At 44.2% G+C, this 144,179-nt stretch overlaps 1 protein-coding gene across 1 annotated transcript; it reads left to right on the top strand.

The window, feature by feature from the left end:
* The first annotated feature begins 46,435 nt into the window (after positions 1–46,435).
* GRXCR1 (glutaredoxin and cysteine rich domain containing 1) lies at positions 46,436–141,973 on the top strand. Its single transcript, XM_077275452.1, has 4 exons — positions 46,436–46,912; positions 88,397–88,636; positions 138,735–138,800; positions 141,760–141,973. Exons 1-4 carry the CDS (start codon positions 46,514–46,516, stop codon positions 141,937–141,939), a joined length of 885 nt encoding a protein of 294 aa, XP_077131567.1. The 5' UTR covers positions 46,436–46,513; the 3' UTR covers positions 141,940–141,973.
* Positions 141,974–144,179: the final 2,206 nt, after the last annotated feature.

Below are 144,179 nucleotides of genomic sequence, written 5' to 3'. Positions count from 1 at the left end.
ATACCTCCGCAACAAAGACCTATGGAACACATTATGAATGGCAAACGATGCTGGGAGATCCAAACGAAAAGACACCGGGTTAAGGATTTCCAAGATCTTATAAGGACCGATGAAGCGAGGCTTGAATTTAGGAGAGGAGACCTTCATAGGAACATACCGAGAAGACAGCCACACCAAATCCCCAACACGAAGTCGGGGACCCACACCGCGGCGGCGGTTGGCAAAGCGCTGAGCCTTCTCCTGTGACAACCTCAAATTGTCCACCACATGGTTCCAAATCTGCTGCAACCTATCCACCACAGAATCCACCCCAGGACAGTCAGAAGGCTCAACCTGACCCGAGGAAAAACGAGGATGGAAACCAGAATTGCAGAAAAAAGGCGAAACCAAAGTAGCAGAACTAGCCCGATTATTAAGGGCAAACTCGGCCAATGGCAAAAAAGTCACCCAATCATCCTGATCAGCAGAAACAAAACATCTCAAATAAGTTTCCAACGTCTGATTAGTTCGCTCGGTTTGGCCATTAGTCTGAGGATGGAAGGCCGATGAAAAAGACAAATCAATGGCCATCTTAGCACAAAAAGTCCACGAAAACCTGGACACAAACTGGGATCCTCTATCAGACACAATATTCTCAGGAATGCCGTGCAAGCGAACCACATTCTGAAAAAATAGAGGAACCAAATCGGAGGAAGAAGGCAACTTAGGCAAGGGCACCAAATGGACCATCTTGGAAAAATGGTCACACACCACCCAGATGACCGACATTCTCAGAGAGACTGGAAGATCCGAAATAAAATCCATGGAAATGTGCGTCCAAGGCCTTTTCGGAACAGGCAAAGGCAAAAGCAAACCGCTGGCAAGAGAACAGCAAGGCTTAGCCCGAGCACAAATCCCACAACACTGCACAAAGGAACGCACATCCCGCGACAAGGAAGGCCCCCAGAAGGACCTAGCCACCAAATCTCTGGTACCAAAAATCCCAGGATGACCCGCCAACACCGAAGAATGAACCTCGGAAATAACTCTGCTGGTCCATCTATCCGGGACAAACAGTCTCTCTGGTGGACAACGGTCAGGTCTATCCTCCTGAAATTTCTGCAGCACTCGTCGCAAATCTGGGGAAATAGCAGACAAAATCACTCCCTCTCTGAGAATACCAGCCGGCTCAGAAACTCCCGGAGAGTCAGGCACAAAACTCCTAGAAAGTGCATCAGCTTTCACGTTCTTCGAACCAGGCAGGTATGAGACCACGAAGTTGAAACGGGAGAAAAACAACGACCAACGAGCCTGTCTAGGATTCAGGCGCTTGGCAGATTCAAGGTAAATCAGATTTTTGTGATCAGTCAAGACCACCACACGATGTTTAGCTCCTTCGAGCCAATGTCGCCACTCCTCAAATGCCCACTTCATAGCCAACAACTCCCGATTACCAACATCATAATTCCACTTGGCAGGCGAAAACTTTCTTGAAAAGAAAGCACATGGCTTCATCACAGAGCCATCAGAGCTTCTCTGTGACAAAACAGCCCCTGCTCCAATCTCAGAAGCATCAACCTCGACCTGGAAGGGGAGAGAGACATCTGGCTGACATAAGACTGGAGCTGAAGAAAACCGGTGCTTCAGCTCCCGAAAGGCCTCCACGGCCGCAGGAGACCAATTAGTCACATCAGAAGAACCCTTCTTGGTCAAATCCGTCAAAGGTTTAACCACGCTAGAAAAATTAGCGATGAAACGACGGTAAAAATTAGCAAAACCCAAGAACTTCTGAAGACTCTTAACAGACGTGGGCTGAGTCCAGTCATGAATAGCCTGGACCTTGACTGGGTGCATCTCCACAGTAGAAGGAGAAAAAATAAAACCCAAAAAGGAGACCTTCTGTACTCCGAAGAGGCATTTTGAGCCCTTCACAAATAAAGCATTAGCACGCAGGACCTGAAACACCATCCTGACCTGCTTCACATGGGACTCCCAATCATCAGAAAAGACCAAAATGTCATCCAGATAAACAATCATAAATTTATCCAGATATTCTCGGAAGATGTCATGCATGAAGGACTGAAACACAGAAGGAGCATTAGAGAGTCCAAAAGGCATCACTAAGTACTCAAAATGGCCTTCGGGCGTATTAAATGCTGTTTTCCATTCATCTCCCTGCTTAATGCGCACAAGGTTATACGCACCACGGAGATCTATCTTGGTGAACCAACTGGCACCCTTAATCCGAGCAAACAAATCAGACAATAGAGGCAAAGGATACTGAAATTTGACTGTGATTTTATTCAGAAGACGATAATCTATACAAGGTCTCAAAGAACCGTCCTTCGTGGTCACAAAAAAAAACCTGCACCAAGAGGGGAAGAGGATGGGCGAAAATGTCCCTTCTCCAGAGACTCCTTTATATAACTCCGCATCGCGGCATGCTCTGGTATAGACAAATTAAAAAGTCGTCCCTTAGGGAATTTACTACCAGGAATTAAATTTATAGCACAGTCACAATCCCTATGAGGAGGCAGGGCACAGGACCTGGGCTCATCAAATACATCCTGGTAGTCAGACAAAAACTCAGGGACCTCAGAAGGAGTGGAAGAAGCAATAGACACCAACGGAGTATCGCCATGAATTCCCTGACAACCCCAACTTGACAAAGACATAGCTTTCCAATCTAAAACTGGATTATGAGCTTGCAGCCATGGCAGACCCAAAACGACAACATCATGCAAATTATGCAGAACAAGAAAGCGAATCACCTCCTGATGTACGGGAGTCATGCACATGGTCATTTGCGTCCAATACTGAGGCTTATTCTCAGCCAATGGTGTAGCATCAATTCCCCTCAGAGGAATAGGAAATTCCAAAGGCTCCAGGACAAAACCACAGCGTCTGGCAAACGACAAATCCATCAGATTCAGGGCAGCACCCGAATCCACAAAAGCCATAACCGGTTAGGACGACAAAGAACAAATCAAAGTAACAGACAAAATAAATTTAGGCTGTATAGTACCAATGGTGACAGGTTTAGATTTCTTTTTTAAGCGTTTAGAGCATGCTGAGATAACATGAGTAGAATCACCACAGTAAAAGCACAACCCATTTTGACGTCTATGACTTTGTCGCTCAATTCTGGTCAGAGTTCGGTCACATTGCATAGACTCAGGTCTCTGTTCGGAAAATACCGCCAAAGGATGAGCAGATTTGTGCTCCCGCAAACGCCGATCAACCTGAATGGCTAAAGCCATAGAATCACTCAGACTTGTAGGGGTGGGAAACCCCACCATAACATTCTTAACGGCCTCAGAAAGACCTTCTCTGAAATTTGCAGCCAGGGCACACTCATTCCATAGAGTAAGCACCGACCATTTCCAAAATTTTTGACAATACACCTCTGCTTCATCCTGACCCTGAGAGATAGCCAGCAACGCTTTTTCTGCCTGATTCTCAAGATTAGGCTCCTCATAAAGCAGTCCAAGAGCCAGAAAAAATGCATCCACATTAAGCAATGCAGGATCTCCTGGCGCCAGAGAGAAAGACCAATCTTGAGGGTCGCCGCGCAACAAGGAGATAACAATTTTAACTTGCTGAGCGGAATCACCAGAGGAACGAGGTCTCAGAGACAGAAATAACTTACAATTATTCTTAAAATTTAGAAACCTAGATCTATCTCCAGAAAACAACTCAGGAATGGGTATCTTTGGTTCTGACATAGGGCTATGAATAACAAAATCCTGAATACTTTGCACCCGTGCAGTAAGATGATCCACACTAGAAGTCAGAGTCTGAACATTCATGTCTGCAGCTGAGCTCAAAACCACCCAGAGTTCAAGGGGATGAAAGAAGCTAAACAGACTGCAGCAAAGGAAAAGCGGGAGAAAAAAAAAAAAGTACTCAGGTCTTCTTTTTATCCCACTTCTGCGATGCATTAAACACTTTTTGGCATGCTATACTGTTATGATCCTTAGTGGTTGAGGATCACAAATTACTCCAGCTAAGTAACAAACATAGGACAAGCTCTAGGGAGGTGGCAAACTGGACTGACCGCAAATCTGAACCTATCCAAACACACTAGAAGTAGCCGGTGAACGTGCCTAAAAATCCTAGACGTCTCAAGCCAGCCTGAGGAACTAACTACCCCTAGAGAGAAAGAAAAGACCTCTCTTGCCTCCAGAGAATTAATCCCCAAAGATATAGTAGCCCCCAACAGATAATAACGGTGAGGTAAGAGGAAGGCACATACACAGGGGTGAAAGCAGATTCAGCAAATGAGGCCCACTAATACTAGATAGCAGAAAATAGAAAAGGGAATCTATGCGGTCAGTAAAAAACCCTTACAAAATATCCACACTGAGATTTCAAGAACCCCCACACCAACTCACGGTGTGGGGGGAGAAACTCAGTCCCCTAGGGCAACCAGCAAGCGAGGAAATCACATTTTAGCGAGCTGGACTAAAAAACATAATGAACACTGATAATCAAAAAATGATCAAACAAAAACTTAGCTTGTCTTGGAGAGACTGGGAGCAAGGTAGACACAAGGAATCTGAAGAGCACTGAATACATTGATAGCAGGCAAGGAACTGAGTCTCCAGGTGAGCTAAATAGGAAACCAACCAAGGATAACGAACCAGCTGATGCAGCCAACCTGCAGAAAGACAACACTACACAGTACCGCTTGTGACCACTAGAGGGAGCCCAAAAATAGAATTCACAACAGACACCGTTATTAGGTCCACCCAAACTAGTAGCCCAAACGCAGTTTAATATTTAAATTGTAGGCCGAAAGCCTGAAGATTGAAGCTAAGCTTTATTTAGTGGAGGAGACAAGCAAGGACTGGCAGACACCGTTACTAGGCACAACCAAAGTAGTAGGCCAAATGCAGTGTTATCTTACCAACTACTTAATGAGAGCCTGAAGATTGAAGCTCAGCTTTGTTCAGTGGAGGACAACACCAGGGAGTGGCAGACACCATTAGTAGGCCCAATCCAACTAGTATCCCAAATCCAGTTTCATATTTCAAATATAGGCTGAAAGCCTGAAGATTGAAGCTCAGGCAAGTAAACCTGGAGAACACCTTGGAGCGGCAGACACCGTTAGTAGGCCCCAACCAAACTAGTAGGCCAACTGCAGTGTTATATTACCAACTACTTAATGAGAGCCTGAAGATTGAAGCTCAGGCAAGTAAACCTGGAGAACACCTTGGAGTGGCAGACACCATTAGTAGGCCCCAACCAAACTAGTAGGCCAACTGCAGTGTTATATTACCAACTACTTAATGAGAGCCTGAAGATTGAAGTTCAGGCAAGTAAACCTGGAGAACACCTTGGAGTGGCAGACACCATTAGTAGGCCTCAACCAAACTAGTTGGCCAACTGCAGTGTTATTTTAACAACTTAATGAGAGCCTGAAGATTGAAGCTCAGGCAAGTAAACCTGGAGAACACCTTGGAGCGGCAGACACCGTTATTATTGTCCTGCTTCATTTGCCTGCATAATCTGCACTTGTTTTACCCGCAATACCTTGTCCATGATTTTTATTATGTAATAAAGGACTAAGGTTGTTTTTTTCACCAACAATTGGAGTGCTGCTGCTTTTTTCTTGTTTTATTAGACACCGTTATTAGGCCCACCCAAACTAGTAGCCCAAACACAGTTTAATATTTAAAATGTAGGCCGAAAGCCTGAAGATTGAAGCTAAGCTTTATTTAGTGGAGGAGACAAGCAAGGAGTGGCAGACACCGTTACTAGGCACAACCAAAGTAGTAGGCCAAATGCAGTTTAATATTTAAAATGTAGGCCGAAAGCCTGAAAATTGAAGCTTTGGAAAACCAAACAGGAGAAAACCCTGGAGCGGCAAATACCGTTACTAGGCCCATCCAAACTAGTTGCCCAAATGCAGTTTTAAATTCTAAATACAGGCCAAAAGCCTGAAGATTGAAGCTCAGCTTTTTCAGTGGAGGACTGCGGGATTGAGTGGCGCAGACAGACAAAGGTAGTTGTTATGACCCCAATGGCAGAGGGTCTCAGAAATAATTACTAAGTCTGCAAACACAATAAACCAGCTCATAGGGCAGTGGTAACTGAGCTGACCATATATCTAATCCTAGCACCACAAATAGCAGCAGCCGGGGAACGTGCCTACGTTGGTTTTAGACGTCTCACGCCAGCCGGAGAACTAACTAACCCTAGAAGGGAAAAGAAAGACCTTTCTTGCCTCCAGAGAAAAGACCCCAAAAGTTGGATACAAGCCCCCAACAAATAATAACGGTGAGGTAAGAGGAAAAGACAAACGTAAGAATGAGCTAGGTATTTAGCAAAGAGAGGCCCACTAGCTAATAGCAGAATATAGTAAGATGACTTATATGGTCAGCAAAAACCCTATCAAAATATCCACGCTGGATATTCAAGAACCCCCGAACCGTCTAACGGCCCGGGGGGAGAACACCAGCCCCCTAGAGCTTCCAGCAAAGTCAGGAATCACATTTAGTACAAGCTGGACAAAAATAAGAGCAAAGCAAATAACCAAAAAACAAAGAAGCAGGACTTAGCTTAATGCTGCACGAACCGGGACCAGCAGACAGGAGCAAACAGAAAGGATCTGATTACAACGATGCCAGGCACTGGACTAAGGATCCAGGAAGTTTATATAGCAACACCCCTGGACTAACGACCCAGGTGAGTGCCAAACTGAGGAAAGACAATCCCAGAGTCATATCACTAGTAACCACAAGAGGGAGCCAAAAAGTCTAATTCACAACAGTACCCCCCCCTTAAGGAGGGGTCACCGAACCCTCACCAAGACCACCAGGGCGATCAGGATGAGCAGCGTGAAAGGCACGAACCAAATCGGCCGCATGCACATCAGAAGCAACCACCCAGGAATTATCCTCCTGACCATAGCCCTTCCACTTGACCAGATACTGAAGCCTCCGTCTGGAGAGATGAGAATCCAAGATCTTCTCCACCACGTACTCCAACTCGCCCTCAACCAACACCGGAGCAGGAGGTTCAACAGAAGGAACCACAGGTACAACGTACCGCCGCAACAAAGACCTATGGAACACGTTGTGAATGGCAAACGACACCGGAAGATCCAAGCGAAAGGACACAGGATTAAGGATTTCCAATATCTTGTAAGGACCGATGAAGCGAGGCTTAAATTTAGGAGAGGAGACCTTCATAGGAACAAATCGAGAAGACAGCCATACCAAATCCCCAACACGAAGTCGGGGACCCACACCGCGGCGGCGGTTGGCAAAATGCTGAGCCTTCTCCTGTGACAACTTTAAGTTGTCCACCACATGATTCCAGATCTGCTGCAACCTATTCACCACAGAATCTACCCCAGGACAGTCAGAAGGCTCCACATGTCCCGAGGAAAAACAAGGATGAAAACCAGAGTTGCAGAAAAATGGCGAAACCAAAGTAGCGGAACTAGCCCGATTATTAAGGGCAAACTCAGCCAACGGCAAGAAGGTCACCCAATCATCCTGATCTGCCGAAACAAAACACCTCAAATAAGCCTCCAGAGTCTGATTAGTTCGCTCCGTTTGTCCATTAGTCTGAGGATGAAAGGCAGACTAAAACGACAAATCAATGCCCATCCTAGCACAAAAGGATCGCCAGAACCTGGAAACAAACTGGGATCCTCTGTCAGACACAATATTCTCAGGAATGCCGTGTAAACGAACCACATTCTGAAAGAACACAGGAACCAGATCGGAAGAGGAAGGCAGCTTAGGCAAAGGCACCAAATGGACCATTTTAGAAAAGCGATCACATACCACCCAGATGACAGACATGCCCTGAGACACCGGGAGATCTGAAATGAAATCCATGGAAATGTGTGTCCAAGGCCTCTTCGGGACAGGCAAGGGCAAGAGCAACCCGCTGGCACGAGAACAGCAAGGCTTAGCTCGAGCACAAGTCCCACAGGACTGCACAAATGACCGCACATCCCGTGACAAGGAAGGCCACCAAAAGGACCTAGCCACCAGATCTCTGGTGCCAAAAATTCCCGGATGCCCTGCCAACACCGAGGAATGAACCTCGGAAATGACTCTGCTGGTCCACTTATAAGGAACAAACAGTCTGTCAGGTGGACAAGAGTCAGGTCTACCAGCCTGAAATCTCTGCAACACACGTCGCAAATCAGGAGAAATGGCCGACAAGATAACTCCCTCTTTAAGAATACCAACTGGTTCTGCGACTCCAGGAGAGTCAGGCACAAAGCTCCTTGAAAGAGCATCAGCCTTCACATTCTTTGAACCTGGTAAATACGAGACCACAAAGTCAAAACGGGAGAAAAGCAATGACCAGCGGGCCTGTCTAGGATTCAGGCGTTTAGCAGACTCGAGATACATCAAATTTTTGTGATCAGTCAAGACCACCACACGATGCTTAGCACCCTCGAGCCAATGACGCCACTCCTCAAATGCCCACTTCATGGCCAGCAACTCCCGATTGCCAACATCATAATTCTGCTCAGCAGGCGAAAACTTCCTAGAGAAGAAAGCACATGGTCTCATTACCGAGCAACCAGGGCCTCTCTGCGACAAAACGGCCCCTGCCCCGATCTCAGAAGCATCCACTTCGACCTGAAAGGGAAGTGAGACATCAGGCTGGCACAAAACAGGCGCCGAAGTAAACCGGCGCTTCAACTCTTGGAACGCCTCCACGGCTGTAGGAGCCCAGTTAGCAACATCAGAACCTTTCTTGGTCATATCCGTCAAATGTTTAACAACGCTAGAAAAATTAGCGATAAAACGACGGTAGAAGTTAGCAAAACCCAAGAACTTCTGAAGACTCTTAACTGACGTGGGTTGAGTCCAATCATGAATAGCTCGGACCTTGACTGGGTCCATCTCCACAGCAGAAGGGGAAAAAATAAACCCCAAAAAGGGAACCTTCTGTACTCCAAAGAGACACTTTGAGCCCTTAACAAACAAAGCATTCTCATGCAAAACCTGAAACACCATCCTGACCTGCTCCACATGTGAGTCCCAATCTTCAGAGAAAACCAGAATATCATCCAGATAAAGAATCATAAATTTATCCTGATACTTCCGGAAAATATCATGCATAAAGGACTGAAACACTGAGGGAGCATTAGAGAGCCCAAAAGGCATCACCAAGTACTCAAAATGACCTTCGGGCGTATTAAATGCTGTCTTCCATTCATCTCCTTGCTTAATGCGCACAAGGTTGTACGCACCACGAAGATCTATCTTGGTGAACCACTTGGCACCTTTAATCCGGGCAAACAAGTCCGACAACAGAGGCAAAGGATACTGAAATTTAACAGTGATTTTATTCAGAAGCCGATAGTCAATACAAGGTCTCAAAGATCCGTCCTTCTTGGCCACAAAAAAGAATCCCGCACCAAGAGGGGAAGAGGATGGACGGATATGCCCCTTCTCCAGAGACTCCTTGATATACGAACGCATTGCGGCATGCTCAGGTACAGACAGATTAAATAGTCTTCCCTTAGGAAAATTACTACCTGGAATCAAATCTATGGCGCAGTCACAGTCCCTATGAGGAGGCAGAGCACTGGACCTGGACTCGCTGAATACATCCTGATAATCAGACAAATACTCAGGAACTTCCGAAGGAGTAGAGGAAGCAATAGACACCGGCGGGGAATCAGCATGAATTCCCTGACAGCCCCAACTTGACACAGACATTGCCTTCCAATCCAAGACTGGATTATGAGTCTGTAACCATGGCAAACCCAAAACGACCAAATCATGCATTTTATGCAGAACAAGAAAACGAATCACCTCCCGATGTTCAGGAGTCATGCACATGGTCACCTGTGTCCAAAACTGCGGTTTATTTTCCGCCAATGGCGTAGCATCAATACCTCTAAGAGGAATAGGATTTACCAACGGTTCAAGAACAAAACCACAGCGCTTGGCAAATGACAGATCCATAAGACTCAGGGCAGCACCTGAATCCACAAACGCCATAACAGGGTAAGAAGACAATGAGCAAATTAAAGTTACAGACAAAATAAATTTAGGTTGCAAATTACCAATGGCGACAGGACTAACAACCCTTGTTAGGCGTTTAGAGCATGCTGATATAACATGTGTAGAATCAGCACAGTAAAAACACAACCCATTCTGACATCTATGATTTTTCCGCTCATTTCTAGTCTGAATTCTATCACATTGCATTAAATCAGGTGTTTGTTCAGACAACACCACCAGAGGATTAGCGGTTTTGCGCTCCCGCAAACGCCGGTCAATTTGAATAGCCAGCGCCATGGAATCATTCAGACTTGTAGGAATGGGGAAACCCACCATCACATTCTTAATGGCTTCAGAAAGGCCATTTCTGAAATTTGCGGCCAGAGCACACTCATTCCACTGAGTAAGCACGGACCATTTCCGAAATTTTTGGCAATACACTTCAGCTTCATCCTGGCCCTGAGAAATAGCCAGCAAGGCTTTTTCTGCCTGAACTTCAAGATTGGGTTCCTCGTAAAGCAATCCGAGCGCCAGAAAAAACGCATCAATATTTGCCAATGCCGGATCTCCTGGCGCTAGCGAGAAAGCCCAATCCTGAGGGTCGCCCCGTAAAAAAGAGATAACAATTTTAACTTGCTGAGCTGAATCTCCAGATGAACGGGGTCTCAGAGATAGAAACAATTTACAATTATTCCTGAAATTCCTAAACTTAAATCGGTCTCCAGAAAACAGTTCAGGAATAGGTATTTTAGGTTCAGACATTGTACTACTGGTAACAAAATCTTGTATGCCCTGCACACGAGCAGCAAGCTGGTCTACACTTGTAATCAAGGTCTGGACATTCATGTCTGCAGCAAGCACAAGCCACTCAGAGGTAAAGGGGAGGAAGAGAGGAAAAAAAAAAAAAAAAAACAACTTTCTTATTATCCCACTTCTGCAATGCATTAAACATTCAATGTTGGCCTGGCATACTGTTATGACCCCAATGGCAGAGGGTCTCAGAAATAATTACTAAGTCTGCAAACACAATAAACCAGCTCATAGGGCAGTGGTAACTGAGCTGACCATATATCTAATCCTAGCACCACAAATAGCAGCAGCCGGGGAACGTGCCTACGTTGGTTCTAGACGTCTCGCGCCAGCCGGAGAACTAACTAACCCTAGAAGGGAAAAGAAAGACCTTTCTTGCCTCCAGAGAAAAGACCCCAAAAGTTGGATACAAGCCCCCAACAAATAATAACGGTGAGGTAAGAGGAAAAGACAAACGTAAGAATGAGCTAGGTATTTAGCAAAGAGAGGCCCACTAGCTAATAGCAGAATATAGGAAGATGACTTATATGGTCAGCAAAAACCCTATCAAAATATCCATGCTGGATATTCAAGAACCCCCGAACCGTCTAACGACCCGGGGGGAGAACACCAGCCCCCTAGACCTTCCAGCAAAGTCAGGAATCACATTTAGTACAAGCTGGACAAAAATAAGAGCAAAGCAAATAACCAAAAAACAAAGAAGCAGGACTTAGCTTAATGCTGCACGAACCGGGACCAGCAGACAGGAGCAAACAGAAAGGATCTGATTACAACGATGCCAGGCACTGGACTAAGGATCCAGGAAGTTTATATAGCAACACCCCTGGACTAACGACCCAGGTGAGTGCCAAACTGAGGAAAGACAATCCCAGAGTCATATCACTAGTAACCACAAGAGGGAGCCAAAAAGTCTAATTCACAACAGGTAGTATGTGTTAAATAAAAAAGTTGGCTCTATGCAGTTTTAAATTGGTTAGAGGGGTACACAGGCAGCATTGGTATATTCAGCTGCCGACGATTGCAAGGAGGGACCGCAGACAGACTTACTAGGTCTAAAATAAAAAAGTAGGCTCTATGCAGGTTTAAATTGGTTACAGGGGTACACAGGCAGCATTGGTGTGGTCAGCGGAGGACGATTGCAAGGAGGGACCACAGACAGACTTACTAGACCTAAAATACAAAAGTAGGCTCTATGCAGGTTTAAATTGGTTACAGGGGTACACAGGCAGCATTGGTGTGGTCAGCGGAGGACGATTGCAAGGAGGCACCGCAGACAGACTTCCTAGGCCTAAAATAAAAAAGCAGGCTCTATGCAGTTTAAATTAGGCTACAGGGGAACACAGGCAGCATTGCTGTGTTCAGCGGAGGACGATTGCAAGGAGGGACCGCAGACAGACTTCCTAGGCCTAAAATAAAAAAACAGGCTCTATGCAGTTTAAATTAGGCTACAGGGGCTACACAGGCAGCATTGGTGTGGTCAGCGGAGGACGAATGCACAGAGGGGCAGACACATTTAGTAGGCCCAAAAAAGGAATAGGCAAAATGCAGTTAAAAATAGGTTACAGGATTACACAGGCGGCCTAGCTTTGTTCAGTGGAGGACAACTGTAAGGAGTGTCTGACACAGTTAGTAGGCCTAAATAATAAAGTGAGGTAAATGTCTGGCAAAAAAAAAAACACAAATAAACAGGTGGCATACCTAGGTACAGGGGTGGGCTCCTGTTATGATCTGGTGGCCTAGGAGCAGCATGGACGAGCTCTGGAGTAGGTGGCCTCTATACTGACCGCAGACCCTGAACTTAACACCGCAACTATATGTAGCTGTGGGATGTTCCTGTCACTCCCTCGACACCTCGTCACAGCCGGAGGACTAATTACCCCTAAAGAAAGAAACAGGAAAACTATCTTGCCTCAGAGAAAATCCCCAAAGGAAAGACAGCCCTGTTGTGAATTTGGATTCTGGGCTCCCCCGGTGGCTACTGGTGGAATTGAACTGGTGTTGTCATCTTCTTTGTTCACCTGTTCCCATCAAGATGTGGGAGTCGCTATATAACCTTGCTGCTCTGTTAGTTGCTTGCCGGTCAACAATGTTATCAGAAGCCTCTCTGTGCTTGTTCCTGCTCCTAGACAACTACTAGATAAGTTGGACTCTTGTCCATGTTTGTTTTTGCATTTTGTTCCAGTTCACAGCTGTAGTTTCGTTACTGTGTCTGGAAAGCTCTTGTGAACAGGAATTGCCACTCTGGTGTTATGAGTTAATGCCAGAGTTTTAAAGTAATTTCTGGATGGTGTTTTGATAGGGTTTTCAGCTGACCATGAAAGTGCCCTTTCTGTCTTCTGCTATGTAGTAAGTGGACCTCAAATTTGCTAAACCTATTTTCATACTACGTTTGTTATTTCATCTTGATTCACCGCCAATACATGTGGGGGGCCTCTGTCTCCTTTCGGGGTATTTCTCTAGAGGTGAGCTAGGACTAATATTTCCCTCTGCTAGCATTATTTAGTCCTCCGGCTGGTGCTGGGCATCTAGAATCAACGTAGGCATGCTACCCGGCCACTGCTAGTTGTGTGTTAGGTTTAGTTCATGGTCAGCTCAGTTCCCATCTTCCAAGAGCTAGTTCCTATATATGCTGATGCTATGTTCTCTTGCCATTGAGAACATGACAGTTTGACCGGCCCTCTAAAGGGTTAAAATCCTTGGCTGAGAAAGGAGGGAAATAAGAAGTCTGCTGAGAATTTTTTTTTTTTTTTTCTCCTTCTAATCTTTGAATGGCTCTGTGTCCACCTGTTTGTAATGGATCTTCAGAGTGTAACTGCAGGTTTGAATAATCTCGCCACGAAGGTACAAAATTTGCAAGACTTTGTTTGTCATGCACCTGTATCTGAGCCGAGAATTCCTTTGCCGGAATTTTTCTCGGGGAATAGATCTGGGTTTCAGAATTTTCGAAATAATTGCAAATTATTTTTGTCCCTGAAATTTCGCTCTGCCGGAGACCCTGCACAGCAGGTCAGGATTGTGATTTCCTTGCTCCGGGGCGACCCTCAAGACTGGGCTTTTTCATTGACACCAGGGGATCCTGCGTTGCTCAATGTGGATGCGTTTTTTCTGGCCTTGGGGTTGCTTTATGACGATTTGGAGCTTCAGGCAGAAAAAACTTTGATGTCCCTATCTCAGGGGCAAGATGAAGCGGAAATTTACTGTCAAAGATTCCGTAAATGGTCTGTGCTTACTCAGTGGAATGAGTGCGCCCTGGCGGCGACTTTCAGAGAGGGTCTCTCTGATGCCATTAAGGATGTTATGGTGGGGTTCCCTGTGCCTGCGGGTCTGAATGAGTCCATGACAATGGCTATTCAGATCGATAGGCGTTTGCGGGAGCGCAAACCAGTGCACCATCTGGCGGTGTCCACTGAGAAGTCGCCAGAGAGTATGCAGTGTGATAGAATTCTGTCCCGAAGCGAGCGGCAGAATTTTAGACGGAAAAATGGGTTGTGTTTCTATTGTGGTGATTCTACTCATGTTATATCAGCATGCTCTAAGCGCACTAAAAAGCTTGATAAATCTGTTTCCATTTGCACCTTACCGTCTAAGTTTATTCTATCTGTGACCCTGATTTGCTCTTTGTCATCTATTACCACGGACGCCTATGTCGACTCTGGCGCCGTTTTGAGTCTTATGGATTGGTCCTTTGCCAAACGCTGTGGGTATGATTTAGAGCCTTTGGAGACTCTTATTCCTCTGAAGGGGATTGACTCCACCCCATTGGCTAATAATAAACCACAATATTGGACACAAGTAACTATGCGTATTAATCCGGATCACCAGGAGATTATTCGCTTTCTGGTGCTGCATAATCTACATGATGATTTGGTGCTAGGATTGCCTTGGCTGCAATCTCACAACCCAGTCCTCGACTGGAAAGCTATGTCTGTGTTGAGCTGGGGATGTAAGGGGGCTCATGGGGATGTACCTGTGGTTTCCATTTCATCATCTATTCCCTCTGAAATTCCTGAGTTCCTGTCTGACTATCGTGACGTCTTTGAAGAATCCAAGCTTGGTTCATTACCTCCGCACCGAGAGTGCGATTGTGCCATAGATTTAATCCCGGGTAGTAAATACCCAAAGGGTCGTTTATTTAATCTGTCTGTGCCTGAACATGCTGCTATGCGAGAATATATAAAGGAGTCCTTGGAAAAGGGACATATTCGTCCATCGTCATCTCCCTTAGGAGCCGGTTTTTTCTTTGTGTCAAAAAAAGACGGCTCTTTGAGACCATGTATCGATTATCGGCTTTTGAATAAAATCACTGTAAAATATCAATACCCATTGCCGTTGCTGACTGATTTGTTTGCTCGCATAAAGGGGGCCAAGTGGTTCTCTAAGATTGACCTTCGTGGGGCGTATAATTTGGTGCGAATCAGGCAGGGGGATGAGTGGAAAACCGCATTTAATACGCCCGAGGGCCACTTTGAGTATTTAGTGATGCCTTTTGGTCTTTCAAATGCTCCGTCAGTTTTCCAGTCCTTTATGCATGATATTTTTCGCGATTATTTGGATAAATTTATGATTGTGTATCTGGATGATATTCTGATTTTTTCGGATGACTGGGACTCTCATGTCCAGCAAGTCAGGAGGGTTTTCCAGGTTTTGCGGTCTAATTCTTTGTGTGTGAAGGGTTCTAAGTGTGTTTTTGGGGTACAGAGGATTTCCTTTTTGGGATATATTTTTTCTCCCTCTTCCATTGAAATGGATCCTGTCAAGGTTCAAGCTATTTGTGATTGGACGCAGCCCTCTTCTCTTAAGAGTCTTCAGAAATTTTTGGGCTTTGCTAACTTTTATCGTCGATTTATTGCTGGTTTTTCGGATATTGCTAAGCCATTGACCGATTTGACTAAGAAGGGTGCTGATGTTGCTGATTGGTCCCCTGACGCTGTGGAGGCCTTTCGGGAGCTTAAGCGCCGTTTTTCCTCTGCCCCTGTGTTGCGTCAGCCTGATGTTGCTCTACCTTTTCAGGTTGAGGTCGACGCTTCTGAGATCGGAGCTGGGGCAGTGTTGTCGCAGAAAAGTTCTGACTGCTCCGTGATGAGGCCTTGTGCCTTCTTTTCCCGTAAATTTTCGCCCGCTGAGCGGAATTATGATGTTGGGAATCGGGAGCTTTTGGCCATGAAGTGGGCTTTTGAGGAGTGGCGCCATTGGCTTGAGGGGGCCAGACATCAGGTGGTGGTATTGACTGACCACAAAAACTTGATTTATCTTGAGACCGCCAGGCGCCTGAATCCTAGACAGGCGCGCTGGTCATTATTTTTCTCTCGGTTTAATTTTGTGGTGTCATACCTACCGGGTTCTAAGAATGTTAAGGCGGATGCCCTTTCTAGGAGTTTTGAGCCTGACTCGCCTGGTAACTCTGAGCCCACAGGTATCCTTAAGGATGGAGTGGTAGTGTCAGCCGTTTCTCCAGACCTGCGGCGGGCCTTGCAGGAGTTTCAGGCGGATAGACCGGATCGTTGCCCACCTGATAAACTGTTTGTTCCTGATGATTGGACCAGTAGAGTCATCTCTGAGGTTCATTCTTCTGCGTTGGCAGGTCATCCTGGCATTTTTGGTACCAGGGATTTGGTGGCAAGGTCCTTCTGGTGGCCTTCCCTGTCACGAGATGTGCGAGGCTTTGTGCAGTCTTGTGACGTTTGTGCTCGGGCCAAGCCTTGTTGCTCTCGGGCTAGTGGATTATTGTTGCCCTTGCCTATTCCTAAGAGGCCTTGGACGCACATCTCGATGGATTTTATTTCAGATCTGCCTGTTTCTCAGAAGATGTCTGTCATCTGGGTGGTGTGCGACCGTTTCTCTAAGATGGTCCATTTGGTTCCTCTGCCCAAGTTGCCTTCTTCTTCCGAGTTGGTTCCTCTGTTTTTTCAAAATGTTGTTCGTTTGCATGGTATTCCTGAGAATATCATTTCTGACAGAGGGACCCAATTCGTGTCTAGATTTTGGCGGGCATTCTGTGCTAGGATGGGCATAGATTTATCTTTTTCGTCCGCTTTCCATCCTCAGACGAATGGCCAGACCGAGCGGACTAATCAGACCCTGGAGACATATCTGAGGTGTTTTGTGTCTGCTGACCAGGATGATTGGGTTGCTTTTTTGCCATTGGCGGAGTTCGCTCTTAATAATCGGGCCAGCTCTGCCACTTTGGTGTCCCCGTTTTTCTGTAATTCGGGGTTTCATCCTCGATTTTCCTCTGGTCAGGTGGAAACTTCGGATTGTCCTGGAGTGGATGCTGTGGTGGAGAGATTGCATCAGATCTGGGGGCAGGTGGTGGACAATTTGAGGTTGTCCCAGGAGAAGACTCAGCTTTTTGCCAACCGCCACCGTCGTGTTGGTCCTCGGCTTTGTGTTGGGGATTTGGTGTGGTTGTCTTCTCGTTTTGTCCCTATGAGGGTCTCTTCTCCTAAGTTTAAGCCTCGGTTCATCGGCCCGTATAAGATATTGGAGATTCTTAACCCTGTTTCCTTCCGTTTGGACCTCCCTGCATCCTTTTCTATTCATAACGTTTTTCATCGGTCGTTATTGCGCAGGTATGAGGTACCGGTTGTGCCTTCCGTTGAGCCTCCTGCTCCGGTGTTGGTTGAGGGTGAGTTGGAGTACGTTGTGGAGAAAATCTTAGACTCTCGTGTTTCCAGACGGAGACTCCAGTATCTGGTCAAGTGGAAGGGATACGGCCAGGAGGATAATTCTTGGGTGAATGCATCTGATGTTCATGCCTCTGATCTGGTTCGTGCCTTTCATAGGGCCCATCCTGATCGCCCTGGTGGTTCTGGTGAGGGTTCGGTGCCCCCTCCTTGAGGGGGGGGTACTGTTGTGAATTTGGATTCTGGGCTCCCCCGGTGGCTACTGGTGGAATTGAACTGGTGTTGTCATCTTCTTTGTTCACCTGTTCCCATCAAGATGTGGGAGTCGCTATATAACCTTGCTGCTCTGTTAGTTGCTTGCCGGTCAACAATGTTATCAGAAGCCTCTCTGTGCTTGTTCCTGCTCCTAGACAACTACTAGATAAGTTGGACTCTTGTCCATGTTTGTTTTTGCATTTTGTTCCAGTTCACAGCTGTAGTTTCGTTACTGTGTCTGGAAAGCTCTTGTGAACAGGAATTGCCACTCTGGTGTTATGAGTTAATGCCAGAGTTTTAAAGTAATTTCTGGATGGTGTTTTGATAGGGTTTTCAGCTGACCATGAAAGTGCCCTTTCTGTCTTCTGCTATGTAGTAAGTGGACCTCAAATTTGCTAAACCTATTTTCATACTACGTTTGTTATTTCATCTTGATTCACCGCCAATACATGTGGGGGGCCTCTGTCTCCTTTCGGGGTATTTCTCTAGAGGTGAGCTAGGACTAATATTTCCCTCTGCTAGCATTATTTAGTCCTCCGGCTGGTGCTGGGCATCTAGAATCAACGTAGGCATGCTACCCGGCCACTGCTAGTTGTGTGTTAGGTTTAGTTCATGGTCAGCTCAGTTCCCATCTTCCAAGAGCTAGTTCCTATATATGCTGATGCTATGTTCTCTTGCCATTGAGAACATGACACAGCCCCCCCACAAATATTGACTGTGAGAGGAGAGGGAAATTACAAACGCAGACTGAAAACAGAATTTAGCAAAGGAGGCCACGCTACCTAGAAAGAAAAGACAGGACAGAGTACTGTGCGGTCAGTATTAAAATACTACAAAAATCCACCACAGAGAATACAAAAATCTCCACACCTAACTAAAGGCATGGAGGGTAACTCTGCGACTCCAGAGCTTCCAGCTTGGCTGAATAAATCCTTACACAGACAAAGCTGGACAAGAAAAAACATAGCAATTCACTGAACTATAAAGTTCACCGCATGTGGACTGCAAAAACAAAGCCAGGACTTATCTTTGATGATTTGGACAATCCAGCAGGAGAAACCAAGCAGAGATGTGAATCCTCCAGAAAAACAATGGACAACTGGTACTCACTAAAGGGTGAAGCAAGACTAAATAGCCCCGTCCAAAGTGGAAGCACCTGATGACTGCTGTGAAGGACAAACAGCAGCACTACCACTTATAACCACCGGAGGGAGCCCAAGAGCAGAACCCACAACAGAATTCACAACAGTACCCCCCCCCTTGAGGAGGGGTCACCGAACCCTCACCAGAGCCCCCAGGCCGATCCGGACGAGCCAAATGGAAGGCACAAACCAAATCGTCAGCATGAACATCGGAGGCAACAACCCAAGAATTATCCTCCTGGCCATAACCCTTCCACTTGACAAGATACTGAAGCCTCCATCTTGAAAAACGAGAATCCAAGATCTTCTTCACAACATACTCCAACTCCCCATCAATCAACACCGGGGCAGGAGGATCAACAGAGGGAACCACGGGCACCATATATTTCCGCAACAAAGATCTATGAATAACATTATGGATGGAAAAAGAGGCTGGAAGGGCCAAACGAAAAGACACTGGATTGATAAACTCAGAAATCCTATAAGGACCAACAAACCGAGGCTTGAACTTCGGGGAAGAAACTTTCATAGGAACATGACGAGAAGACAACCAGATGAAATCCCCAACCCGAAGCCGGGACCCCACACGCCGACAACGATTGGCAAAACGCTGAGCCTCCTCCTGAGACAACACCAAATTGTCCACAACATCAGCCCAAATCTGCTGCAACCTGTCAACCACAGAGTCCACCCCAGGACAATCAGAAGACTCAACCTGCCCTGAAGAAAAACGAGGATGAAACCCAGAATTACAAAAGAATGGTGAAACCAAGGTAGCCGAACTAGCTCGATTATTAAGGGCAAACTCGGCCAATGGCAAGAAAGCCACCCAATCATCCTGATCGGCAGACACAAAGCATCTCAAATAAGTTTCCAAAGTCTGGTTAGTTCGCTCGGTTTGGCCGTTTGTCTGAGGATGAAATGTGGAAGAAAAAGACAAATCAATGCCCAGCTTAGCACAAAAGGACCGCCAAAACCTAGAAACAAACTGGGAACCTCTATCGGACACAATATTCTCCGGAATGCCATGCAAACGAACCACATGCTGAAAAAAACAACGGAACCAACTCAGAAGAGGAAGGCAATTTAGGCAAAGGTACCAAATGAACCATCTTAGAAAACCGGTCACAGACCACCCAGATAACAGACATCCTCTGGGAAACAGGAAGATCCTAAATAAAATCCATAGAAATATGCGTCCAAGGCCTCTCAGGGACCGGCAAAGGCAAAAGCAACCCACTGGCGCGGGAGCAGCAAGGTTTGGCCCGCGCACAAGTCCCACAGGACTGCACAAAAGAACGCACATCCCGTGACAAAGAAGGCCACCAAAAGGACCTACTAACCAAATCTCTGGTACCAAAAATCCCAGGATGGCCAGCCAACACAGAACAGTGAACCTCAGAAATCACTTTACTAGTCCATCTGTCAGGAACAAACAGTTTCCTCGCTGGACAGCGATCAGGTTTATCAGCCTGAAACTCCTGAAGAACCCGTCGCAAATCAGGGGAGATGGCAGAAAGAATCACCCCCTCCTTCAGAATACCAACCGGCTCAAGAATCCCAGGGGAATCAGGCAAAAAACTCCTAGAGAGGGCATCAGCCTTAACATTCTTAGAACCCGGAAGATACGAGACAACAAAATCAAAACGGGAGAAAAAACAGGGACCATCAGGCCTGTCTAGGATTCAGCCGTTTGGCAGACTCGAGGTAAATCAGATTCTTATGATCGGTCAAGACCACAATACGGTGCTTGGCCCCCTCAAGCCAATGTCGCCACTCCTCAAATGCCCACTTCATAGCCAACAACTCACGATTGCCGACATCATAATTGCGTTCCGCAGGCGAAAACTTTCGAGAAAAGAAGGCACACGGTTTCATCAAGGAACCATCAGAATTCCTCTGAGACAAAACGGCCCCTGCCCCAATCTCAGAAGCGTCAACCTCAACCTGAAAAGGAAGAGAAACATCCGGCTGACGCAACAAAGGGGCAGAAGTAAATCGGCGCTTAAGCTCCTGAAAGGCAGAAACAGCCTCAGAGGACCAATTAGCTACATCAGCGCCCTTCCTCGTCAAATCGGTCAGGGGTTTAACCACACTGGAGAAGTTGGCAATGAAACGGCGATAAAAATTAGCAAAGCCCAAAAATTTCTGAAGGCTCTTCACGGATGTTGGCTGGATCCAATCATGAATGGCCTGAACCTTAACCGGTTCCATTTCTATAGATGATGGAGAAAAAATGAAGCCCAAAAAAGAAACCTTCTGTACTCCAAAGAGGCACTTAGACCCCTTCACAAACAAGGCATTATCACGAAGGACCTGAAATACCATCCTGACTTGTTTCACATGAGACTCCCAATCATCTGAAAAAATCAAAATATCATCCAAATATACAATCATGAATTTATCAAGATAATTCCGAAAAATATCATGCATGAAGGACTGAAACACAGATGGGGCATTAGAGAGTCCGAATGGCATCACAAGATATTCAAAATGGCCCTCGGGCGTATTAAACGCAGTTTTCCATTCGTCACCCTGCTTAATACAAACAAGATTATATGCCCCTCGAAGGTTAATCTTAGTAAACCAACTAGCCCCCTTAATCCTGGCAAACAAATCAGAAAGCAAAGGCAAAGGGTATTGGAATTTGACCGTGATCTTATTCAAGAGGCGATAAATACAGGGTCTCAAGGAACTATCCTTCTTGGCAACAAAAAAAAAACCTGCTCCCAATGGAGAAGAAGATGGCCGAATATGCCCCTTCTCCAAAGACTCCTTTACATAGCTCCGCATGGCGGCATGTTCAGGCACAGACAGGTTGAAAAGTCGGCCCTTAGGAAACTTAGAGCCTGGAATCAAGTCAATAGCACAATCACAGTCCCTATGCGGTGGAAGGGAACTGGACTTGGGCTCATCAAAAACATCCTGGAAATCTGACAGAAACTCAGGAATTTCAGAAGAGGGGGAGGAGGAAATTGACATCAGAGGAACGTCATCATGAACCCCCTGACAACCCCAACTAGTCACACACATAGATTTCCAATCCAACACCGGATTATGTACCTGTAACCATGGAAACCCCAGCACAATAGCATCATGCAAATTATGCAACACCAGGAAACGACAATCTTCCTGATGGGCTGGCGCCATGCACATGGTTAACTGTGTCCAAAACTGAGGTTTATTTTTAGCCAATGGTGTAGCATCAATACCCCTCAAAGTGATAGGACTCCGCAAAGGCTGTAAGGGAAAACCACAACGTCTGGCAAATTCTAAGTCCATCAAATTTAAAGCGGCGCCTGAATCCACAAATGCCATGACAGAGAATGACGATAATGAGCAGATCAGGGTCACAGATAACAGAAATTTAGGTTGTACAGTACTGATGGTAACGGAATTAGCGATTCTCTTGGCACGCTTAGGGCAATCAGAAATAACATGAGCAGAATCGCCGCAGTAAAAGCACAACCTATTCTGACGTCTGAATCCCTGGCGTTCAGCTCTAGACACAATCCTATCACACTGCATTGGCTCAGGACTCCGCTCGGAAGACAATGCCATAGTGTGCACAACTCTGCGCTCACGCAAGCGCCGATCAATTTGAATGGCCAGAGACATAGAATCACTCAGACCTGCAGGCGTGGGGAAGCCCACCATAACATCTTTAACAGATTCAGAAAGACCCTTTCTGAAAATTGCCGCCAAAGCATCCTCATTCCACTTAGTAAGCACAGACCATTTTCTAAATTTCTGGCAATATGATTCTGCCGCTTCTTGACCCTGACACAGGGCCAACAAGGTTTTCTCAGCATGATCCACAGAATTAGGTTCATCATACAATAACCCAAGCGCCTGAAAAAAGGTGTCTACATTAAGCAAGGCCGGATTCCCAGATTCCAGGGAAAATGCCCAATCCTGCGGGTCACCACGCAAGAGAGAAATGACAATTGCTGGATGGGATCACCAGAGGAACGGGGCTTCAGAGCAAAAAACAGTTTACAGTTATTTTTAAAATTTGGACCTGTCCCCAAAAAACAGATTGGGGGTAGGAATTCTAGGCTCTAAAACAGGAGTCTGCACGATATAATCAGAAATACCCTGTACTCTAGCAGCAAGTTGATCCACCCGAGAAGCAAGTCCCTGAACATCCATGTCAGCGCCTAACTCTTGAGCCACCCAGAGGTGAAGAGGGAAAAAAAACCACAACAGAATACAGAAAAAAAAATGGCTCAGCACTTTCTTTCCCTTCTTTTGAGATGCGGTTAACTCATTGTTGGCCAGTTGTACTGTTATGATCTGGTGGCCTAGGAGCAGCATGGACGAGCTCTGGAGTAGGTGGCCTCTATACTGACCGCAGACCCCGAACTTAACACCGCAACTATATGTAGCCGTGGGATGTTCCTGTCACTCCCTCGACACCTCGTCACAGCCGGAGGACTAATTACCCTTAAAGAAAGAAACAGGAAAACTATCTTGCCTCAGAGAAAATCCCCAAAGGAAAGACAGCCCCCCCACAAATATTGACTGTGAGAGGAGAGGGAAATTACAAACGCAGACTGAAAACAGAATTTAGCAAAGGAGGCCACGCTACCTAGAAAGAAAAGACAGGACAGAGTACTGTGCAGTCAGTATTAAAATACCACAAAAATCCACCACAGAGAATACAAAAATCTCCACACCTAACTAAAGGCATGGAGGGTAACTCTGCGACTCCAGAGCTTCCAGCTTGGCTGAATAAATCCTTACACAGACAAAGCTGGACAAGAAAAAACATAGCAATTCACTGAACTATAAAGTCCACCGCATGTGGACTGCAAAAACAAAGCCAGGACTTATCTTTGATGATTTGGACAATCCAGCAGGAGAAACCAAGCAGAGATGTGAATCCTCCAGAAAAACAATGGACAACTGGCACTCACTAAAGGGTGAAGCCAGACTAAATAGCCCCGTCCAAAGTGGAAGCACCTGATGACTGCTGTGAAGGACAAACAGCAGCACTACCACTTATAACCACCGGAGGGAGCCCAAGAGCAGAACCCACAACAGAATTCACAACAGGCTCCTCTGCTGACTTGCTGACAGTGGTAGTTGGCGCAAAGTATTAACTGGTGTAAATGTAGGGCAGGGCCCCTGAATATTTTTACTATCAACAATCATGTCAACAAATTGGTATTGGCAGTGCCATTGAAGGATTTAACAGCACAGACTAAACAGTGGTGGAGCAGTGAGAGGTAATTTTGCAAGTGGTAGAGCACTGTTTGAGCTGGGGGGGGGAACACTCCCTCGTGGGCAGCGGTACTGGCCTAGGGCCCCTCATGTTACAACGGTGTGTCTGACATTGGGTGTGCACCACCACCGCCAGAGACACTTCATTGTACTATGAGGGACCCTGTGCCAGTACCGTCGCCCAAAAGTGGGCACACCCACCTGTTCAGCCAAACGGCACTCGCACGGGTGCTTGCGCCAAGTGGTGACCACGGCCCCGTGGGGGGGGAGTCATCCCATTTAAGGAGGTGTAAAAAAGGCCTATGGTGGACATACAGCAGCTGCAAATGGAGAAATTGGAGCAGTCAGTTAGACGAGTCCAAAAGCAAGACCTTTTTACAGGAAAGCTAGGTGTCAGCAGGGAAAGGTGGAGCAAAATAATTAGAAATCCATGCTTGATTCATTTTAATGAAGGTTAGATCATCAACATTTTGGGTAGCCAGATGAGTCCTTTTTTCGGTCAGTATTGAACCAGCAGCATTGAATACTCTTTCTGATAGCACACTAGCAGCTGGGCAAGCAAGCTCCTGTAATGCATATTCTGCCAATTCAGGCCAGGTGTCTATTTTAGATGCCCAGTAATCAAAGGGGAATGACGTGTGAGGGAGAACATCGATAAGGGAGGAAAAATAGTTAGTAACCATACTGGACAAATGTTGTCTCCTGTCACTTTTAATTGATGCTGCAGTACCTGTCGTGTCTGCGGTCATTGCGAAATCACTCCACAACCTGGTCATAAAACCCCTCTGTCCAACGCCACTTCTGATTTGTGCCCCTCTAACACCTCTTGCATGTTGCCCCCTGCAGCTCGTGTGAGAACCATCACTGCCGCTGTGTGCTGGGAATGCCTGAACCAAACGGTCTACAAGAGTTGCTTGTTTGGTAGCCAATATTTGCTCAAGGTTCTCATGTGGCATGATATTTTGCAATTTCCCTTTATAGCGTGGATCCAGGAGGCAGGCCAACCAGTAATCGTCATCGGTCATCATTTTGATAATGCGGGGGTCCCTTTTTAGGATACGCAATGCATAATCAGCCATGTGGGCCAATGTTCCAGGTGTCAAATCTATGCTTGTGCTGGGTTGAGGAGCACTTTCTGGCAAATCCACATCACTTGTCTCCCGCAAAAAACCTGTACCTGACCTTGCACCACCAACACTTTCTATTCCCCCCTGAGATGCTTCCTCCTCCCATAAATAATCATCCCCATCTTCCTCCTCCTCCTCTTCGTCTGCAACCTCGTCCCCGAGACTTCCCTGAGCAGACAATGGCTGACTGTCATCAAGGCTTCCCTCCTCCTCGGCTGCAGACGCCTGCTCCTTAAAGTGCGTCAAACTTTGCATCAGCAGACGCATTAGTGGAATGCTTATGATGGCGTCGTCCGCACTGACCAGCCGTGTGCATTCCTCAAAACACTGAAGGACTTGACAGAGGTCTTGGAGCTTCGACCACTGCACAGCAGACAACTCCATGTCTGCCATCCAACTGCCTGCTCGTGTATGTGTATCCTACCACAAATACATGACAGCACACCTCTGTTCGCACAGCCTCTGAAGCATGTGCAGTGTAGAGTTCCACCTTGTTGCAACGTCGATTATTAGGCGGTGCTGGGGAAACTTCAACGATCGCTGATGGTTAAGCATACGGCTGGAGTGTACAGGCGAACAGCGGATGTGAGAGCAAAGTAGTCACACCTTGAGGAGCAGGGCTGGTAACCCCGGATAACTTTTCAGGAAGCACTGCACCACCAGGTTCAAGGTGTGAGCCAGGCAAGGTATGTGTTTCAGTTCTGAAAGGGCTATGGCAGCCATAAAATTCCTCCCATTATCACTGACTACCTTGCCTGCCTCAAGATGTACACTGCCCAGCCATGACTGAGTTTCTTGCTGCAAGAACTCGGCCAGAACTTCCACGGTGTGTCTGTTGTCGCCCAAGCACTTCATTTCCAACACAGCCTGCTGACGCTTACCACTAGCTGTTCCATAATGGGACACCTCATGTGCAACACTGGCAGCTGCGGATGGAGTGGTCGTGCGACTGCGCTCTGTGGATGAGCTTTCGCTTCGGCTGGAAGAGGAGGAGGAGGAGGAGGAGGAGGAGGGGTGGCAAACGCCTACAGCCAACTGTTTCCAAAATTGCCACACTACACTCTTCCTACTATGGAATACCTTTTCAGGCATTGCATGCTGTGTTACTTTCACCGGATGGCCACGCTGTCCTAAAACTGGTTTTGGTTTTGCCAAACTTTTTTGGCCAGAGACGGGCCTGCCAGATGAAAGCAAATGTGATGTAGATGGCTGCTGCCGATCCTCCTCCTCCGCTTCTGAGCTACTGCCAGCGGCACCCTCTTCCCCCAATGGCTGCCAATCTGGGTCAACAACTGGGTCATCTATCACCTCCTCTTCAATCTCATGTTCAGCTATCTCTGTGTTACCGTGTAAGGTGCTATAACATTCGGGAATGGGCACCATCATCTCATCTGGGTCAGTTTCTGGCTCAGTACACTGCGAGGGCAATGTAGTGATGTGAGTCGATGGAACAGCATGACAATCTAGCTGTGGCTGTGCATCAGTGCACTCCATGTCCGAATCATCTTCTAGTGGGCTGTTAACTATTTCCCTTTCTAACCCAGGCACGGTATGTGTAAAGAGCTCCATGGAGTAAACTGTTGTGTCGCCTGACGCATCCTTCACTGTTGTTTTGGGGGAAGGACACAAGAAATCAACTTGTTCCTGACTGGGAGCATCCACCGACGACTGGCTACTTTTCAATTTTGAACTATCCAAAGAGGAGGCGAAAGAGCTAGAGGCAGTCAGCAAGGAAAGCCAAAACTTTTTCCTGCTGCTCCGGCTTTAACAGCGGTTTTCCTACTCCAAGAAAAGGTAGCGTTCGAGGCCTTGTGTAGCCGGATGATGACGCTGGCTCAACAACTCGAGACTTAAGTGCTATTTTGATTTTCCCTACCACCCGATGCTCCACCAGCACCACCACCACCACCATCAGCATTACCAGCCACGACCTCTTCCACCAGCCTTCCTCATTCTTGGGAAAATGTAACCAAACTAACAACCGTTATATGGTACTGAAAAACAAGGTAGAAGGTGTATGTTAACTTGTTGTGAATATAAATCTCCCTTTTTATGTGTGGGTGAGTGCTGAATAAATCAGGCCCACTGTATGACAATATAGTTTCTGTGGCACAAAATGACTGACAGAGATACCGCAGACAGGACTGGCACAGATGCACAGATTTGGCAATATTATTCTCCCTTTATTTTATTTTTTTTATATGGGAGACTAGTGAATAAATCAGGCCCAATGTATGACAGTATAGTTTCTGTGGCTGGAAATGACTGACAGAGATACCACAGACACGACTGGCACAGATGCACAGATTTGGCAATATTATTCTCCCTTTATTTTTATTTTTTTTATATGGGAGACTAGTGAATAAATCAGGCCCAATGTATGACAGTATAGTTTCTGTGGCTGAAAATGACTGACAGAGATACCCCAGACATGACTGGCACAGATGCACAGATTTGGCAATATTATTCTCCCTTTATTTTTTTATTTTTATTTTGGGGGACTAGTGAATAAATCAGGCCCAATGTATGACAGTATAGTTTCTGTGGCACAAAATGACTGACAGAGATACCACAAACACAACTGGCACAGATGCACTGATTGGCAATATTAATCTCCCTTTTTAGGTGTGGGACAGTGCAGAAAAATACAGGCCCACTGTTTTACACTGCACAGTTTCAGGGGCTGAAAGTGGCTGGAAGATATATAAAAAAATAAATAAAAGGGACTGTACTACAATTACTATCTCCCTACAATAATCTCTGAAAAGAATGGCAGGCAGCAATAAAAAGGACTGCTGGACACAAAAAGTGTGGACAAACAAACAAGATAGCTGTGCAGAAAGGAAGTAGCAGCAGGATTTTTGCTTTTAAAAAAGCAGTTGGTTTGCACAGCGGCGTACACACAGCAACGCAGCTATCAGGGAGCCTTCTAGGGCAGCCCAGTAAGCTACAGAGCTGATGAAGAGAAATCTAGCCTCCACTGTCCCTGCAAAGAAAAGGTGGTGTTGGACAGTGGAAATCGCTACAGCACAAGCGGTTTGGGGGTTAATGTACCCTGCCTAACGCTATCCCTGCTTCTGACGAAGCGGCAGCAACCTCTCCCCATGCTCAGATCGGCAGCAGTAAGATGGCGGTCGGCGTACACGCCCCTTTATAGCCCCTGTGACGCCGCAGAAAGCAAGCCAATCACTGTGATGCCCTTGTCTAAGATGGTGGGGACCGAGACCTATGTCATCACGCTGCCCACACTCTGCATCCACCTTCTTTGGCTGAGAAAAGGTGCTGAAAGCGTCATACGAAACGCGACTTTGGCGCAAAGATCGCCGACCGCGTGGCCGACCCCACACTGGGATCGGGTCGGGTTTCACGAAACCTGACTTTGCCAAAAGTCGGCGATTTATGAAAATGACCGATCCGTTTCGCTCAACCCTAGCTGCGGTTATCCTGGTTGCTTGTGTACCTTTTTCTACCACATTTTTTCCTTCCACTCAATTTTCCATTAATATGCTTGGATACAGCACTCTGGATATAGCACTCTGTGAACAGCTAGCTTCTTTAACAATTAACTTTTGTGGCTTACCCTCCTTGTGGAGTGTGTCAATTACTGCCTTCTTGACATCTGTCAAGTCAGCAGTCTTCCCCATGATTGTGGAGCCTACTGAAACAGACCAAGGGACCTTTTTAAATGCTTTGGAAGCCTTTGTTAATTATTCTAATTTACTGAGATAATGACTTTTGGGTTTTCATTGACTGTAAACTAGCGATGAACAAATATACCGTATTTTTCGGATTATAAGACGCACTTTTTTCCTCCAAATTTGGGAGGAAAGTGTGGGTGCGTCTTATAGTACGGATATAGCATGTGGGGAGGGGGGCAGCAGTGAGCGGGATCGCACTGTTATCCCACTTCAGGATGTCCCCGCTGCCCAGAATCAGCTGCTGGGGAAAGCACATGGCCCCGCTGATTAAGTGCAGTGAATATTTATTAGCTGCTCCCCGCCCACCGATCAGCTGAGCGGTGAGCCGGGAGCAGCAAATGAATGCTGCACTTAAGCAGCGACACACATGGCTTCCTCAGCTGCTGACTCCTGCAGCAGCTAGGGAGATTTGTGTGTCCTGGGGAGGAGGCAGCAGCAGGGGCCAGAGGAGAGAGGAGATCGCTGCGTACCTGCCTGCCATGCTTGGACGCCGAGTGTTGTGCACAAACAGGACCTGTGATGATGTCAGAAGTGGGCGGGCTGGAGCATCACATGGCAGCTCAGAGCCCTCCCTCTTCTTGACATCACAGGTCCTTCAGGCTCCCCACTAGAATCTGCAGCTTCCTCATAACCTGTGCTGTGGAGAGGCAACAAGAGGGAGGGCTCTGTGTGCAGTCATGGGATGCTTTTACCTCACCACAGTGTGGCTGGCTGCCACAATTAAGAGGTTAGTCTTTCCAAAACACAATAAAGCACTCTGCCACTCCTGTGGTGAATTATAACTCCCAGCATGTCATAGGATCTGCAGGACATGCTGGGAGTTATAGTTCTCCCATGGGATTTTAAAGCAGCACTCCAGTGTTATTTTGCAGTGCTGGAGTGGTGCTTTCACTATAAGCCCTGTGACCCCATTCTTATACTCACCCTCCAGCATCTTCATATAGTACTGTACAGACACCACACTGGTCCCGCAGCTTCCAACATAATAACATACTATTATATATAATAACACCACATATAATAGTATGTTATTTATGTTATTAAATATTTTACCACATTTTTTTGCTTCAAATATTTTTTTTCCCTATTTTCCACCTCTAAAACCTGGGTGCGCCTTATAGTCCGGTGCGTCCTATAGTCCGAAAAATACGGTACTCGTTACTCGAGATTTCCCTAGCACGCTTGGGTGTCCTCCGAGTATTTTTTAGTGCTTGGAGATTTAGTTTTTATCACCTCAGCTGAATGACTTATAGCTATTAGCCAGGCTAAGTACTTGTGGGGGTTGCCTGGTTGCTAGGGAATCCCCACATGTAATCAAGCAGGCTAATAGGTGTAAATCATTCAGCTGTGGCAAAGAAAACTAAATCTCTGAGCACTAAAAATTACTCGGAGGACACCCGAGCGTGCTCGGGAAATCTTAAGGAACGAGTATATTCGCTCATCACTACTGTAAACCATGATCATCAACATTAACGGAATAAACACTTGAAATATATCACTCTGTTCGTAATGACTATGTAATATAATGTATGAGTTTCACCTTTTGTATTGAAGAATTGAAATAAATTAACTTTTTGATGATATTCTAATTTTGTGAGAAACACCTGTATATAATATATCTATAAATAAAAGAACTGTGCTCGTGGTATGCTGTAAATGTGTTACAATTTTTCACTTGCCAATCTAAGAAAGAACATGCAGCATTTCTAGTTAGTAAATTAACCAAGTGTCTGTTCTCTGTATGCAGCGTGCCCACTGACCAGAATCTTTTCTTGATGTAGAGCAGCCTCTGGTGGTTGGCTAAAAATGTTTTAGTGGAAGATTCATATGAAGAACATTGAGAATACGAATGGTGAAGGAGAAAGACAGTAAGGGTATGTGCACACGATAAGGAAAACGCTGTGGATCCGGGTCTGCAGCAGTTTCCCATGAGTTTACATTACAATGTAAACGTATGGGAAACCAAAAACGCTGTGCATATGCTGCGGAAAAAAACACGCGGAAACGCAGAGGTTTACATTCCGCAGCATGTCACTTCTTTCTGCGGATTCCGCAGCGGTTTTACAGCTGCTCCTATAGAAAACCACAGTTGTAAAACCGCAGTGAAATCCGCAGAAAAACTGTGGTAAATCCGCGGTAAATCCACGATAAATCTGCAGCAAAAATGCAGCGTTTTTGCCCTGCAGATTTATTAATTCTGTTGCGGAAAAATCCGCAGAGGTCCATTAGCGTGTGCACATAGCCTAAATGGTAACCTCTAACCTGGTCATGAAAACAGCACAGTAATTGGGAGACTGATCAACATCAGAAGAGGTCTCTTTTTGGTACTTATCTCCCCTGATGCACACCAGGCATGGCCATTTTCTTGGGTCATATTTACAGGCACCTGCTGCATTAAAGGGCAAAAGAAGTTGTAACTTCTCTAAACTTGTGTAAAAAAAAAATCATGCACCTTCTTAATAATAAAATTGATTTATGTGTAGTGAATAACATTGTATCATCTGTGCCATTATAAAATTCATGCATAAAGTCATATAGAATCTGTAAGGAAATGAACTGTGATATGATGCCATGATTCAAAATTAAAGGGGTTGTCCACTACTAGGACAACCCTTTCTTAAACTAAATGTTCGGCTCAGATGAAATACAACCTATACTCACCTCCCTTACCGGCACCATTCCCGTGGTGTCGGCACTTGCTCTCCCCGGCACTGTGATGCTTTGTTGTGACACATGATGCCCGGCGCCCAATCAGCGCTGGCGTCACTGTTTCCGCCTTTGGACAAACTGAACATCAAGAGGAATCCAGGGCTGCAGCTGATTCCAGACTTCCTCGTCAAGATCAATTTGTCCAAATGCAGAGACAGTGACGCCAGCGCTGATTGAGCTCCGGGCATCACGTGTCACAACAAAGCATCACAGCACCGGAGAGAGTAAATGCTAACTTCTGGAACGGAGTTGACATGGGAGGGGACTATAGGCTTTATTATTTTATTGGAGCTGAAAATTTACTTTAAGAAGGGATTGTCCTTGTAGTGGACAACCCCTTCAAGATGGTTTCTTTGGAGGTGGGAGGAGTACAGAAGTTAATGGAGGCACCATAATATGGCACACAGAAAGCCATAAGTCCATAATTTAAATTTACTATGGGTCTTTAAAGGAACTGTCAGTAGGTCAAAGTGTCCAATTTTTGCTATTATTTTTTATTTCCCACTTCTCTCATAATTTTCTTTTTTTCAATTCCACTACACAGTTTTAAATATATGAACCTTTTTATTAAGTGTGCCCCGTAGTGTTGTTGTGGTGCCCCAGGGTCCTGGTCGTCACAGTAGCATTGCTTTCCTCACGGGTAGAGTGATGTTACGCTTGAAGGCCCCAGTGTAGTGTAGCCCCAGTGCAGCAGTTCCTGGAAAGAGACATTCAGAAAGCCGAATTGATTGCAGAGAGCATGCAGGAGAGCAAAGCACAGGAGTGGATATCAGAGGGAGACCAGCCCCAAGCAGGCTGCCTCCTTCTGAGGCGCAGGACCGGTAGCCAGAACATCGAGGATCGTAAGGCACTCTATGACTTACATCAGAGACCAGCAGGACAGCTGAACTTTACGTTACCTGTCCGACATATGAACATATTGGGCGCAATAAATGTAGAAGGTCAATTTCTCTAGAAATATATGACATTTTAAATAAAACTAAAAAACTTGGAATTCTAAAAGGAGCTGGGGAATAAAATTTAAGTTTAATCTGGCCACTTTTTACCTGATGACTGAACATCTTTACGATATAGGATTGAAGATTTATATCAAGGCCATCTTATTTTTCTCTCAGTTCTCTTTAATTTAAAGGATTTATTGAGGCCCCAATGTAGTTGCTAACTTTCACGTCAGTCTTTATGAGACCTGCAGAGGTGCCTGATCCAGTATCCCCTTTCCAACATCAGGTGTAATAGTACGCCGATGTCAGACTCCATCCCTTTTCATATGGGCTCCAACGCTGAGCCCACATCTTTTCCGGTACATGTCAGCTATTTTGAACAGCTGACATGTGCTTGGACGAGCCGTGGATAGAATCACGATCCTCCCGTGGCTGTTAACCCTTTAAATGACGCTGTCAAACTCTGACAGCAGCATTTAACATGCGCTTCCGGCAAGCATGCCGGAAATCCGTCCACTCAGTGACCCCAGTCACGTGATCGTGGGTTACCGATGGGTTGGCATGACAACCAGAGGTCTCCTGCAGAACTCTATGGTTGTCACTGCCGGATTGCTATGAATAAAACACTAGGGTGGAACAGTATGAGGTCACCAACATCATAGTAGAACCCAAATAGGGTATATTTAGTCCAGGAAAAATGGGACCAAAAAGAGGGACATATTGGACCACTGCATTTAAATCGACAAAAACCAATAGAAAGAAAGCAGCATATAGTCCAGATAAATGTATATAACAAACTTTATTAGTAATAATTCCAGGCTTAAAAACGACAGAGGGAAATACCCCGTGCTGCACTCAGCACGCACCTAGATTTGCTCCCGGACCTGGATGTCGTCCGTGTGGCCACTGTGTCGCCTGCCCCAACGTGGATACCTGTGACACCTTCACGGACTCTAAAGGTGTCAGAACATACTCGATTAGATCACATATCTCATGTAATACACGATATGTGATCTACTATGCCACCTGTCCGTGTGGACTTATTTATGTAGGTCTGACTACCCGTTTATTTAAAGTCCGTGTGAGGGAACATGTTCTGGGGATACAGGCGGCCAGTGGCCACGTGGACTCCTCCATGCTAAAAACGCTACCCAGGCATTTTTGGGAGTTCCACGGATGCAATGCATCATTGCTGAGGGTTAGAGGAATTGATACCCTAAAAATTAATATCAGGGGCGGGCAACTATCTAAAAGGCTTTCGAAATTGGAGACGCAATGGATATGGCGCCTCCAGACCATTCATCCGGAGGGATTAAACGAAAATATTTCGTTTGCCCCATTTTTGTAGTCCGCCGGCTTTTGTGTGTGTTCCCCTGTGTGTGCTTCCGCATGCATTTGATTTTATGTGATTTTAATGGGTTTTCTTTTTCCTTTTTTAGTACTGATAGTTGTGGCACATGAAGGACACTTGCTTGGCCACCCACTTGGGTGAAGGTTAATCGGCCTATTGGAAGATAGGTGAAGTTTGGAGCAACATATGACCAGATTGGTCGAAGAAAACATATGGGGACTTCCTTTTATACACAATACGGATCCACTTGGACTATACTATATATAATATTACTAGGATTATTTTTGGACATGTCCCTGGTTCCTGTATATGTATTGGTATACGAGATTATTACCCTGTATTTATAACATGTTGTTTCGCTAGTACCATCTATAACTATCTCCATACGTTGAGTCCTAGCAAGTCTTTCCAAATGTTTGTCTGTATAGACATTTAGTGTGGTGGTTGGCATTTCGCACATTTTACTTTGTTGATATATATTTTATTGTCCCCTCTTTTGTCACTATGTTTTTGTTCTTCTGTGCTCTGGTATATATCTTTGTATTAGCGGGCTTTATCGAGTGTATACATATTACCCTCGATTTGCGGCGATGTGGGGGTTGGTATGGTATTGCTTTTTATTATTTCTGGGTGTAATGTGCCCCCTGCTATTTCGCCTACACGTTAATATGGCTAATTATTCTTATATTTATTTTTATTTTTTTACCTTTTCTTTCCTTATTATGCCCATACGCCTTATATGACTGCCACGGCTTCTACGGCGACTTGTACTTAAAAATGTGGCCGCAAGCATTGTCTGCGCATGTCTGGCTTCGGTAGCATGGCCTTAGTGCTGAGCGAGGATCTGATTGCCGGATGCGATATGCGCAGGCGCGGGCGTATTGTGTCCTCGCAGCCACCTGTAGTTTTCATCCTCTTTGCGCATGTCCGGCTTCGGGAATATGGCTGCGGTGAAGGACATGCTATGATGGCTGTGTGCTTGTCCGGCGCGATGTGCGCTGTGCGGACGCATTGTAACTGCGTGGCCATTTGCAGTCACTCCCTCTGTCCCCGATCGCATGGCGCTGTCTCTGATGGGACGCATGGGGCCCCATGTGTTCCCTGATGAGTGGCGTTCAGGTGTATTGTGTGCAGAGTGATTAGGCGTTATGTGGTGATTGGCCAGCCTGCTAATCACACCTTTACCAGAGCGTGCTGTTTGTACTATTTATTGAACCCAGCGCTACGCTTATGCACCTCTTGAAAAAGGCAATAGCCGAAACGCGCGTCGGGGGATACAGGGGTGAGGTGCCAGTTCACGCCGTGATTTTTCTCTATACTGACTGGTATGTATATTATTTTCTATGCAGTGTGAATGTGCCCTCTATATTATCTTATGGACCTATGTGTCTAATGTAGGTGTTTGCACCTTATTTACTTGCACAGTCACCTTGATTTTTTGTGATACCTGTTTCAGTTACAATGTTGATATATTTATACTATAGGCACCTATCCCCTGGTTATCTAGGTGCGTGCTGAGTGCAGCACGGGGTATTTCCCTCTGTCGTTTTTAAGCCTGGAATTATTACTAATAAAGTTTGTTATATACATTTATCTGGACTATATGCTGCTTTCTTTCTATTGGTTTTTGTCGGATTGCTATGAGCATCACCCGGTGGTCGGTGCTCATACCAAGTGAGTAATTCTGCTATAAACAGGCGATCTGATAAACCAAGGAGAGGGGCATCAAGTACCCAAGCTCTGACATATAAATTTTTAGAGAAACCAAAGGAAAATGGACACCTGAGTTGAATAAAAAATTATTTTATTGCAAGATAATTGAAAACAAAAATAGATAAATACAATAAAGACAAAGACAATTTAAAAACATGAAGCGACACCAAAGTGCTATGTCCAGGCAGGAGACATTAAAGAATATAATAGGTGAGCCAATCAGTCAAACTGAGCAATATTAATCCAAATTGATGTGTATATCAATAAACTAAGTAAAGAGGATGTGATCCCATAGATATGAGATAAAATCCCTTATAGTAAAGGTTGTATATGAAGAAATATTTGAATACAAATAAATAGTCCCAGTGACATAATTGTAAATATAACCTCCCCTTCAGCAGTTAGAATATACGTATATACAGAGATATAATTAAGGCTCAAGAAATAGTCAAATTACAGCGGAGTTGATAGTAAAAGTAGATATATATAGTAAGTGCCATAGTGCAGTACAAAGTGAAGTATAGTCTAACTACAATTGGCTAAAACATTGGAAGGTCCTTTAGTAAACTGTCAAAGAAAAACATAAAGACAAAACTTGGAAGTGGAAGGAGGGAGACCCCAACGCGCGTTTCGCACACTGCTTCTTCGGGGGATATGATCATCGCCTGTATGTAGCAGAGGCGATCGGGTTATTGACGCATGCAAAAAGTAAAAAAGAAAAGTTTAAATATATATATATATATATATATAAAAAAAAAAGTTCAAATCACCCCCCTTTCGCCATATTCAAAATAAAACAATAAAAAAAAATCAAACAGACATATGTGGTATTGCCTTGTTCAGAATTGCCCGATCTATAAATAATAAAAAAGGATTAACATGATGGCTAAACGGCGTAGTGAGAAAAAAAAAAATTAAAAACACCAGAATTACATTTTTTTGGTCGGCTCGACATTGCAATAAAGTGCAATAACGGGCAATCAAAGGATTGTATCTGCACCAAAATGGTATAATGAAAAATTTCAGCTCGGCGTGCAAAAAATAAGCCCTCACCCAAACTGAGATCATGAAAAATGGAGACACTACGGGTATTGGAAAATGGCGCAATTTTCTTTTTTCATCACTTAGATAAAAAATGACCTAGACATGTTTGGTGTCTATGAACTTGTAATGACCTGGAGAATCATAATGGCAGGTCAGTTTTAGCATTTAGTGAACATAGTAGAAAAGCAGAGCAAAAAACAACTGTGGGATTGCACTTTTTTTGCAATTTCACCACACCTTGATTTTTTTCCCATTATCCAGTACACAGTATGTTAAAACCAATGATACAGTTCAAAAGAACAACTCGTCCCACAAAAAACAAGCCCTCACTTGGCCATTTTGACCAAAAAAATAAAAAAGTTTTGGCTGTGGGAAAAAGGGGAACAAAAAATGAAAATGCAAAGCCAAAAATACCTCTGGTCGTTAAGAGCAGGGCCATATTTGCCACTAGGCACGTGAGGGCACGTGCCTAGGGCACCAGGATGTGGGGGGTGCAAGTCCTGAAATTTGGAAAACTGTTATAAGACATTGCACAAACGTGGTGTAAAAAATTTGAAAAGTTGCAAAATTTTTGTGCAAGACAGAGTTGGGCAAAAATGTTGCAAGTTTCAGAGTTTTCATGACAGGTTGATTAAACTCCACTGAAATGGGAGTCGGGGGCATGACCATGCCCGCTCGTCAAATTCAACAAAAATGACCGTGTTTTTGTACGCCAGAAATGTTACTTCATTCCCTGACTGGAGTGGCATTACCGGCACAGAGCCCAGAGGTACGCCCCACTCAGATGAGATGCCAAATTTATTAAGTGGTGTCCTACGCCAGTCTCGAGTACTCAACTCCAGTGCAAAACTATATATTGTTTCTGTATCGTTTATTCCTTTGTATTTCTCCAGACCTTTTGGGTGACTTCTTTTTCTAGAAGTCTGATAGGTGATTAAGTTCCCAAAACAATTCTGTCTTCAAGATAGGCAGATGTCCAAATTACAGGGAAAAAAGACTTGCTGTTTCGACATAGAGCAGAGAAAAGAGATTAATTAACTGGGTAGAAAGGCAAAATGAGCAACTATAAGTACACAATGCTATATAACATGGTGACTGCAATATATTAGGAGGATGAAAACTTTGATGGGAGTTTCTCTTTAAAGCGAACCTGTCACCTCCAAAATCGATGGTGAGGTAAGCTCACCGGCATCAGGGGCTTATCTACAGCATTCTGTAATGCTGTAGATAAGCCCCCGATGTAACCTGAAAGAGGAGAAAAAGACGTTAGATTATACTCACCCAGGGGCGGTCCGATCCGATGGGCATCCCAGGTCCCGTACAGCGCCTCCCATCTTCATTCCATGACGTCCTCTTCTGGTCTTCACGCTGTGGCTCCGGCGCAGGCGTACTTTGTCTGCCCTGTTGAGGGCAGAGCAAAGTACTGCAGTGTGCAGGCGCCGGTAAGGTCAGAGAGGCCCGGTGCCTGCGCACTGCAGTACTTTGCTCTGCCCTCAACAGGACAGACAAAGTATGCCTGCGCCGGAGCTGCAGCGCGGAGACCAGAAGAGGACGTCATGGAATGAAGATAGGAGGCGCCGGAGCGGACCTGAGACACCCATTTGACCGGACCGCAGCGGGACCGCCCCTGGGTGAGTATATTATAACCTCTTTTTCTCCTCTTTCAGGTAACATTGGGGGCTTATCTACAGCATTAGATAAGCTAATTAGATAATTAGATGACGGTGAGCTTACCTCACCATCGATTTTGGGGGTGACAGGTTCCCTTTAATAGCATTTCAAAGCTGTGTGTCAGCGGCACTGAAAACCTGACTGCCAGTAGGAAATTAACTTTATTCCTCCCATGAGCCTTGTGCTTTCAGTCACAGAGGTACTAGTGAATGGCAACGGTAACTATGCGCTAGCACTGACCGACAGATGGCTCAGCAGTGCATCTGTGTGAGAGGGTAGACAGGAGCTCTGTCCTCCTCAAGAAGACGTTGTGTCAAGTGTGTTAAAATTGCTAAAAGTTGTTTTTGTGTGATGACAACATTTTCATATATTATACATAAAAGTGTGTTTGATCTGGCCGGAGTGCGTCAGGTTCTTGGAGGTTTAAACTGAATGTCGTCCCCAGGAAGGGGGAGGGCGGTCCAATAGAGGAACCAGTGGGAAGGCTACAGGGATATAGGAAGTAGTTAGTGAGTGTTGTGGCAAGAGAGGAGGTGACAGCAGGTATTCTGACTCCATGACTAAGCTGCAAAGGCGCTTTGAGACACTGTTTTTAGGTTGTCTCTTTAAACCATACTCCATACTCACACGTAGTAATGTCCTTAGATAGTTTTAACTTGACTGTAGGAGGCACGTATGAAGATTCCAAAAGAAGGATTATTTTCCAGCTGAATTCTTGTAAATATGTACACATACAGCAGGTAACAAAGACTTTTCAGAAACAGGGACGCATCACATGATCTTCTAAGATGGCTGATAGTGATTGACTAATCATGGGACATGACAGAAGGAGGTCTGGTTCAGTGGTGGTAGTACTACAAGGCTCATCATGGAAAGAAGCTAGTTACAGAGGATGCAGGATATTACAGGCAAGTGGGGACCCCTGCATCAAGAAGAAAAGAGCTTAGAAGTATGGGAAAAGTACGGTCCAGTGGAAGAGGGGGACCTTAGAAATAGGTAGTGCCCTGCTGTCAGTACTAGAAGCAGGGAGCTTAGTCTCAAGGAGAGGCCCCTGGGACTGTCTTAGCTAAAGGCTCTGGGTATAGGAATCATAGTGTTACACGTAGATCCGTATGACCCTACCCCTAAGGAAACGCAGGCAAATCAAACTTCTCCCCATGTCCCTTGCAGTACCTAATGTTGGGAACAAAGAAAAGACTGTAATTATAAGAATGGAGCTAGTGTATTGCGTGGAAGATGAAGGAAGAGCAGTGTTCTACAACTCCGGTCCTCAAGAGCCACTAAGAGGTCATGTTTTCAAGATTTCCTTAGTATTGCCCAGGTGATAATTGCATCACCTTCACAAGAAATAATTCCATCACCTGTGAAACTAAGGAAATCCTGAAAACATGACCTGTTGGTGGCTCTTAAGGACTGGAGTTGGGGAACACTGGACTAGAGGGTGCTACCGAAGGACAGGTGACGCCACTGCCCATCTCCATTATGTGGCAGACAACTCTGCAATGGAAAGTGTGCCTGTACAAACACGAAGTTAAGTTCCATCCTCCCAGGCCGGTCTTGCCAGAGGTGGTTGCTGAAGCACCTTCACTGGGAGAAAGTCAGGGCCCTGGGGAGGAAGAGGGGGATGCCCACAACCAGCACCCAAAAACCCGAAGCAAGCATGGCCTGAGATGTTCGACTGGAATCAGGAGATGTTCCAGGAGATCCTTTGGCCGGAGGAAATGCCTGATATTGTTGAAGAGCGGACGAGAGTGGATGCGCTGGCCTGGGAATGGCTATCAGGCCTGAAGAAAGCCCTGTTCGAGGAGCAGTGCACGGAGGGCCAGGTGTTAGATTTCAACCAGATCAAGTGATTTGGTTTCATCAAGGAGCAAGTAACCTGGGATGAAGTTTACATCAACCGGCTCATGGTGAAGAGTGATAGAGGAACTGCACTAAGTGCAATGAAACTGCTGATGGACGCAGCAAATCCAGGTATAATGTTGCACACAACCCCCAACAACACAAAATTTCCTGCATCTGACCCCGAAGTGGAAATGGTGGACTACCGCCAGGAGCCAGCTTACATCAGTACAGAGCAGGCGACAGTCAGGGCTGGGACGTGGTTACAGCCACCTCTCATCATATACTGTACTGAGTGGAGACTTAAGCGGCTCTGGCTGCGCTTCTATGAGAAATAAAGTTTAAAGTTTATTATCTTCCCGGCAGCTGTGTTAACAGGTTCCCTTTAATTATAACTGACTATTATGGGACCTATCTGGGTTCTATTATGTGTCAGGTTTAGAATGGGATCAATGGCATCATTGAACATTGAAAACTTTTTTTTTTCAGTTCTAAAAACTGACACATAAGAAAACTCAGATGGACCCCATAATAGTTAAAGGGACCCTTCCGCTTCTTTCTACATCACTTATGCAATGGGTTCTTTTTGTACATGAATTCTGTTAGTCTGTTCCTGGATAAGACTGTGGACTCAGCCATATCTCCATAACTTCATATAGCAAAGTGGAAAGCTCTGCGTGTAGATGTGGCATTCACACTGGGATGAAATGATCAGCAGTGTAGTGAAGCATTGAATATTTCCCACATGCTGTCAAGTATAAATGTCTGGCAGAGCCGGAGAAATGAATTGTCTGTGTGGATGAAGCATCTGATGTGTCTGATGCTGGCAGCCACTGATGCTTAAATATCACACTGCAACCTTGGTGAAATTGAAAATCAGGCTGCAATTTTCCAAGTGGGATCTGCCCATCCTGGCATAACAGAGGACATCCATGGAAAAATGAAAAACGACGTATTACATCTCGCTGGACCCTTCCTGGGTCATTATCTGTGAGAGTGAGTGTCAGTTTAGATCAATGTTGATGTTTTTCACATGATATATTACTTGGTGACGCACACATTAGGCTCGGTAACCTCTATTTACTGGCTGACATGTAGACATTTATTGTAAGGTCATGTAATATGATGTCTAGGATTACAATACTAGAACCATTGGTTTTCCTTCACCCCATTTTTATTCAGCAATGATAAAGAATCTTGTGATATATTATACACTCTACTGAGGTTTATTATCACAGACATTTTTAGGTAATTTTTTCTAGAAAGTGCGTTGTGTTTATTTATGCCAAAATTATTAACTTGTTGCACAAATGGTGAGAATTTTCTCCCAACATGTGCCAAAAAGTATTTTTCATGACTTGAACCATATTTTTAATACTTGAATTCTCTTTCAATTAAATTTTATACCTGGCTTCAGTTTATTTTAAAAAATTATGGTGTACTCACCTTCCCCAGGTCCACCTGAGAGTCTCTACTGCTGTTGCCGATGTACGGCATGTCGACAGCGCAAGAGCCAATCACTGAGCTCAGCGGCTCTTAAAGGGCTAATCTATCTACACGGGAACGCCCTGTTAGGGTAAGTTCACACTAGGCGTTTTTTCAGCTTTTTTCTGCAGAAAAGAAGCTGCAGAATAAAGCATGTTTTCCTTATTTTTTCTTGCATTTTTCAATGCTTTTTTGTGCATTTTTTGTTGTGGTTTTGGCATGCTAGTTTTGTCTCTTGTGCATGCTGATAGAGTTTAGTGTTGAAAAAAAAGTCCTATTACATGGAATCAGGTATTGGCACAAAATGCACAGCAAAACCTGATACCTGCATTTTCGGTGTGGTTTTTCAGCTTATTTTTCACCACCCATTTAAGTGAATGGATGAAAAACTCTGAAAGAAGTGACATGCTCTATGTCCAAAAAAAAACATTCAAAATACAAAATACTGATGAGAAAAAAATCAATGTGTGCATGAGATTTCTGAACTCTCTTAGGATTAGGATCTGATACTGTAAAAAGCAGCTGGCAATTAGCATAAAAAAGTATTAAAAAAAGCAGCAAAAACACCTAGTGTGAACTTAGCCTAGAAAAAACTGTTTCCAGTAAAATGTTGTTTTAGCTCTAAATCTTTAATATTTATGAAGGGTAACAGGAAAAAGAGGGCATTTGTTACCCAAATTCTTCAGAACTTTTTTCTTATATGTGGTCAAAAGCTAATCTTTGGGCACATGGCAAGACTTGGAAAGCAAAGACTAGAATTTCATTTTTGGAGAGCAAATTTGGCTAGAATAGAATATGGACATTATTTATTATGCATTTACAGAGCCCCTGAGGTGCCAGAATAGCTGAAACCTCCCACAAGTGACTGGATTTTGGAAATGAGACTCCTAAAGGAACTTCTCTGGGTGTGCATTTAGGATAAAATAAACCCACAGAGACTTCACTCACAGAGCTTTATAAAACATTTGGATGTGAAAATAAAATTAAAAATTACATTTGTTTACTATAAAATGATGTTTTATTCTCAAATTTATCATTTTCCCAAGTGGCAATAGGAAAAAATGAAGTGTACAATTTGTTGTGCATTTTCTCCTGAACGCATAATCATATGTGATCAAAAACTAATGTTTTGGGCACATGGCCGGGCACAGAAAGCAAAGATCGCTTTTTGTAATACAAATTTTGACAAGATGTCGCATTCGCAGCTTTGAGGTGCCAAAAAAGCAGAAACACACACAACTGACCACAATTGGCAATTTAAATCTCTCAAGAAAATAATTTAGGTGTGTGATGAACATTTTTAATCTACAGGTAGAATTCTATAAGTTTGGACCATGAAAATTAAAAATTAAATTTTTTACACTAAAATGTTACTTTAGTCTCAAGTTTTCAAATTTCACAAGGGGTAACAGGAGAAAAGAGACCTCACATTTTGTTATACAGTTTCTCTTGAATACAATGGTAGATACTACTGTTAGGGCATACAGTATTTTGACTTTTAGAGTGAAATTTTGGCTTGAATAGAATGTGGATACCATATCACATTTGCAGACATATGTAAGTTCAAAATTCACTGCACACTCAGGCCGGTGTCACACTGGCGTTTTAAACGGCCGAGTGCAATGCGATAAAAAATCGCATTGCACTCGGACCAATGTTCAGCTATGGGGCAGCTCCCAGCAGCCGACTTTTTGTCGGCCGTTTTCTTCGGTCCGAGACCATCGCAGCATGCTGCGATTGTCTCGGACCGAGGAAAACTCTGGGCTCACTTGCACCCATATAAGCCTATGGGTGCGAGTGAGACAGCACACACCACTCGGACATCATCCGAGTGACGTGCGTTAAAAGCGGACCCCAGCAATGGAAGAGATGGAGAAATTCATTTCTCCGCCTCCTCCGCGGCTGTGCTCCGATCCTCCCTGTGAAAGAGAATCGGAGCACAGACGCATGACACTCGGCTCCTGCTCTGCTGCGAGCAGGAGCCGAGTGTCATTAGCATATCGCATCCGATGCTCTCGCATCGGATGCAATACACTAGTGTGACGCCGGCCTTAGGCCTCTTTCACACGTCAGTGTCTCCGGTACGTGTAGTGACAGTTTTCTCACGTACCGGAGACACTGACACACGTAGACCCATTAGAATCTATGTGCTTCTGCACATGTGCGTGTTTTCACACGGACCGTGTGTCCGTGTGCAAAACACGTTGACATGTCCGTTTTTTACCGGCAGCACGTACAGCAATACGTCCTGCACACGTGCACACGGAGAACAGTGTGCACTCTCCTCCGTGTGCACGTGCCGCCCGCAGGAGAGACAGCGCTACAGTAAGCGCTGTCCCCCCGCTGTGGTGCTGAAAGTGGAATTCATCTCTTCTACCCCGCAGGAGAGAAGAGATGAAAGTTCAAGTATTTGTTTTTTTTTGTGAAAAATAAAGTTTGCATGTCCCCCCCGCCTCCCCCCCCAGTGCGCCGCCCGGCCCCTTGCAGAATACTCACCTAGCTCCCGCGATGTCTCCTCTCTCCTCTCAGTGCTGGCACCTTCTCCTGTGTGAGCGGTCACGTGGTACCGCTCATTACAGTCAGGGAATATTCACTGACTGTAATGAGCAGTACCACGTGACCACTCACACAGGAGAAGCTGCCAGCGCTGAGAGGAGAGAGGAGACATCGCGGGAGCTAGGTGAGTATTTCTCTGCATCTGCAAGGGGCCGGGCGGGGCACTGGGGATGGGAGGACACCAGCAAAGTTTTTTTTAACAAAAAAGAAGAAAAAAATGATCTTTCATCTCTTCTCTCCAGCGAACGCTGGGGGAGAAGAGATGAATGCCGCCTTCAGCACCACACAGGAGGGACAGCGCTTAGTGTAGCGCTGTCTCTCCTGCACGGTCCGTGTGGTCCTCAGGCGGCACATGGGCGGCACACGGGCGGCACACGGATGCCGCACGTGTGCCACACTGATGTGCCACTTGAGCACACGGACACGGATAACTCCGGTACCGGAATTATCTGGACGTGTGAAAGAGGTCTTAAGTATACGTTGCAAAAAAGATTTATTAAAGTCCATACATGAAAAGATTGGGAGCAGATGGTAGCTGGTCCAAAAAAGTGACTATATAATAATAATATTACGATGTTTCGACCCGTCCCGTCGCGGTTTTGACAGTAACTCGTCACGCCACCATCACGGCGCGGGAACACCGATTATCCTAAGCAGCAATTCAGGTTACGCTACCACTCTTCACCTAACAAAGTCGCAGTACTACAAATTTGAAATCTTTAAGGGAATTCCCTCCTTCTACTTGACACCTTATTGTCAAAACAGCGACTAAATGATTAAGACCCAGGACGGTTCGAAATGTCGTAATATTATATAGTCGCTTTTTTGTACCAGATACCATCTGCTCCCAATCTTTTCATATATGGACTTTAATAAATTTTTTTGCAACATATACTTAAGAGTAGGGTTGAGCGACTTTGACCTTTTTAGGGTCAAGTCATGTTTTGCGAAACCCGACTTTTTGAAAAGTCGAGTCGGGCGAAATCGGCCGATTACTGCGAAAAGTCGAGGATCGGCCGGAACACGAAACCCTATGCACGTCATTGGGGATTTTTATTATTTTTTTCCTCTCTCTCTCTCTCTCTCTCTCTCTCTCCTCCGTCCCAGCACAGAGAATCTCGTGTTACACATTGCAAATCCCTACTGCGCACAAGCGATAAAATGATGATAGCCGTGCACGCCCCTAACCCCTATGTCATCACTCTGCCCACACTCCTTCATTGGCTGAAAAAATGGCGCTAAACACGTCATACGAAACGCGACTTTGGCGCCAAGATCGCGTACCGCATGGCCGACCCCACACAGGGATCGGGTCGGGTTTCATGAGACGCCGACTTTGCCAAAAGTTGGCGACTTATGAAAATGAACGATCCGTTTCGCTCAACCCTACTTAAGAGTGTGCAGTGAATTTTGAGCTTACATTAACGTGGGCTTAAACAGCCCGTTTCACTAGTACCTTGCCCTGTGACACTGTGCACACTAATATCTACTCTACATTTGCAGACATAGACATTATCCTGCAAGTCCTCCTACGATGACAGTTACAGTTTAACTTTTTACCATAGATTTAAACTGTAACTACTGTTTCAGGAGAACTTGCAGCAGAATACCCGTGTGTGCTTCTAGCTCCTCCCTTCTGCTTCATTCCATAGAATCTTATAAGTAGCAACTGGTGTTCATAGATTTTACCCATGAATCACAATTGAAAAATCTTGAGATTGAAAAATCAATCCAAGAATTTAAAGAAACAAATTTCACTACCAAGATATATTCCCAAGTTGTTTATTTTCTTGAGTGGTATTCATGTAAAAAAATTAAAATGACAGTTACTCTTTAATATCCTCCTGTGTCCATAGAATTAAACAATTCCTTCAATGCATTTTTGCAATTTCTCCATTATAAAAGTTCAAGTATTTATTCAGCTACATTTTGCACTGAAGATAATGAGATCATTTGATTAATTGACATTGTACATCTTGCCCTGGCACATATTGCTGGACGAATTTCTAAAATGTACATTGCATCCTTATATCCTCACAGGTAACTCATTTATCAAGTGCTTTTCTTCGTTGCTTCTTTTTACCAGTTCTGCTGTGAAAGTACACTACAGCTCTTACATAATTCATTCGGCATATTCATTTACAGGTTTTAGCTTAAGGGTAACCATAGCACACAGGAATTCATTATTCATCGCAGTGTCAGAGTAAGCTACACCTTTCCCTACCAGACTTTATTTCCTTATGGGTGCTGTAGTCATTACCAGGAGTATTGCTGTTGTCGAGAGTGTGACGGCTCGGCAAGTGAGGTGGTGCCCTGGGGCCTGGACAATGTAATCGATTTTGTTTTTTATCCATGGATGGAGATATATTAAACATGGAGATGAAGCCTGAAGGAGACAGGCAACAAAGGAAAGTGCGGTTTAGGATAGCGTCATCTTACAGTGGACGAGTGTTGAAAGAAGTCTACACTGATGGGGACTCCGTGGATTCTGAATGTGCCAGCAGCTCAGAGACCGACCAGAACAGCATACCAAGCGAAACAGATGGGCATCATAATGGCTTTTTAGGGTCAGAGTACGATGAAAGTGAAAATGAACCAGATGATTTGCTTGTTTTAGCTCGAGCCACGAAAGATAGAGGATTTGGAACCAAGCGGGTGAATATTCTCAGTAAGAACGGCACTGTGCGAGGAGTCAAGCACAAAGTCAGCGCAGGACAAGCTTTGTTTGACAATTTAGCAAAAGTTTTCCAGGTAAGAAAAGACAATAACTATTAATATTGTTGACCTATAACTGAGTCCAACTGTTCCATAAAAGTGTTCTACATAAAAAATGACTGCATTACCAATGGCTTAAAATAGAGCCTCTGATGCAAATTTAAACGATGCCTAAATCTTTTTTTATTTTTTACTGGGTGCTTCAACTAAGACTCAGTCGTTGTCCAGTTACGATTTCTACCTATCATGGCTTGACCCATATTATTGCCTACTTTATCTGTGGTAGACATTCACGGTCAGCAGTAGGCTTCATTCACACAGACACTGGATTCCTGTGTGAAAACAATGTGACATTTATTTCTACAGATTGCCCAGCACTGAAAACAAAACCATAAATAGTAAATCACTAGCCTTGTCCAATCGCTAACTAAATAAAATAGACCCTGGCTGTTCAAACATGGCTGAGCTAGTCCCAGTTCGGTCAAACAAAATAGATATTGTGAATAACAACCACTGATACCTGCAGTCTGGTTCACACGGCCTGTGCAGAGTCCTTTCAGAGAAACTCTTGTTTTCTCTCTCCAGCTCCAACACAACCCACTCTGCTCAGCTTCCCCAGCTGACTGAAAGAGAGCAAGGTGATCATGTGGACTAGTTCTAGTCAAAGCTAGTCAGGTGCATCTAATCAAGACCTGCCGTGCTAGGATTTACCCAGTCCTACCTGGCTTTGCACACTGTATATGCAAGGAATGGAAGCTCGGTCTAAGCTGCATCAAGGTGCAGTAGGAATGGGCTTATGTCCCCAATGAAATATTGTAGAACTGCTGACACTATGAACAGAAAGGGTCTTTGGTGATTGCTCAATCATAAATCTTAACCCCCCCTATTACACAATAGATCGATATTGCAAAAATAATTGGCCAAATTATCATCTCTCTCGAATCATCCATAACAGTAATGCTTGGCAGAGCACTAGGAGAGAACCACTGCAGACTCCTCTGATAGTAACTTTTCTCACTGAGTACAAAGAAATTGTCAATCTGGGGGGCATCAGGAGGCTCTCTGATATTGAGCCCCCTGATATTGGTTGGTTCAGCTGAAGTTAGTCTAATGTGAATAGAGGCCATAGATAGAAGATTACAAAGTACTAATTATGACAAAAGTGTTGTATTATATAAGGTTGTGGTCTCCTACCTGTGAAAGCTGGGAGCTGGAGACCAGTGAACTAAGGGCTGCTATAATTCTAGAATATAATAACCAGATATAATTTTTGGGCCTCACGTATAAAAACAATGTGCTAAATATATTTGATGAGAAATATTGGTCAGTGTGAGACAAGGGCATAAGTAATTAGAAATGTAAAGCTTTGATTAAGAACATATTAAGGTCAACCCATTATCCTGCTGAGGTCAGCACAAAGTACTGTTATGCGCATGCTCCGGGAGAGGTCAAAAAGCGCCAATGACCTGGAAGTAAAGCTGGCACATGCGCATTACAATTCTTTGATCTGCCCTTGGCAGGAGAGAGAAATACATCTGAACAGGAGAACAATTGGGGGACACTGTATGGATGACATAGGACGCATCATCCTCATGAAGAGAGAACAGGCACTGAAGCAAGACCAACAACGCCTAGAAGACCGGACCGCGGAATATGGGGGGATTATAAACAGTACTTTTTGTGCTATGCAGAGGTGGTTGGGGACTTACTGTACATACAGCTTACTAGAGTGCAATGAAAGAGGCCTTTAAGGCTGGTTTCACACTTGCGTTTTTGTCTGCATGCGTTTTTTTAAAAAAACGCATGTGTGAAAAACGCATGTAAACGCGGTAAAACGCATGCGTTTTTTAGACGCATGCGTTTTTATAGAAAAACACAAGAAAACACAAGAAAACACAAGAAAAAACAAGAAAACCCTAACCCTACCCCTACCCCTAACCCTAACCCTAAACGTGACTGAAATACGTGGCACTGAAATACGTGCAACTGAAATACGTGGTACTTAAATACGTGGCACTCAAATACGTGGCACGTGGCACTCAAATACGTGGCACGTGGCACTTAAATACGTGGCATGTGGCACTTAAATATGTGCCACGTGGCACTTAAATACGTGGCACGTGGCACTTTAATACGTGGCACGTGGCACTTAAATATGTGGCACGTGGCACTTAAATACGTGGCACGTGGCATACGTGGCACTGAAATACGTGATACGTGGCACTTAAATATGTGGCACGTGGCACTTAAATACGTGGCACGTGGCATACGTGGCACTTAAATACGTGGCACGTGGCACTTAAATATGTGCCACGTGGCACTTAAATACGTGGCACGTGGCACGTGGCACTTTAATACGTGGCACGTGGCACTTAAATACGTGGCAATATGACTGTCAGAAAATGTTCATTAAACGGTTAGGGGTGAGGTTAGGGGTAGAGTTAGGGTTAGGGTTTGGATCCCTTTATCACCTTGATGGTGGTGGGTGGCTTTTCAGTGTGTTTTCTGGTTTTTTTCTATAAAAACGCATGCGTTTTTAGCGCAAACAAACGCATGTGCTTAAAAACGCATGCGTTTACATAGACGGCAATGCATTTTTTTGCCGCGAAAAAACGCATGCGTTTTTTCGCGGCAAAAAAACGCGCAAGAAAATACTGCAGGTAGCATTTTTGAAAATGAACGCATGCAGACAAAAAACGCATGCGTTTGAAAACGCGACCAAACGCATGTGCAAAAAAACGCATGCGTTTTCAATGTTAAATATAGGAAAAAAAACGCATGCGTTTTTTGTGCAAAAAACGCTGCAGACAAAAACGCAAGTGTGAAACCAGCCTAAGGTGGTGGCCATAATTTCTATTGGGAAAACCTGGTGATAGGTTCCCTGTAACTTCAATGAAGTTGGCTGGTCACATTTACTGTAAGTACCTGCCTCACAAGAGGTTTCTGGTGTCAGATTCAAGACAGGATAAAAAGGGCTATTCTTCCTATTTCTGCCAGCAACTAACATAGGGAATTTCAGCTTCTTCAGTATTTAATAAGACAGCATGTATCATGAAAAAGATTCTCTGTTACATGTGTAAGTATATAATGTGACATTTCTAGTGCATATTTAGTTATTGTACATGCCATGATTGTGTTGCATTAACTTTCATTTTATTTTTATTACTGGCTGCAAAATATTGTATAGTGATAGTTCAGTGTTCGTGATCTAGGATATGACCTAATACTTGTTAAAGGAACAACACAGGGCTCTGACAGCTGTAAATGAGAATAATATTACATAATTTATCTAGGTGTATACCAGAAGCAACAGAGTGAAGCCTCCGGTAATGGTAATTTATTAGATTCTCTATAACATATGTCAACCTGCCATTGTTAATATTCATGAATGTAAAGTCTAGATTTCGTTTGACAAATGTCATATCCCTTAAAAGCTCCCTGACTGAGTAGTAACCAATATTGAGCCATGAAACCGATCTTACCCGAGGAAGGCAGGCATCTTCATTTGCTGCAATGAAGCGCTCAGTAAGAAGCTTGATACGCATTGCTTGGCTTTAGTCGGCTATTCATCGCTGCGTGTTGTACCTTCTGGATAACGTGTCTTCATCAACTTTGGCACAATGAGTTCTCCATGGTTCAAGACCAGGTTAATGCAAAAAGTCGGTCATACAGGTGATCAGGAAAGTCACCTTTACATCACCCACTTTATACAAGCAATTACCTAATAATCACTTTTTAAGCAAAGTTGTCTCACTTAAAAAATAAAAACATTATATACCCACCACCCACACTGGTGCCATTCCAATAATATTGGCGCTGGGTCTCTCGGGGCTTGCATGACACTGGTATGCTACATGAGTCCTGCAGTCAATCAGTAGTTGCCATTGAGCTGCTGCGCTCCCTTAATACATTTATTAAACATTTGGCCAAGGAAAATGAGAGCACAGTAGCCCAATGGCGGCTGCTGATTGGCTGCAAAGCTCATGTGGCATAATAATATCATGCAAGCCCTGGGACACCAACACTGTCGTAACACTGCCCCGGTCTAAAAGATGAGTATGTGGTGCTTTCATTTAAAAGGGGGGCTATTCCTTTTAAAAAGGATTGTCCAGGTACTTCACTGGTTCCTTTGAGGGGTTGTCCAGGTAGTAGACGATCCCTCTAAGTCTAAGACATATGAGTTTTGGTAAGGTAAAGACAGATCCTGAAAATGTCCATTGTTTCATATCTCTATGCAGTCAGTATAGTCAGTGTATTCTTCAGGAACTACAGTTTGGAAATAGTTTGTGTTAACCCCTTTCTGACCTCGGACGGGATAGTACGTCCGAGGTCAGATCACCTGCTTTGATGCAGGGCTCCGGCAGTGAGCCCGCATCAAAGCCGGGACATGTCAGCTGTTTTGAACAGCTGACATGTGCCCGCAATAGCGGCGGGTGAAATCGCGATTCTCCCGCCGCTATTAACTAGTTAAATGCCGCTGTCAAACGCAGGAAGCGGCATTTAACCGGCGCTTTCGGCCGGGCGGCCGGAAATGAGCGCATCGCCGACCCCCGTCACATGATCGGAGGTCGGCGATACTTCTGAGTAGTAACCATAGAGGTCCTTGAGACCTCTATGGTTACTGATCCCCCGGCAGCTGTGAGCGCCACCCTGTGGTCGGCGCTCACAGCACACCTGCATTTCTGCTACATAGCAGCGAACATCAGATCGCTGCTATGTAGCTGAGCCGATCGTGTTGTGCCAGCTTCTAGCCTCCCATGGAGGCTATTGAAGCATGGCAAAAGTAAAAAAAAAGTAAAAAAATGTGAAAAAAATAAAAAAAATATAAAAGTTTAAATCACCCCCCTTTCGCCCCATTCAAAATAAATCAATAAAAAAATAATCTACACATATTTGGTACCGCCGCATTCAGAATCGCCCAATCTATCAATAAAAAAAAGCATTAACCTGATCGCTAAACGGCGTAAAGAGAAAAAAATTCGAAACGCCAGAATTACGTTTTTTTGGTCGCCGCGACATTGCATTAAAATGCAATAACGGGCGATCAAAAGAACGTATCTGCACCGAAATGATATCATTAAAAACACCAGCTCGGCACGCAAAAAATAAGCCCTCAACTAACCCCAGATCATGAAAAATGGAGACGCTACGAGTATCGGAAAATGGCGCAATTTTTTTTTTTTTAGCAAAGTTTGGAATTTTTTTTCACCACTTAGATAAAAAATAACCTAGTCATGTTAGGTGTCTATGAACTCGTACAGACCTGGAGAATCATAATGGCAGGTCAGTTTTAGCATTTAGTGAACCTAGCAAAAAAGCCAAACAAAAAACAAGTGTGGGACTGCACTTTTTTTGCAATTTCACCGCACTTGGAATTTTTTTCCCGTTTTCTAGTACAAGACATGGAAACACCAATGATGATGTTCAAAAGTACAACTAACAGGGCTCTATAGAGTCCATTGTCTTGACTTGTGTGGAGGTTCATATTTCAGACCTCCACTTTATTCATTGTCTGTGGGACTGCTAGAAATAACCAAGCTCTGTACTCGATTTTCTCTGGCAGCCCCATAGACAATGAATGGAGAGGATGTTGAGCATTGACATCTCTGTTCCAATCAAGATGGGACTCTCACCAATGGTCAGGCCCCCAACAATCAAATTTTACCAGCTACATCGCCCAAATTTTGCACATACACACTACTAACATTAGTAGTGTGGAATATGCAAAAAAAAAAGGGGATATGAGATGGTTTACTGTATGTAAACCATGTCTCATATCATGTTGGGTTTGGGAAGGAGAAATGAAAAGCCGGCAATTGAATTACCAGCTTTTCTGCTATATCGCGCTGAATTAAATATATATATATATATATATATATATATATATATATATATATATGTGTCTCAATGACATATATATATATATACTTTATATATGTGTTAACGAACATTTGAGCCCATAAATCCATTAGATGTTGGTTTTGCAAGCCTGCGAGAAAATATCGCAGTACGGATGCCATACGGATTACATACGGAGGATGCCATGAGCAAAATACGCTGCCACACCCTGCCTACGGATGACATACGGATCACTATTTTGGGAACATTTCTGAGTATTACGGCCGTAAAAAACGGACCGTATTTTCATACGCTGAGTGTGATGCCGGCCTAATACTAAGAGCGTCTCCAGAGACACAGACAAGTCACAAGCACTTTTACTGTTCAGCACTTGCAATGGAGAAGAGAAATGTATTGGATTACAATCGAAAGACCATCAACAATATGATATGACAGGAGACAGATTAGTAGGTAATAATCAATGGGCAGTGCAGCCTTTCAGAAACTATATTATTATTATTTTATTATTATATATTAAGATTAGATTTTATAGTACAATTGTGATCTGCATGGTGGATTATAAAATACATTGTGTAAGGAACAGTATAAAGTGATGCATTATTTTTATTAGTAGCATTATAGTAGAAGTAATCTAGAATTCAATGTAGCAAAGTAGAAGATGCACAGCCAAAATTCCGAAAGGGTGCTAGATCAATAAGCAATATATAATGCACATGATAAAGAAAAAGGGCTTAAGGAAGCAATAATGCACCTTTGTATAATATAGCAATTTTATGCAATAACAAAGACCACATTAAAAACCAATCAATTGCTTATGACACCTAATATTAATGAATATATATATAGCCCACAAAAAATGGATCCTAAAATGAGACCTGGAAAAATTTGAGAAATATATAACCATGCCAAAAGGCATGTGATAAAAAGAATCCACGGTCAGTGAATGAAACTTGCAATCCATATGTTATCCATAGTAACAATCTAGAGAAGGCAGCAGTAAATTGCCCCTAAAGTGCAAGTGCAATATATACAATGAATGCAATAAAGCAAAAAAAAAAAAAAAAAAAATTGTATTACACCAATATATTCACTGACCAATTCAAAAATAAACTGAAATCAGGTTCATAATATGGAGTGACAAGAGCCAAGGTAAAGGGAACGCAGATGGAAGCAAGCCCCATGAATATCACTACAGCTTCCCAAATGTATGAGATACAGGAAGGAAATTATATACACATATGTTAGGGGTCGAGTTCCTGCCTCTGCACAGGGAGAGTCTCGAACCATCTCTGCTGCAGTCTCCCATTCTTCTCCAGCCGCAATGCAGCTTGCTCAGCGGAGACATCGGTCTCAGCGGCTGGCTCAGCCTGATGCTGTGCAGATGGTTACTGTTGCCTTTCCAGACTCTGCCATTGTAGCAAGTACTGGTCAGCAGCGAGCAGACGTCTCTGGGACTAAGTTCTGCTTTTCCCCTTCTGAGCATGCCCAAGGTAAGACCTCTCATTGGAGGTCAGGGGTCACATGCCAAGGTACTGCAGCAGCTCCCATTGGTCCTCTAGGAAGGTCCTGAAGTTGCTGCAGCTATAAAAGGTTTGCATGGCCATGTGCTAGGACCAGCTTATGTCTCATGAGCTTTTGCTATTCAGTGGTCTTGTCTGCTTGTGGTCAGGGTCCGGTGAAATAAGCCACTAGAATACCGGCACCTCCGGTGAGGAGTTTTGTGTAGTGAATTCAGAGCTGGCATAAAGCCATTAGAATTCCGGCTCCACCAGAGGAGGTGTTTGTGTGCTTGCTACTCCCTGACCACTGATTGCTTTTGCTCTGTTAGGCAGCTATGTTCACCTGTGACGCTAACAGGGCACAGCGTTTTCCTTACTGTGCGACTCTGTGAAGTAACAGAGTTCGCTTATACCGCCATATTGTGCTGCCATTTGCTAGCAGCAGGTTTATCTCCTGCATGGTGGACCCCGGGCTGCGAACGCACCAATAATTATATCTAAATATACCCTAACACACATATACTGTATATATATATCGAAAAAATTGGAGCAGCACTAAACACAGTACCTCAACAGAGTGCACGCATCCCAAGCCAGGAATCTCAGAAGGCTGCTTACAACAGTAGAAAAAAAGGGGGAAACAGCACAGCAGACTTCCAGAAAAAAGTGATGTTTATTGCCCAAACGGAGTGGCATATATATATATATTATAGTACATTGCATTATACATCAATTTATACATCAATAAATTTGTGCATGTGTGCAGGTATATAATGTAGGGTGTGGGCAAAGAGATTTACTAGTATTGTGAGAACCGGAGTCTGGATGTCACAACTCTGTTGTCAGGTATCCTGGGACCAGAGGATCCTTCCCTGTCCCTAACGCCCTAGCTAATCTTGCTCCCCGGTTTACTTCTGATGGTGAAGATGCCGGGGGCGTGTACTTTTTTAATGTTTAATTTTCAGCTGTTCCATCCCTTGTGGATTTATCCTTAACCCATTAGTGCAAAATGGTTATGTGTGGAGGGAGCACAGGAGCTGAAGTTCTTCCACATGTGGTACGTATATGCCAGCTATGTTGCTGAACTCGGGTCACTGATGATGACTGTTTAGTGGCAGCTCTCAAACTCTGACATTTAAACACACTGGCTCTCATCAGCCCATGCAATGTGAACAGGGGCCATAGATGGATTGCCATGGCAGCCATCATTGCCATCTTAGAGCTTCTGTTAAGCTTAGCCACAGGCTAAACCTGAGTTTGACTATTGACCAACACTGCAGGGAACCTTCTCAAGAATGTTTTCTGACACAGAATTGTCCCCATCATTCTTATCAGTTTCTAGTATTAATGCTCCTCTTTTCTGACCACAGTGCTGGTATAATCTGGGGACATGCTGAAATGAAGGCTCATGACAAGATGTTGCTCTTATAATTCTACTACAACTTTTGCTATGCATGATTGCGGGTGGAATAGGTCCTCCTAAATTAAATTCCACTCTCTTTTGGAATTTGATAGGGGAATTCTCTTACTTTAATGGCTCTTATGCTGTCACCACTTGCTATCCTGTCCATGTAAAAAAGTCCACACATCCTCCTCATACCAGGTGAATATCAGCTTCCTTTACTGGTAAGCAGCCAGGGTCTGTCACATTTGCACTGTCTCTCTGCCACCTGCACTGCATAGGAAATTGCATGGGTTATTTTTTTTTTTATAACAAAAATGGACACCGCGCTCAAAGATCCCAGAACAGATGATACTGAGATGGAAACACTAATAAATATTGAATCACCAGGACCTCCACTCAGATTTATAATTAAAAAAAAAAAAATCCTCATACACTCTCACCACCAATGACACATTCTTACTCTGATCCCATAACACACCACTGTCCACTACGAGTCACCTAATGCAATTAGCTCGTTAGATGTAAATACACCTTATGCTCTGCGCTCACCTCTTATATGGTTGCGGCGTCTGGGTGTAAGCCTTTGCTTGGTGTATACCTTAATCCACCCGATAGGTGCAGTTGGGGGCTTGAATGTAGTGCGTACCAAATAACCAAGTGCGGTAACTATCCAGGGAAGCTCCGGCCGGTAGCGTTCCCTGGATGCCGATACTATGTTTAAGGATTTTTCCCAAAGGGCGGTACAATTTATTATTAATAAAAGGTCATCTAATATGAAGAAAATAAGTGGGTCGATTGCTGAGGTATTTGAGCAACTGAACACGTATGCGAGTACTAATGAATTGGATGAACTTGCTGATAACATCCTGTATAGACTTAAGGAGAAGGAAAAAGATATTATTGCAAGAAAGATAAAGAAGTTTAAAAGAGACCAGATACCTGATGAGTTATATATGGGGTGTTCCAATTACACTGACCACACCAGCATATCCCCCAGGAATTCACTGAGCAAACCAAATGAGCTGGTAGTATTGGATGAATACAATGTGACATCATCACATAAGGATAGCGATATTTCCATAGAATTTTCTGTTTATGACAACTCGAATTCGACACAGTATATTGCTATTCAGGGGTGCACTACCCTGGTCGACTCCAGCTGCTGAGGATCTCCTCCTATTTTGGGGTGAGCACCAGTGTCACTATTCCGGGTTATTTTTTTATTTTTTTTAATTTCTGTATAATGTACAAAGAAATCTTTATTATGACTGTAGATAATAACTGCATATCCATGTTAAAATTGTTCCAAGAAATTCAATTCTTGACAAATAGATTTGTTATGAACTGAAAGAGCACCAGAGCCTTTAATTGTCCTGAATGGATGAGTGTGACATTCAGAAATCTCCTAGGACTGTACTCAACCATTTAATGCAAAGGCAGCCTTAGTAATGTAAAAGTGACCTCAACATATCTGACTAAGGGTAAATGGATAGTAACTGTTCTACATTTCTGTCCTGTCGCACTATCAGTACTGTGCAAGGGTTCCCTGTCTTGGTTAGCAGCTTTGAACACAAATTCACAAGTTTTTTTTTCTATTTCACATGGCATAGTGTTTATTTCCACTGGTTGTACAGTAACAAAACCATAAACATGAAATCCCTAGCCTTGTTCAGGCTAAACAATACAGATCCTGGCTACTCAGACATGTCAGAGCTAGGCTCAGTTCGGTCACACAAAACAGCTATAGTCCATAGCAGTAGTGATACTTGTAGTTTGGTGCACACAGCCCGTTAAGTCTCTTTTGAGAGAGATTCTGGCTTGTCTCTCTCCAGCTCCAACACAACCCACTCTACTCCGCTTCCCCATCTGATTAAGAACAGTGAACACATGGCCTAGTTCTAGTCATAGCTATCCGGGTGCACCTACTTGAAATCTGTAGTGATAGGATTTAATCCTAGCATACCTGGCTTTGCTACAAGAGTTAATTTAATGCTTTATGGATTTCTCTTCTTATCTCTTTTACTAAGCTGTGAGCTGTGATGTCCTCTCACTATCATTTCTCACTAAAAAAATGGCTGTGGCATTCATTGCCTGCTCTCTATTTACTGCACTATATCATGTGATGGCTACAAGATAGTATGGGAAAGTCAGCTTCATTGACACATGAGGTCAATATACTGGCTGGTGTAACATTCTGTAATTTGTAAAATGGCGGTATTCCAGAAGAAAGTTATCACAAATTCAAATTGCATCAAAATGATTCTCTCATCTCTGACGTTGAACCAACATTAAATATTAAACCCTTTGACTATTTCACCAATGCAGAATGTAAGCAATTTGTTTTATATTTTCAAATGTATGACACCTTTGTTAGTGTCTGAGATGCAGTTTCCTAAAGTCTGGGGATTAATATTGGAAGATCTTAGGGCAGTACCAGGCAGCGCAGCCATGGACAAAGTTCCAAACTCCTGCGGTTTGCCATTGACCACATGATTGTGAAACAAAATTGTTCATTGCAGTAGGCAGATTTCCGACCACATGCCATTTTTTTTCCAAGCTAGGACTGGACAATATGGCCCAAAAATAAAATTTACATAAATTAAAATTCTCAGTTTAAATTTCAGGTTTCTTACTACTGAACTTCAGTTAACTTAAGCTCTATCACTTCCTGTAGTACCGCATTACTTTTTCTGTTACACAGCTACATCATTCTATCATAGAAGAGGAGAAATTAATATATACCTCTTGACGACATTGGTAGATATCAAAGCATTTAGTGGGAGGGGGCTCCATCTTCCTTCAGATCGGCACCCCCACGATGTTGTTGCCAGGGCCCGATCATTACCATAACAACCTGAGGTCCTCATGACCACATCCAGGTCACTGAGAGCATGGTCTAAGAGGCTTCTGTCAATGCAGCACTAACAAGTAAAATGCATTGCAATTCTGGTGCATTGTAATGCATTATACCAGTGATCAGACTAATAAAAATTAAAGTCTTAGGCCGGGGTCACACTAGCGTAGAATACGGACGAGTGCTAAGCGAGAAAAAAAATCGCATAGCACTCGGACCACTGTCAATCTATGGGGCAACTCACATCACCGTATTTTTTCTCAGGCGTATTCGATGTGCGTGTAAAATTGCAGCATGCCCTTACTTGGTAATCATTGTTCTTCGCTTATGATCCAATTTCAACACACTAGAAATGGCAGGAAACACAGTGACTGCCCCAGCTAACTATTGACTGAGCAGACTTTCCCTTTAGTATATAATATCTTTGGAAATCTATGGTAACTTAATGGGTGTAAATGCTGACACCATATACCAGGGTCTCGGCGGTGTGCCTAATGCACGCTCTCCCCTTTTTAAAAGGGGCAGCATGCAACTTGAAAATGCCTCCAGCCAATAGCCACCAGTAGGGAAGTGCCTGAGCAATCCCTGTAGTTCCCCTACATCTCTTGTTTGTATAACTGTATGTTGCCAGGTCCACTGTCCTAACCTAGTGAAGTTAGTTTGTGAACTTGAACCTCTGATCCTCTTTTGGCCAAGACCTGAATCGGAACCCCTGGTCTTTGTATGTCCAGGGCCTAAAAACTTAACCCCTGGTCTTAGGTGGCCAGGATGTGAACCTGAATCCGCACCCTCTGGTCCCTGAATCCTAAAGCCACACTTGCAGTAACTGAACTTTGAAGCCGTATGGGTGATACCTGAACCCTAAAGCCATAGCGGCGGTACCTGATTCCTCACAGAAAATGTAACTGTTCCAGCGGTACTTGAACCTGCACTAGTGTCAGTCCTGGTTAGCTTTCCAGAGTCCGTACTGTCAAAAGCTATTCCAGTATCCAAATCCAACCCTGTCTGTGAGTCCGTGTCTGCGATTATGGCCCCTGGAGCCAGCAGCTGCGTTACCGGGAACTGGCTAGGAGTGGTACCTTGCGGCTACCTGCAGCTCAACTCTAACTCCCCCATCAGGAGCTCTAGCAAAGGTAGCCACTTACCTACGCCCCTCCTAGGTAAGCTCGGACCTGAGGTACAGTGGGTCCATGATCCACGTGAGCCACATGCTTTCTTGACAGTGGTAAACACTTGACATTGTAGAATAATAAAGTTACAGAGTTCATATAAAATACGGTTTAGGATGGTAAAGGGTTAAAAAAGGGTTAATAGTGGGAATGTAAGTCAAGAAACTGTACTTATAATTTTATTTAAACTGATAAACTGTGTGGCCAATTCATCAAAGCTTTCATGCCATAAGCATAAAAGCTTTGAAAAGTCACAAAAGTTTTGCGGCGTGTTGTGCAAAAATGTGGCAACTTTTGGCATTTTCAATCCAGCTTTAATCAGTTCTGCTAAAATAGGTGGACCCGGGGAGCAGCCAGGCCGTGACAGGTGTGTCATATTGTATGCCAAAAATACTACTCCAATCTTTGGTGTATGGAGAAGAACACCACTAAGAATTGTTGCCAAATTCATTAAGTGGCATGCGCCTCTTAATGGATTTGGTGCCTTCTACTCCCGCAAAACTGGTGTTGCATGAGCATGCACTACGCAAGTCTTGATGAATTGCCTAGCCCTGCATTTTTTTATATAAAGCCTCAAGTCCATTGATTTCCTTAAAACAACTGTAAGGGGAAGAAACCAACTAGGCATGTCTCCTCCGTAACAGGTCTGCAACTGTTGGGGCCGTCACCTAAATTACAGGGGGGAAAGCTTAAAGCGTGGGACCGCTCCCTGTACTCGAGAGAAGGGGCATGGTCAAGCTGAGAGAACGTTCGTGTGTGAGGATTCAAACAGTTTGGGCGGGAATGCGTCAGGATCCCGAGGAGTCGCCACCTTCGTCAGGACCACGAGAGAACACTGCCAACGCCAGGAGATACTACCCCGTCTTACTCAGGACTGTGACAGACTCCCACTGCGATGCCATCTAAGCGGCCCCATTCACAGAGAGGAGCTCGACCGTGATTGGCGTCTGAGTGATAAGTTATATTTCATTGAATTGTCTGCTTTACTTGTCCTTGTTCCTTAAGTTATCCCCATTAGCCATTTGCTGTATTAGGTAATAATTTCCCTCCGTTTTCTCCCTGCATGGAGTTTCTGCTGTATAATAAACCCCTATCAACCTTGGTCTGTGTACAGTCCGTTACTGCATCCTACGTGCCTGCGGTCTCCTCACGCAACCATTTCATTAAACTCCACCACTAGTGGCCATGCTTACAGTATAGTAGAGTTTAGTATGCTATAATATAGTAGAGTTTTGTTCAGTAACATAACTTGAAGCTCAAGGACCCCAATACAAAATCTTCAACAGGGTCCCCAGAGTTTTTATTAGTATTGGTATTCTCATTTGACCCAAAGGAACATTTTGTACCCCCCTATGCCCAGGTCTAAGTTCATATCTGCATTAGGTAAATTAATTTTCCTGTTCTGTTCTAGGAAAAGAAAAAATCAACCTATACATTGGACACTCAAAGACCCTTGTTTACTATAATGGGGCCTAACAAGTTTACATTGTGTGGTGAATGTCATAATAGCAGGACAAAATAGTGCATATATATTTTTATAAACCTGATGGGATTTCCATACTGTCTAATATTGTCTTATCCTTTCCTATCCTTACTATTGCTCTATCCTTGCCGCTATATTCACTATTTGCTATGTGTCATTCAAAATTATTTTGAATTATTTAAATGTTATTTATATGACTAGTGTTTTAAGGGATCACCATATTTAATGATTTTCAGAAAGCATAGATTAATAGAAAGCACGCACTAAGACCTCATGATTACTAGAACGGACCTCAGTAGATATGGTGCCCAGGGAAGTTCCAAGTAGAAGATTTCATTAATTTTTCAGAAGCAGGAACACAATCTGCTTAAAAGCCAAGGTTCAGCAGATGGAGTCCTCAGATATACACACATGCAACGTTATACATGCAATCCATATAGGAACAGACATACAGAGAAGAACCTGTGACTGATGAATCTACAGAGGAGCCAAGGTCATCAATAAGCTAATCATAACCATAGAAGTAGATATGAGAAACTAGGAAAAAACAGAGCGCTATAGGGTCTACTGATAACACAATAAGGTGCAGAGAAAAAAAAGGAATCTGCTCACCTGATGAGGTTGCACCTAAGCAACATGTTTATCACATATCAGCCGCTGCAAGACACAGGTCCAAAAGGAAAGAGTGGCACAGGATCTGGGTGAAGTGTCAGTGGGTGCGCTGCTGATGAATATATTCAGATAGTTGATGATATTTTCAAAAGATTTATTGGACAGGTTTCAGGTCAACGCGTTTTAAAATCATACACAGGACCTCTTCATCAGGACAAAACCTATATTCATCAGCAGCACATCCACTGACACTTCACCCGGATCCTGTGCCAATATTATAACCTTGTTAGGACTAAAGGTTTGTTTGCACAAACAAACAATGGTCGATTAAAAGCCTGTTTACTGTGAGTGACTGGACTGGATGATGCCAAAGGGACTAAGTAAAAAAGTAAGATTTTTTTTTAATTATGTCTAAAATTAAATAAAAAAATGATACCAATAAATACATATATTTATTAGTGATGAGCGAGTGCACTCGTTGCTCGGGTGGTCTCCGAGTATTTGCTAGTGTTCGGAGATTTAGTTTTCATCGCCCTAGCTGAATGATTTACAGCTACTACCCAGGTTGAGTACATGTGGGGGTTGCCTGGTTGCTAGGGAACCCCCACATGTAATCAAGCAGGCTGGGGACATTGAATTCTAGATTACTTCTATTATAATTAGTGATGAGCGAATATACTCATTACTCGAGATTTCTTGAGCATGCTCGGGGGTCCTCCGAGTATTTTTTAGTGCTTGGAGATTTAGTTTTTCTTGCTGCAGCTGAATGAGGCTGCTTTCACACTAGCGTCGGTACGGGGCCGTCGCGATGCGTCGGCCCAACGTACTTACGCATACTGTGAAAAAAATGCCCGACATGGGCAGCGGAAGCAGTCTTATGACGCTTCCACTGCCCCATTGCAAGGTCCGGGGAGGAGGGGGCGGAGTTTTGGCCGCGCATGCGCGGTTGAAAATGGCGGACTCGACGTACAAAAAAAGTTACATGCCAGCTTGATTACATGTGGGGATTCCCTAGCAACCAGGCAACCCCCACATGTACTTACGCTGGCTAACAGATGTAAATCATTCAGCTGCGGCGATGAAAACTAACTAATTTAGAGATCCTCTAACTAATCCTCTAGGCCGGGCCTTATTTGGAAATCTCTTGTGAAAAGCCTTAATTAACCTTGAGGCTGAGACGTCCACAGCTTTCACCCAGGAATTGTCCTCGGGACCGAAACCCTTCCAGGACACAAGATACTGTAACCCCCCCTCTATGTCACCTGGAATCAAGAATGCGTGAAATCTCAAACTCGCAGTCCTCATCAATTGGAGGAGCAGACTGCATAGCCACCTTATCTGTGGTGTCAACCTTCTTCAGCAAAGGTACATTAAAAACTGAATAAATTTTCTAGGATGAAGGAATGTCTAATCTCACTGCTGCCAAGTTGACAATGAAAGGTCTTACCCACTGGGGAGAAACTTCGAGACAAAGCATCAGCTTTAACATTTTTTGTCCCAGAGATATATGTCACAGAGAAATGGAACCTGGCAAAAAACAATGCCCACCTAGCTTGACGGGCATTCAAACGTTTAGCAGCATCCAGGTAGATCAGGTTCTTATGATCAGTAAAGACTTGTATAGGATGTCTAGCGCCCTCCAAAAAATGACGCCAATGCTCAAACGCAAGCGTAATAGCCAGCAATTCTCGGTTCCCAACATCGTAGTTGAGCTCCGGCTCTGAAAATTTTTTAGAAATGAAAGCACAGGGATGCACCCCATCCTCTCCCTCCTGGGACAGAACAGCCCCCACTCCTACTGATGAGGCGTCCACCTCTACCAGAAAGGGCTTAGTCTCATCTGTCTGGATCGAAACAGGAGCAGAGCTAAACCTCTCCTTGAGATGCTCAAAAGCCTTAACAGCCTCTGGGGACCATTAGACAGAATTGGAACCCTTCTTAGTAAGATCAATGAGGGGTTTTGCGATAACAGAAAAATTCTTTATGAATTTTCTATAATAATTAGCAAACCCCCAAAATCTTTGAATTGACTTCAAGCATTCAGGTCTAGGCCATTCCAATACCGCCTGAACATTCACCGGGTCCATCTCAAAACCATCAGTGGAAACAAAGTACCCAAAAAAACTAATTTTCTGTACTGCAAACTCGCATTTCTCCAATTTAGCAAAGAGTGTGTTTTCTCTCAGAATCTGCAGAACCTCACGGACTCTCTGCCAATGCGACTCCAGATCGGGCGAATAGGTCAAAATATCATCCAAACAAGCAATCACACTCCTACCGATCAACGGCCTCAGGATGTCGTTAATGAAATTTTGAAAGATCGCCGGAGCATTTGTAAGGCTGAAAGGCATAACTAGACACTCAAAATGACCTTCCGGGGTATTAAAGGCTGTCTTCCATTCATCGCCTTCTTTAACCCGCAGCAAATTATATGCCCCACGGAGATCGATCTTAGAGAACCACTTGGCTCCAACTAATTGGTTAAACAAATCCGGAATTAGCAGCAAGGGGTATGGATTGCGCACAGTGATCTTATTAATCTCCCTGAAATCCAGACACGGCCTAAGACCCCCATCTTTTTTTTTTACAAAAAAGAACCCCACTGCCACAGGGGACTTAGAGGGTCTTATATGACCTGCAGCAAGACTAGTCTGCAGGTATTCCTTTAAGGCCTCCCTCTCGGGAATCGTCAGATTAAATAAACAACTCTTAGGGAGAGTAGCACCTGGGACGAACTCAATAGCGCAATCATAATCTCTATGAGATGGGAGAGCTTGTGACTCCACTTCTGAAAATACTTTCCAGAATTCCTGAATAGCTTCAGGTAGCTCATTTTTCACAACAGCAGCAATGTGTACATCACAACATTTCCCATAACACTCCTGACCCCAGGATCTTATCGTACTTGACGACCAGTCCAGTACAGGATTGTGCATTTTTAACCAGGGTAAACCCAGGACAACTGGAAAAGGAAATTTATCAAGTACAAACAAATCTAAAGATTCCTGGTGTTCCATATTCACAGTGAGTGGAAACCCGGTGACCTTTCGTGAAACGCACCCATCCTCTAGAGGAGTGTTATCAATCGCCACTACAGGAAAAGGGCATGATAAAGGTACGGAATCAATCTTATTCTTGTCTAGAAATTGTTGATCAATCAAATTAAGTGCAGAACCACAGTCCACCATCACTTGAAAATCAATCGAATGACCGCGACAGGTAGAACTACCAGGAAAAGAAACTCCTGCAAACCGTAAAAATGCAATGCGAAAGGGAGGGTTATTCTGATTGACCTTTTTTTTCTCTTTTCCTTGTCTATGCATCCTTCACATTGCTTAAAAATGGTCAGCCTTACCACAATAAAGACATAGCCCCTCAGAGAATCTTCTCTGCTTTTCCTGGGAACGAGAGGACATCGCCCCAAGTTGCATCGGCTCCCCACTGTCAACGGGGCTCTCCAGCAAAATTGAAACCTTCTCCTCATTATGTCTACCTTTTAATCTTCTATCCACCCGGAATACTAATTGCATAGCAACCTCAAGCGTAGCAGGTGCAGGATATGCAATGAGCAAATCTTTAAAACATGAGGAAAAGGTGTGTACTCCAGCTCCTAAAATCTTGAAATTCTTTATTGGTGCATATAAATATAGCGTGATTAAAATCCTTGCACAAAGGTGGATGCAGTCATGAGGATAGACAACGCGTTTCGATCTATGCGATATTAATCATGTCTAACAGCATATGAACATTGCCAGTATTCATAGTACTAAGAAACCAATCACTGTGGATTTCACAATCACATGACTGAGAAGTCGCAGGTCCTACTATATAACCATCTAACAATAAAACTAAGTATAGATATAAAAACTATTCAACAATAATGATATAATATTGTGTTTTTCTTATTTAAACCTAACGGTGATCTTGTTTGTAAAGTGTATATCCAATACGCCTCCCTGGTTAGGAGACGTTTTTTGATATCCCCACCACAATTTGAGCATTTAACCAATTCTATGCCCTGAACAGCTATCGCTGCAATATTACCTCCGTGGCAAGTAGCAAAATGTTTGGCAACCATAGATACATTTCTATTGCCACCATAAAAATTACTTGTGTCTCTTATGTGTTCAGAGATTCTCGTTTTGAGCTTTCTGGTGGTACATCCCACATATGAAACTTTACACTGTGTACAATTGATCTTGTATACCACGTTTTTAGAGTGGCAATTTATGAAATCTCTAATTTTACAGCTTTTAAAGTTGTCATAATTAGTAAATATATTGCCTGATTGACTTGATGCACATGTGCTACATGCGGTAGTGCCGCATTTATAGAAGCCTTTGCATTCCAACCATGTATTGGATCTGGATTTGGATGTATATTGACTTGGAGAAATGATATTCCCTATGGTTGGAGCTCTTCTGGCTAGTATATTTATACCGTCATTTAGCATATTTGACAAAATGTCATCCTGTTCTAAAATTGGTAGCCACTTCTGTATAATGGATTTGATCTCATTAAAATGGGAAGTATACTGAAGGCAAACATACGGTTTATTTTGCTTAGCTGCCCTATTTTTTTTAGATTTAAGATTAGATTTTAATAAATTCTCCCTATCTTTTTTATCTACTATATTTCGGGCTTTTTAGACACCATTTAAGATAACTGCACTTATCAAGTCGTATTTCCAAATTGTCAAACTCTCTTTCTCTATCTATTGCTTTGCTGTAGTTTCTCTTGAGTCTGGTGAATTCTCACACCGGTATGGATTTAATTGTGTGGGAGGGGTGATTACTCTTGGCATGTAGAACCGTATTTCCACTCATGGGTTTAATATGCGTTTTACTATGGATAGATTTACCCACTCACCCTCCAATTCCAGATCAAGAAGTGATATACACTTTTTGTTGTGCCTGTATGTAAACCTAATACCAAAATCATTATCATTAACATATTCCATGAATTCCGGTATGGCAGACACATCGCCCCCCCCCCCCAAATAATGAGGGTGTCATCGATGTATCTGCTATACCAGAACAAAAAATCAAGAAACGGGTTATCAACAGAATAAATGTACACAGATTCCCAAAAAGCCATAGTCAGGTTAGCAAGTGATGGGGAGTACTTGGCTCCCATAGGAACTTCAGTCCTTTGTCTGTAAATTGTCTTATTAAATTAAAAAACATTATGCTTAAGTAAAAAAAGTCACTTGCAATATGTACTGTATCAGATCCTGTGAATAAAGATTATAGTTATTAAGATGAAACTCCAAGGCTCTCATGGCAACATCATGTGGTATGCTTGTGTAAAGTGAAATTACTTCACAACAGAGCCACGAAAAACCTTCTTGCCATGATTTTCTGGAGAAAGTTTTTAGTACTTCTCTAGAGTCCTTGATGTAACCTGGCGTCCTTCTTACTAACGGTTGCAATAATGAATCCAACCACTCACACATATGTTCAGTCATAGATCCGGCCCTTGAAACTATGGGTCTAATGGGTGGTATGCCATTACCCTTATCAGAGGTGTATCTAGCCTTTCCTGCACCCGGGTCAAAGGATCAGTTCAGCGCCCCCCTCCCCCCCAACCTCCCCCATTTGAAGTATGGGGGCACAAATCTGGACAGTATGGGGACACAAATCTGGACATTATGGGGGCACAAATCTGGACAGTATGGGCCATAATGTCCAGATTTGTGCCCCCATAATGTCCAGATTTGTGCCCCATACTGTCCTGATTTGTGCCCCCATAATACTGTCCTGATTTGTTGTGCCCCCTTAATGTCCTGATTTCTGAAACCCATCCGCAGCAATGGAAGATGAGGAAAAGGTGTGTACTCCAGCTCCTAAAATCTTGAAATTCTTTATTGGTGCATATAAATATAGCGTGATTAAAATCCTTGCACAAAGGTGGATGCAGTCATGAGGATAGACAACGCGTTTCGATCTATGCGATATTAATCATGTCTAACAGCATATGAACATTGCCAGTATTCATAGTACTAAGAAACCAATCACTGTGGATTTCACAATCACATGACTGAGAAGTCGCAGGTCCTACTATATAACCATCTAACAATAAAACTAAGTATAGATATAAAAACCATTCAACAATAATGATATAATATTTCGTTTTTCTCATTTAATCCTAACGGGGATCTTGTTTGTAAAATGTATATCCAATACGCCTCCCTGGTTAGGAGACGTCTTTTGATATCCCCACCACGATTTGAGCATTTAACCAATTCTATGCCCTGAACAGCCATCGCTGCAATATTACCTCCGTGGCAAGTAGCAAAATGTTTGGCAACCATAGATACATTTCTATTGCCACCATAAAAATTACTTGTGTCTCTTATGTTTTCAGAGATTCTCAATGTGCAAGGATTTTAATCACGCTATATTTATATGCACCAATAAAGAATTTCAAGATTTTAGGAGCTGGAGTACACACCTTTTCCTCATCTTCCATTGCTGCACGTTTTGGTCTGGATGAGATCTCTGCGCTTCTTCGGTCTGTCGGTGAGCTGGCTGTGGCTTTTAGCCTTATTTTTCTATATATTTGTATGCTGACTTATGCCATAGTCTCCTGACCCACTTTATCCTGCAATCTAATTATATTGTTTGTGGATGCAGTGTGAGGTCTCAGGTTTTTTTTTTTTTTTTTCCTTTGTGGTCTAAACCAGGGGTGTCAAACTGCATTCCTCGAGGGCCTCAAACCATGTGTGTTTTCAAGATTTCCTTCTCATTGCACAAGGTGCTGGAATCATTCTGTGCAGGTGATTGAATGATCACCTGTGCAATACAAGGAAATCCTGAAAACATGACCTGTTTGCAGCCCTTGATGAATGCAGTTTGACACCCCTGGTCTAAACCATGCTGCAATCTGGAAATAGGATTGAGAAAGCAGCACAAGTGTTTGGCAACACTAATTCCAATGCTAATAGAAATTCAGACTTTGTTATGCAGTTGGGCGAGGTTGAAAAACTAACTAAATTGGAAACAAAAATATAGTGGAATCTTACCACATTACAGAACTATTTGACAAAAGAAATGATTCCTAGAGGACTAAGAATAAAAAAAGAGTCCACTGCTATATATTCAATTGAGTTTAAAAATTAATGGAATCAAATATTAACAAATTGTTCTCTTAATTTGATAAAACTCATAATCAAAAATGAAGAAATCAAATTAAAAGATGTGCAGAAAAATATGGAAGAAGCAAATAAAATTTTGGAAGAATATAAAAATTTGACACACTATGAAGATTCTCTATCTAAAATGAAAGAAAGTATTAGCGCTTTAGAAAATTATATTATTAATCGTACGAAGTGCAAGTTTGAAAGAGATCTAAATGATTATTCAACTGAAAAGGTGTATGAATGGGGACAATGTGAGAAATCTCGCAATTCTCCCCGTCCAATTTTAAAACAGCATTTTGCTCAGAAAAAAACAACATATAGACCGCAAGTGAGCTTTATGTCCTTAGAATCCGATTTAACGGACACATATGCAAGTACATCGGATGCTTCAGTTGAATATAATACAAATGAAAATAGGGAGAGAAACTATAGGATGTTAAAAAACGTAAGAGGAGAGGAGGGAGAAAACATAAAAAATCCACCAGGAGTAACTACTCGCCACAACAAGAAAAAATTCAAGTAAATGAAGAAAATAGTGTGGTGAATTTATCCACATGTGAATTTACAAAAGATCAATTAGGAGTACTTGCCTTAGGCTTAAATTTTGTGCTTTACACGAATTTTAACCTTTTCATGACTATTTTAGATATCAATAAATTCATTAGAAATCTTACTATTAAAAAACATTTTTTCTCAGAGGAAAGTGAAAATGTCATGGCGTTTGGGGAAAATAATGAAAACAAATACGAAAATTTGGACTTTAAAGATCAAATGACGCTTATTACTCTGCAAGACTTATCATCTGAACAGATCCCAATGAAAAAAGAAAAAAAGAATCAATCTGATGGCCTCAAAGTAAAAAATCCTTATTTCTATCCAATACAGACCAGAGTAGAATACATGGAGGATTTCAAAGAAATGATAGTAAAAGATTGCAGAAAATTAAAAGAAGAATGTGATCAAAAAATAATTACCAAAAGATCCAATCTGACATATAATCAGAAAAAAGCTCTTCAAGAATTGAAAGACATGAAGAATGTTGTGATAAAAAGAAGTGACAAAGGAGGAATGATTGTCATTCTAAATGAAGTAGATTACATCACCAAAGTGGAAGAACATCTTGCAGATTACAACACATATGGAAAACTTGACAGCAATCCTACTAAGGAAAACAATTTAAAGATTAGTAGAATTATTGAAGAAGGCTTGAGTTTAGGTGTTTTACGCAAAATACAAGCAGAGTATTTATATGTACCATTTCCTATTTTACCAACACTTTCCAAAGTCCATAAGGGTAATGGCATACCACCCATTAGACCCATAGTTTCAGGGGTCGGATCTATGACTGAACATATGTGTGAGTGGTTGGATTCATTATTGCAACCGTTAGTAAGAAGGATGCCAGGTTACATCAAGGACTCTAAATAAGTACTAAAAACTTTCTCCAGAAACAACATGGCAAGAAGGTTTTTCGTGGCCCTGTTGTGATGTAATTTCACTTTACACAAGCATACCACATGATGTTGCCATGAGAGCTTGGAGTTTCATCTTAATAACTATAATCTTTATTCACAGGATCTGATACAGTACATATTGCAAGTGACTTTTTTTAACTTAAGCATAATGTTTTTTCATTTAATAAGACAATTTACAGACAAAGGACTGAAGTTCCTATGGGAGCTAAGTACTCCCCATCACTTGCTAACCTGACTATGGCTTTTTGGGAATCTGTGTACATTTATTCTGTTGATAACCAGTTTCTTGATTATTTGTTCTGGTATGGCAGATACATCGACGACACCCTCATTATTTGGGGGGGCGATGTGTCTGCCATACCGGAATTCATGGAATATATTAATGGTAATGATTTTGGTATTAGGTTTACGTACAGGCACAACATAAAGTGTATATTGTTTCTTGATCTGGAATTGGAGGGTGAGTGCGGTAAATCTATCCATAGTAAAACACATATTAAACCCATGAGTGGAAATACGGTTCTACACGCCAAGAGTAGTCACCCTTCCCACACAATTAAATCCATACCGGTGGGAGAATTCACCAGACTCAAGAGAAACTGCAGCAAAGCAATAGATAGAGAAAGAGAGTTTGACAATTTGGAAATACGACTTGATAAGCGCAGTTATCCTAAATGGTGTCTAAAAAGAGCCCGAAATATAGTAGAAAAAAAGATAGGGAGAATTTATTAAAATCTAATCTTAAATCTAAAAAATAGGGCAGCTAAGCAAAATAAACCGTATGTTTGCCTCCAGTATAGTTCCCATTTTAATGAGATCAAATCCATTATACAGAAGTGGCTACCAATTTTAGAACAGGATGACATTTTGTCAAATATGCTAAATGACGGTATAAATATAGTAGCCAGAAGAGCTCCAACCATAGGGGATATTATTTCTCCAAGTCAATATACATCCAAATCTAGATCCAATACATGGTTGGAATGCAAAGGCTTCTATAAATGCGGTACTACCGCATGTAGCACATGTGCATCAAGTCAATCAGGCAATATATTTACTAATTATGACAACTCTAAAAGCTATAAAATTAGAGATTTCATAAATTGCCACTCTAAAAACGTGGTATATAAGATCAGTTGTACACAGTGTAAAGTTTCATATGTGGGATGTACCACCAGAAAGCTCAAAACGAGAATCTCTGAACACATAAGAGACACAAGTAATTTTTATGGTGGTAATAGAAATGTATCTATGGTTGCCAAACATTTTGCTACTTGCCACGGAGGTAATATTGCAGCGATGGCTGTTCAGGGCATAGAATTGGTTAAATGCTCAAATCGTGGTGGGGATATCAAAAGACGCCTCCTAACCAGGGAGGCGTATTGGATATACACTTTACAAACAAGATCACCGTTAGGTTTAAATAAGAAAAACACAATATTATATCATTATTGTCGAATGGTTTTTATATCTATACTTAGTTTTATTGTTAGATGGTTATATAGTAGGACCTGCGACTTCTCAGTCATGTGATTGTGAAATCCACAGTGATTGGTTTCTTAGTACTATGAATACTGGCAATGTTCATATGCTGTTAGACATGATTAAGATCGCATAGATCGAAACGCGTTGTCTATCCTCATGACTGCATCCACCTTTGTGCAAGGATTTTAATCACGCTATATTTATGTGCACCAATAAAGAATTTCAAGATTTTAGGAGCTGGAGTACACACCTTTTCCTCATCTTCCATTACTGCACGTCTTGGTCTGGACGAGATCTCTGTGCTTCTTCGGTCTGTCGGTGAGCTGGCTGTGGCTTTTAGCCTTATTTTTCTATATATTTGTAAGCAAATCTTTAACCCTGTCATTCAAACCTGCTAAAAACTGACTCTTGAGTGCTGGATCATTCCAGCTGACCTCTGCAGACCATCGTCTGAACTGGGTACAATATCTCTCAGCGTCGCCAGAACACTGTTTCAGCCGCCTGAGTTCTGTCTCAGCTGTAGTGACCCGATCAGGATCATCATATAATACCCCCATAGCAGAATTAAAATGCTTCTACTGACATCAATCAGGGGTCATCCAGACGCAATGAAAATGCCCAAACTTGTGACTCACCTTGCAATAATGACATAATAATCCCCACAGGCTGTAATTCAGCCCCTGAAGACCTGGGTCTAAGACAAAAATAAAGTAAACATGCATTTTTAAAGGAAAAAAATTCCTGCCGTTTACCAGAAAAACATTCAGGCAAACCCACTGTAGGTTCTTCAGAGCGGACTCCAGGGCAATTACACACATGCTGCTGTAAGCTGGCAATTTCCAATGTTAACCCTTGCAGATGCTGAGCAAGATGTTGAACGCTGTTCATGTTGCAGAGCTCCGTTTTTTTTTTTTTTATATATACAGTACTTCTTTCTGGCTGGGCAAACTGTTACGGATCTGCAACACAGGACTAAGGTAGAAGGGGGAAAACTGACCCTGCACTATAACTAGCCTGAAACCCTACGATGGAGTGGGCGACCCATTCCTTGCGAATAGACCCATCGACGATCCTAGGTTAATCTCAAGTGAAGACCTATAGATAAGGGGAAGGGGTTCCCTAAAAGAACTAAGGACTGGGTACAAAAATGGGTCACCTCCTAGTAGAAAACACAGAGAAGGCTGCAGAAACCAATGGAAAAACAGAAACTGAGGCTAGCAGAACCAGAGGTACCAGCACTGCACAAATAGCACACACTGAACACAAAGAAAAGCACCAAGCTAGAGCTCAAGCAGATTAACACTGTTGTCCAGCAAGGAATGGGAGGCAGGTGCTGGTTAATAAAGAGTGATACAAACACCTGACCCAAGACACACCCAGCACCAGAGGAAAAAGACCAGCAGCCTGAACTCCACAAGAAAATGGCGGATAGTAACAAACTAAACAGATTCTAACAGTTTGCGCACATGTCAGGAGGAATTTTTGTCCACTCCTCCTTGCAGATCATCTCTAAATCATTAAGATTTAGAGGATATCGCTTGGCAACTCAGAGCTTCCACTCCCTCCATAAGGTTTTATTTTTCGATTCAGTCCCTCACAGTTGAAGTGTCAATATGATAAAAATTTGCAGGTGAGAAAACTTGCAAAATCGGCAGTTTATCAAAAAAAAATTTCCCCACTGTACACAGGTTTAGTGGGGATGGGGAGGGTAATTCTTTTAGAGATAGGTGAAATAAATCAAAGTCACATAAATATAGGTTGACCACAGTGATATATTGATAAATTGGGAAATAAAGCTTTATGTCATCCCGTTAATATTAATGTAATGCATGGAGATGACAGGCCCTCCAAAGTCACCACTGTATTAGCGTGCAAGAAAATAGTAATTTTTCCCATTGCTTTTGAGTTATTTATTTTTAAATCTTTCATGATTAACACTAAATAACAAGTTATCTTTAATTATTCACATTTTTATTGTTGTGCGGATACCTAAATGAAGTAGTTTTTTTGTGATCCAGCTTGAGTAGCTATAAACTAGTTCTTTCTTCCATGGCAAAAATACTCAACTTTTACACATCATGAAGTGACCCACCATTTTTCTGATACTTGCTTACTCTCTCAAGAATAAAGAAACATGGCAGCAAATCCAGAAGTTCCGGACACAGATTGTCCCAACTCATTTTTGGAGTTGTGACATCTTTGGTTCTGCTTTAATTTAAACATCTTTTTTACTTTTGGGCCAGCAGAGGTTATTGTCAGTTTCCTTGCTTGCAGCTGCTGTGTTACTGGTCAGCTGATGTGGGTAGTGACCACTCCCACCATCCTTTAAATAAGCCACATGATGCATCAGCTGACTGTTGGTAATAGAATTTTTCTCTGGAGACCAGTCTAGGAGTCGGGAGCTCTCTGGTGCCATCTGTGTGTCAGCTGCTTGTGCTCCTTGTTCCATATCCTCTGCTGTGTGGAGCTTGCAGAAGAAGCTTGAGCTAAGTTTTTCATCTTTCCTTTCCTTGTCTGTCTCGTGTTTGTCACTACCCCCTGTGTTGATACCATCTGCAGTGGTGAGGCTAGCATCCTTGCTGGCCAGTGCACTAGCCAGGGTATAGTAAAGTGACAGCTAGGGACTTGGCATGTGATGGTGACAGGGGAAGGACCCGCATAGGGCATTAGCAGAGTTTAGGGATAGGCACAGGTTGTTGTTTAGGAGGTGCCCCATCCCTCATTCCCTATTGTTAGGGTCTTCCTCCCCCTTTTTTCCATCCCATTGTTTGTGTTGTGCCATCCGCTGGACCGACCCCTGTTGGGTCATGACATTATTGCCAACCATACCATTCTCAGGGCAACATGATCAGACAAATACTCACCAGGAAGCAGAAACTATATCTGGCAGGGTTCAGAGGCAGACAGCTCAGCTAAATAGCATGGACAATCTCCAGAACACCTGGAGAAAGTTCCGCACCTCCCGGTCACAGATTGGACCGCTGAGCTGTCAATCAAAGCACTGACTGATCAGCACGCCCATCACAAGACTGGAATACGCCAAGTTGTAAGTCATGTAATCGGGTGTGTTCCTCAGGATACAGCAAAGTCACAGAAAACTGACCCACTCACCGTAATTATTTTGCTTAGTTAAGTGGATGACTCAAGCAGATAATAGAAGACGTTCAGACGGGAGGCTAAACTCATGTGTGGCACAGCGTGGCGCTCAATCTACCTATACAAACTTCTATACTTTCTTTAAAACTACCTGCTGGCATACCTGTCTAAACCAGCCTTCTGTTAGCTATTAACACCCTGGGAACTTGGACAATTATGTGAGTGTAAAGTATGGGGTCACCTGCGGTACAGCACAACAGCTTACAATCTCACAATCAATTACCTCTATCCGAAACCAAATATCCCTTCCTCATCCCAATGTGACTTAACTAAACTGAGAGGAATAGTCTGTCCTCAACTATACAAAAAATACCCAGTTAACAGTTAACCCACTGTAATGGCTATTTAGCCATAAACAAAGAGTATAGAAGTTGAACAATTATTCCATACTATAATGTTCCTCAGAAACCCTCTCCTGAAACAAAAAGGAGTTCAAGTTTGGTCTGAAGTCCGTTGTGTGCCATTTGGGCACCTGGGCGTGGATTAGGATTCTTAATTATAGAACAAACTGGATACATGTTAGCAAATCCAGAAGTTCCGGACACTGATTTTGGCAATAAATGTGGTCTGAAACAGTCAATTTGCTTTTTTATCTAACTAAGGCTCTATATCAGCCTGGAATATTTTGGTGCCAGAAGATAGTAAGGGGCATGCACAGTTATGCACTGTGGCAGTGCAGTTGGCCCTAGGTCTTCTCCAGACAAACAATCGGTGTATACGGACGTGTGCGGGGTCCCTCCAGCAGGTGAACAGTACCATTGATGACTGTCTCTTAACTCCTCATCTGCCTCTCAGCAGCATTCCTGGCAGAAATCTCATCACAACTGAACAGGTTCTGGTCATGGAGACAATCAGCTCCACTCTGCCGCTGCTCTGGTCTCGGTGGGATACTTCCACAATAGATGTTGTTAGATTCCCCTCCAGCATGTCTTCTCTCTGTTCTCAATAACTGCAGACTGATCTTAAGATGGCTGCACTTCCACTTCCTGTGTTTCCATCATTTCAGATTGTAGCTCCAACTGTGACATGCAGTATATATCTTACAGTCCTTCAGTAATGTCTTAGGTAACAGTGACATCTTGTGAACGAATAACAACATTACTGCAGACGTTCGACCATATTTACAACAGGGTGCAGTATTATACGGATGTGGACACATTTGTACCACCCTGGTGAGCCGAAACACATCTCACAAATACTTGATTTACAGAGTCAGACAATGGTGAGTTCTCGCATCTGGGAGGATTGGCAAGTCTGCACTCACACAGAGTGACTGAAAACATTTCAACCCCTTTAAAAGTGTTTGAACCATTCAGAAGTTCCATATTTCTTCATAAATGTGGAGGATGAGACCAAATCAAACAAATGAGTCAACAATATAAGACTTTGCAGGGTAAAGATAAAAATCATATTAACAGCATTTTAATAACAGACACTAAGAAGAAAATAAAAAAGAAAAAAAATCATACATTAAAAATCAGATCATTTATTCTTTGTGAGCGGCAGTATACCTCCACTCACCAAATATCAAAGAGTCCAAGTATTCCAACTTTTTCTGGGTATCTGTTTCTATCTACACCATTGACTCCCTAATCAGGATTTTTTTTAAACATAGGAGCTTAAAAACAACAAAAACTAAACAAATAAAAAAATGTATAGCAGACATAGCACCACAATAGTTATTCAGGTGAGGATACCTAGACTCCATCTCTTCTCACTTCTTTAATATTGACTCATTATTAGGGTTGAGCGACTTTTGCTTTTTTAGGATCGAGTCGGGTCTCGTGAAACCTGACTGTCTCGAAAGTCGGATCGTGTGAAATCGGCCGATTATTGTGAAAAGTCGGGGGCCAACCGAAACACGAAACCCAATACAGGTCAATGGTATTTTTCTCTCTCTCTCTCTCTCTCTCTCTCTCTCTCTCTCTCTCTCTCCTCCGTCCCTGCAAAGTTTGTGTTTCACTGTGCAAATCGCTATGTCCCAAATGTTAAGATGGCGGTTTTACCCCCTGTGACGCCGCACAAAGCAAGCCGGAACCTATGTCATCACGCTGCCCACACTCCTTCATTGGCTGAAAAAATGGCGGGCAAAGCGTCATATGAAACGTGACTTTGGCGCGAAGATCGCCGACCGCATGGCCGATCCCACAGTGGGATCGGGTCAGGTTTCATGAAACCCGACTTTGCTGAAAGTCGGCGACTTTTGAAAATGTCCGATCCGTTTCGCTCAACCCTACTCATTATTAACTTACAAACAAAACCAGGCATGATTTAAAAATATTTCAAAAGTACAACATAGTATTAAAAATAGCTCATTACCATGAGTAATGATGATAACTGACATGATTAGTGTTGAGCATTCCGATACCGCAAGTATCGGGTATCGGCTGATATTTGCAGTATCGGAATTCCGATACCGATTTCCGATATTTTCCGTATGTCGGATACCGGAATCGAAAGTTCCCAGAATTCAAACTGCCCGAATTCAGCCAATGAGGACTGATTAGAAGTGTGGGCACATCCTGTTCTGCATGGTGGGCATGTAACTACTGGCATGGCTGTGATTGGCTGCTGAAATGATGTCATGCTGCAGTTTAAAAGTCGCTGCCGCCATTTTGGGCTCACTCTGCTGTGAATTCAGTTAGGGACAGGACGCTGTGTTCTGACTGAGGGCCAGTTTAGAGATAGCGATTTGCTTCATTGTGCTTTACCCAGGCTAATTTAGCAAGCGCTGTGTGAGAACCTTGCTTTTGGCCTTGCAGCGCCGTTTACGGCTGTCTGCACCATCTCCGTGTGAGTGCACATCGCTCTGTAGTCTGTCCGCAGCCACAGCCGGTTGCAGTAAGCTCAGGGTGCGTCACTGCCTCATACCGTTAAATCCATTGTCCTTTTTTTGCAATTGGTGCAGCCTGCTGCACATTTTTTCAAATATTTCCTATTAGTGGCTTTCCACCCGTATCCAGCTAAATTGTGGAAAAACACTACATAGGATTACATTGAGGAGCTTTTTTTGGCCTTGCAGCGCCGTTTACGTCTATCTGCATGGTCTCTGTGTGAGTGCACATCGCTCTGTAGTCTGTCCGCAGCCACAGCCGGTTGTAGTCACCTCAGGGTGCGTCACTGCCTTATACCGTTAAATCCATTGTCCTTTTTTTGCAATTGGTGCAGCCTGCTGCACATTTTTTCAAATATTTCCTATTAGTGGCTTTCCACCCATATCCAGCTAAATTGTGGAAAAACACTACATAGGATTACATTGAGGAGCTTTTTTTGGCCTTGCAGAGCCGTTTACGGCTGTCTGCACGGTCTCTGTGTGAGTGCACATCGCTCTGTAGTCATTTCTGCAAAAAAAAATACAAAATAATAATAAAGTTCACCAAACACACCACTTTACAGCTGTGTAGGCCACATTAGCTCATATTAAAGTCTAGTCCACACTTTAGAAAATTAGTGTTTCTTATACCTGTTAGGAGCTGTTCAGGAATAAGCACACTAAGCCCTTAGTACTTTTCTGCTTATCTTTATCAGTCAACCAAGATGAAGAGGGCAGGGAGTAAGGCACGTGGGCGTGGGTGTGGAGCAGGGAGAGGACGTGGGGATTCTGTGCCTGCTGCGGGCAACGGTGACTCATCATCACGCAGTTTCAGCAGGGAACAGTCCTTCATGTGCAGCTTTGTAGGAGATCGGCGTACACCGCTGCTGCGTGAAGAACAAATTTAAGCCGTTGTCAGATGGATGGCAGCTAACACATCGACTTCAATTAGTGCCACATCCCCTCAGGCACAGAGCACTGGAGAGTACCCATCTGTCTCTTCACCACCTGCCAAATTGCCCAGGAAGTCAGAGAGCGCAGGACAGGAGCCATCTTTACTTCTGTTCTCTGAATCTCTTGGCTTGGAAACAGGGGGCCAGCCAAGCAGCATTGGAGAAATGGAAGAAGAGGCAGTGTGCAGAGATGCCCAACAGCTTTGTCTCTCTGTCTCTGAAGAGGCGGGTGGGCCAGTGCCTCCGGTCACCACATCACAGTATGCATCTGATGATGAGACTCAGGTGCCACTTTCTGGTGCATACTGTGCTGCTGAGACTACCCAGGAGGAGCAGTTGGTGGCAGAGGGTAGTGTAGATAATGAGGTCCTTGACCCATCGTGGCATGAGGTACAGGAAGGTGGTGGGAGCAGCTCTGAGGAAGAGATTCCCCGAATGGGCCAAAGAGGGGGGGGGGGAAGACTGCGGTTCCTGTAGCCTCCACTTCGGCACCCGTTAGGAGCGCGCCTCTTCCAAAAGCCAAAACGGGCACTCCCAAGACTTGCAGTGCCTGGTTCTTTTTTTACACAGTTGCAGATGACATTTGCTTTGTCAAATGCAAGGTGTGTCATCAGAAAGTCAAAAGAGGGAAAAATGTCAGCAACCTCAATACCACAAATATGTGGAAACATGTGCGGACCAGGCACGCGGTGGAGTTACAAAAACACACTGAAGACCTAGGCCAACCAACAGCGGCACCTGCCACCTCTTCAGCTCGTGTTGTTGCCTCTTCCTCCAGTTCACACACAGCTGGTTCGGCTTCCTCACAGCATCACCATGGAAGAACCTCTGGCACTGTTGTCCAGAGACCCACTGTAAATCCACCCACAGCACCACGTTCTCAGTCATCCTCACACTCCCAGCCCAGTCTACAGCCATCGGTAGCACAGGCATGGGAGAAAAGGCGGCCATTCTCGGCAAACCACCCCCAAGCACAGGCTCTGAATGCTGGCATTGCAAAACTACTGTCCCTTGAAATGCTGTCATTCAGGCTGGTGGAGACTGACAGCTTCCGTAGCTTGATGGCATTGGCAGTCCCACAAAACAATGTGCCCAGCCGCTTTTATTTCAGCAGGCAAGCCATCCCTGCTATGCACAAGCATGTGGAGGAACACATAAAACACGCGCTACTGAACACCGTCAGTAGCAAGGTCCACGTCACCACCGATGCGTGGACCAGTCACCATGGACAGGGGCGATACCTTTCCCTCACTGCCCATTGGGTTAATGTTGTTGAGCCGGGTACAGATCGTGCGAGTGGCGCAGGACGTGTTCTGCCAACTCCAAGGATTGCAGGAAACCAGTCTGTACGCATTCACTCCTCCTCAAACACAAGTTCCTCAGAACTCGCTGCAGGAGCCGTCACAGTCCACCTCCACATGGACCCGTGAACATTTACCTGTTAGGACCGACATGAGCACAGCTGTGGCCAAATGTCAACAGGCCGTCTTGAAATTAATTTCTTTGGGGAATCGAAGCCACACAGCGCAAGAGCTCTGGAATGCCATCAAGCAGGAGAGCGACGTGTGGTTTGTGCCAGCGAATCTCCAACCAGGCATGGTAGTGTGTGACAATGGCTGAAATCTGGTGGCAGCTCTGGCCCTAGGCAACCTCACTCACATCCCATGTCTGGCACATGTGCTCAACTTGGTCGTTCAGAGTTTTTTGAGGGACTATCCGGATCTTGAAGCACTGCTGCACAAGGTCCGCCTAGAGTGTGCTCACTTGCGGCGTTCCAGCATGGCAAGATCGCGCACTGCAGCTCTGCAGCGCCGATTCCGCCTTCCGGAACATCGCATCATATGTGACCTACCCACCAGGTGGAATTCCACATTACATATGTTGGAGCGGTTGTGTGAGCAGCAGTAATGGAGTACCAGCTGCATCAGGCGCAAAGAAGTCGCACTCCGCGCCGTACAGACTTCACAACCACTGAGTGGGCCACTACGAAGGACGTCTGCCAGGTTTTGCGTTCCTTCGATGATTCCACGCGGATGGCGAGTGTAGATGATGCACTAGTCAGCATGACTGTCCCCCTTATCTGCCTGCTTCAACAAACACTGCAAGCGCTAAGGGATGATGTTGTGGAAGAGGTGGAGGATGAGGAGTCACCAATTCCATCAGCTTCTGGACAGTCAGCGCTACGTGGTTCCTCACAAAGGCCTAGGCAGGGGACACTTTGTGAGGAGGATGAGGAGGAGTCAATGGAGGAGGAAGACATCGGTCCAGAGGAGGGAGTTACACAATTCTCCAGTAGTCAGTGTGTAGAGCGAGGGTGGGGTGATGCAGAGCAGGCAGAGATCATGCCTCAAGCAGGGGACAGCGTTTCTTGGCCAGTTGGCAGTCTGCAGCACATGGCTGATTACATGCTGCAGTGCCTGAGAAATGACCGCCGCATCGCCCACATTCTCAACACGGCTGATTATTGGGTGTACACCCTCCTAGATCCTCGCTACCGGGACAACTTACAAAGCCTCATAACACCGTTGAACCGGGAGCGTAAAATGCGGGAGTACCAAGACACACTGGTGAATTCCATCATCTTCTCCAGTCCAAGTGAGAGCAGTGCTGCTAGTGCTTTACAAAGCAGCTCAGTGCGTCGAGGCAGTGGAGGAAGCTCTGCACAAAGAGGGAGCAGAATCAGTGCCTCAGCACAGGGCAAGACCAGTATGGCCCAACTGTGGCACAGTTTTGTGTGCCCGCCACACATGTCTACACCATCACAGACGGCTCCAGTCAGCAGGAAGCAACGTTTCCGTCAGATGGTGACAGACTACATGTCTTTCCCTCTTACTGTACTCCCAGACGGCTCTTCCCCCTTCAAGTTTTGGGTCTCTAAGCTGGATACATGGCCAGAGCTAAGCCAGTATGCATTGGAGGTGCTGGCTTGCCCTGCTGCTAGTGTATTATCGAAACACGTCTTTAGTGCCGCAGGTGGTGTACTAACAGACCGTCGCATGCGATTATCCTCTGATAGCATTGACCGGCTTACTTTTCTGAAAATGAACAAGGCCTGGATCTCGCAGGAATTTGCCACTCCTCTTCCAGATTAAATAATTGGTTGTCTACAGTATCCAGTGTCATGATTCCCCAATGGCATGGGAACATCAGAAGCACAAAATAACAGACTAGCTCTCGGGTGATGGAAACTCAAGCTGACCGTGACCTAAATCTACCACACAACTAACAGTAGCCAGGAAGCATTCCTACGGCTGCCTAGATGCCACGCTCCAGCCGGAGAACTAACTACGCCTGGAAGAGGAAGGAACAGACCTGGCTTACCTCTAGTGAAATTCCCCAAAGATGATAGTAGCCCCCACATATATTAACGGTGAGTTCAGAGGAAAAGACATACACAGTATGAAGGTAGATTTAGCAAAGCGAGGTCCACTTACTAGATAGAGGAAGGATACAAAAGAGGACTTCACGGTCAGCTGAAAAACCCTTTCAAAAACCCATCCTGAGATTACTTTAAGACTCCTGTGTCAACTCATGACACAGGAGTGGCAATTTCAGTCCACAAGAGCTTCCAGTAACAGGGAAAGACAAAACTGTAAACTGGACAAAAAATACAAAACAAAAAGGACAAGAGTCCACTTAGCTGATCAGCAGACTAGTAGCAGGAACATGCAACTGAATGACTCAGGTTACAATGATGACCGGCAAGGAAGTGACTGGAGAGCAAGGCTAAATAGGGAACTCCCAAAACTGATGGAAACAGGTGAGCTGAGGGAGAAAAGCACACACAAGCCTCCAGTACCACCAGACACCACCAGGGGAGCCCAAAAAGCGGATCACAACAGTACCCCCCCCTTAAGGAGGGGGCACCGAACCCTCACAAGAACCGCCAGGGCGACCTGGATGAGCCCTATGAAAGGCACGAACCAAATCCGAGGCATGAACATCAGAGGCAGTTACCCAAGAATTATCTTCCTGACCATAGCCCTTCCACTTAACCAGATACTGGAGTCTCCGCCTGGAAATACGGGAGTCCAAGATCTTCTCTATAACGTACTCCAATTCACCCTCAACCAGCACAGGAGCAGGAGGCTCAGCAGAAGGAACCACCGGCACCTCGTATCTCCGCAACAACGACCGATGGAACACATTATGGATAGCGAAAGATGCCGGGAGGTCCAAACGAAAGGAAACAGGGTTAATAATCTCCAAAATCCTATAGGGACCGATGAACCTAGGCTTAAATTTAGGAGAAGAAACCCTCATTGGGACAAAATGGGAAGACAACCACACCAAGTCCCCAACACGAAGGCGAGGACCAACCCGACGCTGGCGGTTAGCAAACCGCTGAGTCCTCTCCTGGGACAAATTCAAATTGTCCACCACTTGTCCCCAAATCCGATTCAACCGATCCACCACAGCATCCACTCCAGGACAATCCGAAGATTCCACCTGACCAGAAGAAAAACGGGGATGAAACCCCGAATTGCAAAAGAAAGGGGAAACCAAAGTGGCAGAACTAGCCCGATTATTAAGAGCAAACTCCGCCAACGGCAAAAAGGCAACCCAATCATCCTGATCCGCAGACACAAAACACCTCAAATACGTCTCCAAAGTTTGATTAGTTCGCTCCGTCTGGCCATTAGTCTGAGGATGGAAGGCAGACGAAAAAGACAAATCAATGCCCAACCTGGCACAGAATGCCCGCCAAAATCTAGAAACGAACTGGGTACCCCTATCAGAAACGATATTTTCAGGAATACCATGCAAGCGAACCACATTTTGAAAAAACAAAGGAACCAACTCAGACGAGGAAGGCAACTTCGGTAATGGCACCAAATGAACCATCTTAGAAAAACGGTCACACACCACCCAGATAACAGACATCCTCTGAGAGACAGGAAGATCAGAAATAAAGTCCATAGAGATGTGCGTCCAAGGCCTCTTTGGAATAGGCAAGGGCAACAACAACCCACTAGCCCTAGAACAACAAGGCTTGGCCCGAGCACACACATCACAAGACTGCACAAAAACACGCACATCTCGAGACAGAGATGGCCACCAGAAGGATCTAGCCACCAAATCCCTGGTACCAAAAATTCCAGGATGACCCGCCAGCGTAGAAGAATGAACCTCCGAGATGACTCTACTGGTCCAATCATCAGGAACAAACAGTCTACCAGGTGGACAGCGATCAGGTCTATCCGCCTGAAACTCTTGCAAAGCACGTCGCAGATCTGGGGAAATAGCGGATAATATCACCCCATCCTTAAGGATACCTGTAGGTTCCGAATCACCAGGGGAATCAGGCTCAAAACTCCTAGAAAGGGCATCCGCCTTCACATTCTTAGAACCTGGTAGATATGAGACCACAAAATTAAACCGAGAGAAAAACAACGACCAGCGTGCCTGTCTAGGATTCAGGCGCCTGGCAGACTCAAGGTAAATCAGATTCTTGTGATCAGTCAAAACCACCACCTGATGTCTAGCACCCTCAAGCCAATGACGCCACTCCTCAAATGCCCACTTCATGGCCAAAAGCTCCCGATTACCGACATCATAATTTCTTTCGGCGGCAGAAAATTTTCGAGAAAAGAACGCACAAGGTCTCATCACTGAGCAATCGGAACTTTTCTGCGACAAAACCGCCCCCGCTCCGATCTCGGAAGCATCGACCTCAACCTGAAAGGGGAGAGAGACATCGGGCTGGCGCAACACAGGGGCAGACGAAAAGCGGCGCTTAAGTTCCCGAAAGGCCTCCACAGCGGCAGAGGACCAATTGGCAACATCAGCACCCTTCTTAGTCAAATCCGTAAGAGGCTTAGCAACACCAGAAAAACCAGTTATAAATCAACGATAAAAATTAGCAAAGCCCAAGAATTTCTAAAGACCCTTTAGAGAAGTAGGCTGCGTCCAGTCACAAATAGCCCGAACCTTGACAGGGTCCATCTCAACAGAAGAAGGGGAAAAAATGTACCCCAAAAAAGAAATCTTTTGAACCCCAAAAACACACTTAGAACCCTTTACACACAGAGAATTCTCCCGCAAGACCTGAAAAACCCTCCTGACCTGCTGAACATGAGACTCCCAGTCCTCAGAAAAAATCAAAATATCGTCCAAATACACAATCATAAATTTATCCAGATATTCACGGAAAATATCATGCATAAAGGACTGAAAAACTGAAGGTGCATTAGAAAGGCCGAAAGGCATCACCAAATACTCAAAGTGGCCCTCAGGCGTATTAAATGCGGTTTTCCACTCATCCCCTTGCTTAATTCGCACCAAATTATACGCCCCCCGGAGATCAATCTTGGAGAACCACTTAGCCCCCCTTATACGAGCAAACAAATCAGTAAGCAGCGGCAACGGATACTGATATTTGACTGTAATTTTATTCAGGAGTCGATAATCAATACAAGGCCTCAGCGAGCCATCCTTTTTAGAGACAAAGAAAAACCCAGCTCCTAAAGGTGACGAAGAAGGACGAATATGTCCCTTTTCCAGGGACTCCTTAACATACTCTCGCATGGCAGCATGCTCAGGTACAGATAGGTTAAACAAACGACCCTTTGGAAATTTGCTGCCTGGAATCAGATCTATGGCGCAATCACACTCTCTGTGGGGAGGGAGAGAACCAATTTTAGGCTTCTCAAAAATATCCCCAAAATCCGACAAAAAAGCCGGAATCTCAGAGGGAATAGATGACGAGATAGAAACCAAAGGTATGTCCCCATGAGCCCCCCAACATCCCCAGCTTAACACAGACATAGTTTTCCAGTCCAGTACTGGGTTATGAGATTGTAACCATGGTAATCCAAGCACTAAAACATCATGTAGATTATGCAACACGAGGAAGCGAATCACCTCCTGATGGTCTGGAGTCATACGCATAGTCACTTGCGTCCAGAACTGTGGTCTATTACAAGCCAGAGGTGTAGAATCTATACCCTTTAGAGGTATAGGAACTTCCAGAGGCTCCAAATCAAACCCACAGCGCCTGGCGAAGGACCAATCCATGAGACTCAGAGCGGCGCCAGAGTCCACATAGGCATCCACGGTAATAACTGATAATGAACAAATCAGAGTTACAGACAGAAGAAATTTAGACTGTAAAGTGCCAATAGAAACAGACTTGTCAACCTTCCTAGTACGTTTAGAGCATGCTGATATAACATGCGCGGAATCACCACAGTAGAAGCACAAGCCATTTTTGCGCCTATAATTCTGCCGCTCGCTTCTTGACAGAATTCTGTCACATTGCATTTTCTCTGGCATCCCTTCAGAAGATACTGCCAAATGGTGCACGGGTTTGCGCTCCCGCAAACGCCGATCAATCTGAATCGCCATTGTCATGGACTCATTCAGACCTGTGGGCGTAGGAAACCCCACCATGACATCCTTAACGGCATCAGAAAGGCCCTCTCTGAAATTTGCCGCTAGGGCACACTCATTCCACTGAGTAAGCACAGACCATTTACGAAATTTTTGGCAGTATATCTCAGCTTCATCTTGCCCTTGAGACAGGGCTATTAAAGCTTTTTCAGCTTGAATCTGCAAATTAGGTTCCTCATACAGCAACCTTAAAGCCAGAAAAAACGCATCCACATTGAGCAACGCAGGATCCCCTGGTGTCAATGAAAATGCCCAATTTTGAGGGTCACCTCGCAGCAAAGAAATCACAATCTTAACCTGCTGAACAGGATCTCCAGAGGAGTGAGGTCTGAGAGAAAGGAATAATTTACAATTACATTTGAAATTCAGAAACCGAGATCTATCTCCGGAAAATACCTCTGGTGTAGGAATCTTAGGTTCAGAAATAGGAGTACGTATAACATAATCTTGTAAATCCTGAACCTTCGTAGCAAGATTATTAAAACCTGCAGCCAAACTCTGAGGGTCCATCCTTAAACCGGAGAGATCAGAGCCATTCAAGGGTTAGAAGGAGAGAAAGGCAAGGCTGTAAATAGAGCAGAAATACAACTGAGCCAACTAAGTAGCAAACATGAGAAGAAAAAAAAAAAAAATCTACAGACTTCTTTTACTCTCCTTTCTTCTGCCAATTACTTTAACAGCGGCCGGTCATACTGTCATGATTCCCCAATGGCATGGGAACATCAGAAGCACAAAATAACAGACTAGCTCTCGGGTGATGGAAACTCAAGCTGACCGTGACCTAAATCTACCACACAACTAACAGTAGCCAGGAAGCATTCCTACGGCTGCCTAGATGCCACGCGCCAGCCGGAGAACTAACTACGCCTGGAAGAGGAAGGAACAGACCTGGCTTACCTCTAGTGAAATTCCCCAAAGATGATAGTAGCCCCCACATATATTAACGGTGAGTTCAGAGGAAAAGACATACACAGTATGAAGGTAGATTTAGCAAAGCGAGGTCCACTTACTAGATAGAGGAAGGATACAAAAGAGGACTTCACGGTCAGCTGAAAAACCCTTTCAAAAACCCATCCTGAGATTACTTTAAGACTCCTGTGTCAACTCATGACACAGGAGTGGCAATTTCAGTCCACAAGAGCTTCCAGTAACAGGGAAAGACAAAACTGTAAACTGGACAAAAAATACAAAACAAAAAGGACAAGAGTCCACTTAGCTGATCAGCAGACTAGTAGCAGGAACATGCAACTGAATGACTCAGGTTACAATGATGACCGGCAAGGAAGTGACTGGAGAGCAAGGCTAAATAGGGAACTCCCAAAACTGATGGAAACAGGTGAGCTGAGGGAGAAAAGCACACACAAGCCTCCAGTACCACCAGCCACCACCAGGGGATCCCAAAAAGCGGATCACAACAATCCAGGTCTCCTGTTGCGTTCATGTTTCTACCACCTGAACTGTAATCCCTGGGCTCCAACACCGCCAGTTGATGCTCAGAAGTGCAGGCTGCACAGTCAAAACACATGACCCAGTGTTATTGGGTTTCAGTAACGTCAGCTGATCCCCAGCTGTGTAGCCGGCAATGTGTCCTGCGACCGCCACGCTGACACAACTACTGAAATTTAAGGGAACCTGTCCCCCCCCAGGTGTTTGTTACTGAAAGAGCCACCTTGTGAAGCAGTAATGCTGCACAAGGAAAAGGTAGCACACGCAATGACGAACTTACATGCAGGCACTTACGCGATGATGTCATTGCGCACACTCCACCACTTGCCCAGATATCCAGAAAAGGTGAAAGGAGCTGCAGCTGTGCAGCCATTCAGGTTTGACTGCCGTGGAGCTCCAGGAAAGCTCCCAGCCCCGAGGTGTGCGCCGCGGCACACAGTACTGTATTAGAACCTAGGGCTGGTGAGCACAAACACAAGAAGGGGGCTTATGCTTACCAAGCCCCATACAGGAGTAAGGTTAGTAATGTCCTGATGGCGGCCCTGCATCTAGAATATGAAATGACATAAAATAATACAAATGTTGCTAGTCTGGTAATTTGGTAAAATAATACTAATTATTTGACATAGCTTTGATGCAGGTTATAGAATGGAAAATGTTGTGCTTAATATTAAGAAAACAGCATTTAAATATACTTTGCATTCATTTACATTAAAGTAATATTATTTGGTTCTCTCTGTCCCCTCGCATTTTGTAATACAAAACTTCATTTCTTGCAGTCCACTACCACCTTAGAATATGGGCGGATTGTGATTTACACTACAAGTCTGCGTGTGGTAAGAAACACCTTTGAGAGGTGTGAAATGGTCCGGAAAATCTTCCAAAATCACAGAGTAAAATTTGAGGAAAAGAATATTGCCCTTAACAGTGAATATGGAAAAGAGGTTGATGAGAGATGTCGCCGGGTGTCTGAAATGCCATCTCTACCTGTTGTATTCATTGATGGCCATTATCTTGGGGTAAGTGCATGTAATTGTGTTATTATTAAAGCACCACTCCAGTGTTTTTTTTATTTAGTTCAGCGCTGGAGTGGTGCCACTAATGTAAGTTCTCTGCCCCTAGTATTATACTTACCAGCCACTATCTTCAGCTTTTCCTGGCACCGCTCCGATCCTGCGCTGGCATCTTATGACTGCAACATCTGACTTACCGGAATTGAGAGGTAACGGTCACATGCTCTCAGTCTAAGTCTACGGGAACCTTATTCTGGCCTCATTCTGTCTTTCCTACACTTACACCGAGTACTGATGACCGGCTCACCCAGCAAACACTGGAGTGATCCATCGGGTCACAACCTTTAGAAGTCGACCGGAGCGTTACCGATAACAGATGAAGATGGCAGCTGGTAAGTATCAGACTGGGGGCAGGGTACTTAGATTAGTAGCACAATTCCAGCACCGCAATAATAACAGATAAATGCATGAGTGGTGCTTTACTTTGACTTGACCAAGGCGGTTTAGAATCAGTCACCACCATCAGTCCTAATTTGAGAGCAGCATATTGTAGAGACAGGGACCCTGATTGCCGCAACGTGTAACTTACTGGGCTGCTTACTTTAGTTTTGATAAAATCACTATTTCATCAGCAGCAGATTAACACTAGAGGACTAGTAAACCGACTGCCATGTAGTCATCTGTATTCATGAGCTCTGTATAATTCTGCCCTCTCCACTGATTTTCAGCTTTCTGCCTATGCACAATGGATGCAGAAAGCAGCCAATCAGTGGTGTGGGCGGGTTTATACAGAGCTCAGCATTCAGAGAACTGGTAGATCTCCAGAACTGGTAGATCATACATTTATGGACTCCGAGTCTCTGCTCCTAAATCATGCAGTTCTAAGATTGGGTAACAAAAGCCTGGTGACTGAACATAATCTACGAGAAGTTGAATATTATTGGAAATACAGTACATTGCATTACTTGGCTGATTTTGATATTGAAAGTCAGTATATATCAAAATCTGAAGGTGTGTTTTTAATTTTGTAGTCTGCAGTGGAAATCATCCCACTTTCTTGTAGGCAGAATACATTTAGATGATTTTACAGCATTTACTTTGGAAAAAACAGCAACAAAAGGCAGAGATTCTTACTTGCCTAGGCCTCCAAACAAATACACTAACAGGATGCAGTGGACCCATGTGGTTAAAATGGAAAAAACACAGGTGCAGCATAACCGATGAGGCAGCCAGTCACCAGCTACCAAACTAATGGAGGGGGTGGCTGCTTGGCACACTGCTGCACATAAAAACTTGTATGTGGCGCTGTTCACACAATGGAGATGCACAGCATCCAGGCATCTGTGCACATGGGGTGCATTTGGATAGCGCTGGGCAGGCCCGCCTGATCTAATAGAAGGGTGTCACTACTAGGCCTGCCTGGATGCTGTGCATCTCCATTGTGTGAACAGCGCCACATACAAGTTTTTATGTGCAGCAATGTGCCAAGCAGCCACCCCCTCCATTAGTTTGGTAGCTGGTGACTGGCTGCCTCATCGGTTATGCTGCACCTGTGTTTTTTCCATTTTAACCACATGGGTCCACTGCATCCTGTTAGTGTATTTGTTTGGAGGCCTAGGCAGGTAAGAATCTCTGCCTTTTGTTGCTGTTTTTTCTATTTTTGGAGGATCTCCGAATCCTCTTTTTGTGCTTTTGCTGTTTAGAGAGAGCATTTACTTTGGCCATTAGTATTCTGGGATGTGTTATCTTACATTGTACATTATTTTGATGTAGGAAGAGTAATAATTTTGCGGCTTTATGGTGCAAAGCCAGTGGAAGGTAAAATTAGAATGCAATTTATTTACAAAGCTATGCACAAGTCAGTAAATACAAACCTATCACTAAAAAATGTAATGTATTATTTTTTCAATGTATAGAGAATAATCTGAATTTCTGGCTGTGTTGTTGTAAAACAGGAGGAAAATGCTCTGGAAAGGTATTCCTTATTAATCTATGAGATATTCCTACCTTGGATATTGGTCATTCATGCTAGAGCTGTCAAATCTATATTGGTCCCATCTCTGGAACTCACATCTATGTGGAGAATGGAGTTCTTCACCAGTTAATTTGGGGAATTCGGGACCTCTGTTATCCACAAAGGTGTAGATTCCAGAGGTGGGATCTGTATGTTTCTGCAGCGCCCCAGAGACCTGGTCGTTGCAGTAACATCGCTCTGCCGCTAAGGGGAGTGATGATACGTCTGATGGCACTGAAGGAGTTCACCTGATCAGGTATCACAGACACCAATACACTTCATAGTCTGGCCTCCAGGGGGAGCAAAGGGCACTATGTATTAGGCCACTCCTCACAATCTGGTAAAACTGGGGGTTAGATAGAAAGTTAGACAGAAAGCTGACTGGGTTGGAACCAGGCAACATCCTGTGGCAGAGGGTGTTGCAGGGGAAGATTCAAGGGGGTCCCTGTCAGGGGTGGGATCCTGACAGAGGCCTAGCGAACAGAAAGAACGTTACGGGACCGTGCCTGCACTTCATTGCGGTGGTACCCCAAGAAAGGACAAGAAGCGAGGTTTATTGTGAAGAGTGAGAAACGAGATCAAAGCAACAAGGAGAAAACACCAGTAGGCGTCGTGCTGTAAGATCGAGGCAACATCCTACTGAGGCGTGTAGCCGGTGGCCGGAAACGCCGAGGAAGTACAGGCTCCAAGCCTTACTTCAAACCAACGGCAGGACAGTCAGTTATAGGCGGGCTGTCTCACCTAAATCACCTAAGCAGACATAGGGGGCAACAGTGGGAGAGGGGCAACTCTAGGGTCCCGGAAGAACTCCAGGCCTACCCGTCATACGGGTGTGTCCTAGCCATATCATCTGGGGGACGGAGATGAACATCAGAATCAGTTGTGAGGGAACATCAGAAACAGACACAACAGTTGTGAGGACTATCCCATGGTGCTCAGCAGGGAAGGACTACAACACACAAGTGCTAGAAGGAAGGCACCGATTTCCACCTGCAAAGGGAGCTCTGGAGGTGCCATCGGACCGGCCGGTCTCAGACGGCCCTGTTAACCGTACTCTGGATTGAGGATCCTGAAGCCTTCAGTAAAGAGGTAAAGAGACTGCAACCCTGTGTCCTCGTTATTCATCGCACCCTGCACCACACATCATCACTCTCAACTTTTACTGGACACCCCTTAGCAGGGTCACAGACTGGGTCTAGCCACCGTGACAATCCCCGAACCGAGACAGAGAAGCCCGGTACCGGGTACCCCTCGGCCCTGCGACGGTGGGGGCGCTCCATTTCAATGGCAGCTGTTATAGAATCCAGAAACTGTTTGTTTTTTTTAAATTCTGTAGTTATAATGGAAAACCTATTATATACAGGCAATGAAGTTGCTGATTGGGTACAATGCTGGCTGGTTGTAACTTTTATTGATTCAGGCTCCCTGACAGTCATTGGAGTAGGTAAGCTTTAGCACTTCTATACATTATATAAATGTAATTACTAGTTATATATTGTATATAGATTTTTTTTATGGTTTTTATTTTGGCAACATATGTCTAATGGAATAATAATTACTTATCTTTTCTTAGTACTCATCCAGTACCAGGTCTAATACTCCTCTAGTAAGCTTTGGTACTTGTCATTCAAGCAGTGCTGTGTTGCTATCTAAGTCAGTATGACTGACAATTTTCAGTTCAGATCCAATCAGACATTAATTTTCCAGGCATCAGAGCTCTCGCCTTGATTTTGCGATTTATGTGCTGTTGGGCTATTATAAGCAACTGTCCTGTTGTATTCTCTATTTCTCTATCCTGGGTCTAATCTGAATCTCTGGTACTTTCACCTGTGCATCTGACATTCATTTATACTGGTCTGATCATTTGCATTCTCAAAAATCGGAGACTTTTCTTAAAGCAAAATTAAACAGAATATAATGCACAATAAATAAAAATATATCCTAACAATTCCTTCTTTAACACTCACCCTCTTTTGTATCTCATCACAAATAAATAGAAAAATTAAATAAATGATCTCTGTGTCTCAGAGGATAAGCCATGATTATCTCCACTTCATCACTATGTCTGGTTGTAAGACAACTTGGCTAAGGGAGCAGGGCTGCAGCCCGCAACCAGTCAAAGAAGGACCTAATCAGTTGCAGATTATCCCTAGTCTTCTCTGTAGGATTTCAACTAGACTTACCATTTTAGGGAATGAATGCCATATTGTGTTTTCACTTCAGGTTAACCTGCTAAGCTTTTCAAGCAGAAGATGCTTCATAAATCCTTTTTTTTCCTGAAGCATTTTTTGTGTTGTTCTCTGCACACATATACAGCTCAGATTTCCTAGCTGACTCATGCAGTCTCCATTCAGAAATACCCAAGCATGTCTCTCTCAGCTACAGCTCACATTTTGGCTGGACACTCACTAGCAGCATTCTTGACTCTGCTCCATCCAGCAGACTGACACACCTAGCAAACAGAGGCCCTGGTTCTAGTGAAAGCTAGTTAAAGCTATGACTTAACCCTGACATCCCAAACTCTGCTACATACATTATTGGAGGGTTTTCCCATGGTTTTTGTGACATCTTTTTACTGCCTTTTATGTATATTTTTTTAAATCTCCACTCAATAATGATGAATACTCTTGCAAAAACAACTGCAAAATGCCCCAAAGGGCTTTAACGGGGTTTGTATTGTAAAGTACAGAGCATATTCTGAGCGGAAAATGCATGAAGAATTGTCAGTATACTTTGTTTAACTGCTTGCCATTTTTAAAATCCTGATGCGGTTAACTCCTTCAGCCCCCAAGCCTGTTTTCACCTTCATGATCAGGTCAAATTTTACTCTTCTGACCAGTGTCACTTTATGTGGTAATAACTCCGGAATGCTTCAACGGATCCCCGAGACTGTTTTTTCATGACACATCATGATAGTGATAGTGATACTTCATGATAGTGGTAAAATTTGTTTGATATGACTTGCTTTTATTTGTGAAAAAAAAGGAAATTTGGTGAAAATTTCAAATTTTTCTACCCTTAAACCAGAGAGGTATCTCACACAAAATAGTTAATAAATAGCATTTCCCACATGTCTGTTTTACATCAGCACAATTTTTTAAACAATGTTTTTTGTTAGGAAGTTAGAAGGGTTAGAAGTTGGCCAGCGATTTCTCACTTTTCTAATAAAGTTTACAAAACCATTTTTTTATGGACCACATCATATTTGAAGTGATTTTGGGGGGCATATATGACAGAAAATACCCAAAAGTAACACCATTGTAAAAACTACACCCCTCAAAGTTCTCAAAACCACATTTAAGAAGTTTATTAACCCATCAGGTGCTTCACGTGATTAATGCAATATAGAAGGAAAAAAATGAAAATGTTTTTCTCACAAAATGATTTACTTTAGCTCCAAATTTTTTATTTTCACAAGTATTACAGGAGAAATTTGTGATCTGTTGTGCAACTTCTTCTGAGTACACCGATACCCCATATGTTGGGGAAAACCTCTGTTTGGGCGCATGGCAGAGCTCTGAAGGGAAGGAGCACTGTTTGACTTTTTGAACGCAAATCTGGCTGGAATCGAGAGGGGACGCCATGTTGCATTTAGAGAGCCCCATGATGTGCTCAAACAAAGGAAACACTTCCAGAAAAGACCCAGTTTTGGAAGCCAGACCCCTCAATGAATGTATCTAGATGAGTGGTGAACACCTTGAACCCCAAGGTGCTTCACAGAAGTTAATACCGTAAAGTTGTGAAAATAAAAATTCACATTTTTCCCACAAAAATGTTCTTTTAGCCCAAAATTTTGCATTTTCACAAGGGAAAGAGGAGAAAATGCACAGTATAATTTGTTGTGAAATTTCTCCTGAGTACGCTGATACCCAATATATGAGAAAAAACTACTGTTTGGGCAGACAAAAGGGCTTGGAAGGGAAGGTGCACCATTTGACTATTTGATAGCAAAACTTGTTGGAATCATTAGCAGACGCCATGTCACGTTTGTAAAGTACCTGATGTGCCTAAACAGTGGAAATCCTGCACAAGTGACCCTATTATGGAAAGTACACCCTCAAGGACTGTATCTAGATGTGTGATGAGCACATTCAACCCCCAGTTGCTTCACAGAAGTTAATAACGCTGAGATGTGAAAATAAAAATCAAATTTTTTCACAAAAATGTTCTTTTTGCCCCAATTTTTTTATTTTCACAAGATTAACATATGTGGGGGAAAACTACTGTTTGGGCACACGGCAGGGCTTAGAAGAGAAGGAGTGCCATTTGACTTTTTTAGTGCAAAATTGCCTGGAATAGTTAGTGGATGTCAAGTAGGTGTTGGAGAACACCTGATGTGCTTAAACAGTGGAAACCCCTCACAAGTGATGCCATTTTGGAAACTAGACCCCTCAAGGAATTTATATAGACTTGTGGTAAACACTTTGAACCTCCAGGTGCTTCACAGAAGTTTATAACATTGAACTCTGAAAATGAATAAAAAAAATTGTAATGCCTGCTGCAGCGTAGTAGCACACAACCTCCACCAAGGGGGTGTGGGTGAAGGAAAACAGGTACACTCAAAGTGAAATCACAGAGGAGCAGGCAGGAGCCACTAAGTGGTGAAAGAGTAGTCAGAAAAAGCCGGGTCAGCAACAGAGAGGGAATGAAGTACCAGAGGTCACAGCAATACACGTGGTCAGAAATAAGCCAAAGAAGTCAGAGCCGATCGGGAGCAGGAAAGCCAGAGATGCAAGACAGTCAAACAAAAGGTCAGAGGACAAGCTGAATCAAATACCAAGGGGTCACAACACGGAGAGCGAGTACTACAACGAACGGAGTCACAGGGGAACACAGGAACGGGACCTAGGTAAACGGGCAGAGGATTAATCAGAGTATAACTGGGTCAGCTGCTCAGGCCAGAGACAGGAACTATAACTGACACTGCTAGCAGGTAACAGTGGACTGAAATAGCCAGACAGATCCCAAAATGAGGCCAGGATGATTAACCCCCGCATGACCATCCTGGGGCGAGAATAATCAGAAACAAACCCTGGACTGGATCATGACAGTACCCCTCTCTCAATGGGGGGCACTGGACCCCCAGGTTTCCCCAGATACAGAGCATGAAAGGCCTGGACCAATCAATCTGCATGGACTGAGCAAGTTGGTACCCAAGACCGGTCCTCAGGACCGTAACCTTTCCAATGGACTAGACACTGAAGTGAACGGCGGAGTATCTGAGAATCCACAATCCGTTCCACCTCATACTCGGTCTGATCATCCTCCAAAACAGGAAGACGGAGAGTCCCCTGAGAAGGATACCCACAGTTTCAAAAGAGCCTTATGGCATACATTAAGGCAACAGGATTTACTACGTCCAAAATTTCATACGGTCCAATAAACTTGGGGCCCAGCTTAGCAGAAGAAATCCTTATAACCTTATATTCCTAGTGGATAACCATACCTTATCCCCCACCTGGAATTCTGGCCCCACTATCGTTTATCAGCAAAAAATTTATACTTGCCCTGAGCCTCCCCAATGTTCCTTTGAACCTCATCCTAGACCCCCCCAACTGATGAATGGGAACATCAGCACCTGGACCCCCCGAATCCAGCTGAGTAAATTCACCAACATGGGGGTGAAAACCATAATTGCACAAGAATAGGGAAGTACCAGTGGATTGGTTAATATGATTATTAAATGCTAATTCTGCCAATGGTAATGAAATGCACCAATCATCCTGATGAGACATGGAAAAGCACCGTAAAATCTGTTCCAAAGATTGATTGGTCCTCTCAGTCTGACCATTGGTCTCAGGATGATAGGCTGAAGAAAAGGCCAAACTGATACCCAGCCTTTTACAAAAAGCCCTCCAGAACTTAGATACAAATTGTACCCCTTTATCAGAGACCACACTCATAGGCACACCATGTAATCGCACAACATGCTCGATGAAAAGTTTCGACAAAGTTTCCGCATTAGGCAGCCCAGCCAATGGTACAAAATGCACTTTTTTGTTGAACCTGCCCTCCACACCCAGACCACAGTTTTGCCATTAGAAGGAGGAAGGTCCATGATAAAATCCATGGACAGATAGGTCCACGGTTTATCTGGAATTGGAAAAGGCATATAAACCAGCTCACCCGTGATGCATAAGCTGAACTTCGGGAGCACGGACCCGCTGTGTCCAGGCGTATAGTATCCAAAAGAAGAAAAGGTCCAGCTTCACCAAATCTATGAAAGTAAAGTTTCTTTATTCACAAACTTGTAACATAGAGGATACAAACTTCAGCACAAACCATATGGGTGTGAATCTCGACGCGTTTCTGGAGACACTCCAGAAACTCCAGAAACGCATTAAGATTCACACCCATATGGTTTGTGCTGAAGTTTTTATGCTCTATGTTACAAGTTTGTGAATAAAGAAACTTTATTTTCACGGATTTGGTGAAGCTGAACATTTTCTTCAATTGGCAAAGGCACCAATTCCCCGGCCAGCCGGTTATGGGATGTTTTTGTGCAGACATATGTCTCACAGGAAGACACAAATACAGAGACGTCAGAAGCCAATGAAGACCACCAAAACAGCCTAGTGATGGCTTTGCGTGTGGCTGAGGTTCCCGCATGCCCACGAAGAGCTGAGCCATGGAATTCCCGGCGCACCCTTAACCGAAACTGGACAGGCACAAAAAATGTATTATCCGGCGTGGACGGAGGAGCAAGAGATTGGGCTTCCCGAATCTCCCTCTCTAATGCCAAGAAAACTTCAGCCACAACCACCCCATGCTGAAGAATGGAAGAAGAAGGTTCAGGAGGAGATATTGGATCCAGGCTGTGGGATAAGGCATCCGCCTTCACATTCTTGGATCCAGGCCTAAAAGTGATGGAAAACTGAAATCGAGAAAAAAAAAGTGACCACCTCGCCTGCCTCAGGGTTAAATGTTTGGCCGATTCAATGTAAGACAGGTTCTTGTGGTCCGTGATGATCGTGATTCGATGGACAGCCCACTCCAAAAAATGCCTCCATTCTTCAAAAGCCAATTTAATGGCTAGTAACTCCCCACATCGTAATTTCTTTCCGTAGAGGAAAACTTTTTAGAAAAGAAGGCACAGGGTCTTAAATTGGTTAATGTGGTGGGCCCTTGAGACAACACCACCACTACTCCCACCTCCGAGGCGTCCACCTGCACGATAAATGGCTTAGACAGATCAGGTTTAATCAGTACAGGGGCAGACATAAAGCATTTTTTAAAGAAGAAAATGCCGCTAAAGCTGGAGCTGACCAATTTTTTATATCAGCCCCCTTGAGAGTTAAATCAGTGAGGGGTTTAACCACCTGTGAAAACCCTTGATGAATTTTCTATAGTAATTGGCAAAACCCAAAAATCTCTGAAGACTCTTGAAATCCTTGGGTTGCACCCAATCAAAAATAGCCTGTACCTTTAAAGGGTCCATGTGAAACCCCTCAACAGACAAAATAAACCCCAGAAAGGACAATTCTTGCACAAAAATGAACACTTCTCCAGTTTAGCAAAGAGAGAGTTCTCCCTGAGCCTCTGGAGGACAGCACGGAGATGACCCATATGTTTCATTTTATCAGCAGAATATACAGTGTAAGGATATCATCCAGATACACCACCATGAAGCGCCCAATGAAATCCAAAAAAACATGATTAATTAAATTCTGAAATACCGCTGGCACGTTAGTCAGACCAAAGGGCATAACTAGGCTTTCACACAAACCCTCGGAGGTGAGGAAAGCCATTTTCCACTCATCCCCCTCCCGCATGCGGATGAGATTATATGCTTCCCTGAGGTCTAACTTAGAGAATTACCTGGCCCCAGACAATTGATTGTACAAATCAGGAATAAGTGGGAGGGGGTAAGTATTCCTCACTGTGATCTTGTTTCATTCTCGAAAAGCGAGGCATGGGTGTAAACCACCATCTTTTTTCATCACAAAAAAGAATACTGCTGCCACAGGAGAAACAGAGGAGTGAATGTGCCCTTTCCAAAGACTATTGGAGATATACTCCTTCATAGCCACTCGCTCAGGGCCGGAGAGATTGTATAAACGAGCCTTGGGCAGTTTGGCACCAGGGACGAGATTAACAGCACAATCGAATGGGCAGTGTGGTGGTAGAACCTCAGCCTCCTTTTCAGAAAATACATCCTCAAAATCCTTCAGGTACTCCGGAATACCCTCCAGACTGACGGATGACACAGACACATTAACAAGGCAATCTTTAGAACAATTAGGACCCCAATTAACAATGCCCCGAGGTTCCCAATCAATGACCGGGTCATGCAACAGTAACCAGGGAAGCCCCAACACCAGTCCTGTAGGTAGATTGTCCATAATAAAACATGTAATACATTCTTGATGACAGGACCCAACCTTAAGGAAAAACTCCTCGGAGATAAATTTAACAACATCCTTAGTGAGGGGTGTTTTATCAGTGGCTAGAATATTAATGGGAGTTTCCAACCTGACTGTCCCTATCTTACATTTGGCCACAAAATCAGAGTCAGTTAAGTTCAAAGATGACACACAAGCCACAAAAGCTGAAGTGGAGGTACAACTGTTCTTGACACAAAGTTCCACTTCCAACAGTACTTTAAAAGATGAGGACAAAAGTACCTGAGAGTCTGGGCAACCTCATTGACAGTTACCCAGACATAGGCGTTTCCCAGCACCTTGGGAGTAGGAGGACAGGAGGGACAGTCCTTTTTCCAGTGTCCTGGACTACCACAGTGGAAGCAGAGTCTCCCATTAAGTCATTGTCTCCTCTCCCTTTCCTTGATGGTGGTGACCCCCTCCTCCATGGGCTCGGGCTAAGGCGTAGCATCAGGGTTACTCAGAAGCAAAAGACCTTCCCACTGCATGACACCCCTCTCCCTTAGTCTTCGATCCATCCAGATGGCCTGAGTCATAGCCTCCTCCAAAGAACTAGGTGGTAGATGGAGAGCTAGAGCATCCTTCAAATGGTCAGACAGTCCCCTCCGGAACTGGCACCTGAGTGCAGAGTCATTCCATGAGCAATACCACTCGGCTGAGCACTTTCCCTGAGCAAGACTCATGATGGTATCCTCTGCCACTTTGACATGGTCTGGTTCATCATAGATAAGTCCTAGGCCTCAAAAAATCTATCCACCGACAACCGTTCCGGGGCAGTGGGAGACAACGAGAAAGCCCAAGATTGTGGACCTCCCCAGAGTAAGGAAATAATTATTCCCACCTGCTGACTCTCATTCCCAGAGGATCGAGGTCTAATTGAAAACAACAATTTGCAACTCTCCCTAAATGTACGAAACTTATCATTCTCACGCTCAAAGGTGTCAGGGAGCTTGACCGAGGGTTCGGGAGAGTGCAAGGCGACATCTACAGAATCGCCAGAACTGCTGACAACATGGGGGGTGGCACCCTGTACAGTTTTAACCATCTTCGTCAACTTATTCTGCAATTGAGTATGGGACGTGGCAAGGACCCTATGTTCCACCGACATTTCCCGCATCATCTGTGTCAAACTGGACACCTGGTCAGCCAGATTATGCAGCAGATCCATAGCCAGGGAAAAAATTAATAAAACCCCTCTAAATATATGGTCAGTTATAATGCAATGCCTGCTGCAGTGCAGTAGCACACAATCTCCACCAGGGCGATGCGGGTGAAGGATAACAGGTACACTCGCAGTGAAATCACAGAGTACCAGGCAAGAGCCACTGGGTGGCGAAAGAGTAGTCAGAAAGAGCCAGGTCAGCAACAGAGAGGGAATGAAGTACTAGAGGTCACAGCAATACACGTGGTTAGAAACAAGCCAAAGAAGTCAGAGTCGATCGGGAGCAGGAAAGCCAGAAACGCAAGACAGTCAAACAGGTCAGAGGACAAGCCAAGTCAAATACCAAGGGGTCACAACACAGAGAGCGAGTACTACAACGAGCGGAGTCACAGGGGAACACAGGAACGGGACCTAGGTAAACGGGCAGAGGATAAATCAGGGTATAACGAGGTCAGCTGCTCAGGCCAAAGACAGGAAATATAACTGACACTGCTAGCAGGTGGACTGAAATAGCCAGATAGATCCCAAAATTAGTCCAGGAAGATTAACCCCCGCATGACCAATAATCAGAAACAAACCCTGGACTGGATCATGACAATTTTCCTGCAAAAATGTTGGTTTTGCCTCAAATTTCTCATTTTCACAAGGGTAACTGGAGCAAAATAGACTATACTATTTGTTATGCAATTTCTCCTGAGTACACCGATACCCCATATGTGGTAGAAAAATACTTTTGAGGCACAGTGCAAAGCTCAGAAGGGAAGAAGCACCATATTGGAGTATAGATTTTGCTGGAATGATTTGAGGGTGCCATGTCACATTGGCAGATCCCCTGAGGTTCCCCTGAGGTGAACAGTATAAAATCCCCATAAGGGACTACATTCTACAAACTACACATGTCAATGAATTAATCTAATGGTGCAGTGATCATGCAGCGCCCCAGAGTCCTGGTCGTTGCAGTACTGATGCTCCGCCGCTAAGGGGGGCTATGGTACGTCTGATGGCACTGAAGGAGTTCACCTCCTGACCAGGTATCACAGACACCAATACACTTCACAGTCTGGCCTCCAGGGGGAGCTAAGGGTGCTATGTATTAGGCCACTCCTCACAGTCTGGTAAAACCGGGGGTTAGATAGGAAGTTAGACAGAAGCTGACTGGGTTGGAACCAGGCAACATCCTGTGGCAGAGGGTGTTGCAGGGGAAGATTCAGGGGGGTCCCTGTCAGGGGTGGGATCCTGACAGAGGCCTAGCGAACAGAAAGAACGTTACGGGACCGCGCCTGCACTTCATTGCGGCGGTACCCCAAGAAAGGACAAGAAGCAAGGTTTATTGTGCTGAGTGAGAAATGAGATCAACGCAACAAGGAGAAACACCAGTAGGAGTCGTGCTGTAAGATGAGGCAACATCCTACTGAGGCGCGCAGCCGGTGGCCGGAAACGCCGAGGAAGTATTGAGCTCCAGGCCTTACTTCAAACCTACGGCAGGACAGTCAGTTATAGGCGGGCTGTCTCACCCAAAATCACCTAAGCAGACACAGGGGGCAACATTTGGAGAGGGGCGACTCTAGGGTCCCGGAAGACCTCCGAGCCTACCCGTCATACGGGTGCTTCCTAGCCATATCATCTGGGGGACGAAGAAGAACATCATAATCGAGTTGTGAGGGAACTTCAGAAACAGACACAACAGTTGTGAGGACTATCCCATGGTGCTCAGCAGGGAAGGACTACAACACACAAGCGCTAGAAGGTAGGCACAGATTTCCACCTGCAAAGGGAACTCTGGAGGTGCCATCGGACCGGCCGGACTCAGGTAGCCCGGTTAACCGTATTCCGGACTGAGGATCCTGAAGCCTTCAGTAAAGAGGTAAAGAGACTGCAACCTGGTGTCCTCGTTATTCACCGCGACCTACACCACACCACAACATCCTCACATGGTCAACTTTCACTGGACGCCCCTCAGCAGGGTCACGGACCGGGCCTAGCCACCGTGACAACCCCAGAACCGCGACACAGAGGCCCGGTACCGGGTGCCCCTCGGCCCTGCGGCAGTGGGGGCGCTCCAATCATATTGACATCATGGATGTGTCATAGAATTTTATACTATTGGGGTGGAAAAAAAATAATTATGTTTTTATCACTAAAATTTTGTTTTAGCCCCAGATTTTACATTTTCACAAGGAGAAATGGATAAAAAGGCACCAAAATTTGTCCCACGGGGACAGAGAGCTATTTGCATCCTGGAGCACAGATTTTCCCAGAATAGTTTTCCAACTCTATATACAGAGCCCCTAAGTGCTAGAGGAGCAAAATACCCACTGAAGTAATGCCTATTTTGGAAATTATGCCCTTTTGGGAATTTGCATACTGATGTAGTGATGATTTGACTCTATGGGTGTTTTCCATAAACAAGCAGCAGTGGATGTTGCTAAGTGAAAATAGCAAATCTGCTGTTATAGTGCTCGTACACTGTAGTGCTCAGTATGTTATGCCCAGTTCCTGCTTCTGGAGACATGCACCCGTAAATTAAGTGGACTCTCATTGCTACAGAAACACCAAACACGTGGAAGCTAAATCTGCTTTAGGAACACTGGGGCTCAGAAGGGAGGGGGGCATTTGGATTTGTGAGTGAAGAATTCACTGGATTTCTTTTGGGAGGATTAGGAGCCATAGTACTTTTCCAGAGCCTTTGTGCCAGCAGTAACATGGAAGTCCCCTATATTTCCGTTAACAGATGATGGACCTGAGTGGGGACATCCTTTTGTTGTGGATTGAGTTGAAGCTTTTATTGGGAACATTTTACATATCATTTTAAATCAGATTTATCTGGCGCTCTACGTTGAGCAATTACATTGAGGTTTCCATTTATATCTCCGAGTGATGTGTTTCAGATGAAATCCCCAAGGGATCCATTCACTATAATGAAGCTGCAGAGTTACTCTGGAGTCCGTCTGGCCTCTGTTCAGTGGTATCCATATTTTCAGAGGTGCCCAAAACTGCTGTCGACCGTGCTTTTACGCTTGCCTAAAAAGATGGACACCGCCAGATCATAGGCCAGACAAAATCCAAAGTAACTCCATCTGCCTCATTGTAGCGAATCTATTGCCAGGGGTTCCATCTGAATCACATATTTCAGAGATTTACATGAAAACCCTGGTGTAAGGGCTCAGCGCAGAGTGCAGGATAAATGTGAGCTGAGCCTTAGGCCGGCGTCACACTTGGCGTAAGACAATACGCCACGTATTATACGTCCGTACTACGGCCGTAATACGGAGAAATGTTCCCAAAATAGTGATCCGTAGTCAGGGTGTTTCAGCGTATTTTGCGCATGGCATCCTCCGTATGTAATCCGTATGGCATCCGTACTGCGAGATTTTCGCGCAGGCTTGCAAAACCGACATCTAATGGATTTATGTGCTCAAATGTTCGGGAAAACATATATACAGTATATATATATATATATGTCATTGTGACACATATATATATATTCTGTATTTAGATTTCAATCAGCGCGATATCTGTGAACAGCCGGTAATTCAATTGCCGGCTTTTCATTTCTCCTGCACAAACCCGACAGGATATGAGACATGGTTTACATACAGTAAACCATCTCATATCCCCCTTTTTTTTGCATATTCCACACTACTAATGTTAGTAGTGTGTATGTGCAAAATTTCAGCGCTGTAGCTGCTAAAATAAAGGGTTAAATGGCGGAAAAAATTGGCGTGGGCTCCCGCGCAATTTTCTCCGCCAGAGTGGTAAAGCCAGTGACTGAGGGCAGATATTAATAGCCAGGAGAGGGTCCATGGTTATTGGCCCCCCCGTGGCTACAAACATCTGCCCCCAGCCACCCCAGAAAAGGCACATCTGGAAGATGCGCCTATTCTGGCACTTGGCCACTCTCTTCCCACTCCCTGTAGCGGTGGGATATGGGGTAATGAAGGGTTAATGCCACCTTGCTATTGGAAGGTGACATTAAGCCAGATTAATGATGGAGAGGCGTCAATTATGACACCTATCCATTATTAATCCAATTGTAGGAAAGGGTTAAAAAACACACACACACATGATTGAAAAGTATTTTAATGAAATAAACACAGCGGTTGTTGTAATAATTTATTGTTCTCTCAAATCCATTTACAGTCCCTCGCTTGGCAACATAATAAACGCACAAGATACATACCTTCTGATGTACTGTCAGGTCCAACGATGTAATCCATCTGAAGGGGTTAACTAATATTACAGGCAGGAGCCCTGCTATAATGCAGCTGTGCTCGTGCTTGTAATTCCCCTGCGAATGAATGAAATGTAGGTCATTGACCTACATTTCATTCATTCGCGGTGAGGCGCCCTCTGGTGGATGTTCTCATGAACTGCAGCCTGGGAACTTTTTCCCACGCTCCAGGTCATATGAGGACATCCACCAGGGGGCGCATCACCGCGAATGAATGAAATGTAGGTCAATGACCTACATTTCATTCATTCGCAGGGGAATTACAAGCACGAGCACAGCTGCATTATAGCAGGGCTCCTGCCTGTAATATTAGTTAACCCCTTCAGATGGATTACATCGTTGGACCTGACAGTACATCAGAAGGTATGTATATTGTGCGTTTGTTATGTTGCCAAGCGAGGGACTGCAAATGGATTTGAGAGAACAATAAATTATTACAACAACCGCTGTGTTTATTTCATTAAAATACTTTTCAATCATGTGTATGTGTGTTTTTTAACCCTTTCCTACAATTGGATTAATAATGGATAGGTGTCATAATTGATGCCTCTCCATTATTAATCTGGCTTAATGTCACCTTCCAATAGCAAGGTGGCATTAACCCTTCATTACCCCATATCCCACCGCTACAGGGAGTGGGAAGAGAGTGGCCAAGTGCCAGAATAGGCACATCTTCCAGATGTGCCTTTTCTGGGGTGGCTGGGGGCAGATGTTTTTAGCCACGGGGGGGCCAATAACCATGGACCCTCTCCTGGCTATTAATATCTGCCCTCAGTCACTGTCTTTACCGCTCTGGCGGAGAAAATTGCGCGGGAGCCCACGCCAATTTTTTCCGCCATTTAACCCTTTATTTTAGCAGCTACAGCGCTGAAATTTTGCACATACACACTACTAACATTAGTAGTGTGGAATATGCAAAAAAAAGGGGGATATGAGATGGTTTACTGTATGTAAACCATGTCTCATATCCTGTCGGGTTTGTGCAGGAGAAATGAAAAGCCGGCAATTGAATTACCGACTTTTCACTAACACCGCTGCGTATTTCTCGCAAGTCACACTGCTGGTCCGTGTGGAATCCGTATTTTTCTCGCCCCCATAGACTTTCATTGGCGATTTTTTTGCGCAGTACGCTGACAAACGCAGCATGCTGCGATTTTGTACGGCCGTAGAAAGCCGTATAATACTGAACCGTAATATACGGCTAATAGGAGCAGCCCCATTGAGAATAATTGTGCCGTATGTTATGCGAGTTTTACGGACGTAGTTTCTGCGCTCTTACGTCCGTAAAACTCGCCAGTGTGACGCCGGCCTTACTGTGATCTTTGGGAGGCAGAATCAACAGCAGGTAAAGTGAATTGGTTTTATACATTTTATATGCCGTTCTTCGAGCTGTATAAGTGATGTGGCGACTTTATTCTTCTGGTTAGTGCGATTACAGTGGTACCAGATTAATATAGTTTTTTTTCTGTTTGGTTGCTGTCACACACTCAGGCTATGTTCACACGATCTTTTTTTTGCTGTTTTTAGGCTGCGGATCCGCAGCCGTTTTCCATGCAGGGTACAGTACAATGTTACCCTATGGAAAACAAAATCCGCTGTGCCCACTATCCTTTTTTTCGCAGGCAAATCCGCGCGGATTTGCCTGCAGAAAAAAAAGAAGTACCATGTCTATTCTTTCTGCGGATTCCGCTCCTGTTTTCAACATGCACCAATAGGAAAGTGCTGTTGAAAACCCGCAGAGGAATCCGCAGAAGAAAAAGCAGGAAAATCAGCAGTGCAGTTTTGCACTGCGGGTTTTCCAAATCAGGACCTGAAAAAAACCGCAGCAAAAAAAGGATCGTGTGAACAAGCCCTAAAAGAAGCTTTTTTTTTTTTTGCAAAAATTAGGTTTTGTATCATCATATTTTGAGAGCTCTAATTTTTTTACATTTCTGCTGACAAAGTCATGTGAGGTCTTGTTTTTTGTGGGACGATTTGCTGTTTTTATTGGTACCATTTTTGGGTGCATGATATTTTTGATCACTTTCTATTCTGATTTTTGAGAGGCAGAATGAACAATAAAACAGCAATTCTGGATTTTTTTATGACGTTCTGAATGTGGTAAAATTGAAAGGCAGCTTTATTCTTTGTGTGAGTACAATTACAGCGATACCACATTTATATTGTTTTTTATGTTTTGGCACTTTTACACAATAACAACTATTTTATAGAAAAAATAATTATTTTTGCATCGCTTTATTCTGAAAGTTGTAACTTTTTTCTGCTGATGGAACTGTATGGCAGATTGTTTATTGCAGAACAAAATGATGTTTTCAGCTATTCCATTTTTATTTACATTTCTATTTTTGATTGAATTTAATTCCACTTTTTGTTTGGCAGTATGATGAAAAAGCATAGGTTTTTTCCTCATTATTGTTTTTTCGGGTGGTCGGGTGGTTCTGGATATTGCGATACCTAATATATGTACTTTTTAATTTTTCTATAAAAACATTTATGTGTACAATACATTTTAATTTTTTTTACATTATTTTGTGATTTAAAAAACAATATTTTTACAATTTTATTTTTACTTGTTTACTTAGTCCCTTTATATTACTTTCACAGCTCTGATTGCAGTTATAAAGCATAGCAGTAAATGAGCATTGCAATGTTTTATAACTGTCAGTGCAGCACTGACACAAACTAGTTATACCATACAATGTGCATGATCTGACTAGCTTGATAGCCCTGGTGTCCCGGATGATGTCATAATGATGTTGGGTTACCATGACTACTATCGGCCCCTCGCGATGAAGTCATGGGGGCGTCGATAGCAGGGGGAGTGAGCGCCCTCCATCTGCCTGCCTTTTAAATGCTGCGATTAATATTGATCGCAGCATTTAGTGGGTTAAATTGCCAGCAGCAATTCCGGCACAGCTCCTGGCAGTGAGAGTCGGGTGTCAGTTGTCAGATTCAAACAATACCTGGCGATGATCACGCGTCCGTAGCTCCTGTGCACACAAAATCACCAAGACGTATTCATACCTTCAAGGTCAGAAAGTCCTTCCTAACTTAGATGTATGAATATGTCTAAGGTCGTGAAGGGGTTAAAAGGCATTCAAAATCCTAAACCTATGCAGGTCATTTTAACATGCATATGTTCATTCTTCTTAGTTTTTTTTATCTATTAGCTGGCTTCTGCAGCGGAATCTGCTTGAAAAATATGTTGTGTGCACATACCCTTACAGACATGTTGAAAATTTTGCAGACTAATTACACAGGTCAACAAAAAAAATTTTTTTTTCTGGTGTCCAAAATATTTTAATGAATTTGGGGTATTTTTGGGGTGCTGATTCTGAATATGCTATCAGTTTTGCCAGATTGGCTCAAGTTTTTGACATTTTTGGTATCTTATTTATAGCACTTGTTGGTAAATGCGACGCATCATCTCATTAATTTCTTTGGATTAGTACTTGAACTGAGCAGTTCTCAATATAGTTTTGTGTTAATTAGTGTTCTAAAAGTTTGTTCATAGCTTGATTTTTGCACTAACTTTATGTTGTTGTCTGTTTTCCAGTGAAAAGCATGAACTCATCAAGAAGAAGTTGTCTTAACGATCCAGACTCATTCTGTTACATTTGTGGTGAATACACACTGCCAAAACATAGAAGAAACATAACAGACTTCGTAAAAAAAGTGTATTTTGCCTATTTTGGGGTTATGCTTGGGGACCAAGACAAGTTTTGGGCACCACACATAGTGTGCAAAGCATGTATCGAATTATTACGAAAATGGAGCAAAGGACAAAGAAAAAGCTTCAAATTTGGTGTTCCAATGGTGTGGAGAGAGCCAAAAAATCATCATGATGACTGTTATTTCTGTGCAGTGCAAGGATTCAATAAGCATAAGAAACGAAAATGGGAGTAACATGGAATCTGCAAGAAGGCCTGTCCCTCATTGTGAAGATGTGCCTGTACCTGTGTTTACCATAAATAACAGTCATCATGATGATTTTTTGGCTCTCTCCACACCATTGGAACACCAAATTTGAAGCTTTTTCTTTGTCCTTTGCTCCATTTTCGTAATAATTCGATACATGCTTTGCACACTATGTGTGGTGCCCAAAACTTGTCTTGGTCCCCAAGCATAACCCCAAAATAGGCAAAATACACTTTTTTTACGAAGTCTGTTATGTTTCTTCTATGTTTTGGCAGTGTGTATTCACCACAAATGTAACAGAATGAGTCTGGATCGTTAAGACAACTTCTTCTTGATGAGTTCATGCTTTTCACTGGAAAACAGACAACAACATAAAGTTAGTGCAAAAATCAAGCTATGAACAAACTTTTAGAACACTAATTAACACAAAACTATATTGAGAACTGCTCAGTTCAAGTACTAATCCAAAGAAATTAATGAGATGATGCGTCGCATTTACCAACAAGTGCTATAAATAAGATACCAAAAATCTCAAAAACTTGAGCCAATCTGGCAAAACTGATGACATATTCAGAATCAGCACCCCAAAAATACCCTAAATTCGATTAAATATCTTTGGCACCAAAAATGCTGTTGACCAGTGTTATCTGTCAATGAGGATAATTAGATGTTTTATTTAATAAAGCTTTCACTTTCCGGTTTTGTGCTTTTTTAGGCGACGGTCACACCACCGTATTTTCTCCAAGAGAATCGGTTGAATAATCACACTCCTATCAAACTGGAATCAGAGTGTGATCACAGTGCGATTCTATTTTCTCATATGAGAAGATGGAATAAAATGCTTAATTCTGTCATGAAAATCAGACTGCACTCAGATGTCATCTAAGTACAGTAACGCTGGTTTCCACACACTTATTGACTTGTCTTACCGACTGCAATCCGAATATCGGAAGCAAATCGTGCATGCTGCCTTTTTTTGCTCGGATAGACTCTGACATGTGCACGCTCCCATAGGCTAACATTGGTCAAAGTGTGATACGATGTTTTGTCTGATTGCACTTGGAAAAAAAATACGGTTGTCTGCACTAGCTCATAAGGTTGCAATGTAGGATTTCTTGTGCTGTTTGGTCATACCTATTTGTGTAAAGGTTATTTTCAGGATTCTTTCGACTTTATATTTCAGTCTTGAGAACCATTCAGAGCCCATTAACCTCTTCCCAACAAGCACATACTGGTATGTCCAATGTTGGGTCCCTGTGTATGATGCAAGCTCAGGAGCTGAGCCTGCATCATGCTCAGCAGATACTGGCTATGTTATATAACCACAGACAAAGTCATCAGGGCACATGTCATACAAGTGTGTTGTGCACTGCTTCTATTGTGCTCCATACGCGAGTATAGCGTTCTAAATAATATTTTTTCACTAGCTTAATGTGATTTTAGCTAGTTAGCTAGGTGGTTGCATATCAGTCAGATAGTGTAGCTAGCTATCGTAGGCCTGTTTCACACGTCAGTGGCTCCGGTACGTGTGGTGACAGTTTCCTCACGTACCGGAGACACTGACACACGTAGACACATTAAAATCAATGTGTCTCTGCACATGTCAGTGATTTTTCGTGGACCGTGTGTCCGTGTGCAAAACACGGAGACATGTCTACGTTTCTCAGGCAGCACGGTCCGCAAAGCATCCCGCACACGTGCACACGGAGAACAGTGTGCACTCTCCTCCGTGTGCATGTACCGCCGCAGGAGAAACAGCGCTAGAGATAAGCGCTGTCCCCTGCTTTTGGTGCTGAAGCCGGCATTCATTCCTTCTCCCCAGCAGCGTTCGCTTATTTTGTGTTTAAAATAAAGTTCGTGGTCACCTCCCGCCTCCTACCCCCTGTGCGCCCGCCCGCTTGCATTAAAATACTCACCCAGCTCCCGCGATGCCTCCTCTCAGCTCCGGCAACTTGTCCAGTGTGAGCAGTCACGTGGTACCGCTCATTACAGTGATAAATATGCAGCTCCACCTCCCATAGGGGTGGAGCCGCATATTCATCACTGTAATGAGCGAACGCTGCTGGGGAGAAGGAATGAATGCCGGCTTCAGCACCAAAAGCAGGGGACAGCGCTTAACTCTAGCGCTGTCTGCTGCATGGTCCGTGTGGTCCTCAGTCGGCACATGGGCGGCACACGGCTGCCGCACGTGTGCCACACTGATGTGCCACGTGAGCACACGGACACACTGACATGGATAACTCCGGTACTGATTTTTCCAGTACCGGAATTATCTGGACGTGTGAAACTGGCCGTACACTGTGGCTGTTAAATTTACCTTCCAGTATTTTTTTTGCCATTACTGAGGTCCACAGACAAAGCCAGCAGGGCACATGTCCTACAAGTTTGTTGTGCACTGCTTCTGTTGTGCTCCATGCATGAGTATAGCATTCTAAATAATATTTTTCACTAGAAAAATGTGAAACAGCCTGCTGTATCTCACCTTGTCATTTAGTGCTGTGGTGATATGAAACTGTCTGCAGACCTAAGACACATTTAAAAAATGTATAATTTTTCAGTTGCAAAAAGTTAGACAGGCCGCTGTATCACACTTTGTCATTTTGTTGGGTTGAAATTAAGCTGCCTACAGATCTCACGCACATAACCAAAAACATTTTTCTGTTGCTAAATGTCATACAGTAGGGGACCTGATTTTAAAATAGTTTGTAGCATCTGTTGTGCTATAGAGGCCTGATCCAGAGGCCACACAAAAATTCTTGTGTTCCTAAAGTCATACAGTAGGGGACCTGGCTTTAAAATAGTTTGTAGCATCTAGTGTGTTATAGTAGCCTGATCCAGAGGCCACAAAAAATTATTCTGTTCCTAGTGTCATACAATGGGGGACCTGAATATAAATATAGCTTGTAGCATCTAGTGTGTTATAGAAGCCTGGTCCAGAGGCCACAAAAACATTTTTCTGTTCCTAGTGTCATACAGTAGGTGACCTGACTTTAAAATAGTTTGTAGCATCTAGTGTGTTATACAGGCCTGATCCAGAGGCCACCAAAAATTCTTCTGTTCCTAGTGTCATACAGTAGAGGACCTGACTTTAAAATAGTTTGTAGTATGTATTGTGTTATAGAGGCCTTATCTAGAGGCCACAAAAACATATTTCTGTTCCTAGTGTCAAACAGTAGGGGACCTGATTTTAAAATAGTTTTTAGCATCTATTGTGTTATAGAGGCCTGATCCAGAGGCCACAAAAACACATGCTCCAGTTACACTCACTGAGAGCTCGCCGTGAGCTTTAACAGAAGCGAATATGCCTGCTGTTTTTGACCGATCTTAGAGAACGCGCACACCACAACTTTCTCAATCCACCGGAACATCTCCGCCTGCAACACTTTCATGGTTCAGCAGTTTGTCCTCTTCACCATACTCCGCCCTCTCTCAGCACTGCAGCCATGGTTCCGCAGTTGTGGTTATGGAAAAGATTGTTTCCTCCTAGGCATGACAAAGCTAAGAGTTTGAGCTCCACCATCTCCAATCTGTTGGCCTTTGAAATTATGACTTTCCGCCTGGTATATACAGACGGTTTCCGAAAGCTGATGGCCATCGCAGTTCCCCAGTACCAATTGCCCAGTTGCCAATACTTTTCTAAGAAAACTGTGCCTGCGCTACATCAGTATGTCGCCGACATCACCCGTTTCTTGACAAAATCTCTGTCTGCCAGGGTGCATTTCACCACAGACACTTGGATGAGTAAGCATGGCCAAGGGCGTTACATCTTGCTGACTGTACACTGGATGACTGGTGGCTTTTGGGGCAGGCGCTGCTCTACAAGTCTTGGAATCCCTATGGCTTGCAGGACAAACCTTTACATTTAACACTTCCTCCACTGCTTCTGCCTCCTCCTCTGTCTCCTCTAGGGCCTCCACCTGCACCGTCAACCTCTGCCTTAATGAGACGTTACAACAATGCAGAGCGAATCCCCACCACCACCGTACTGCGCAGCCAGGGCTCACCACAATCAGACAGTATTAAAATCGATATGCCTTGGAGATCGCAGTCGTACTGTAGAGCTGAAGAGTTGTGAACAGCTCTCTAGGCTGAGTTTGATCAATGGAGGTCTCCGCTGAACCCGTATCCAGGGAAGGCCGTGTCCAATAACGGTGCGAACCTGGTGGTGGCCTTTCGACGAGGTGATCTCACATACATATATTACCCAAAAGAAGTATTCAAAGAAACTATTAAAACATATATATCGCTTTATTGATAAGTATAATTACCTGATTCCACAAGACAACAAAAAAATATAATAAAATAATATGCATAGAGCACATAGGAAAAATTGATGTCACAAAAATAATTTCTATTAAAAGATAATAGCATAAAACAATGTTAAAAAAATAAATTGATAAATGTGTAGCAGGGGACACGGAAATAACAGACTGTGCGGTAAAAAAAAAAAAATGTATATAAAAAATATATACAAAATAAATACAAAATATTGCACCAATAAAACCCCTATAACTTACCATGTGGGACATGAAAAAAAATTTGTGCGAAAAAGTGTATGCACTTATTTTTTAATACTAATTACCATTTGGTATTTGTCACTTTTTTTTAATACACCTTTCTCTCACTAAAATTTTTTTCATGTTCTACATGGTATAGTTATAGGGATTTTATTGGTGCAATATTTTGTATTTATATATATATATATATATATATATATATGTTTATTTTATATACATATATATTTTTTTAGCGCTCAGTGTTTTATATCCGTGTCCCCGCTACACATTCATCAACTTTTTTTTTTTTTTTTTTATGTAAATTTTTATTGGATTTTTTTTCACTTAACATTAACAATAATAAAAAACAGCAACAAAAATTAAGAAAACATCAACCATCAAGGTCTATCCTTGATACGATATTGTATCCCAATAAGTAAATAACAGTAAGTGATATATGACCCTCAGTTGCTATATTTATACAGAGAAGTTGAAGGCTTTAAAGAGTCCATCACATGAGGGTGTAGATTTGTTTTCATAGCAGAAGTTTTCTAATATATTATAGAAAAGAGCAACAAAATCAATGGAAAGAAGAGAGAAGTAAAAAAAAAAAGGGGACATAAAAGAAGGGAAAGGGTATGGAGGGGGGGAAAGATTGGAGGGGGAGGGGGGAGTCTCTCCACTTTATCCTCCTTGCCTCTCCTCTCTGTTCAGGACACCTCCAAAACATTTCAGTCAATTTGGAGATAACCCAGATTATTTTTAAGATTTTCCGTTAAAGGGAACCTGTCACCCCGTTTTTTCAGTATGAGATAAAAAATACCGTTAAATAGGGCCTGAGCTGTGCTTTTACAATAGTGTATTTTTTGTCCCCAGATTCCCCACCTATGCTGCCGAAATACCTTACAAAAGTCGCCGTTTTCACCTGTCAATCACGATGGTCTGGTCAAAAGGGCTTGGTGAAATGGCTGTTTCTCCCCCACCTCTTGCTTATCTTCCCGGCGTTGGCATAGTGGTTCTCGCATGCGCAACAGCCGAAAAAGAGCGCAATCTGTGCTATTCCCCTGGTTATCGGTGGCGGCGGCCATCTTCCTGAGGCCGCGCGTGCGCAGATGGAGTGCTCTGCTTCCCGGGGCTTCAGGAAAATGGCTGCGGGATGCCGGGCGTGCGCAGATGGAGATCGCGGTGGCCATTTTCCTGAAGCCAAGTTCGCATCTCGGCTTCAGGAAAATGGCCGCCGCGATCTCCATCTGCGCACGCGCGGCATCCCGCGGCCGTTGGTCTACATCTGCTGGGTTAACTGTAGTGGAAGACACTATTCTATTCTCGTGACGTTTATTCCACTTCGGTGGTGTCAGGCCCTCATTTTTTAAAATGTGAAAACTCCTGGTTGGGTGTCCATCTGCTGGATTAGTTGTAGTGGAAGACCTGTCAGTCTCTATTGTACTATTTCTACTGTGGTGAAATTGATGCCACTTTGGTGGTGTCTGCCAATCATTTTTGGAAATGTAAACACTCCTGGATGGGTCTCCTTCATGCGTGTTGCCTGTAGCAGTAGGCCTCTGACAGTAAATGATAACAAATCACTTGGCACTCAAAGATTCTTATACAAGATGAAGATGAACAGCCCTAGTAGGCCTCCGAGACAGTAAGACCTCCACTTTCTTTGACTCAGCTACCAGTGTTACTATCCTTAAATGCTTCTGAGAGTGGTAGTCTACGAAACTGATATTTGTGCCACCTGAGTGTAGCTCAGCATGAAAGCAGGTAGAGGTTTTGCAAGTGGTATCAGGGCTCCCAGCAAAGGAGGCATACACCGATCCCTCACCCACCTCATCTTACTGTGACGTTCAATTGAAAGCTGTAAATGAGGTCCCAGATCCCAAAAGCTCATGCCTGGCTGATTGCTGCAGTGCTATACTACAATTTGTACTGTGGATGAATTGAGGCCACTTTCCTGGTGTCTGTCGCTCATTTGATGTATCTTGGCAGCATTTGGGGCTGTTATAAGATGTTGTGCATGCGTTTGTTTTTGCCTCCCATTGACATGAGTGGCATTCGGTTATGTTCGGCGAATATTCAACTAATTAATTGTCGAATATTGCAAATTTGGCAATTGTAATCCAAACCTAACATTGAAATATTCACTCATCTCTATTCTCCAGCAGAGCATGGAGACACGATCTCCCTGCACTGCCACTATGGGGCTCGTGAGCCAGAAAGGGGTGGTGCCAGTACTGGCTTCCTCGCTTGTGTTTGCAACTTCAACTGTAGGGGCAGTTGAAAGCAATGACAAAAGAGGGAGTCTCAGCTGACGCTTCCTCCTTCATCATTCTTCCTCGGCGTTTGACGTCTCAGCAAAACAGGCGCAATTACGTCATTACATGGCACCGGCTATGCTGAGATTCAGAGAGCTCGCAGCAGAGACCGAAGCAGCAGGGCAACGAGGAGGAGAGGTGAGTATTGCATTTTTTTATTTTGGAACATTCTGGTGGCTAAGAATACCATAAAGAGGACTATGGGGAGTGTATTGCACTGTATGGACTATGAGTTGCATTATGCTGTATGGCCTATGGGATGTATTATGATGTATGGACTATGGGGTATATATTATACTATACAGAGGACCATGGGGTGTATTATAATGTATGGACTATGGGGTGAATAATATTGTATGGACTATGGGATGCATTATGCTGTATAGACTATGGGGTGCATTATACTGTATGGCCTATGGAGAGTGCATTATGCCCTATGGACTATGGGATGCATTATGCTGTATGGATTATGGCGTGCCTTATACTCTATGGACAATGAGGTGCATTATATTGTATGGACTATAGGGGTGCATTATGCTGTATCGACTATGGTGTGCATTGTACTGCATGGATTATGGAGGGTGCATTATTCTGTATGGACTATGGGGTGTATTATGGACTATCGGGTGCATTATACTATTGCAGAGGATTATGGGGTGCATTATACTGTATGGACTATAGTATACACCATACTATACAGAGGACTATGGGGTGCATTTTGCTGTATGGACTATGGGGTGCATTATACTGTACAGGGTACTATGGGCTATGAATTATACTGTATGGACTATGGGGTGCATCATACTATAGAGAGGACTATGGGGTGCATTATGCTGTATGGACTATGGGGTGCATTATACTGTACAGAGTACTATGTGCTGTCCATTATACTGTATGGACTATAGGGAGTGCATTATACTGTTTAGAGGAGTATGGAATGCATTATAATATATGGAGGACTGTGGGAAGGTGGATCATACTGTTTGGAGGGCTGTGTGGGGGTCATTATACAGTGTGGAGAGATGTGGGGTCAATATACTGTATGTAGGCCCATTATACTGCATGGAACGCTGTGTGGGGGTCACAGTTGGGGAATCATACTGTGTCGGGGGGGATCATACTGTGTTGGGGGTCACTATACTTTTCCAGGGAAGTTGAGGGGTGGGGTACAGTAGTGTCATCATACTGTGCATGTGGAGGGTACTGTCGATGAATTCAATGAGGGGGTTTCTTAAAATGTTTATGAGGCACTTTTGACATCAACTTTATGAACGCAATGAAAGGGGGATCTAGGGCTCCAGCATGCGGAAAATTAGAGGGCACACAGTACCACACAGTATATGCAGTAATAGGAACACATAATGCAGTAGTGGCTCATTATTGGGGTATTAGCAGGATAAGGAGTTTGTGCAGGTTGGGAATAGATGAGAATGGTGCTGGAAAAGTGAGATGTCAAATGTGTCTTTGTTGTAATCTCAGCAGCCAACTCATGGCTGGGGAAGTTGTCATGTTAGAAATTGTCATGGAAAGACACCACCAGAAAGAATGTGAGCTGTAAGTCATCAATAACTGTGCGGTAATTTCTTACAATCTTCAGGACTGGTATCTACCACTATATTGTCACCATATAGCGGTATATCAGTGTTGGTCTATGTATAGAGATTTTTTTTAGTAACAGCACTGTCATGTGTTGAGGTTCTCCTACATCCCCTATTAGGGGGTGCCACCATAGTTGTAATCAGGGTGACCTAGTTAGGGGCCCACTCAGGGCTTTTGCCCCCCCAGAACCAAAACCCTAGCTATAGACCTTTGTCTCAAATGCTTTTTTGATGTAAACATGAAAAAGTTACAGGTCTCAAAAGATGGGAACATAAATATTTCCTTTAACAGAATTTTTTTCTGATACTCGTAATACAAAAACATACCCACATACAGCTATGTCAACAGAAAAATACAAAAGTTATGGCTCTTAGAAGAAGGGGAGTAAAAAAAACAAAAGTGCCAAAAAAAGGGAAATGTCCCAGTCTGGAAGGCATTTGAAAAGGAAAAATTCAGGGAGCAAAGTAATATTTGGTTATTTTTATTCTCATTAAACTACAGTATATATATAGAGCTCCTTTATATTTTGGGATGTTTACCATTTCATAGATTTTATAGTATTGATACAATAGTGTTTATGGCTGTTGGTGATTAGCATGGCTGCACAGCACCACCTACCTAATAATCACAGACACTGCAGACGAAGAACTAGATATTAACATCATCTAGACATTATTATAGTTATACTGTTTGCCTTAAAATATTCCTAGACTATGCTCTGTCTGTGGTAAGATGGGATGTCTATGCTCCAGCCCTGTAATCAAAGACTGTTGAGAACCAAATAAATAACGAAATACTGATACTGCCAACACAAATTGTTGCCCTATCCAAATATCTGACAATGTAATAGTCAAATATTAAAATGACCACAATTGAAAATAGAGCTCCAAATAATTATTTTTTTTAAATCAATAAAAACTGAAAGACTTGTGTAATCTCAACATCAAAGGTCCTAATAACCTATTTGCCCCAAATAGACACCATAGATTTGGTCTTCCCTTGAGACTGTCCCCTATGAGGGAGTTATAATGAGTTCAAACAAAATGTAATATTAAATGAAAGGAACCTGAGAGAACACAGGGTTAATTACTGAGTGCATTTTAAGGGTTGTCCGACTTCACCAAAATAACTTCAGAAATGACAGGGATGGTTATGGAATAAAATGATTTATACTCACCTGCTCTAAGTCCCGCCATCACTACAGCTTCAGTGGTCTCCACTAGGGTTGAGCGACTTTCATTTTTTTAAGATCGAGTCGGGTTTTGCGAAACCCGACTTTGTCCAAAGTCGAGTCGAGTGCAGTCGGCCGATTATCGTTAAAAGTCGGGGATCGACCGAAACACGAAACCCAATGCAAGTCAATGGGGAAGCATAGTCGGCAGTGAGTGGAGGCCAGGAAAACACCTACAGTGCCCATTTTAATGCCAAAAACATCCATTCTTGTTTCTGAAGCTTGTCAATCTTAATTAACTTTATAATAATAGTTGGGCATTGGAAATTGGGGGTCATTTGGCAAAAGTTGTGGGGGGTAGGGCTGGTTCAAGGTTTTAGTGGGCCCAGGAAACGTGGACTACGTCACGGCGGTGGAGAAGGGAGAGGTAAGTATGTCAAGTTTGCAAGTGCTGTGATCCTGAGCAAGCAGGGGGGGCCCACTCGTTGGCATTGGCACTGGCACAGGGCCCCTCAAAGTACAGCGGTGTGTTTGCACGGCGGGGGCGCCTCCCACCAGCAGCGACACTTTTGCGTACTCTGAGGGGCCCTGTGCCAGTGACGTCGCCAACGAGTATGTCACCCCACCTAATGAAGGAACCTGCACTTTCATCTGCACCTTCCTCTTTGTCCCTGTGTAAGGTGGTATAACATGCGGGAAGGGCAACCTTACTTTCAGCAGGGTCAGATTCTGGCTGTGTAGAGTACAAGGGGAATGTAGTGGTCTAGGTCAATGTACCAGCAGACTCATCTAGCAGTGGCTGGGCAATGGGCAGGATGAGGAGGAAACACAGATATAGGGCCAAAGAATAAAGTAGGCTAAATGCAGTTCAAAATTGGTAACAGGACTAAACAGGCGGCATTGCTTTGTTCAGTGGAGTAGCAAACCCAGGAGCAGCAGACACTGTTTTAAGGGCCCAACCACACTAGTAGGCCAAATGCAGTTTAATATCTGCTACTATAGGCCAAAAGCCTAAAGACTGAAGCTCAGCTTTATACAGTGGAGGACAACACCATGGAGCGGCAGACACCGTTAGTAGGCCGTAACCACCAATTTTTTGTTAAAAAAGCACTTAATGAGAGCCAGAAGGTTGAAGCTCAGACAAGGCAACCTGGAGGAGAACACCAAGGAGGAGGAGAACACTCAGGAGGAGGACAACACCAGGGAGCGGCAAACAGAGTTATTAAGCCCCAACCACCAATTTTTTTAAAAAAAGCACTTAATGAGAGCCAGAAGGTTGAAGCTCAGATTTAGACAGTTGAGGACAACACCAGGGAGCGGCAAACAGAGTTATTAGGCCCCAACCACCAATTTAAAAAAAAAAACCACTTAATGAGAGCCAGAAGGTTGAAGTTCAGATTTATTCAGTTGAGGACAACACCAGGGAGCGGCAAACCGAGTTATTAGGCCCCAACCACCAATTTTTTTTTAAAAAAGCACTTAATGAGAGCCAAAAGGTTGAAGCTCAGATTTAGACAGTGGAGGACAATTTGAATTAGGGACTGCAGACAGACTTAGTAGGCTGTCCCCTGTGGACCATGCATCCACCACATTAACCCATTGCGCCGTAATGGACACGTAACCTTCTGTGGCCATGCCTACAGGTCCATGCGTCTGTTGTCAAGTGCACCTTTGTACTCACAGATTGCCAGAGTGCATGGACAATGGAGGTGGTGCTGGTGGAGGGCTGGGATGGCTTTTCTTGCAAAAGAAGTGTTGACTGGGTAGCTCGTAGCGTGGGACAGCGTAGTCCATCATGGCTTTTTTAATATTACATAAAATAAAGAAATAGCCTCTATGCACTTTAAAATAGGTTCCAGGGGTACACGGGCAGCATTGGTGTGATCAGCGGAGGAGGAGGATTGCAAGGAGGGACCGCAGACAGGCTTACTAGGCCTAAAATAACAAAAAGTAGGCTCAAGGCAGTTTTAAATCGGTTACATGGATACACAGGCAGCATTGTGGTCAGCGGAGGAGGAGGATTGCAAGGAGGGACCGCAGACAGGCTTACTAGGCCTAAAATAACAAAAAGTAGGCTCAAGGCAGTTTTAAATCGGTTACATGGATACACAGGCAGCATTGTGGTCAGCGGAGGAGGAAGATTGCAAGGAGGGACTGCAGACAGGCTTACAAGGCCTAAAATAACTAAAAATAGGCTCAAGGCAGTTTTAAATCGGTTACATGGATACACAGGCAGCATTGTGGTCAGCGGAGGAGGAGGATTGCAAGGAGGGACCGCAGACAGGCTTACTAGGCCTAAAATAACAAAAAGTAGGCTCAAGGCAGTTTTAAATCGGTTACATGGATACACAGGCAGCATTGTGGTCAGCGGAGGAGGAGGATTGAAAGGAGGGACCGCAGACAGGCTTACAAGGCCTAAAATAACTAAAAATAGGCTCAAGGCAGTTTTAAATCGGTTACATGGATACACCGGCAGCATTGTGGTCAGCGGAGGAGTAGGATTGCAAGGAGGGACCGCAGACAGGCTTACTAGGCCTAAAATAACAAAAAGTAGGCTCAAGGCAGTTTTAAATCGGTTACATGGATACACAGGCATCATTGTGGTCAGCGGAGGAGGAGGATTGCAAGGAGGGACCGCAGACAGGCTTACAAGGCCTAAAATAACTAAAAATAGGCTCAAGGCAGTTTTAAATCGGTTACATGGATACACAGGCAGCATTGTGGTCAGTGGAGGAGGAGGATTGCAAGGAGGGACCGCAGACAGGCTTACTAGGCCTAAAATAACAAAAAGTAGGCTCAAGGCAGTTTTAAATCGGTTACATGGATACACAGGCAGCATTGTGGTCAGCGGAGGAGGAGGATTGCAAGGAGGGACTGCAGACAGGCTTACTAGGCCTAAAATAACAAAAAGTAGGCTCAAGGCAGTTTTAAATCGGTTACATGGATACACAGGCAGCATTGTGGTCAGCGGAGGAGGATTGCAAGGAGGGACCGCAGACAGGCTTACTAGGCCTAAAATAAATAAAAATAGGCTCAAGGCAGTTTTAAATCGGTTACATGGATACACAGGCAGCATTGTGGTCAGCGGAGGAGGATTGCAAGGAGGGACCGCAGACAGGCTTACTAGGCCTAAAATAAATAAAAATAGGCTCAAGACACTTAGAGTTATCTCGCAGGGGTACACAGGCAGCATTGGTGTGGTCAGCGGAGGACGATTGCAAGGAGTGTCTGACACAGTTAGTACTCACAAAAAATAAATAGATGTTAATGTCTCGCCAAAAAACAAAAAAAAAAAAGTGTGGCATACTTAGGTACAGGCGTGGGCTCATCTGCTGAGTTTCTGACATAGTAATTTGGCAGTAAGTATTTACTGGTGTCAATATAGGACACTGACCCAGACTACTTTAACTAGCATCATAGATGTCAACAAATTGGTATTGTCAGTGCCAGGCATTGAATGATGTCAGCGCATAGACTAAACATTGGTGGAGCTGTGAGAGATAATTTTGCACGTGGTAGAGCACAGTTTGAGCTGGGGGGGGTGAACTCTCTTGTGGCCGGCGGTACCGTCCCAGGGCCCCTCATGTTACAACGGTGTGTCTGACGTTGGGTGCGCGCCACCACCGCCAGAGACACTTTATTGTACTATGAGGGACCCAGTGGCAGTGCTGTCGACCAAAAGCGGGCACACCCACCTCTTCAGACAAACGGCACTCTAACGGGTGCTTGCACCAAGTGGCGAGACCACGGCCCCATGGGGGGAATTTTCCCATTGAGGGAGGTGTAAACATGTCGTATGCTGGACAAACAGCTGCTGCAAATTAAGAGATTGGAACACTCAGTAAGACCAGTCCACAAGCAAGACCTTTTTATAGGAAAGCTAGGTGTCAGCCGGGAAAGGTGGGGCAAAATAATTTGAAATCCAGGAGTGGTTCATTTTAAGGAAGGTTAGATCATCCACATTTTGGGTAGCCAGACGAGTCCTTTTTTCGGTTAATATTGAACCAGCAGCACTGAATACTCTTTCTGATAGCACACTAGCTGCTGGGCAAGCAAGCTCCTGCAGTGCATATTCTGCCAATTCAGGCCAGGTGTCTAATTTGGATGCCCAGTAATCAAATGGGAATGACGGTTGAGGGAGAACATCGATAAGGGATGAAAAATAGTTAGTAACCATACTGGACAAATGTTGTCTCCTGTCACTTTGAATAGATGCTGCAGTACCTGTCCTGTCTGCGGTCATTGCGAAATCGCTCCACAACCTGGTCAGAAAACCCCTCTGTCCAACACCACTTCTGATTTGTGCACCTCTAACACCTCTGCCCTGTAGCCCCCTGCAGCTCGTGTGAGAACCATAACCGGCGCTGTGTGCTGGGAATGCCTGAATCAAACGGTCTACAAGAGTAGCTTGTTTGGTTGCTAATATTTGTTCGAGGTTCTCATGTGGCATAATATTTTGCAATTTGCCTTTATAGCGAGGGTCAAGGATGCAGGCCAACCAGTAATCGTCATCGCTCATCATTTTAATAATGCGTGGGTCCCTTTTGAGGATACGTAAGGCATAATCCGCCATGTGGGCCAAAGTTCCAGTTGTCAAATCTGCGGTTGTGCTGGTTTGAGGGGCAGTTACAGGCAAATCTACGTCACTTGTCTCCCTTAAAAAAACAGAACCCGGCCTTGCAACGCCACTAATTTCGGTTGGCCCAGGAGAAGCTTCCTCATTAAAAAAGTACTCATCCCCATCATCCTCCTCATCCTCCTCCTCCTCCTCTTCGCCCGCTACCGCGTCCTCTACACGGCCCTGACCAGACAATGGCTGACTGTCATCAAGGCTTTCCTCTTCCTCGGCTGCAGACGCCTGCTCCTTTATGTGCGTCAAACTTTGCATCAGCAGACGCATTAGGGGGATGCTCATGCTTATTATGGCGTTGTCTGCACTAACCAGCCATGTGCATTCCTCAAAACACTGAAGGACTTGACACAGGTCTTGTAGCTTCGACCACTGCACACCTGACAACTCCATGTCTGCCATCCAACTGCCTGCCCGTGTATGTGTATCCTCCCACAAAAACATAACAGCACGCCTCTGTTCACACAGTCTCTGAAGCATGTGCAGTGTGGAGTTCCACCTTGTTGCAACGTCGATGATTAGGTGATAGTTCTGCATACGGCTGGAGTGTACGGGCGAACGGCGGATATGCGAGCAAAGTCTGCGCACTTTGAGGAGCAGGTCGCGTAACCCCGGATAACTTTTCAGGAAGCACTGCACCACCAGGTTTAAGGTGTGAGTCAGGCAAGGAATGTGTTTCAGTTGGGAAAGGGCTATGGCAGCCATGAAATTCCTTCCGTTATCACTCACTACCTTGCCTGCCTCAAGATGTACAGTGCCCAGCCATGACTGAGTTTCTTTCTGCAAGAACTCGGACAGAACTTCCGCGGTGTGTCTGTTGTCGCCCAAACACTTCATTGCCAATACAGCCTGCTGACGCTTGCCACTAGCTGTCCCATAATGGCACACCTGGTGTGCAACAGTGGCAGCTGCGGATGGAGTGGATGTGCGACTGCGGTCTGTGGACGAGCTCTCGCTTCTGCAGGAGGATGAGGAAGAGGAGGAGGGGGGGCGAACGCCTACAGCCAACTCTTTCCTTGACCGTGGGCTAGGCAGAACTGTCCCAATATTGCTGTCCCCTGTGGACCCTGCATCCACCACATTCACCCAGTGTGCCGTGATGGACACGTAACGTCCCTGGCCATGCCTACTTGTCCATGCATCTGTTGTCAGGTGCACCTTTGTAGTCACAGACTGCCTGAGTGCATGGACGATGCGGTCTTTAACATGCTGTTGGAGGGCTGGGATGGCTTTTCTAGAAAAGAAGTGTCGACTGGGTAGCTCGTAGCGTGGTACAGCGTAGTCCATCAGTGCTTTGAAAGCTTCGCTTTCAACTAACCGGTAGGGCATCATCTCTAATGAGATTAGTCTAGCAATGTGGGCGTTCAAACCCTGTGTACGCGGATGCGAGGATGAGTACTTCCTTTTCCTAACGAGAGTCTCATGAAGGGTGAGCTGGACTGGAGAGCTGCATACGGTGGAACTAGCGGGGGTGCCGGTGGACATGGGTGACTGAGAGAGGGTTGGAGATGGTATTCTTGCCGGTGCCCTACATGCAGTGTTTCCTACTACTAACCTGGTGATTCCCTGACTGCTTTGGCCTGGCGACGAAAGCTGCACAGATACTGCAGGTGGTGCGGGAAATGGTGGGCTTACAGGGAGGGAAGGGATGTAGCGTTGCTGACTAGCTTCATTGGCCGAGGGTGCTGCAACCTTTAGCGATGTTTGGTAGTTAGTCCAGGCTTGCAAATGCATGGTGGATAAATGTCTATGCATGCAACTTGTATTTAGACTTTTAAGATTCTGACCTCTGCTTAAGGTAGTTGAACATTTTTGACAGATGACTTTGCGCTGATCATTTGGATGTTGTTTAAAAAAATGCCAGACTGCACTCTTTCTACTATCGGATACCTTTTCAGGCATTGCAGACTGAGCTTCTTTAACCGGATGGCCACGCTGTCCTCCAACTGGTTTTGGTTTTGCCAAGCGTTTTTGGCCAGATACGGGCCCGGCAGATGGAACCTGTTGTGATGTTGATGCCTGCTGTGGCTCCTCCTCCTCAGAACTACTGCCGCCTGCACCCTGTTCCCCCAATGGCTGCCAATCGGGGTCAACAACTGGGTCATCTATGACCTCCTCTTCTATGTCGTGTGCAACTTCGTCTGTGTCACCGTGTAAGCCGGCTGACAGCTATGTCAACAGAAAAATACAAAAGTTATGGCTCTTAGAAGAAGGGGAGTAAAAAAAACAAAAGTGCCAAAAAAAGGGAAATGTCCCAGTCTGGAAGGCATTTGAAAAGGAAAAATTCAGGGAGCAAAGTAATATTTGGTTATTTTTATTCTCATTAAACTACAGTATATATATAGAGCTCCTTTATATTTTGGGATGTTTACCATTTCATAGATTTTATAGTATTGATACAATAGTGTTTATGGCTGTTGGTGATTAGCATGGCTGCACAGCACCACCTACCTAATAATCACAGACACTGCAGACGAAGAACTAGATATTAACATCATCTAGACATTATTATAGTTATACTGTTTGCCTTAAAATATTCCTAGACTGTGCTCTGTCTGTGGTAAGATGGGATGTCTATGCTCCAGCCCTGTAATCAAAGACTGTTGAGAACCAAATAAATAACGAAATACTGATACTGCCAACACAAATTGTTGCCCTATCCAAATATCTGACAATGTAATAGTCAAATATTAAAATGACCACAATTGAAAATAGAGCTCCAAATAATTATTTTTTTTAAATCAATAAAAACTGAAAGACTTGTGTAATCTCAACATCAAAGGTCCTAATAACCTATTTGCCCCAAATAGACACCATAGATTTGGTCTTCCCTTGAGACTGTCCCCTATGAGGGAGTTATAATGAGTTCAAACAAAATGTAATATTAAATGAAAGGAACCTGAGAGAACACAGGGTTAATTACTGAGTGCATTTTAAGGGTTGTCCGACTTCACCAAAATAACTTCAGAAATGACAGGGATGGTTATGGAATAAAATGATTTATACTCACCTGCTCTAAGTCCCGCCATCACTACAGCTTCAGTGGTCTCCACTAGGGTTGAGCGACTTTCATTTTTTTAAGATCGAGTCGGGTTTTGCGAAACCCGACTTTGTCCAAAGTCGAGTCGAGTGCAGTCGGCCGATTATCGTTAAAAGTCGGGGATCGACCGAAACACGAAACCCAATGCAAGTCAATGGGGAAGCATAGTCGGCAGTGAGTGGAGGCCAGGAAAACACCTACAGTGCCCATTTTAATGCCAAAAACATCCATTCTTGTTTCTGAAGCTTGTCAATCTTAATTAACTTTATAATAATAGTTGGGCATTGGAAATTGGGGGTCATTTGGCAAAAGTTGTGGGGGGTAGGGCTGGTTCAAGGTTTTAGTGGGCCCAGGAAACGTGGACTACGTCACGGCGGTGGAGAAGGGAGAGGTAAGTATGTCAAGTTTGCAAGTGCTGTGATCCTGAGCAAGCAGGGGGGGCCCACTCGTTGGCATTGGCACTGGCACAGGGCCCCTCAAAGTACAGCGGTGTGTTTGCACGGCGGGGGCGCCTCCCACCAGCAGCGACACTTTTGCGTACTCTGAGGGGCCCTGTGCCAGTGACGTCGCCAACGAGTATGTCACCCCACCTAATGAAGGAACCTGCACTTTCATCTGCACCTTCCTCTTTGTCCCTGTGTAAGGTGGTATAACATGCGGGAAGGGCAACCTTACTTTCAGCAGGGTCAGATTCTGGCTGTGTAGAGTACAAGGGGAATGTAGTGGTCTAGGTCAATGTACCAGCAGACTCATCTAGCAGTGGCTGGGCAATGGGCAGGATGAGGAGGAAACACAGATATAGGGCCAAAGAATAAAGTAGGCTAAATGCAGTTCAAAATTGGTAACAGGACTAAACAGGCGGCATTGCTTTGTTCAGTGGAGTAGCAAACCCAGGAGCAGCAGACACTGTTTTAAGGGCCCAACCACACTAGTAGGCCAAATGCAGTTTAATATCTGCTACTATAGGCCAAAAGCCTAAAGACTGAAGCTCAGCTTTATACAGTGGAGGACAACACCATGGAGCGGCAGACACCGTTAGTAGGCCGTAACCACCAATTTTTTGTTAAAAAAGCACTTAATGAGAGCCAGAAGGTTGAAGCTCAGACAAGGCAACCTGGAGGAGAACACCAAGGAGGAGGAGAACACTCAGGAGGAGGACAACACCAGGGAGCGGCAAACAGAGTTATTAAGCCCCAACCACCAATTTTTTTAAAAAAAGCACTTAATGAGAGCCAGAAGGTTGAAGCTCAGATTTAGACAGTTGAGGACAACACCAGGGAGCGGCAAACAGAGTTATTAGGCCCCAACCACCAATTTAAAAAAAAAAACCACTTAATGAGAGCCAGAAGGTTGAAGTTCAGATTTATTCAGTTGAGGACAACACCAGGGAGCGGCAAACCGAGTTATTAGGCCCCAACCACCAATTTTGTTTTTAAAAAAGCACTTAATGAGAGCCAAAAGGTTGAAGCTCAGATTTAGACAGTGGAGGACAATTTGAATTAGGGACTGCAGACAGACTTAGTAGGCTGTCCCCTGTGGACCATGCATCCACCACATTAACCCATTGCGCCGTAATGGACACGTAACCTTCTGTGGCCATGCCTACAGGTCCATGCGTCTGTTGTCAAGTGCACCTTTGTACTCACAGATTGCCAGAGTGCATGGACAATGGAGGTGGTGCTGGTGGAGGGCTGGGATGGCTTTTCTTGCAAAAGAAGTGTTGACTGGGTAGCTCGTAGCGTGGGACAGCGTAGTCCATCATGGCTTTTTTAATATTACATAAAATAAAGAAATAGCCTCTATGCACTTTAAAATAGGTTCCAGGGGTACACGGGCAGCATTGGTGTGATCAGCGGAGGAGGAGGATTGCAAGGAGGGACCGCAGACAGGCTTACTAGGCCTAAAATAACAAAAAGTAGGCTCAAGGCAGTTTTAAATCGGTTACATGGATACACAGGCAGCATTGTGGTCAGCGGAGGAGGAGGATTGCAAGGAGGGACCGCAGACAGGCTTACTAGGCCTAAAATAACAAAAAGTAGGCTCAAGGCAGTTTTAAATCGGTTACATGGATACACAGGCAGCATTGTGGTCAGCGGAGGAGGAAGATTGCAAGGAGGGACTGCAGACAGGCTTACAAGGCCTAAAATAACTAAAAATAGGCTCAAGGCAGTTTTAAATCGGTTACATGGATACACAGGCAGCATTGTGGTCAGCGGAGGAGGAGGATTGCAAGGAGGGACCGCAGACAGGCTTACTAGGCCTAAAATAACAAAAAGTAGGCTCAAGGCAGTTTTAAATCGGTTACATGGATACACAGGCAGCATTGTGGTCAGCGGAGGAGGAGGATTGAAAGGAGGGACCGCAGACAGGCTTACAAGGCCTAAAATAACTAAAAATAGGCTCAAGGCAGTTTTAAATCGGTTACATGGATACACCGGCAGCATTGTGGTCAGCGGAGGAGTAGGATTGCAAGGAGGGACCGCAGACAGGCTTACTAGGCCTAAAATAACAAAAAGTAGGCTCAAGGCAGTTTTAAATCGGTTACATGGATACACAGGCATCATTGTGGTCAGCGGAGGAGGAGGATTGCAAGGAGGGACCGCAGACAGGCTTACAAGGCCTAAAATAACTAAAAATAGGCTCAAGGCAGTTTTAAATCGGTTACATGGATACACAGGCAGCATTGTGGTCAGTGGAGGAGGAGGATTGCAAGGAGGGACCGCAGACAGGCTTACTAGGCCTAAAATAACAAAAAGTAGGCTCAAGGCAGTTTTAAATCGGTTACATGGATACACAGGCAGCATTGTGGTCAGCGGAGGAGGAGGATTGCAAGGAGGGACTGCAGACAGGCTTACTAGGCCTAAAATAACAAAAAGTAGGCTCAAGGCAGTTTTAAATCGGTTACATGGATACACAGGCAGCATTGTGGTCAGCGGAGGAGGATTGCAAGGAGGGACCGCAGACAGGCTTACTAGGCCTAAAATAAATAAAAATAGGCTCAAGGCAGTTTTAAATCGGTTACATGGATACACAGGCAGCATTGTGGTCAGCGGAGGAGGATTGCAAGGAGGGACCGCAGACAGGCTTACTAGGCCTAAAATAAATAAAAATAGGCTCAAGACACTTAGAGTTATCTCGCAGGGGTACACAGGCAGCATTGGTGTGGTCAGCGGAGGACGATTGCAAGGAGTGTCTGACACAGTTAGTACTCACAAAAAATAAATAGATGTTAATGTCTCGCCAAAAAACAAAAAAAAAAAAGTGTGGCATACTTAGGTACAGGCGTGGGCTCATCTGCTGAGTTTCTGACATAGTAATTTGGCAGTAAGTATTTACTGGTGTCAATATAGGACACTGACCCAGACTACTTTAACTAGCATCATAGATGTCAACAAATTGGTATTGTCAGTGCCAGGCATTGAATGATGTCAGCGCATAGACTAAACATTGGTGGAGCTGTGAGAGATAATTTTGCACGTGGTAGAGCACAGTTTGAGCTGGGGGGGGTGAACTCTCTTGTGGCCGGCGGTACCGTCCCAGGGCCCCTCATGTTACAACGGTGTGTCTGACGTTGGGTGCGCGCCACCACCGCCAGAGACACTTTATTGTACTATGAGGGACCCAGTGGCAGTGCTGTCGACCAAAAGCGGGCACACCCACCTCTTCAGACAAACGGCACTCTAACGGGTGCTTGCACCAAGTGGCGAGACCACGGCCCCATGGGGGGAATTTTCCCATTGAGGGAGGTGTAAACATGTCGTATGCTGGACAAACAGCTGCTGCAAATTAAGAGATTGGAACACTCAGTAAGACCAGTCCACAAGCAAGACCTTTTTATAGGAAAGCTAGGTGTCAGCCGGGAAAGGTGGGGCAAAATAATTTGAAATCCAGGAGTGGTTCATTTTAAGGAAGGTTAGATCATCCACATTTTGGGTAGCCAGACGAGTCCTTTTTTCGGTTAATATTGAACCAGCAGCACTGAATACTCTTTCTGATAGCACACTAGCTGCTGGGCAAGCAAGCTCCTGCAGTGCATATTCTGCCAATTCAGGCCAGGTGTCTAATTTGGATGCCCAGTAATCAAATGGGAATGACGGTTGAGGGAGAACATCGATAAGGGATGAAAAATAGTTAGTAACCATACTGGACAAATGTTGTCTCCTGTCACTTTGAATAGATGCTGCAGTACCTGTCCTGTCTGCGGTCATTGCGAAATCGCTCCACAACCTGGTCAGAAAACCCCTCTGTCCAACACCACTTCTGATTTGTGCACCTCTAACACCTCTGCCCTGTAGCCCCCTGCAGCTCGTGTGAGAACCATAACCGGCGCTGTGTGCTGGGAATGCCTGAATCAAACGGTCTACAAGAGTAGCTTGTTTGGTTGCTAATATTTGTTCGAGGTTCTCATGTGGCATAATATTTTGCAATTTGCCTTTATAGCGAGGGTCAAGGATGCAGGCCAACCAGTAATCGTCATCGCTCATCATTTTAATAATGCGTGGGTCCCTTTTGAGGATACGTAAGGCATAATCCGCCATGTGGGCCAAAGTTCCAGTTGTCAAATCTGCGGTTGTGCTGGTTTGAGGGGCAGTTACAGGCAAATCTACGTCACTTGTCTCCCTTAAAAAAACAGAACCCGGCCTTGCAACGCCACTAATTTCGGTTGGCCCAGGAGAAGCTTCCTCATTAAAAAAGTACTCATCCCCATCATCCTCCTCATCCTCCTCCTCCTCCTCTTCGCCCGCTACCGCGTCCTCTACACGGCCCTGACCAGACAATGGCTGACTGTCATCAAGGCTTTCCTCTTCCTCGGCTGCAGACGCCTGCTCCTTTATGTGCGTCAAACTTTGCATCAGCAGACGCATTAGGGGGATGCTCATGCTTATTATGGCGTTGTCTGCACTAACCAGCCATGTGCATTCCTCAAAACACTGAAGGACTTGACACAGGTCTTGTAGCTTCGACCACTGCACACCTGACAACTCCATGTCTGCCATCCAACTGCCTGCCCGTGTATGTGTATCCTCCCACAAAAACATAACAGCACGCCTCTGTTCACACAGTCTCTGAAGCATGTGCAGTGTGGAGTTCCACCTTGTTGCAACGTCGATGATTAGGTGATAGTTCTGCATACGGCTGGAGTGTACGGGCGAACGGCGGATATGCGAGCAAAGTCTGCGCACTTTGAGGAGCAGGTCGCGTAACCCCGGATAACTTTTCAGGAAGCACTGCACCACCAGGTTTAAGGTGTGAGTCAGGCAAGGAATGTGTTTCAGTTGGGAAAGGGCTATGGCAGCCATGAAATTCCTTCCGTTATCACTCACTACCTTGCCTGCCTCAAGATGTACAGTGCCCAGCCATGACTGAGTTTCTTTCTGCAAGAACTCGGACAGAACTTCCGCGGTGTGTCTGTTGTCGCCCAAACACTTCATTGCCAATACAGCCTGCTGACGCTTGCCACTAGCTGTCCCATAATGGCACACCTGGTGTGCAACAGTGGCAGCTGCGGATGGAGTGGATGTGCGACTGCGGTCTGTGGACGAGCTCTCGCTTCTGCAGGAGGATGAGGAAGAGGAGGAGGGGGGGCGAACGCCTACAGCCAACTCTTTCCTTGACCGTGGGCTAGGCAGAACTGTCCCAATATTGCTGTCCCCTGTGGACCCTGCATCCACCACATTCACCCAGTGTGCCGTGATGGACACGTAACGTCCCTGGCCATGCCTACTTGTCCATGCATCTGTTGTCAGGTGCACCTTTGTAGTCACAGACTGCCTGAGTGCATGGACGATGCGGTCTTTAACATGCTGTTGGAGGGCTGGGATGGCTTTTCTAGAAAAGAAGTGTCGACTGGGTAGCTCGTAGCGTGGTACAGCGTAGTCCATCAGTGCTTTGAAAGCTTCGCTTTCAACTAACCGGTAGGGCATCATCTCTAATGAGATTAGTCTAGCAATGTGGGCGTTCAAACCCTGTGTACGCGGATGCGAGGATGAGTACTTCCTTTTCCTAACGAGAGTCTCATGAAGGGTGAGCTGGACTGGAGAGCTGCATACGGTGGAACTAGCGGGGGTGCCGGTGGACATGGGTGACTGAGAGAGGGTTGGAGATGGTATTCTTGCCGGTGCCCTACATGCAGTGTTTCCTACTACTAACCTGGTGATTCCCTGACTGCTTTGGCCTGGCGACGAAAGCTGCACAGATACTGCAGGTGGTGCGGGAAATGGTGGGCTTACAGGGAGGGAAGGGATGTAGCGTTGCTGACTAGCTTCATTGGCCGAGGGTGCTGCAACCTTTAGCGATGTTTGGTAGTTAGTCCAGGCTTGCAAATGCATGGTGGATAAATGTCTATGCATGCAACTTGTATTTAGACTTTTAAGATTCTGACCTCTGCTTAAGGTAGTTGAACATTTTTGACAGATGACTTTGCGCTGATCATTTGGATGTTGTTTAAAAAAATGCCAGACTGCACTCTTTCTACTATCGTATACCTTTTCAGGCATTGCAGACTGAGCTTCTTTAACCGGATGGCCACGCTGTCCTCCAACTGGTTTTGGTTTTGCCAAGCGTTTTTGGCCAGATACGGGCCCGGCAGATGGAACCTGTTGTGATGTTGATGCCTGCTGTGGCTCCTCCTCCTCAGAACTACTGCCGCCTGCACCCTGTTCCCCCAATGGCTGCCAATCGGGGTCAACAACTGGGTCATCTATGACCTCCTCTTCTATGTCGTGTGCAACTTCGTCTGTGTCACCGTGTAAGCCGGTGGTATAGCGTTCGTGACGGGGCACCATAGTCTCCGCTGGTTTTGATTCTGCCTCAGTACACTGCGAGGGCAATGTTCTGGTCTGAGTCAAAGGAACAGCATAGTAATCTGGCTGTGGCTGTGCATCTGTGCACTCCATGTCCGATTCAACTTTGAATGGGCATGGCCTGTTAACTGTTTCACTGTCTAACCCAGGAATGGTATGTATAAAGAGCTCCATGGAGTAACCTGTTGTGTCGACTGACGCATCCTTCACTGTTGTTCTGGGTGAAGGACACAAGGAAGAGACTTGTTCCTGACCGGGAGCATCCACTGACGATGCACTGCTCTGACATTTGGCACTTTCCGAGGAGGAGGCGAAAGAGCTAGAGGCAGAGTCAGCAATGAAAGCCAATACTTGTTCCTCCTGCTCCGGCTTCAAAAGTGGTTTTCCTACTCCCAGAAAAGAGAGCGTTCGAGGCCTTGTGTAGCCAGACAACAAACCTGGCTCAACAACTCGAGACTTAGGTGCTGTACTGCTTTTACCACGACCACCTGATGCTCCACCGCCACTACCATCATTACCAGCTGACAATGACCGCCCACGGCCACGACCTCTTCCACTAGACTTCCTCATTGTTTTCAAAACGTAACCAAAGTAACGGCATTTGTTACTGTAAAACAACTTAAAAGGTGAACTCAAACTTCTGTAGGATTTATATATACCTTTATAGGTGCCTGACACTGAAAGGAAAATCAGGCCCAATGTTACACACTAGGTTTTCTGTGCCCCAATAATTTGAGACAGATGGCACACACAGGACCGGCACTCAAGCAGAAATGCCAATCTTAATCTCCCACTATTTTTTTTTTACAGGGAGAATTTACCCCCCCCAAAAAAATGGCCCAATATTACACACTGGTTTTCGGTGGCACACAAGGAGAGACAGATGCCACACGCAGGACTGGCACAGAGGCAGACTTGCCAATCTTTATCTCCCACTATTAATTTTTTTTTTTACAGGGAGAATTTACCAAAAAAAAAAAATGGCCCAGTATTACACACTGGTTTTCGGTGGCACATAAGGAGAGACAGATGCCACACACAGCACTGGCACAGAGGCAGACTTGCCAATCTTTATCTCCCACTATTAATTATTTTTTTTACAGGGAGAATTTACAAAAAAAAAATAAAAATGGCCCAATATTACACACTGGTTTTCGGTGGCACACAAGGAGAGACAGATGCCACATACAGGACTGGCACAGAGATAGACTTGCCAATCTTTATCTCCCACTATTAATTATTTTTTTTACAGGGAGAATTTACAAAAAAAAAAAAAATGGCCCAATATTACACACTGGTTTTCGGTGGCACACAAGGAGAGACAGATGCCACACACAGGACTGGCACAGAGGCAGACTTGCCAATCTTTATCTCCCACTATTAATTTATTTTTTTACAGGGAGAATTTACCAAAAAAAAAAAATGGCCCAATATTACACACTGGTTTTCGGTGGCACACAAGGAGAGACAGATGCCACACACAGGACTGGCACAGAGGCAGATTTGCCAATCTTTATCTCCCACTATAATTTTTTTTTTTTACAGGGAGAATTTACCAAAAAAAAAAATGGCCCAATATTACACACTGGTTTTCGGTGGCACACAAGGAGAGACAGATGCCACACACAGCAATGGCACAGAGGCAGACTTGCCAATCTTTATCTCCCACTATTTATTTTATTTTTTTTTCAGGGAGAATTAAAAAAAACAAACAAAAAAAACCCAATATTACACATTAGGTTTTCTGTGGCACACAATGAGAGACAGATGCCACACACAGCACTGGTACAGAGGCAGACTTGCCAATCTTTATCTCCCTGCAGTAATCTCAGAAAAGTATGGCAGGCAGCTATAAAAAGGACTGCTGCACACAAAAGTGTGGACAAACAAACAAGATAGCTGTGCAGAAAGGAAGGAACAACAGGATTTGTGCTTTGAAAAAAGCAGTTGGTTTGCACAGCGGCGTACACACACAGCAACGCAGCTATCAGGGAGCCTTCTAGGGCAGCCCAATGAGCTACAGCGCTGAGGAAAAAAAATGTAGCTTCCACTGTCCTGCAAACAAAAGGTGGTGTTGGACAGTGGAAATCGCTACAGCACAGGCGGTTTGGGGGTGAATGTACCCTGCCTAACACTATCCCTGCTTCTGACGAAGCAGCAGCAACCTCTCCCTATGCTCAGATCAGCAGCAGTAAGATGGCGGTCGGTGGGAACGCCCCTTTATAGCCCCTGTGACGCCACAGAAAGCAAGCCAATCACTGCAATGCCCTTCTCTAAGATGGTGGGGACTGAGATCTATGTCATCACGCTGCCCACACTCTGCGTCCACCTTCATTGGCTGAGAAATGGCGCTTTTAGCGTCATTGAAACGCGACTTTGGCGTGAAAGTCGCGTACCGCATGGCCGACCCCACACAGGGATCGGGTCGGGTTTCATGAGACGCCGACTTTTGGCAAAAGTCGGCGACTTATGAAAATGAACGATCCGTTTCGCTCAACCCTAGTCTCCACCAGGACAGGGGGAGATAATGTCTTATTCGCCTGAATGCTGCAGCAAATCATAAGCCTTAGGGGACAGTTGATTGAAGAACAGGATGTCCAGGTTTCCTATTCTGGCTTTAGAGGGGCAGGGTTAAAAGTGATAATTAAACTTTATTTCATAGCTATCTCTGCCCTTTACAAATATTTTAGGTGAAGTCAGATAACCCATATAAGTAGGGAAGTTACTAGTTTATTTGCATTCACTGCAGCTCCTGTGAACCACCTCAGTGTACAAGCATCTGCTGTATAGTCATATTGCCTGAACCGTAATGATTTCTTATATAGTACCGTCAGTTTCAAGGTTTTCTAAATTTCCTTGCATCAAATCTTACCCATTGCATGCATTGTGCATGCAGCAGTGTTGTGCATCTGATACAAAATAATGAAGAGAAAATAGTGAAGGCTCTCACCAAAGATAAAGATGCTCTTTATTCAGAAGAAGGTCCTCCAGCCCATAGAAGCGTAAGTACACAAAAAATGGTGGCACTACTCCTGCTTGTCTTCCACTGGCCATATGTGCTTTTAACTTTCATAAAAATAAGGAAATTTTCTTTTTTATATCTTTGGTGATTGCCTTCACTTTTTTTTTCTCCTTTTACTTATACACAATACTGCTGCATGCACTATACATCCACCCTTAGCTCTTCTACACACATGCAACTCTCCTACATACACACAGCTATGCTACATACATACACACATCTCTGCTGCATCACTACACATACAGCTCTGTTATGCACACCTTTGCTTAACTCTGTTGTAATGCTGCGTTAGCACCATACGCAGTGAAGAGGCAGTGACACACAAAATTCCAATATAAAGTCTCTTTAATGTGTTTCCTCACAGTATTAAAGTCCAATTCACACACAAGTGCATATGATTAGTGCTCAGTTCATAGCACTACATATAATATGGTTTTTAGATTGCAGTCCCTAAACACGACGGACCTCCCCTTGTCCAGTATCCGTGGGGCGACCGCACACCATATTAAAGTCCCCAAACACAGCCATACATGTTGCAGGCACTACACACGCCAGTCCTCCTCTGACTAGTTCCTGTGGGTATCCTGCATCGCTGTATCACAGTCTCTTTACGTACACAGCCCAGGATATCCTCCGGATAGCAGCCGGGCACCATATCCACCTGTTTGCAATCGTTACACATGCCAGTCCTCTTTTGGACACAGGACATCCACCTTCGGTACACCTCCGGATGCAGGACTGTCCACATCCAACTTTTTCGGGCACAGGACATCCACCTCCAGTTCACCTCCGAGCACAGGACTGTCCACATCCGAGACCAGTTACCATGGATGACTTGCATCACTGTATACCCTGCAGTATGCTGCCTCACACACACAGCCAGCGCTCGGCAGGCCTCTGCTCTGCACACCAGCACACATCAGACTGACACTGACGTTGCATCTGACACCTGACACACCCATAACCCTTACTGCAGGGTTTTTAACAAACAAAACTGTGGCTTTCAGCCACATGGAAAACCCAGACTGGACATCCATGACTGCCATGCACACCTATGAACTTCATCTGCTTCCATGCGCAACCTGGGGAGAACACACAGCCCTACCTGTGGCACGAGTCACTGGCTCAATATCCTCCCCCCCTGTTCATACCTGTGGGTTTGAACACTTGTTATCTCGTATGAGCGCTAGACAGGGCATCCATATGACCCTGTGACTTCCCCGCCCAAAGCAACATTTTCAGTCTCTCCTGCCAATGCCTCTAGGGGGAGCCTATTGGGATTACACTCTGACCTTAATTTGGTGACCCATATGGCAGGTATCTCAACATTTTTGGGTTCTACTCCTGACACAACACATAAGCGCATTCTCTGCTGCTTCCACTGCAGCTCCTGCTGCTGCAGAACCCCTTGCTGCAACTGCAGCTCATCCGCAACACAGACTTCATGGACCCGCCGATCCACAGTAAATCTTCATAACCCCATCGAGTTACCGCCAAAAGCCTTCAATCTTATTGGCCCCGCTGAGCCACAGCAAGCTGTCTTGAAACATTTTTTCCAGCAGATTTGCACAACGCTATGCAGCACGCTTTGGGGTATGCCTCAGTTCACACAGCCGCATTCTCCACCATATGTAATGCTGCAGTAGCACCGAAAGCAGTGAAGAGGCAGTGACCCACAAATTTAGAACACAAAGTCTCTTTAATGTGTTTCCTCAAAGCATTAAAGTCCAATTCACACACAAGTGCATATTATTAGTGCTCAGTTCACACCAGTTCATAGCACTACATATCATAAGGTTTTTAGATTGCAGTCTCTAAACACGCCGGACCTCTCCTTGTCTAGTATCCGTGGGGCGACCGCACACCATATTAAAGTCCCCAAACACAGTTTTACATGTTGAAGACACTACACACGCCAGTCCTCCTCTGACTAGTTCCAATGGGTGTCCTGCATCGCTGTATCACAGTCTCTTTACTCACACACGCGTACACAGCCCAGGATATCCTCCGGATAGCAGATGGGCACCATATCCACCTTTTTGCAATCGTTACACATGCCAGTCCTCTTTTGGGCACACCTCTGGGCACAGGACTGTCCACATCCAAGACCAGTTACCACGGACGACTTGCATCGCTGTATACGCTGCGGGTGCCAGGCTATTCAGCTGCCATAGCTGCTGTCTCCGCAGGCCTGTGCTGCTTCACTCCCACAGCCAGCGCTCTGCAGGCGTCTGCTCTGCACACCACTACACACCAGACTGACACTGAAGTTGCACCTGACACTTGACACCTGGCACACCCATACCCCTTACTGCAAGGTTTTAGCAAACCTGTGGCTTTCAGCCACATGGAAAACCCAGACCGGAAATCTGTGACTGCCATGCACACCTATGGACTTCACTCGTCTCCATGCACAACCTGGGGAGAACACACAGTGACCTCTACCTTTGACACGAGTCACTACCTCACACCGTGTATACATTACCACATTTTGAAGCTTTTTGCAGGCCTGTGACTGATAATAATGTGCAAGTTCTAGTAGCTTCTTTCCTGCCCTGCACGATCAGGCTGATGAGTGTTGGGCAAAAGAAAGGAGAACTGTGCTGCTGCATAGTTCTCCCAGTGATTGGGAATGTGGTGTCAGTGTTTTCCTCGATAATGGGAAACTTCCTACAGACTATAAGACAAACTTTTTAGTAATATTTTTTCTTATTAAAAATTGCATAATATACGAAATATGTGATATAAACTGGTATACTAAATATTTGCAAACCAAAAAAGTAAAAGATTGTGGAATGAACGGCACGAGAGGAGTACAGTACACGATCAGTACTTGGATACACGTGAAACCAATTTCACAGCCTGCACGATCTCCCAGGGTTTAAGGTGCTCAGCATAAATAGCATATAGTCTAATGAACAAATAGTAGAAACAAATGCGGCACTCACCCTTTTATGCTTGTGAAATCGTGCTGTTTTTATTGGACCGACATGAAAAAGTTGTTACATGTCCATGTGATGAATCAGGCGTACAGGAGGGTGCGGGGAGAAAGGAGGTGAACGACGGCCGTTTCGCACAAGATGTGCTTCAACGGGTCCAGGGGGCTCCTGTGCGCCTGATTCATCACATGGACATGTAATAACTTTTTCATGTAGGTCCAATAAAAACAGCACGATTTCACAAGCATAAAAGGGTGAGTGCCGCATTTCTTTCTACTAAATATTTGCAAGTTTTGTACATTTTCATTTCTATTCCACAGTAAAAGAGACAACTGTTCAATGATTAACGTTCTTATTGATTCTATTATATGTTGTTGCAGGGTGCTGAAAAAATACTATCAATGAATGAATCAGGAGAACTTCAGGACCTGCTCATGAAGATTGAGGTGAATGATCTGTGTGAGGTGACCTTTCCCATATACCTCCGGCAACATCTAGGCATGCACGCCTGTGAGCGCACACATGGGTGCTACGTGGTTTTGCCTAAATTATTAGAGTCTGTTTCAATAATATACTGTATATAGAGTTTCATTTATTGCTTTCATAGCTGTGAATGCACCATAGTATAAAATATTTTACCAAGATAATTAATTGTATATACATAGCGGTATCAGAGTGGCCCAAACTATGGCTCCTTATCCATCATGAGCATACAACTCCCAGTATTATAGATGAGTGCACCAGGCAAAAAATGTAATGTCCCTTATTGTGGGGTCCCTCTAAGCGCCAGATCATAATAAACCAAAAAAAAGGAAAAAATAGATTAAATTCTTATACTCACCTCATTCTTTACCTTTATGGCTGCTTCCACTTCATCTTGCCTGCTGTCCGGTCCTCGGCACCTCTGTCGCATTGTATCTCCAGCCTGGCATTTACTCAATGCTGGTGCTTCGGGATGCAGGCCACGAGTTAAAGGAAGTTTTTAATATCATAAAATTGCAGTCCAATCTGCTGGCACCATGTTACAGAGCAGGGGGAGCTGAGCAGATTGATATATCATTTTGTGAGAAAAGACTCAGTATAACCTGTATTTTAATCATGTAATCCTCTTCTATTTTCGGCTCAGTGGATGGTCCTATCAGTAATTGATATTAATCCCTGTATACACCCTTATACAAAGGAGGCTGTCAGTCATTGATAGGACCGCCCACTGGACTGAAAACCCCAGAAAGAGCAAAGATTTAATTGATGAAATCATAGATTGAACTGAATCGTTTCTCAAGCTATATATCAATCTACTTAGCTCCCCTTCTCTATAACATGGTGTCTGCAGACTGGATTGCATTTTCATGATGACCGGTTCACTTTAAGTTTGCATGTGCAGTTACCTCAATGGTTTGCGGCCAGAAGTCAGTGCCCAGTGTTCACCCTTGGCTAGGACTTCTTGCCATGAGTAGACCCTGAAGCATGTGCAGTGAACACTAGGCCGTAGGTACGACACCACCGAGGCACAGAGGACTAGAGAGCTGGTAGGCAGCAGCAGGGGTTGGCAGAGAAGGGAGAAATGAGGGATGATATTTTTTTTATTTTTAACCTTCTGCCGGCCCAAACAACTGGCTGCCGTTTTGCTGAATTTGGATAGTGTGAATTACTGTAAAACTATCTATTGTCTCCAGAAAGTGGATTTATGTAAAATCCTGGAATACAATTCCCCTTGAATAAATCTGCCCATCTCTACCCAGCAAGCTTCAGCAGTTGTGAGTTGTTTAATAGTAATGAATATTGTGGATCAGCCATGTCCACAAGACTGCAAGAGCTGCTTACTAGGTAAATGCTCTAGTCTGGTCTATAAATCCGCACTCACATAGTCTAACATTGGTCCGTGCGCCATCTGTGTGTAATGGGGGCCAGGGTGGTAGTCATGGCGAGGGGCTTCTGTACTTCCATTGCACCCCGGCACCCCGCTGCATTAATAAGCTGTTCTTTCTCTGGTGTGCTGTGTTTGCAATGTATTTCACCCACCTGTGGGTCAGCATTCCCATCAGACTGCAAAGTCCCGATTTGTCTCAGCAACACACAATTATTCTCAAAGTCCAGATTAATTTTCAACAGAACTTTACTTAATTCATTCAGCTTCATTACAGACAGCATCCAACAGTCCTCACAAGTCACAGATGTTCCACCTTCTAATAAGGCCCCTTTCACACATCAGTTTTTTGCAGTCACAATCCATTGGCTCGATGAATCAACGGATCCATCGCAGATTGTGAAAAACTGATGCGACGGATTCATTTTTTCGATGGATCCAACTAGCGGATCAGGCTACTTGGATTCAAAATAAATTGGAGCATGCTCAGTTAAATAAACATTACTTTGTCCGTTGTCTCCGGCCGCCGGACAAACAATTTTCAATGGATCCGGCGAACAACGGATGAAACGTGAGGCCATCCGCAATCTGTCGCTAATACAAGTCTATGAGAAAGAAACAGATCCGGCAGCATCAGTCGCCGGATTCGTTTTTTTTCAAAATTTGATGGATTGAGACTGATAGCAAATAACTGATGTGTGAAAGGTGTCTCTGGTCTTCCTTAACAACACATCATCTGGTACTGTGATCTCCATTCCCGCAGTCTGGATTTCCGGTCTACCTGAGCCCGGTGTTCCCCGTTCACTTTCCCATTCCTTGAGCGAAATTACAGGATTACGCTTCTAATTCTTGTCAGACATCACGGGAGTTCCCAAAGGCCTAACCGCTGACCTCTCCAACTGCCCAGATCACACCAGTCACAAAGACGGACGTGTCATCTTTCTAATCATCTAGACCAATCCTCCTCACAGACTCGTTCCTCTCACAACCTGACAGCTCTGCTGAACTCTACTAACAGAAATTACCTCAGGGAGACACTCTTCCCGCCTCTACACTGGCCCCTTCCCCTTTTACAACTGTCACAACTCCGGCTGAAGCCAGTTCTTATCTCAATCTAATCTCCTACTCTACAGTGCCCCCAGTGTTCTAACCCGCAACTACACTGCCATAACCCTTACCAATGCTGATGTACCACTGCCACTGACTGTCCCTATTTTTGTCCCTAACGCACAAATATCAGAACAGTGTCAGCTATTATTATATTATACAGTGTCAACTACCATATATTACACAGGGCACACAGTAAACACAAAATATACCCGGTTTCATTAGGTAAACATGTACAGGAGTACAGGGCCCAAACCAGCCGCATGCACACCCCCTTACATGAGTGTGGCCCGTTGCATACATGGACAGCACATGAACCGAAATAAAGGCAGTGTGAACATGCTCTAACAGTGTACATTACGTGCTATACACTTGACCCCAATAGTGACTACATCTACTGTAGTAATATTTTTCTGTCTCTTTTTTTGCAGAGAGTGCAGCACCCTCACGCATGTGCCTCTTGTGGGGGTTTTGGCTTCCTTCCTTGTCTAGTGTGCCATGGAAGCAAGATGTCAGTGTTCCGAAACTGCTTCACGGACTCTTTTAAGGCTTTAAAGTGCACAGCGTGCAATGAGAACGGGCTACAGCGCTGTAAAAGCTGCACGGGTTGAGACAAAAAAGAAAAATGTCGCTTCATTCATTTTGAGATACATCATTTCTTACACATTTTTTAAGGTCCTATTTGCAGAAATAAAGTCAATTTGTACATATAAGTTTCTCTTTTTTTATTGTTATAAATGAACAGTCAATTTAAGGCGCATCTAGACTTATAAATCACAATGCATCTGGATGCTGAAGGCCTTATGTTTGACTGGACACAGTACTATAAAAAGATAGAAATAGCTTTTTTGGCAATTTATAGACAGGCAAATTACTATTCTGATGACATAAGGGTTTTATTATCTCACATAGGACCCATAAGGCTACATAATAGGAAAATTACTAGTGATGAGCGAGTGTACTCGTTGCTCGGGTTTGCCCAAGCATGCTTGGGTGGTCTCCGAGTATTTGTGAGTGCTTGGAGATTTAGTTTTTGTCGACAGCTGCATAATTTGCGGCTGCTAGCCAGCCTGAATACATGTGGGGATTGCCTGGTTGTTAGGGAAACCCCACAAGTATTCAGGCTGTCTAGCAGCTGCAAATCATGCAGCTGAGTTGACAAAAAACTAAATCTCCAAGCACTAACACATACTCGGAGATCACCTGAGCATGCTCTGGAAAACCCGAGCAACGAGTATACTCACTCATCAATAAAAATTACCTGTTTACAATATGCCAACGAGAGATTTTAATAATTTGCCCAGCTCTACTAACAGAGAGTAGTTTTCAAAATGAAGGCCATCTGAAAATTGATTCGATACTATGTTAATGAGCCAGAAAACACGCTGAGACATGCTGGAATTTAGCTATACTGTGTTTCCTCGACAATAAAACCTATCCCAAAAGTAAGTCCTAACATGATTTTACAGGATTTTTGAAATATGCTTGAAATATAAGTCTTACTCCAAAAATAAGCCAGAGTTACAGTCAGGGCCAGCGTTAGGGAAGCCCTAACCCATTTTACAGAGCAAAAATAAATTAAGACCTGGTCTTGTTTTAGGGGAAAAAAGGTAGTTGATGAAAGAAAAAAGTGAATGACATGCAGTTTATGGTATTGTGAATGTAGGTATTCAGATAAGAGACCAGACACTAAACCACCAATTACATGGGACTAAAAACATTAAAACCCAATGCTCCAAATATTGAGAAACAAAGCCGATAGTCACCAAAAACGGAGCATCAAATAATGAGACTCTAGAGAATGAGGCGCTAAGTCACTGGACCACAAGAACTGTAAGAGCAGATCAATGGATGCTAAGCTATGTAGCCAAAAACATTTGGAAATCAAAGATTTGACATTTTCTCAGGTGTGAAAAGCACCATTAGAAGATGCACATGAAAACCAGTAGGATTTTACTACTGAAATTAGTGGTATGTCTTATGGGTCACATTAAAGATGATGCCTGTTTTATAAATTGTATAGACGTGCCCCAAATGCATTTCCAGAAGAACCACAAAACGTATTTCTTCACAAAAGGTATCAATATAATCAGCATTACAGCGCCATTACAACCATGTCTTTACTTTACATTACCAAATCGTGCCAACTGGTTCTCTTACAGATATTCCAATTTAATTGCATCATATGTCAAAAAATGCTTGTTCCACATCTGGGTCCTTCACTTACTGGATAAACAGGAGTCTGAATTCTACATGCCCTCTCCATAGATGTCCATGAGTATATATTTTGAAGGACAACAACTACTTACGTAGCTTGTGACCCACACCTATCGGGTATTTATGGTGTATTATGTGGATATGTTATAAATGCCTAACATGGGAAAACCCCTTTAAATAAGGCATGTCAACATTTCAAAAGTGGCAAGTTTTTTATCTTATTTTATTCATGATGCTTCTCTTGTATTTAATTTTTTTTAAATCTGACATATTGTTCAAGAGATATAGGCCTTTTTCTTTTATTCAAAATGTCATCATCCTTAAAAGGAGGCCTGGCTTACAGCTTCTCTGGCGGTGTGTTTTTAGACTGCTCTGCATTATTACCTCTTTGAGCCATACCCCCTTGGTAAAGACAGAAATATTAACATTCAGTAAAAAGGTCCATATCTCGGAAAAAAATGGAATACTCAGTGGAGCAAAGGGAATAAAATTAGAGCAAAAATTGGCCATTTTTGACCTGGTGACAGGTCGTCTTTCATTGACAGCTATTGTAGGGTTTTTAAAGGGGTTTCTGGGACTACTGTATTATTATTATTATTATTATTATTATTATTTATTGTTATAGCGCCATTTA

This window comes from Ranitomeya variabilis, chromosome 1 (genome assembly GCF_051348905.1).
Source record: "Ranitomeya variabilis isolate aRanVar5 chromosome 1, aRanVar5.hap1, whole genome shotgun sequence".
NCBI classification, from domain to species: Eukaryota; Metazoa; Chordata; class Amphibia; order Anura; family Dendrobatidae; genus Ranitomeya; species Ranitomeya variabilis.
Note: the sequence above shows the minus strand (reverse complement) of the source record. Positions and strands in the feature narration are given on the sequence as shown.

What these genes read in the sequence shown, in the direction of transcription:
- GRXCR1 (XM_077275452.1), top strand. Translation starts at nt 46,514, where the DNA reads ATGGATGGAGATATATTAAACATGGAGATGAAGCCTGAAGGAGACAGG. An exon ending in ATTTAGCAAAAGTTTTCCAG is followed by an intron (nt 46,913 to 88,396) that starts GTAAGAAAAGAC and finishes CATTTCTTGCAG; the next exon opens with TCCACTACCACCTTAGAATA. An exon ending in ACCTGCTCATGAAGATTGAG is followed by an intron (nt 138,801 to 141,759) that starts GTGAATGATCTG and finishes CTTTTTTTGCAG; the next exon opens with AGAGTGCAGCACCCTCACGC.